The sequence below is a fragment of the Malaclemys terrapin genome, chromosome 4 (assembly GCF_027887155.1).
Source record: "Malaclemys terrapin pileata isolate rMalTer1 chromosome 4, rMalTer1.hap1, whole genome shotgun sequence".
Classification (NCBI taxonomy): domain Eukaryota; kingdom Metazoa; phylum Chordata; order Testudines; family Emydidae; genus Malaclemys; species Malaclemys terrapin.
Window position 1 is genome coordinate 20166281 of NC_071508.1, and position 141755 is coordinate 20308035.

General features: G+C 50.8%; 3 protein-coding genes and 1 long non-coding RNA gene across 8 annotated transcripts; 3 read left to right on the forward strand and 1 right to left on the reverse strand.

The window, feature by feature from the left end:
- The first annotated feature begins 2396 nt into the window (after window positions 1–2396).
- On the forward strand, window positions 2397–6379 carry LOC128836986 (uncharacterized). The gene is made up of 2 exons (XR_008444869.1): window positions 2397–2586; window positions 5495–6379. It is a non-coding gene; the product is annotated as an uncharacterized LOC128836986 (long non-coding RNA).
- Window positions 6380–11529: 5150 nt separating this feature from the next.
- LOC128835379 (uncharacterized) lies at window positions 11530–29931 on the reverse strand. Of its 4 annotated transcripts, none has more exons than XM_054024820.1 (8): window positions 29590–29931; window positions 25705–26217; window positions 22864–23331; window positions 21991–22109; window positions 21286–21380; window positions 18902–19023; window positions 14933–15030; window positions 11530–11911 (listed from the first exon to the last, which is right to left on the reverse strand). In XM_054024820.1, exons 1-7 carry the CDS (start codon window positions 29592–29594, stop codon window positions 14934–14936), a joined length of 1419 nt encoding a protein of 472 aa, XP_053880795.1. In that variant the 5' UTR covers window positions 29595–29931; the 3' UTR covers window positions 11530–11911; window position 14933. The 4 variants fall into 4 exon arrangements, with proteins under 4 accessions (XP_053880795.1, XP_053880794.1, XP_053880792.1 ...); XM_054024819.1 differs by having other exon boundaries at window positions 22864–23328; window positions 29506–29931; XM_054024817.1 differs by having other exon boundaries at window positions 29506–29931.
- A 139-nt stretch (window positions 29932–30070) lies between these two features.
- On the forward strand, window positions 30071–65879 carry BAK1 (BCL2 antagonist/killer 1). Of its 2 annotated transcripts, none has more exons than XM_054028605.1 (6): window positions 30071–30209; window positions 43359–43481; window positions 56936–57071; window positions 57226–57369; window positions 60511–60691; window positions 62506–65879. In XM_054028605.1, exons 2-6 carry the CDS (start codon window positions 43397–43399, stop codon window positions 62608–62610), a joined length of 651 nt encoding a protein of 216 aa, XP_053884580.1. In that variant the 5' UTR covers window positions 30071–30209; window positions 43359–43396; the 3' UTR covers window positions 62611–65879. The 2 variants fall into 2 exon arrangements, with proteins under 2 accessions (XP_053884580.1, XP_053884581.1); XM_054028606.1 differs by having other exon boundaries at window positions 56939–57071.
- Window positions 65880–125102: 59223 nt separating this feature from the next.
- Window positions 125103–140921, forward strand: LOC128837045 (maestro heat-like repeat-containing protein family member 7). Its single transcript, XM_054027866.1, has 10 exons — window positions 125103–125436; window positions 125544–125681; window positions 127100–127214; window positions 129186–129326; window positions 131537–131713; window positions 137434–137589; window positions 138472–138573; window positions 138842–138944; window positions 139390–139449; window positions 140452–140921. The coding sequence occupies exons 1-10, from the start codon at window positions 125378–125380 to the stop codon at window positions 140634–140636; spliced, it is 1236 nt and encodes a 411-aa protein (XP_053883841.1). The 5' UTR covers window positions 125103–125377; the 3' UTR covers window positions 140637–140921.
- The last annotated feature ends 834 nt before the right edge of the window (window positions 140922–141755 follow it).

Here is a 141755-nt window from a genome sequence, read left to right on the forward strand (position 1 = left end):
CGCCAATCTTCCTCCATGAAAGGAGCTGGTGCATTTGCATCTGGCCCTTCTGAGATCACCTTGAGGGGAATCCTATGCTGTTTATTGCTCAGGCTCTGGTTAGACAAACATCAAGATAAATCAGAGCCCAGCCCTACGCACAGTTAAATAAGCAGGGAAGGGGTCAGTTTTCAAAGCACCACAAGACTGAAGCACAAATGCTGCTCAGACATCTGCCCCAGGTAGATGCTTCCCCCACACATATGTGCATCAGCCATTTAGCAAGGGCACACATACACCAAAACCCTGCAATGGTCTGAGCCCCGCAAAGGGAGCAGGCTGAGGGACCAAAGCACTCACAGCTGTGCACATTAGCTCAGTGGGTCTCACCTGTTCGTCTCTCTAGGGTAGGGAGTCCATGCTGTGCAACCAGGCTGGCCTTGAGTCAGAGCACTTACTTGTTGCTTTTTCTTGATAGAGGGAAGCACAGGCTGCTGGCTAGTGAGACAAAGCCCCCCCACCTGGCTCCCACAGGAAGTAGCCCCCACCTTTTCAGGCAGAATGGCAGATGGACTACTTTTAAAGGCCTCATCACATCTAATTAAGGGGGGGAGGCTTAGTCAATGTACTCAGGGGCTCTTTTTCCCACCTGGAGCCTGTTCATAATTAGAGAGGGTCCAGAGAAGAGCAACATGAATGATTAAAGGTCTTGAGAACATGACCTATGAAGGAAGGCTGAAAGAATTGTGTTTGTTTAGTCTGAAAAAGAGAAGACTGAGAGGGGACATGATAGCAGTTTTCAGGTATCTAAAAGGGTGTCATAAGGAGGAGGGAAAAAACTTGTTCACCTTAGCCTCTAAGGATAGAACAAGAAGCAATGGACTTAAACTGCAGTAAGGGAGGTTTAGGTTGGACATTAGGAAAGAGTTCCTAACTGTCAGGGTGGTTAAACACTGGAATAAATTGCCTAGGGAGGTTGTGGAATCTCCATCTCTGGAGATATTTAAGAGTAGTCAAGTATCAGAGGGGTAGCTGTGTTAGTCTGAATCTGTAAAAAGCAACAGAGGGTCCTGTGGCACCTTTGAGACTAACAGAAGTATTGGGAGCATAAGCTTTCGTGGGTAAGAACCTCACTTCTTCAGATGCAAGTAATGGAAATCTCTAGAGGCAGGTATAAATCAGTATGGGGATAACGAGGTTAGTTCAATCAGGGAGGGTGGGTGAGGTGCTCTGCTAGCAGTTGAGGTGAACCAACCCATGCAACAAACCTCGATGCCAACTCTGCCCACATATCTACACCAGCAACACCATCACAGGACCTAACCAGATCAGCTACAACATCACCGGCTCATTCACCTGCACATCCACCAATATTATATATGCCATCATGTGCCAGCAATGCCCCTCTGCTATGTACATTGGCCAAACTGGACAGTCACTACGCCAGAGGATAAATGGACACAAGTCAGATATCAGGAATGGCAATATACAAAAACCTGTAGGAGAACACTTCAACCTCCCTGGCCACACAATAGCAGATGTAAAGGTAGCCATCTTACAGCAAAAAAACTTCAGGACCAGACTCCAAAGAGAAACTGCTGAGCTCTAGTTCATTTGCAAATTTGACACCATCGGATCAGGATTAAACAAAGACTGTGAATGGTTAGCCAACTACAGAAGCAGTTTCTCCTCCCTTGGTGTTCACACCTCAGCTGCTAGCAGAGTACCTCACCCTCCCTGATTGAACTAACCTTGTTATCTCCACACTGAGATATACTTGCCTCTGGAGATTTCCATTACTTGCATCTGAAGAAGTGAGGTTCTTACCCATGAAAGCTTATGCTCCCAATACTTCTGTTAGTCTCAAAGGTGCCACAGGATCCTCTGTTGCTTTTTATGGCTTTTTAATGCATCTCCTGCTGCTCTTTGCAGCACATGATATTAAAACACTGTGTGATTTAATGATTAACCAATCAGGATGCTTTTACTGTGTTATTAATCAACTGTAGTTGATAAAATAGTAACTTGGTCAGTCAATTTGCTGGGAGAATAATAGAGTAAATGAAACAGTGAATTCACACTACTGTGGCTCTTTGGGGTAATGTTGATCCCTAATTTGGCTCCTGAACCACTGAGGTCTGAATATTACTGTTTTAAACCATAGGAGACAGTCCCAAGCTAACAGAAGAGCCAGTAGCTTCCCATGTGTAAGGGGACTGTTGCCCCTTACTAACATTCAGTGGGGGTGTTTTGGTTGGCTGCTCCCAGCACTAAAAGGGGAGGGGTCGATGGGAAATCAGGACCCTGAGACTGACAGTCCCCAGGAACAATGGCAAGAGGCCAATGCTCCAGGTCAGCCTGATTGACAGGGCGGGCAGCTAATCAGCATGACAGGAGGCCAGGGTGGGTCTCATCCTCCGGGTGAGCTGGAATTGCCTGGGTCAGACTGAGTGGGGCCTAGCTAAGGAGAAAGCAGGGGCCCAAGCTGAGCTAGGGAGCAGAGCCGGGCCAGATCCAGAGGGGCCAGAGGCGCAGCCACAGAGCCAGAGACGCAGCCCAGGGAGAGCAGATCCTGTGCTGGGAGCAGAGCTGCAGCCACAGAGCCAGGTGTGGTGAGCAAGTGGGGCCAGCCGAGGGGGGACCTGGGCAAAGGGCCCAGCACAGAAAGACACCCCTAGCCAAGGGCCCTCGCAGGCCAGACCGGGAGGGGGACCGTAACCCGACGGGCAGCTGATGCTGGGAAGAAGGGTCCCACCACTCAAAGTGTTGGGGTTGTGTGGCCACCACCATTGCAAGTGTCCAACCCGCAGCATCCCTGCAGCACAGCCAGGGTCTGAGAAGGAAATCTGGGACCTACAAGGAACAGACTGGGAACTGCCCTTATGTCCAGAGACACTGTTTGTGATGTTCCCTGCCACAGAGCGGGGTGATGTGTTTTCCTTTAACCTCTCCCATTTTTCCTTATTCTTTTCTTTAGATTGTTAATTAAACAACTTGTATTTGCTTTAAATTGTATGGAATAATCAGTGGGTCAGGGAGGTGCCCAGTGCAGAGAGGGTACCCCGGAGTGGGGACACCCTAGCCCTTGTCCTAGGTGACCACAGCAGGGTTGGAGGTTGAGCCCCCCAGGAATCCTGGGCCCAGCCTTGTTGGGGTTACGAGGACTCTGCCAGACAGGAGAGTGGAAGGGGAGCCCTCAAGGGCAGGGAGGCATCTGGGTAAAGGGAGTGGGAGCGAGGACTCAGATCCTTTCGCTAGCCCACTTCACCGGGGTAGTGCAGAAGCCAGGAAAGTTCCCCACAGTAGCGGGACCATTCCCCCGCTTACACATGCATGGTTCAGAGGCTATTAAAAAAGGAAATACAGAGACTTTTTTATTTACAGGACCATGGATGGCTTTTAAAAACTGGATTGTGGATAATAGCAGATTAATGTTACATATTATACAGCACCTTTCAGCCCACCAGATCCAAAAGCATTTTGTAAATGACACTAGATAAGGATCCCTTCACTTACCATTAAGGTACAGCAGTTTGGGCAGACTTCTCAGAAGGGCTCGGAACTCAGCATGCTGGGGGCGGAATGTTGTTTAGAAAACCTGGCTCTAATTGTGGATTGCTGAGCTCCTGAAAATCTGGCCTCAGCTGGGCAAGGGGCACCAGCTGTTTGAAAGGTATCCAGCAGCACTTGCAACTCTTTAGGACAGGAAGTGAAGCACGGTTATTGGCGTGAGGCTGTGTGGTGGCAGAATGCAATTGCCCCAATTGGAATATCAAACTGGGACATGAATCACACCGACTTGTAAAGCACCATGTTCTCTCTAATGGCCCCACACAGTCAGGACTACCATTAACATCTCATCTGAAGGCCTCTGGTAGCACCGCAAACCCTAGCCCTGTGCTGGGACATTAGTTCGTTATTAATTCAGAGAGACAACATGGTTGTGTTTCAGATTACTGGGAGATGCTCCAATCCAAGCCACAGTGCTTGCTGCTGAGGTATCATTAGACCACAGCTAGAATGATGAATGCAGTGTAAAAATATGGATTGAGAGGTGAATAACTGAGGTTCATTGATCCTGTCCGACCGCTTGGCCGTGCATCTGGCAATGATTAAATTCCCAAGGTCCTCCCCCATCCTGCACTGCGCTCATTATAAAACCTGGGATGGATTTTCAGGGGGCTGGTCCTTTGGTTGTTCCACAGTTCTGGTCAGGAATATAGAAAAGATGTTGCTAGGGCTTTAAACACACACCGTTGCAGCACATTAGATTTTCCTTGGCCATCTCCCATGCAAATATCGAGCAGACCCAATCTTGCTTAGTTTATGTACGCTATACCTACTAGGTATGGCACTCTGTCCCCCTCTAGTGGTGGCTAAGCTTCATGGAGGTTGATGTACCTGCCATGGCTAAAGGAACAGCTACACTTACTGTGGCATTAGCGTACAGACACTGCATGCCCAGCTAGCATGGGTATAAACAGCAGTGTAGACGGTAAGTCCTGGCTTAGGTGAGTAAAGTGTCCTACCCCCAGAGTATATATCCTAGAAGAGCTGTCTACATGCCCAAGAAGTGCTCACCACTGCCTTCCACCTGCCAGAGCCTTTCCTTGCTGTAGTGAAAGGCTCTGGAAGTGGGGAGCTGCCAGAGCCTTTCACTGCAGCACGTAGCTGCACTGCACAGTGACAAGTGTGGACACGGCCAGCCTTCACTGTGGCATGTAGCTATATGTGTCGTACCTGTACTGTGCATGCTGCCATGAGTGCAGACATCGTCTAAGAGCTGGCTCTTTCAGTTCAGGCAGTAGCGGCTCATGCATTGAGATCCAGAGTTCCCAGGTTCAATCCCTGTTTCTGATGACCCACCTGGGGGCATAGGAGTTATGTTTGGAAGATCCCACACTAGGAGAATCCAAGGCCTTCATCTGGGAAGAGAAAGGAAGACTCTCCTTTTGTTTAGGGGTGGAGCAGGAAGACAGCCAGGACTCATGCCAAATGATAGGAAGTGAGACGCTAATAGGCTGGAACTGAGATGGCTCAGACTCAGCCCTCCAAGGATTAAACTTCATGTCTGTTTCCCATCCTCCTCTTATTGCCCAAGTGGCCTGCATATGCAGCTTTCTGAAGTTGCTAGGTGCAAATGTCCGGCCCTTAGGATATGTTCAGCCAATGGAAACATTCTGGTGCTGTCATGCTTTTGCCTCATGTTCTTGTGGATGTTATCAATCAATATCTAGGTGGCGGAGGTGTGGATTGAAATTTGGAATAAAACAGAGTGTGTTGGTGTAATGTGCCCCACCAGAACAGGGTTGGAATTCAGCACCTTCAGCATGAAAGCATGTACTTCTGCTTTTTTGCGCTAAAGAAGTAGTGCCGTTAGCCTGCTGCAATAGTAGGCTATTATCCCATGTGGACAAGCCTCTAGAAGGGCCATGGTGCATATTTCACAAGCTCACTCATGTAGACGAACTAAGCTCTTCCGCTCTTACAAAACAATGTCTGTTTTCTTTTGCAGTTTGCCTCCAGCATTTGCATTACTTTTCATTCCAAGCACGACATGAAGGATTTGCCTGAAAACAGGATCTTTGTTTCTCAACAGTGCATCTGCTCATTATTTTCCCCATCTTGGAGTCCTAAGAATCCTTTGTTGGTTAAATTACATCCAGTTCCACAGCAACCAATTGTCATGCTACTGACCAAGCTTGTGACATCATCAGGTGCACATCTGAACTGAGTCTGAAGATTCTATTTCTGCACAAATGCCTTGGAAAGAGGAAATCTGGGACGTACACATAGAGAAGCAGGAATGTTACTGGAAAATATTGGGCCAGATCCTCAGCTGTTGTAAATTTGTTCTTGTATGAGACTGTGACACAGAGATCCATTGGTGGTTCACTACTCTGTGTCAGCAATTCTTGTGGGGCTTGATATACTCACCACACCTAACACACTGTTGTCATAGTATATCCCCAAAAGGTCCAGTAATATAGCACTGGAAAACTAATAACTCACTGATCATTAATATTCTTGCGTGGTGTATGGAGGGGGTGTGCACAGAGTTATAAATACTTGCTAGAATTATGTTCTTAAAATGTGCTTGGCAAGCAATGCATAAGCCCAGTCTGTCCTGGACAAAGAAATGTGTATTTGCCTGTCTGTACCAGCCTGGTCATCGATGAAGTGACAATGAAGGTACATCTATAAACAAGCTAAACAAAGCCATCAAACTAGTGGGGGAGACAGCCTCTTAGGTATGTAAACAGAGGGATCTGGACCTCAACTGATAAGCAGTTGAATCAACTCATTCTATACAATGTTACTGTATTACGCAAATGTATTCTGTAAGGGCTTTTATGTGACATACTGGGAATTAAATATCACTGTGAAATGTCTGCATTAACACTATGAGTTATGGCTACTCACTGATATTATGCTTTAAAGTCTGTGACCAAACACCGAGAGCAATAGGTTTTCTCCCAGACAGGAGTAAAGGCAGCTATTTTCCTGTCTCCAATGTCAACTAAGCTGCGAGGAATCAAAACAGTGGAAGCCCAATTTGCATACAGGGGGATGGAGACTTCACCCCTATGAGCCTTCCTATCTCTTGAAGCAGGGCCAATAAGCTTTCGGATGACAGCAGGGCATCTACACCCCAGCAGGAGAGAGAAGCTTGGTCTGGGCTTTTTCAAAGAATACATTACAAAGGTTGACTGGAGTATAAAAAGACAGGGAAGAGAACCCCATGGAGGTCCATCACGTGGGGGATTCAAGGGGCCAGAGCTCTTAAAATCACAGAATGTTGGGTTCTTCAACCAATGGGGCTGAACCCTCTGGGAATTGAATATAGATGAGAAACCTGCATAGGCAAAGATTGTAACTTGCTGATGTTACGTTTTAGTCTTAGATACCTATTTTTACTTTTCTTTGTAACCATTTGTATCCTTACACTTGGTATCACTTAACTTTTTGTTTAAGAAACTTGTTTTACTTTTACACTATAAACCAATCCAGTGCTGTGATTGAAATAAGAATGTGTCAAACCCCAGTTCAATTAATAAACTGCAGTGTATTGTCTCTTTAAAAGAGCAATGGACTTAACTTCTGTGAGCGTTCTGTGAGACAGCTGAATTCTGCAGGGAGACAGTTTGGGGGAAATTTGGGAGAGGCAGGTGTTGGGGTCAGTTTGCAAAAAATAATTGGGTGGTGCAAGCCAGCGTGTGACTTGTACGCTGGCTCTGGGTATCAGACTGTGAGCCACAGCACAATAACATGTAAGGCGCCCTGAGTTACAGGGGTGACAACTCCTCACTGGTCTGGATTGAACCCTGACACATTCCAAGGACACACAGGTATTTTGATGATTTCAATGGGAGTTAGGCACCTATGTACTTTTGAGGACCTGGCCAAAGAGACTGAGTGTTTCATGACATTAGGTCATGCAAGAAGTCTATGGTAGCAAAGGGTCTCCCATGTTCCAGGGTGGCACCTACCACTGGAGCATGGATCTTCTCAATAAGATGCTTTACGTGCTCCACAGTTTGATAATCTAGTTATGTCAACACATGGAAAAAATGAGGTTTACAGAGGGTTGTATATCACACAGCGTTTGTTCATGTCCCAGATTTGCTCTCAAGTGTCATGTGAATGTTTGTAAACAAAAAGTTCTTAAAATACATTTTACAGAATGTAGGAATGCTATGTGATCTTACAGCTTCTTGTGAAGTAGATGGGCCAGATTCTGATCTCACTCATGGTGAAATAATTGGGAGTAACTAGTAAATTTACTTCCAATTAACATCACTAAGGACATACAGCTCAAGAGTGCCAAACCTTGACAGTCACACTAGTTGACACACATTTACTTGCAAAGCAAAGATTGTCACCACTTTGTTAATGACAAGCGCCTTCAGACTGTCAGGTGGGCAGAGTGCAGATGGGATTGTTAATTGGAGAATTGCATTCCATGACCATTCTTTTCAAAGTCTAAATTCCACTGGAAGAGAGCATAGCATAGTGGCTAGCTCACTTGATTTGGAATCAATTCCCAGTTCTGTCTCAGGCCTGCTGGGTGACCTTGTGCAAGTGACTTTCCCCTGAGTGCCTCAGTTTCTCTATCTGTGAAATGGGATTAATGATACTTTGTAAAGCACTGGGAGATCTAGCGATAAGAGCAATAAGCGTATTGTAAAGTTCATAGGTAAAATCCTACTGTCTTTACTCAGGAAAGATTCCCATCAGGAATGGATCAGATCCAAGGTCCATCTAGTCCAGCATCCCATCTGAGAGTGACCAACAGCATCTGCTTCATAGGAAGGTGCATGAACTCCTGTAGTGAATCATTACGGAGGAATCTGTTCACAGGAAAATCTTTCTTGTTGGTTTATATCCCAATGCAGGAGGATTTGGAATAATCCCTAGCTCTTACCTAGCACTTTTTGTCAGTAGCTCTCAAAGCACTTTTCAAGGAGCTCGGTGTCAATATTCCCATTTCACAGATGAGGAAACTGAAGCACAGAACAGGGAAGTGACTTGCCTACAATCTTCCAGCAAGTGAGCCACAGAAATAGAACAAAGGTCTCCTAAATCCTAGTCTGGTGCTGAAGCCACTAAGCAACACTGCCTTTCTGTTATGAATCCATATATCCTTTATAAATTTTAACCCATCTAAGATAGCGAGGACTGTTCTCATTGGCCATATAAATGTCCAATCCTTTTTTGAGCTCTTAGCCTCAATGACATCTTGTGACAATGAACTCAAGTTGTTCACTGCAATGTGCTTTACCATGCATCTGCCATCAGCTTGTCCATTCACCTGGCTTTATTTAGAACTTCTGACATTCCTTGCCGGCTCCTCTGGCTTTGATCTACATAACTGTGTGTCCCCTCCAAACTCTGCCATCTCACTGCTCGCCCCTTATCCAGGCTGTTAACAGATATACCAAACTTCATCAGCCCTAGAGTGGAACTCAGGGGGACCTGACTATAAGGTTTTGTCCTGACAAGTGTTATTCCAATGCTGTCTTTAGCCATTTTCTAATCAATGACGGTGCTTTGCTTTTCACCTGTGGTGCTTTGATTTCTTCAATAGCCTCTTGTGAGAGACTTTGCTAAAGGCTTGCTGAAGGCAAGGAGAGTTATGCCCAAGTAAGGACCACAGTGGTGGGCCTTATGTCAGGCTAAAAGGCAGTTTGAGAGAGCACTGGGCTAGAACTCAGGAAACCTGGGGTCTATTTCTGGCTCTGCCATGGGCCTGCTGAGTGACCTGGGGCAAGCTAAGTATTACTATTAAAACTCCACTTATTCTGATCTTGGTTAGGCAAATGTAAATTCAAACTAACCTCACTTCCTGGATTGGAGCTACTCTAGATTCACTGCTGCATAAGTAAAGATCAGGACAGGGCCTTTAGGTAAGCACCACTCGGCTTCACTTCCCAGCCCTGAGCTGCTCCTAACGGCGTGCTCTATTGCATAAGCCTGAGTTAGAAGTCACAGTCATACAAGGTACACATCTGAGTTTCCTCCAGAGGGATTCCACGAAGCCATCCCATTTCCCTTTGCCGTCAGTCCTAGCCGATCACCTTAGTCTCCCATTTAATTACCACTGCATTTACCGCTTGACAGCAAGGGAGCTATTGCTGCAGCAATAAATCCCAGCCCCATCCTTCTCTGCACAGAGATCTATTGGGACCAGCGAGGTGCCTCTCCAAGACAGAAGGGTCAGTGCAGATCTTGGAGGATGTTACACTTCTGCCTCCAACCAAATGGCTGGCCAAAATGGTTTCACAACGTGGGAGGTGGATTCCTTGGAGATAAAGTTAGGTCAGGCCTTAAACCCAGCTGTATCCTGGAGAAAGCACACAGTGTCGCTCCCTAAAGGTTACCTTAGGGTTAAGGGCCTGTGGTCACTGCAGCATTCTGCACCTGGATTCTCTAGCACTCTGGTGCAGCACGCTGGAAGTCCAGGTCAATTACAAACTGGGGGTGTTCACTGACCCAAAATACAAGCAGGGTAGAAGTGACTTATGTTTCTGTCAAATTCAATTTCTTGTCTCTATCCTTCAATCGCTAGTTTTCCATGCGCTGCGGATTGTTGCATTGATGGCGCGTAACTGCTCTGGAAGCATTGGCTGGAGGTTCTGACAGGTGGGCAGACGTTACCTGGGGCTTTTGGCACCCCGGAAGGCAGGCTGGGAACATGGGATGTTCCATGCTGGCTGGATAGTTCTGCGGAAATGATCGGCAGTGAAATAATGAACCAGGTTGCCATTTAAACTTCTGTCCCTGGTTTCGGAGTAAAGAGTATCCCTGGAGGTGAACAGGGATAGTTCACACCTCTCAAAGCTATTGTTTCAGGCTGTCGCCAGGTTCAGGAATGACATGCACGTTCAGAAGGTTCCTTGTGGCCCTAACAACTAGGTAAGATATTTTGAAACCACTGAAAGTTTAGATGGTGGAGCATGATTCTGCGGTGAGGGAGGGTGTCCATGGGAAATTCGGCAACATCATAGAATATATGGGACAGGGGTTAATAGAAATGGAGAGCCATCTGGGTGCCTTGGCTGTGCTGGAGCACAACAGTCCTGCATCCATAGCTATGTGGCAAAAGCTGGTGCATGATTGCCTCGTACCCTAGCCTCCATGGAGCCCCTGGAAATAAACCAGCATGGCACTAGGGCTGGGAAACGTTCAAAAATAGCCGCAGCTCTGCACAGGAACACCCCTGGGAACTGATGTGTACACTGCTGGCTTTGTCTTCTGGCAGGTTGGCTGGGCGTGTGCTTCCTGTCATAGAATTCCCAGATTAGCACGGGCCTTGGGCTGCCAACAGCTGCTGCAGCTCAGCTCATGCAGCCTGTCCGGAAGAGCCAGGGATTGGTCCAATTAGGAGTCTGAGGCCAAGGCAGAGTTTGGAGAACACTTGCCCGAGGTCACTGGTTGAAGCGCTCAGCGCTGCTAAAACATGGGGTGGAAGTGCAGGATGAAGTGAGATCAGCTGCCACCTCCCAGGCTTGGGGTTTGTTGACACCATTAGTCGCAGTGGCCTGTGCGTAAGGGTGTCTGACTGGCAATGGTGGCACACTGCTGATGGTGTGACTCCGCACCAGCACAGAGCAGGGGTCCTCATAACAAGAGGGATGGGTTTCTATCATCCTCTGATACCTAGGCTACCCATCAGCAAATGGAGGAGGTGGGATACCTCTCTCTCCAGTGAGTGACGGAGCCAGGGAAGAGGAGATCTCATTTCTCACTCTGCAATTGGGGGAGACCCCCACAAAGCAAACAGAGGGGTTCTCTGTCTTTCCCTCTCTCAAAGTGAATGGAAGATGCTCTGCATCCCTAGTCAATCCTGCTTTGGTGTGGAAGTGGACCTGATAACCTAACAATAGATCTTTCTCCTCTCTAAACTTGGCCATGAGTGGGGAAAGCAGGAGAGATTTGTCCATCTTTATGCTCCCTGCAATTTTCTAAATGATTTTTTGAACATGGAGTATACAAAGAACCAGCAAAAAAAAAAAAAAAAACCCCCCCCACACACACAGGAAATTAATTCAACACAGAACTTCATTTAATAAGTGGGGAGGAGTCTGTGAGTTTAGGGGGAACTGAGAACAATCAATCAACGTAAAACACTTACTCTAAAAATACAGTGGATGCCAACCTAGTACAGATGGGGTCATCCCTCAGGTGGCAGGGAGAGGAGAAGGCAAGAGGATAAACATTCAAAGGGGGGAAGACATAGACACTGAAAGAGGAAACAGGAACAAGCTGGCAGCTAACAGACCTTGTCCCAGACACCAGCCTAGTGGGGACCAAAGAACAGGTTTCAATCTTCTTTCTTCATCTGCTAGATGAAGGGGACTTGCAGACTCATCGTGATCAAAACATAAGCTTGGTCTTGGGGCCACTGTCACATCTCTTCTAGGTGCAGGCTCTGGCCAGGGCAGAGAGAAAGTGTGTTACCGAATCACTCTGGCGAATGCAGAGCTGTCTGACCAATAGCTAAGCCTGCTGCCCAATCCCACCAGCTCTTGGCACACAAGGGAACTGAGAAGTGACTCCTTCTCCGAGGGCCAGTCTCATGTGTATGGAAGAGGGATGGTCAGTCACTACTGGAGTAGGTTCTCTGGTATGCAGGAGGTCAGCCGAGATGGTCATACTAGTCCCTTCTGGCCTGGAAGTCTATGAATCTGTAGTCTCTCCCCTTCCCCTTCTGCTCACTCGCCAATGGCCTCCATACTCCCATCCCACAATCGTGCCATTACAGGTGCAAGAGCTTTCTCCTCTGCATGTCCAGCCGTGTGGACCAGCTCCCCTGAACCTCACTTCCTCCAGCTTGCTCCAGCCCCCAGCTGAAGAGTCACTCCCCTTCCCCGTGGCTCTTCACTTCCCTCTCCATTTGTTGCCATTTCGCTTCAGAAGCTGTAACGAGCAGGGGCATTAGTGGCAGGGTAGACTGGGCTCAGGCATTCCCAGCACTGGACCCTGAGGCCGTGGCCAGAAAAGGTGCGGAGCCTGGACTTCACTGGCTTGTCCCATTGCTAGCACCAGTGCTGAACAATGGGTTGGACAGTTACTAGCATTGACAAGGCCCAAGGGTTCCTCTCCCTCTGGTTGGTCTGGTGCTCACGCTCGTCCCCTCCTGCGCTTGCCCCCGGCTCTGCCTTTGACGGTGAGAACAGGCGCAGAAGGGCTCTGGGTTCTAGTCCCACTGACTCTGTTTGTTGCCATAGTCGCTACTTGACCTCATTTTCAGAGATGCCAACACTGGCGGGTCCCCGCTGGCTTCTGGGCCCCTGGAAATCCAGCCCTTAACCTCAGTGCCTCGGTTTACCATCTGCAAATGGGGATCACACCTATCCACCTCACTGGCTTAATTACTGCGTGCAGAGCCCTCCGAGAGCCTCAGAGGACAGGCACTGCAGCTGCGCACAGTGTCAGGATCCCACCTGCACTCCTGGAACACAGTTTGGAGGGGGAGAGGAAGAGCATTGATTGGCTGAGGCAGGGGAGGGGCAGATGGAGCTATAATCGTCCTTAGCAGTAAGTCCCCAGGTACTATCACAAGCTCTTATGCAAACTGCCACTGCCTGCGCATCACACAGCGAGCCAGCCGCGCCAAGGCTCGTGTGCGGGGAAAAAAAACTAAATGCCACGTTCTGGATGAGACAAGGCAAAGCAGCCGCCTCCGCACTAGGTTTTTAAAATGATAATTGGGCACTTCCCCTCCCCCCCAGTGCAGCTACCAGAGAAAAGACAAACAATTGCACTTTGATCGAGCGAGAAACAAAATCCTCCAAAGAATTCCACACCCACCCACCCGCACAGGGCCGGGCAGTGGGCACAGGAGCCCAGCTGCTTCACGGAGTGCTGTGCTATGCTTTGCTGCATTCCAGATGGGCATTTCCCACGTGGGGTAGGGAGGAAGAAGCTTTGTCCCTGCTCCCAGCCGTCCTCGCTTTGTAAGGGAGCTTGCTGATCCCTACCTGCTCCGGTCTCGCACCAGCGCTGAACTCGGGCTATGGGAGTGATATTGAACCAGAAGCACAGTGCCGTTTTTAGACTGAGGTTTGAAAATTCACTGCACTTCCTCCTCCTGGGGACTGGTGCTTTCTTTCACCAATCATTTTATAGCACATTCAACTTCCTCCCAGGATCTCTAGGCGTTTTATAAACACTGCACTAACTCCAGCAACACGCCCGAGAAGAACAACGGTTATATATTCCATTGGAGAGATGGGGAAACTGAGGCACAGGTGGTCGAGGCCAAGATTTTAATAAACGGAGGACTAAACTCAAGCTCCTGACTCCAACATTTAGTCACCTAAATAAGTGGCCTGATTTTCAAAGCGCTGAGCTCCTATGGACTTCAGTGGGAGCTTCTGGGCGTTCAGCACTATTGAAAATCAGCTCATTTACTTGGGTGCCTAAGTATACGCTTAGAGCCTAACTTGAGGTCTCCTTTTTTGAAAGCCTTGGCCATCGCAACTCAGTCTTGGTCACACAGTCAACAGCAGCAGAGGCAGGAATAGAACCCAGGAGTCCTGCCTCTTCGTCTGCTGATGTAACCAGAAGAGCATATGCCATCTGGGCATATCCCACCTAATCAATCCCCCACCATTCCACTGGTAGCAGTTCGCTCTCTCCTCTCCTCTGCCTGTCACATGCAACAACGTAGTCTGCTGAGGACTGAAATGCTTTAGTTTAACCCAAATTTGGGGGCTTTCCTGGGGTAACCGGTGCAATACAATGGCCTGAAGAGGTCAGACTAGATGATCTAATGGTCTCTTCCGCCCCTAAACTCTATGGGTGCGTCTATCCTTCACACTCCTTATGGCAGCGTGTAGAGCATACACCTCAGCAGCTCCCCAACATGGCTCTCAACAGCACGGCTTAGGTGAGTAAAGACATGCCTGAACTTTACAGTATGTACCCTACGCGGCCCTCTAGAAGCCAAGCAGCGCCTCCCCCATCTACACTGCTTTATTTAGCAGCATAGCGTCCCACGGCCTCTCTGCTGCCGGAGTCTCCCCCGACTGCAGGAAAAGGCTCCCGCAGTGGGGAAAGGCTCTGGCAGGGGGGAGGCGGAGGGGAAAGGAGCCTTTTCCCACTGTCTCGCCTCTGCCAGAGCCTTTCACTGATGCATAGTGACACCCCACAGTGCGGACGCAGCCTGCTTTTCACTGTGGCGTGAAGCCACACATAACTTACACCACGCTGCCAGCAATGTGCAGTGTAGACCCAGCCTATGAGATCTAGGCGTGGGGCTGGCATTTTGAACGCTCAAAACGCCACATACAGAAGAGCCGTTTACCACCAGAGTGTAACTTGGATTGACAAACAGCAGCCCCGTGAGAAAAGGGAATGTGTAGGGCACCAGCGCACAATCTCACAGCGCTCCTGGAGGCTGTAACTCAGTGACCCAGTCCAGAATGCCCTTCTGTTTCTGACTGACCTCAGTCTGCTTCAGGAGCTCCCAGTCCATTTGTCCTCAGGTCTACCTGGGCTCTCCCAAAGTGGCCAACAGCTTCCCCAGCTCCGTCATCAGGAAACCTGGATTGGAGAAATAAGTGCATCAGGAGAGACAATCACTGGAATTTACCCCACGCGTGCTAAAGAAAATAGGAATAATGCTTTGCACTTATCTAGCATCGTCCAAACACTTAGTGGATGAAGTCTCACAAATCCTCTGCAAACTAAATATTATCCCCCGTTTGCAGACGAGGTTAAAAGAAAGTGACTCAGTAGCAGAGTTGGGATTAGAACCCAGGATTCCTGACTCTATCCCCTTTCCCAGTCATTAGAACATGCTGCCTCCAGCAATAAACATGACAGCTATTGAACGTGCTGAATAGAAGAGGCACAGAGCCAAATTCTGATCTTGAGCAGTGAGAGCCAGAATCTCTCCACTGCAATCCAGCGAGTTACTCTGGATGTGCACCGCTGTAACTCAGAACAGAATTGGGCCCATTGTCTGTGTATGGGTATGTTTCTCCTCCATTGAAAAGTGGGTAATTTCCAATATCCATTCTACACCTTCAGACTTTATAATCTTGCTGCCAGCTAGCAGACCCCGAAACAAGCTCCCTAGTCAGTGTCTGGGCATGCTCCAGCTCTCTGATAATGGTCATAGATAAAACAACACTTAACAGACAATACACCTATTAAACAGTAAGGTCAGATTGTCCCACAGCCTGAGAGCAATTGAAGGCACTAACTACCTCCTCTGCATCAGCAAGGGCCTTCAGGAGCTAATGGGTCATTAGCCCAGTAAAGAGATTCCCAAATTACTGATGGGCCAATACACAAAGTAAAACTATTTCCCCATGCTTATTCCCTTCCCCCCCCCCCCCCCCCCCATCTTACAGTTCCTTATATCTTCTTGTCAAGTGCTGGAAATGGGCCATTTTCATTACCACTAGTTATTTTTCTCTCCTGCTGACAACAGCTCACCTTAATTGATCGCTCTCCTCATGTTCCCTGTGTATATATATATCTTCCTTCTGTATTTTCCACTACATGCATCCGAAGAAGTGAGCTGTAGCCCACGAAAGCTTATGCTCTAATAAATTTGTTAGTCTCTAAGATGCCACAAGTACTCCTGTTCTTTTTGTGGATACAGACTAACACGGCTACTACTCTGAAACCAAATTACTGAGGGGCCTAGAATTCTGTTTGTGTGTCTGCAGGAGTCTAGGCAGCAGTTTTACATGGTTCCCATACTTCCGCCTTCTCAGCCCACAAAGACGGAGCAGTTCTTGCTTTAGCTTGATTTAAAGAAAGCTCCATTAGATGTTGGATACATCCCCCAAAGGAAGGGGTGGGAGACCCATATTTGGGACATTTCAAAACAGAGAGCCAAAAGCCCCGGGGAATGGACTATAGCAAATAATTTTGCATTGGGAGGTGAGAGGAAAGGAGATGGATAAATGATCCAGCAGGCTTTCTCCATCCCCAGTTGCGTGGCTGTACAAAGAACTTCTACAGGACTTGGACACTTGGAACATACATGGCGTTAGCTGCCACACAATAGATGCACGTGGCAGCAGACACCCCCGCTTTGTTCCCTTGTTTGTACAACAGAATATCACAAAGCATATTTATAAATTCTTTTGTTCTAACCAGGTAACAGTGATGTTCTCCAAATGCCTGAAAAGCACAGCCTGGCTGCGGATGGATTCTTTGGACATGGGCAAAGAGATCATTTGACTAATGTAGCACACTGTACTGCAGCTATTATAGGAGGGAGGCCTGGATCTGTTGTGTTTTTAATTGATTTGGCAAATTTAGTGCAAGCGAAAAGTGCTGGGCCTGGAGACTGATTTCCTCTCTTCATCCAGAGCCTAGAAACAGCACAGCAATTATAATAGGCCACTCTCTTACCACTTCAGAAGTTATTTCTCCTCCCTTGGTATCCTGCTGTTAATTGATTTATCTCATTAGACTGACTTAACACTTAGTAAAGCAACCCACATCCTTTCATGTATTTATACCTGCTCCTGTATCTTTTACGTCATACATCTGATGAAGTGGGTTCTAGCCCACGAAAGCTTATGCTCAAATAAATTTGTTAGTCTCTAAGGTGCCACAAGGACTCTTCGTTTTTTTTGTTGATACAGATTAACATGGCTACCACTGAAACTTCAGCTTTGAGATTCCCATCATGGACAAAAGGTGATTTCGCTCTCCCTGGCTCACTTATTCCTTGGCCTCTCTGCTTAGAATGCCAGGATGTGCATTTAAACCAGGTCATGGGTTTACACATTTTGGATGTCTGAGACCGACCAGTTCATTTCAGAACCAGAGATCTGGGAATGAAGTACATCTGGACTCCTCTTAAAGCACTTGTCATCAGTGACTTTAAAAAATGGCACCTTCTTACTAACTGTATCAACTCCCTGTGCATCATCAAGTCAGAGCATGTGACTGACACAAACCGTCCTTTCCTCCTGCAGTTGCAGTTATAGGAAAGTGAGCTAGAGTCTGTTCTGCCTCACCCATTGTCTGAAATGAATCCTTATCAAGAAGCACCCTGCACAGGACAGAAATACCTATGGTCTGACCAAGGCTGATGCTCAAGGTGAATTATGTATGTGCAGCCCGGTAAAGCACTGGCTTTTTTGCAATAACATCTTAATTATTTTTATTTATTATTTGTACTGTGGTAGCACCTAGAGCCCCAGTCACGAACCAGGACCCCACTGCGCCAGGTGCTGTACTGACACAGAACAAAGGCATGTCCAGCCCCAAAATACAAGCACATGGTTAATGTGCTGCCCACTGTATGAGATCAGTGTTTTTATTATAGCACAGAATGATACAGGAAGCTGCGGAGAAATTTTCACATATTTACCTCTAGGTTGCTCTAGTTCAGGGGTGGCCAACCTGAGTCTGAGAAGGAGCCAGAATTTACCAATGTACATTGCCAAAGAGCCACAGTAATACATCAGCAGCCCCCCATCCGCTCCCCCACCCTGCTCCCAGAGCCTCCCACGCACCGGCAGCCCCGCTGATCAGCGCCTCCCCCTCCCTCCCGATCAGCTGTTTTGTGGTGTGCAGGAGGCTCTGGGGGAGAGGGGGAGGAGTGAGGGCACGGCAGGCTCAGGGGAGGGGCTGGGAAGGGGTGGAGTGGAGTGGGGGCAGGGCCTGTGGCAGAGCCAGGGGTTGAGCACTGAGCACCCCCACCCCCCGGCACATTGGAAAGTTGGCGCCTGTAGCTCCAGCCCCGGAGTTGGGGCCTATACAAGGAGCCGCATATTAACCTCTGAAGAGCCACATGTGGTTCCGGAACCACAGGTTGGCCACCCCGCCATAGAGACAAGTGTGTGTGGGTGAGTGTGTGTGTAAACTGCTGCCCTCTATTGGATGGAACGGGAACTGCTCAAGAGTGTGTCAGGATCCCTGCTGCTCTCAGTTTGTGATTTCCCTTTAGCCCTGTTGTTGCCAACAAATTCCAAGCAGCCAGCTAGCCACGCCAGCATCACAATGTTTTATATTATACTCTCTTGTACTCAGTGTTTTTGAACACCAGGATAGCTTATTCACTAATGTACATGGGGAAATATTTATTCAGTCTATTTTGGGAAATAGATTATTTGGCTCATGTGAGTTGGAGATCAATTTCCCCCTCTCAAACGGACCCTGTACAAACTTACACCGCTCATCTCTACTAAAGACATTTCTAGCCCATCTCTGGGGTTTTTTTTAAAGTCAGACGGTGCCACCCAGTGGTCAGAGAAAGTATAACCATGGTTGGGCTTCCAGTTCAGTACATTCTCTCAACTGCACTGGTAACTGCATCGCTTGTCCTGAAAAAAATCTTAAATACAGTTCGACTTTGTGAAACTAGACAGAATTTGGACCGTATCTGATTGGGGTTGTGTTTATGCTTGCTGTCTTTGTTGAAGAGCTTTGTGGATCTCACCTAAAGATCAGGGCAGTACTGGAAGATTTTGAAGAGATGAGATGAGGCTCAGGTGTTGCAAATTCATAAACAGTTAGATTCAGAGTGGATCCCTCTTCCATTTCCAGCTGCACTGGGTTTTCCTGGAGGTGGAAATGCAGGAAAATGGAGGTTGAGGACAGATGAGAATAGAGAAAAGGGACTTATATCAAGATACTCTCTACACTGCAGTTTGGATCAAGTCGGGAAACTATTTTCAGGAGCTGACCTTGAAACACATTGTCCTTCTATACCGAGATTTCTATCAAAGGATCTCAACAGATTTTATCTTGTAGAATATGTTATTATCCCTGTTACATATGGGGAAACTGAGGCACAGACGGGAGGAAAACGACTTGCCCAGGATCACACACAGTGGCAGTACCAGAGCTCAGAACAGAAGCCAAATCTTCTGACTCCCAGTCCCCTGTTCTCACCACTGGAAATTCCTACCTCCCCCAGTTTGTCAAACAGCTTCGGATCCCGTAAGGTGGTTCTGCTGGCTGACGTGGGCAGGGGAAACCTATCAAAAATCCTTAGATCTATGACAGTTTCCCTGCACCATTTTAAAAACCTTGCCCCTGTCCATGTTGTGTGGCACTGGCCAACAGATCATTTCTTGTAGATGGTGTCTTAATACAACCCACATTGCAGCAGAGATGGGGCCTGACTACTTCATTGTCTTGTACCCAAATAAATATAATGGAGGTATCCTATCTCCTAGAACTGGAAGGGACCTTGAAAGGTCATCAAGTCCAGCCCCCTGCCTTCACTAGCAGGACCAAGTACTGATTTTGCCTCAGATCCCCAGGTGGCCCCCTCAAGGATTGAACTCACAACCCTGGGTTTAGCAGGCCAATGCTCAAACCACTGAGCTATCCCTCCCCCCAATGCTATGACATTTCCGCACCCAAGCAGAGAAACACTCAAACACAACTGCTTTATTGAATTGCTAACTCCTCAGCTACCCTGAGTTCACTTCCTGAAGCTCTACCAGTTCCTGTGTCAGCTTTAAAGTGACAATGTCTCTTGGCTGAACAAACATATTGTACTGCAGACAGTATTGAGGAAGGCAGCAGAAAAGAAAGGATGGCCCAGTGTCTAGAGGACTGGCCTAGGACTGAGGAGACCTGGGTTTAAGTCCACTACCTCTATGACCTTGGCCAAGTCACTTAGTCTCTCTGTGCCTCAGTTTCCCCACCTATAAAAAGGGAGTAGTAGCATTGTTCTGCCTTACAGGTGCCCAGATACTATGATAGAGGGGCCATATAAGTGCTGAAGACAGATAGCACCTAGAAATCTAGCCAGACAGAGAAGTGCATATTTGAGTGTCTTGGAAAGGGTGGGGCCTGGAGGGTCAAATGTAGCACTCCTTGCAGTAGAGAAATGGGGCTCAGTTGCACCCATTTATAGTCTATCTGGGTGAGTCCGAACCACTCGCCTCCATCTCAGAACCCCTTTTGGCGTCACTCAAACTGCCTTGCAATGACATTTAACGGAGGTAATGCCAGATGGTGGGAACTGTACAGCGCCCAGTGCTATGAATTTGGCCACCCTTTGAATTGAAGGCCTCAGAGAAGGATCAGATTGAGTTGTGTCTCCTCTTGCACTGTTTGGAATGTTAATTAGGAAAATGCAGGTGTCATTTCAATGGAATTGTCAATGAAGGCAAAATAACTTTGCAGACATACCTCCTCTCATCCAAAGGACTTGATATGCTAATTAAACCTCACAGTACACCTCTGTCAGGTGGTATATATCCTTTTCTTACAGATGCCTCGAGAAGTTAAATGACTATGGTCACTAGCATATCTGGGAATAGAACCTCAAAAACCCTGAATACCAGTTCCCTGCTCTAACCACTACACTGCACTACTTCAGTTTTAGCATTAATTTTTTCATCCTTCACAGCTCTAAGTGCCTCCAAGGCACCGCCCTCTTGCAATCGGGGAGGCCAGCTGTGTTGTCAGGACCACGCATCTTGCAGTTACATAACCCAGCAGAGGCTTTAGGTCATCTCTAGCAGGAACTTCAGGGGCACAATCTAGAAATATTGCTAGGTCCTGACAGCAGAATCTCAGTTAGGGGCAAGGATGAAAGAGGCAGAGAGGACCCAGCAGGATTTTCTGATCCCGGTTGGGTATACAGCATTAGCAGTTGCAAAAATATAAGTAAAAATCACTGATTTGAATTTGGAAGCAGAGCAAACGATATCTGGGATCAGCAGGCGAGAATAAAGGAGAACTCCAGGCTGTCCTTTTAACAGTCCCTTTTCCAAACGGGTGAGCGCTTCTCCCTGCTTGTAAAGTAAAAGTGAAAGTACCTCACCGCTAGTTTAGCCCACTGCTCTGTAGTATATAACCAACCTTAGGAACAGGAAGCTTCCGTCGCTGCTTGTACATGTTGACGAGTTTGTTCCATGGAGACAGCTCTGCCTTCGGAGATCCTCCATTTAGATCCTCTGTTTACAAAACCCCACAAATAAAGCAGTGAATCCTCTGAGTGGTCTCATCATACATCCTTACGCTGTCCCATATGGAAGGGTAATACATGTCCCAGATACAGTATTTGATCAAGGGCCAACTCCTTTGCTGGTATATCTCCAGTGGAGTGAATGGTGTTAGGCCAGTGGAGAGCTCAGCCCCTGTATTTAAACAGATGAGATCATATAAAATTAACTAAAATGAGTTATAAAGGGTGGCCACATACTGTGGTGATAAGGATCATAAATGCACTCGGATCAAAGTGTCATTTCTCAGCTGGACTCTTCATGGCTATAGAAAGGGCTTCTACTCTGTTTCTGACCCATCCACAGTGGCTTCTCCTCCCCAGTGCTGAGACCTGCTTCCATGTCCATTGGACTGAGCCCAGAGACTTTCCCAATACAGCACAGAGTGCCTACAGTAACTGAGTTCTCAAGATTCAGGGATCAGCATGGATGTGAAGGAATAGACAGAGGTATCTGGAAACCTCGTCTACCTACCAGAATACCTGACAATTCTCAAGAGATGTAATTCCCAAATGGATCATGAGGGATTCCCTTTCCCTGCAGCCCCTCTATCATTCCTCACCTTTCAGGAGGCACTCTCTCTCCTCCTTGGCATGGAAGTCCTTGGGGGTCATTGCCAGGGGTCCTGCAGTCAGTGTGATTCCTTCGTTGTCAGCAGGCAGAACCTGGGAGATTCCAGCCCTGAACCCAGAACACAGTTACGCATGGTTGGGTGCTCATGAACAGGATGGCACTCAAGTGACCACATGCTCACTCACTCCAACCACGAGAACAAGGCCTTCGCCCAGTTCAAAGCAAAGAGGTGGATCACATTTAAAACACAAGCACAACCGTCACTGACTGTCCCACTTGTTGAAGGACTTGACCTAAAGAGGCCAAGGACTGGAAGGGGCCACAACGCTGATCGCTCATGTACACCTAAGTGCAAAGCAACTCCATGAACGTCAGTGGTGTTAGTCCAGATTTACAATGGAGTTACTCCACATTTACACTGGAGTTACTCCACATTTACACTGGCATAGCTCGAAGCAGAACTGGGCCTTTCACTTACAATGTCAGGAGTGGAGCCCGGTTACTGTACATCCCAGGATATTTCTATAGCCCAGCTAGTCTGTGCTGGTGCTGACAGCCTATTGCAATGGGTGAAGAGCAAATAAGATGCTGCTTGCTTAGTGATCTTCTGTAAAGCCCGAACTAGTGGCCCCGTATAAATGGACCATTGCCCAGGATCTGACAGGCTTCCAGTTGTCAATATGGGCCCACAACAAATTCATATTTACTCTGAGGCAACCCACAACCCTCTCCACTATCTAAAGGCTGAATGCTTGTCTCATTTAATGGTCCCCCAGATCTGTGAGGGAGGGGGACTAGGAGTTTGGCCACTTATCTCAGTGAGGCCAGGATCCGGCCTTGTGTTGCTAACAACCAAACTCACTTTCCCCATGTTCCTGTGTCACCAGAAGCTTCTCCCACCCTTTCTGCCTCCCTGCCAGAGATTCCGCTGCATAGATCCTGGGCTGTTTTATCTTTGCCCACAGCAGTGTTGACAAAGCCACCAGAGTCTCCCAGCTCCATGCCACTGGGGTCCAGCATAGGAGGGGATCTCCTGCCATGGCTGGAAGGGGCTCCCCCAAGACTGATATTCTTCAGTTCTCCAAGGATCTCCTCCATGCGGTTGCCTGTTGCATCTCCATGGGTCTCATCGGTCGGGTGGTCGCCCGTTAGCTCTTTGGCCGCTGGCTCGCTGGTCTCAGACTCAGCACCAGCAGGCAACAGGGAGCTGTTTTCTTCTAGGTCCCTGACGTCCCCGCTCTCTTGTGCATCTGCTCTGGCTTCTGGGCCCTCCTGCACGCTCTGCCTGAGCCCAAAGAGGTTTCTAACAAGCTGGAGCACCGAGGGCCTGCTGGAAACAAGGGGAACAGTCAGAGGATTCATCTCTCTCAACCTTTGCAGGAGGGGATCTGGTGAGCTCACCCCGACAGCTGGGCTGAGGTTTCTCAACAGTTTAGAACCAGGGATTCAAATTGAAATATAGCCGCCTCCAGAATTCAGAACTGCCTAGGAGTTCCAGAGTTCTGCGGGGGAGGCGGAAGACCAATCGAGCTGAGATGCTGTGCAAGAAGGGAGCAATCAGAGAAATGGTGGGCGCTCATGAAACATTCAGTCATAGCAAGATGACTTATTTATATGGAATCCCCGCTCCCCACTCCTGTCATCTGGCATTGATTTGAAGGCTCTCCACTTTGAACTCTTACAACAAGATGGAAGGAAAAGATAGGTCAGTAGAAATGTGGGCAAATTGCTCCAAAAAGGGATACTGGTTAAATAAGGAAGCTAAAAATATTTACTTTTGCTGTAGGTATTGTTAGAGCAAATGGTCTAAAAGGAAGCAACTCCACTGGTCACTGGGAGATAATTCATTCCTTGCAACAATAAGAAAACAAAGAAAGCAGTTCATTTCTGATGGTTTTACAGTTTCACTGATGAGTTCGGCCAGGTCAACATTAGAAACATTTGCTGGTTCACATTGGCTCACAGCAGTGTTGACAAAACCACCGGAGTCTCCCATCTCCAAGCCACTGGGGTCCAGCAGAGGAGGGGAAATGGTGGGTAGGGTTTGTGATTTTTTGGTGTCTTTTCTATACTGGCAAAAGCCCTAATCCTTTGCTAGTATGAACTGCATCTACACTAGGAGCGTTCGTCAGTGTAGATACACCAGTAAACCTTTTTCTAGTGGAGACCTGGTCTTAGTTCTCAGTTGTTGTGCAGGCTGCTTTTTGCAGGGTGACATTTTTCCACTTTGGCTCTAAGGTCCCCTCTGCATCGTGACAATCAGGGACCCTTATTCTCCACAGTCCCGCACCCCACCATTTACACCAGTCCACAGTGGGTATAAAACACTGCCATTCTGATCTGGGAGCATCTGCCACCCTCTTTGCACTGGCGTACGTGCCTCTGCAAAGCCAGGGCAATGGAGAATCAGGCCAGGGTGTGTGGGATCCCTGTTACAATACAGAACTGCTCTGAGGCGGTTAAAAGACAGCTCAGTCTTGCCATGAAGATAAGACCAAGCAGCATTAGCACCAAGTTCCTGAATCATGCAACGGCCTTGGACGCTGCTGAGCTCCAGCACAGTTCAGTCCCATCGCACTGCACGACCAAACCAGGCTTCACCATGTCAGCAGAGCATTGCATTGTACGTGGATCCCCCTTCACAGTCGATACAGAAGAGATGGGATCTCAAAGACCTGATGATCTCAATTACCTTCAGCTGTCAACACCATTTCCCAGTGGTCTTAGTACCTCTCCCCCCTTCATACTTAACACTTTCAAATCCATTTCCTGGTGTCCTGGATACCTCTCTCTTTTCCCCCCTCTCTCTGGCACACACTCCAGCCACACCCATTTGCAGATGTATCATGTTACTAGCGAGAGGAGACGCTTGTTGTTTGAATCGTAGCTTCCCCCCGGGGTGGAATTACTGGGAAGCTCATAGGCCTAGAGTAGAATCTCTCACAACTCTTTTGTGGACCAAGGAGCAGGTTCTGATGGCCCATGAAGACCTGGCTGATCAGTTGATATGAGTTCTCCTCCTTGTTTCCAGGCACTTAAGGACAGCCACACAAGAGAAACGTAGGATTGTAACTGACCAATGAGTATGTCTTCTATAAGGCTGTGTCTAGACTGGTATTTATCTTAACATCTCTCCCCCTTGCTACGGTGATAGTAACAGTGGAGATGCTAGCATAGCTGCTCAGAGCAGATCTGGACAGCAGAGTGGTCAAACACCAGCAGCCAGTGCCCACTAGCAGGGCAGCACCAGTGTTAATGCAGCGATGGGCCGTTTTAAGAGGAAAAAAATTCAGGCCTAAAACTCAGATCTGCCATTAGCTAGACTGAGCCACAGACAACAAACTTGTTCATGCAGAAATAAGATTGCTTGGAGCTGCCTTGTGCCCTTCCAGCATGTCAAGGTCAGCTGCACTCAAACCTTTGAAACCAGGAAATAGGAAGTGAACTCACTGAAAAGTTCAATCAACAACATATTAATGCAATGCTATTACACGGCACTAGTGCTCAGGAAGCAGATGTGGCAAAGTTGCCCCCACCTGACCTTGAATATTCTTATGACTAATCACAAACAGAAGTGGTTGGATTCAGTCCACTCACGCCACTGGAGTTACACTTTGCCCATAGTGCTTCAGAGTCATTCACTCCTGTGTGATTTGCCGCCCCATCCCTACTCTCTGCCTCCCATCAGCCATCAATGCCGTACCTCCCCAAGGGCCATCTCTCAGCAGATGCTCCTCCTGCATCTCCTGCCTCAGAGCATTGCCCGCACGGCTCCCCTGTTGCTCCACTTCCCATGCTCTGCTTCTCCTCCACATCCACGCTGGCGTCAATGCAGCTACCGCTCTCAGAGAGGTCTGACAAGGCCCAGTCACCGGAGTCTCCCATCTCCATGCCACTGGGGTCCAGCATAGGAGGGGATCTCCTGCCACGGCTGGAAGGGGTGCCCCCAAGACTGATATCCTTCAGCTCTCCAAGGATCTCCCCCATGCGGTCGCCTGTTGCATCTCCACGGGGCTCATCGGTCGGGTGGTCGCCCGTTAGCTCTTTGCCTGCTGGCTGGCTGGTCTCAGACTCAGCCCCAGCAGGCACCAGGGAGCTGTTTTCTTCTAGGTCCCCAACGTTACCCTGCTCTTGTGCGTCTGCTCTGGCTTCTGGGCCCTCCTGCGCGCTCTGCCCGAGCCCAAAGAGATTCCTGAAGAGCTGGAGCACTGAGGGCCTGCTGGAAACAGGGGGAATGGTCAGAGGATGCATTTCTCTCAGCCCCGGGATGAGGGGATCTGGTGGGATCACAAAGGCAGCTGGGCTGAGATTTCTCAACAGTTTAGAACCAAGGATTCAAATTCAAACATCCTCCCCCCTCCCCGGCAACAGTTCCCAGGAGTTCTAGAGTTCCATGAGGGAGGGGAGGGATGCAGCTAATCTATCGGTAACGACTATTATATCACTTAGATTGTAAGGGCAGGGACCGTCTTTTTGTTCAGTGTCTGTACAGCACCTAGCACAATGGGGTCCTGGGCCACAACTGGGGTTCCTTGGTGCGACTGTAATAAACAATAATAATGTACAGGAATCAGTTATTATTATTTGTCACTGTTCATACTGCTGCTCCTCCACATCCGAGCACTGTCCATGTAAAATTAATAGCGAAATCCCTAGTAGATTCCATGGACTTTCTTGGACTGCTCCCTTTTGGGGTGAAATTGCTGCTTGGGCTAGAGTTGGTGTTTTTGATTTTTGTTGTTGTTGCTAGATTTTATTAAGTTATTCTCCCCCCCAGCCCTTATGGCTACAATTTTCAAAAGGGCTCAGCTCTCATTTAGGAACCAAAAACATCTAGCAATTTAGTGTAAGAAAAGGGAGTTTCTGGGTGAAGATCTAGCCGCTATTGCGGGTGGAAATCTGACCTGAGCTCTTGGCAAAATCTCCCCCGAAAACTATTACTCTAGTTTTGCCCCCCATTTATTTCCTTTATCTGTAGACGATTCTAGGAATGTTGCTCTGTGTGTCAATCTGAAGCATCAAACGTCTGTTGGGTCAGTGAAAAGCGCAGGAAGCAGCTACAAGCATGGCTGAGAACTTTTTCCTTAGAATATCGCCACGTTCAATCATCCCTGGTTTCCATGGTCCGTTACCACCTGGTTTTTAAGTTCACAGCCATTTTGACGTTATGAATTACACCCGTGCAGCATACAGCTACAGTAATGCATGTATCTATAACATGCCAAGACATCTAGAGACCATTGTACAAAGGTAACAACCGGTCACCCTTACTCTACAGCTAATTTGCACGCAACAATTCTATGGTTGTGTGAGGGAGACTGCACAGAGGGTGGATTATTTGGCCCTAATGCCATACCCGTGCACCCAGCTGCCACCTGCCCAAATCTCCCAGCACAAGTCAACATAATCACCCACAACACCCCACAACCAGCAGACACCCTCCCAAATGCTCATAGCCCCTCCCTGCAGCACACATCCCTCATTCGCCACCTGCACAAATCCACACAACTCTCCCAGCACAACCCAACTCACACACCGATCAACACACCCACAGAGCCAGCACACACGATAACCCCAAACATTATTCTGGAGCCTAGAATGTCTAAGTCAGTGTGAAGGGAGGGAAGTGCATGGCCAAGAGCTTTTTTTGTACAGAACGTCACCAGGTTCAATCATCGCTGGCATTTGCAGTCTGTTGCCACCCAATCTTTAAGTTCTCAGCCATTTTCAGCTTTGCCTTGCTTTTTTTCAAATACACACACATGACTTTATGGACTACACCCATGCCACTGTCACCGTTTCAGGCTAACTGCCCCTGTATTTCCCTTCTGTGGCCCCTCTTGTTGGGCATTGACTTAAAGATTTCTGGCTCCCAGCCATTACCTCTCTTGGGCAGAGACCTGTGTGTCTCACTCCCTCCGGACCCCGGGTTTTAAGGCTGCACAGGTCCCTGTCTTCTACACTGTAATATCCCCAGCGAGCCAGTCTGCCGAAAGAGGCCAGTACCTGTGCATTCCTTTTCCTCCATGGGCTGTGACTAGTGTATTGCCTGCAGTTACAGACTACCACAAAGCTCCTTCTGAGCAAACACATTTGTTGTTAAGGTGGACACATTACAGAGAAAGCATCTAAAAACAAGAGAAGAAGCTACACGCGTGCTAAAAGCCTACCAGAGATCAGCCCCAAATCCAACCGAGGGCCCTGGTGGTGGGTGTCAGTCCTTCAAACCCCACAAATGGGTTTTCCCTGTGGTTAGAAGTTCGTATGTCTTTAGATCAGGAACCAGAATGAAGCCCTAGGTTAGTTTAAGCTCAAGCTATTTATCCAAAAGTCCTTTCTTTACCTGGTGGTCCCTGGAGAACCCAGTTTGAACCAGAATATATGAGCCTTCCTAGGAGGCAGTTTTCACTCCTGTTTTCACTTGGTGGGGCAGCTGTGGCCCACCATAATACATAAACAGCTCATACACTTAATACAATATGGTCTCCCAAAGTTATTGCAGGAAGTTGCCCTATCTGTCACAGCCACTGTACAGGCTTTTAGCTACTAGCTATTTTAGCACCTAAAACAGTGGCTCTCATCCTTTCCAGCTTGCTGTATCCCTTTCGAGAGTCTGATTTGTCTTACGTACTCTCAAGTTTTACCTCATTTTAAAACTACTTGTTTACAAAATCAGACATAAAAATACAAAAGGGTCACAGCACACTAGTACTGAAAAATCGCTGCCTTTGTCATTTTTACCATATAATTATAAAACAAATCATTTGGAATATAAATATTCTACTTACATTTCAGCGTATAGTATATAGAGCAGTATAAACAAATCATTGTCTGTATGACATTTTAGTTTGCCCTGAATAAACCACCCCTCTGAGTGACATAAATTACACTGACATAAGCGCTCATGTGCACAGTGCTATGTCGGCAGGAGAGCTTCTCCAGCCACCATAATTTGCCATTCGTGGAAGTGGTTTCTTCATGCTGATGGGAGAGCTCTCCCATCGGCATAGCGCATCTTCATCCCACGTGCCGCATGTGTAGACATGACCTAAGCAATAACTAGACCATTCCTGACAGATATTTGTCTAACCCAGGGGTTCTCAATCTTCATTTCACCGCAACCCCCTTCTGACAACAAAGTTATGACATGACCCTGGGGGTGGTGGGCTGCAGACTCAGCCCTGCCACTCTAGGTGGGGGTGGAGCTTGGGTTTCAGCTTCAGCAATGGGTCCCAGCAAGTCTAATACAGGCCCTGTCAACCCTATTAAAATGGCGTCGCGACCCAATTTTGGGTCCTGACTCAGAGAACCGCTGCTCTAACCTGCTCTTAAAAACCTCCAATGACAGAGAATCCACAACCTCCCTAGGAAATTTGTTCCAGTACTTAACCAGCCTGACAGATAGGAAGTTTTTTCCTAATGTCCAACCTAAACCTCCCTTGCTGCAATTTAAGCCCATTGCTTCTTGTCCTATCCTCAGAGGTTAATGAGAAAATTTTTTTACCCTCCTCCTTGGAACAATCTTTTAGATACTTGAAAACGGTTACCATGTCCCCTCTCCGTCTTCTCCTCTCCAAACCAAACGAACCCCATTTTTTCACTCTTTCCTCGTAGGTCACGTTTTCTAGACCTTTAATCGTTTTTGTCGCTCTCCTCCGGACTTTCTCCAATTTGTCCACATCCTTCCTGAAATGTGGCGCTCAGAAATGGACACGAGACTCCAGCGGAGGCCTTATCAGCGCAGAGTAAAGCAGAAGAATTACTTCTCGTGTCTTGATGCATGATACTGTTGTGCTTGCTTTTCCCTGAAGAAAGCTATATTTCCCAGAAAAGTTCCTGCTGGGAGGGTAGTGGCTGATTCAGCCCCCTTCGCATCACATGTCACATAGCTCAAATCCGCATGGCCCCAGCACCCAGCTACGGTGGAAGGAGCTTTGAAAAGACTCAGTGAGAAGCTTTGGGCTAGAAGGAGCCTCTAGAGGGAGCTGAAGCTGTCTTTCTATTTGCATCTATGGTCAATTCGTTATCTCCACTCCTTCCTTTCGCATGCAATCGGCGTCCCCCCCCCACCCCCTTCCTAGGGTAAGGAAGCCGATGCAGAAGCAGGCGAGGAAGCCGGGGATGATGAACTAGGGCGCAGGGGCAGCTCCAGCCGCACCCCGCCCCCGAGCGCTGTAAAGCCCCGGTGCAGACGGGAGGAGGAAGAGGGTGAGTACGAATCTTGCGGACGCTTCCTCCCCTCTCCCAGCCCAGCGCCCCGGGATGCAGCATCTCAGCCGCGAGCTGGACAAAGGGGAAGGGAGGGGTCCAGCCAGCTGGCGGGTGGCCCGATGTGCCCGGAGGGGACAGAGCCGGTGGGGCTAGGGGAGCTGCCCCGGGGCGCCCGCTGCTCGGAGAGCCCCGACCCGGGCAGGGGGTTGCTGCGCTGGGAAGGTGCCGGGCCTGGCACGGGCGCTGGGGTTGGGACACCGGAGCTCCCGGGATGGGGCTGGGCGCGCTCTGCCCGCAGCGTGCGGGGCCCGGGAGCGGAGCGTTGGCCTGTTTTAGTGGCGGGACGACACAGGGATAAAGCAACAATCTGTAGGGATCCAGCCACTGGTGCCCAGGAACTTGCGTGGCAAGGGTGCAGGGCTCCACCGTGGGGGTGCCACTCGGGCGATGCAGACCTGTGACAACTCTGGGGGCATCACTGTCATGCTGGTATTGTTTGGGGTTGGGGAGGAGGAGTGATTAGCGCAGGGGTCTGGAAAGCGTACAACGAAGGGATACCGTGTCACCGTGGGCGAGTCACCACCTATCTCCCAGCCTCCATTTCCCCATCTATAAAATGGGAATAATGCCCTGGCATTCTGAGGGTTAACTAGGAAGTGCTTGGGAATGTATAGTCCTCTGTAACTGGTCAGGACAATCAAGGGCCCTGGTCATGGAATCGTAGAAGTGTAGGACTGTAAGGGACCTCGAGAAATCCTCTAGTCCAGTCCCCTGCACTCAAGCCAGGATTACATAATAACTAGACCATTCCTGACAGGTGTTTGTCTAGCTTGTTCTTAAAACCCTCCAAGGATGGGGATTCCACAACCTCCCTAGGCAATTTATTCCAGTGTTTAACCCCCCTGACAGTTAGGAAGTTTTTCCTAATGTCCAACCTAAACCGCCCTTGCTGCAATTTAGGCCCATTGCTTCTTGTCCTATCCTCAGAGGTTAACAAAATACCAACGGCATGTGCTTGAATTAGGCATATGAGCAGATGAGTTAATACCATTCAAGTGCTTAATGTTAAATGTGTGAATAAGTATTTGCAAGCTCAGGGCCAAAGATTTCACTGTAAGTTGACTGCTGGAAGAGGGGGCGTGGAATCCCTTTGTTAAAATATATTCTCCGGTGTTTTATAGTCATGCCAAAGCATGACAACCTACAGCAGTGAATTGGGACAGCCCTGCAGTGTTTTCTTATAAAACAAGTAAATAAAGGTGGATTAAAGGCTTAAATACACCCAAACGATTTTTGAATTTGGATTGGGATGCGTTTCTGAGTTAATGCTGCAGAAATCTGCAGTCTCCTGACTCTCTGTGTCTCTGTAGCTTTGGGCACTGTCTTCCCATGCTGAGTTACCAGACATAACCAGTCACGTGTATAGTTTTGAAATTAATGAATCATTTCAGCACCTTCCCATGTAGCAGTGCAGGGGGGCCCCCTACTACATGGGCCAGCAGCGCTCTCTGTTTGGCCTGTGCAGGCAGACAGGAAGGGAGCAGAGGGGGCGGATGTGTGGCTTTCTGTCAGAGCAGGTCCTAAAGGGGAATGGGTCAGCAGCTGTGGAGCCTGGTGACCCTAGTTTGCCAGCCCTGTGGCTGTGAGTTGTGCTTCCCGGGATAATATTAGCAGTATGAGTATTCATTTGTAATGCAGCATTGCCCCAAGGCCCAGGGTGTTAGATGCTGTACACACACACACACACACACACACACTGCAGGCAAGTGTTTAGTTACCTTCCTGCCCACTGTGCATCCAGTGGTGGAATCTGCCCCAAGTTCCTTTGTGTGGGCTAAGGGCCTTGCCAAGAACATGTTTCCTTCGGGAGATATGTGCGCACTTCCTGAAACCGCGTCAGACTGTACAACACACCAATGGCAGTTTTATTGCTCCCACAGAAGAGGGTGAGCCGGCTTCTGTTCAGAGCTGCAGCTGCTAATCAGAGGGTCTCTCTGTCTCTCCTTCCCCTTCTGTGCTTCTGCGGATCCCCCCCATACCCCGTGATAGGTAATGGTTTCTAGCCGCCATGCTGGCCTTTCTCCTTAGTGCAGGGCCAGTGGCTGAATTTCCACCTCACCTTTTATTGAGGTGGGTGGGGAAGCCTCAACCGGGATTTGGTCTAGGGGAAAGGTGCTGAATGGGTTTGGTGGATGGGGAGGCAAGCGAGGGACATGCGATCCAGGAAGAACAGGAAACTCACCCGAAACCTTTAAGCAAAGTGGAGGAGCGGGAGGGGAAATGCACTCAAGGCAAAGGTCTGTTTTACTCGCCAATAAAGATAAGCTGCTTTGCCATCTCTGAGGTGCTGTTACGCCCACACATCACTGCGGCTTTAACCCTTCGTGAAAGTAAGGGCTGGGTGAGCTGGGAGGTGATTAATACCTCGGTAGCAAGTGAAGACTAAACACAGCTCCTAGCAAACCAAAATCCTGGAGATGCTGAATAGGCGGTGAGTTATATGTGCCCGTGGTGCCCGTGCTCCACCAATATTCAGGAACATGGGCCCGGCTCTACCAATGTTAGGCTTATAGTTAATCAGAGCCATCCTGTCCATAGGACGGACCAGGGCAACCGCCCCGGGCCCTGCGCTTTGGGGGGCCCCCTGCTTCAGGGGGACATGGGGTCCAGGACAGCCTGGGAGGTTAACAGGGGGCCTGGTGCCGGCAGCAGCGAGCGACCCAGCCCCAGCCCGCCCCCCTCTGCCCTGCCCCCATTCCACCCCTTCCCCCAAGTCCCTGCCCTGCCTCTTTCCGGCTTCCACTCCTGTCCCCCGAGTGACGCTGGGAGCCGGTGGGACGGAGCAGGCTGGAGCCGAGTCGCTTGCTGCTGCTGGTGCCAGGACCCCCACTAACCTTCCAGGCTGCCCTGTACCTCGCATCCCCCTGAAGTGTGGGGCCCCCCAAAGCGCGGGGCCCGGGGGGGGGTTGCCCCAGTCAGTCCTATGGATGGGACAGCTCTGCTTGGACCCGGTCTGGGCCCCACCAAAAATTATACAAACCTGGCGCCCATGGATGCTGGGGGAATTGTACTGTCAGGTGCCCCTCCTCCAACTCGTTCCTGGCCATACTCTTTGGGCCACAAGGTGTCTGAAGCCCTTGTTCCCAGGAGCCTAGGGACCTCTTGAAAACGTGGGTGGCAGGTCCTCCTCTACTCTTTCTCAGGGCCATAGGGATTGGTCCCCATTAGATTGGTCCAACTCCAGATTAGCTTGGAAGTGGTTAAACTTGGGAGGAGAGGAGGCTCTTCTGGTGCTTGGGACCCTGGCCAGCCTAAGATTTCTTTCAGATCTTAGTCCATCCCTCTTTGTTGCTGTTGGGGAAGATGCGTATTAGCAGCAGTTGGCTGTGGATTGTTGTTTCGAATGGGTGAGAGGCAGTTGGTAGTTCCCGATGAGTTCGAGGAATGTGACTTACACACCCCTGCATGACTTTATTGTGGTAGAGAAGAGATCTGTGTAAGAAATGTGATGTGATGGGAAAAGGCCAAAAAAAAAGAAAATAAACGGAAATTTTCCCTTCTTAGAAATGACAAGCAGAAGAGGAACCTGCCTGACAAAAGGGGCTCACTTCCTTATAAGTTTTGCAAAGGGTAAACATGAAAAATAAGAGTAAACAACTGCGTCATGAATGCAGAAATAGCATCAGTGCGGACAAGCTGAGACTAGGAATCTTTCAGATGCAGAAACCTGCTCTGCGCTAGAAGAATTCCCCCTTGCCAATGGTAGGTGTTGGGAATGAGTGCAGCTGGACTGGTATTAAACACAACTGAGCTGCAAGGGTGGACAAGCATGATGAGTGTTCAGGACTGGGCTAGAATCTATGGTTAAGACCTGCACCAAGCAAGCTGCAGGTGTTACCAGTGGTGGGTCACTCTTCGAATATGGCTAGATCCACCAACCAGCTCTGTGTTCTCCCCTACCCTTGCACCTGAACCAGAGTGACTCCAGCTCTGCTTTTCTATGATTCTATATGTAAAGTTAAACCAATCTGGAATGAGTGCAGCGGGTTGGGTGTCCATTGGGTTCGATTCATTGACTTCAATTGGCCTACACAGATTTGTACCAGCTGATGATCTGGTCCTTTGTTCTTTCCAAGTCCTGTTATTTTTATTACCACAGCGTCCCTAGGAAGCTGAGTCATGGATTAGAACCCCATTCTGCTAAGTGCGGTACAAACCCAGAACAAAAAGATGGTTGAGGAATTTCCCCTCCGTTTGTGTTCTTGTTTAAATATTAAACTTGGTTTTAAGACGCTCTGGTCATCACACAGGTGCCAAAGTGCTTTATAAACTCCAGGTAAAATTCCGCTCTCCGATCAAGCTATAGTATGATCATGTACTGAGTATTAATGGTGTGCTTTGTTCATAGAGGGAGAGCTGATCTCTGCTATATGGAGCAGGGAATTTAGAGCATATCTACATAGAATCATAGAATATCAGGGTTGGAAGGGACCTCAGGAGGTCATCTAGTCCAACCCCCTGCTCAAAGCAGGACCAATCCCCAGAAAGATTTTTGCCCCAGATCTCCAAATGGCCCCCTCAAGGATTGAACTCACAACCCTGGGTTTAGCAGGCCAATGCTCAAACCACTGAGCTATCCCTCCCCCCTTTTTTTTTTTTTTTTTTTTTTTTTTTTTCGTCCCTTGGGCTGCTCCCACAAGGCTCTGCTCTGCTAGCTGCTCCTCCAGCCGCTCCGCTCGCCCCTGCTAAGCTAAGTTAGCTTAGCAATATAGCTTCAGGCTCCCCCACTAGTTAACACAGCCTCAGTGATCTCAGCTCTTAAATAGCTTTAGCTCTTTTGTGATTTTAGCTCTTTTGTGATTTCAGCTCGTAGTTGGGGAGCCCCAGTGCTGGTGCACTAATGTCCCAGAGTAAATTCAGTTCAGCAGTCTGTAACTAGACTCCTAAGGGAATCAAAGTTAGCTCTGACATTCAACAGTGGAGAGAGGAGGAGGTGCAATTGGTGTTTCAGGCCCACAAAAGGGACCCACACCACCAGGTACCAATACCTGCCCCCAACCTCTCTGAGAACATGGGAAGTTATACTTGTGTAAGGTATGGTGTGAATTTACACCCCTATAGTTATATTGGCAAAACTCCCCATGGGGACAGTCTAATTCTGGAATAAGAGTGGCTTTTTCTGATTGAACTTATGTCGCTTTGGAAGCAGCTTAAACTATACTGGAAAAAGACATTTAATTACTCTGGAATTAGAGAGTCCACCTGGGGAGTTAGCAGTATAACTATAAAAACAACAAGGAGTCTGGTGGCACCTTAAAGACTAACAGATTTATTTGGGCATAAGCTTTTGTGAGTAAAAACCTCACTTCTTCGGATGCATAGAGTGAAAGTTACAGATGCAGGCATTATATACTGACACATGGAGAGCAGGGAGTTACTTCACAAGTGGAGAACCAGTGTTGACAGGGCCAATTCAATCAGGGTGGATGTAGTCCACTCCCAATAGTAGATGAGGAGGTGTCGATTCCAGGAGAGGAAAAGCTGCTTCTGTAATGAGCCAGCCACTCCCAGTCCCTATTCAAACCCAGATTAATGGTGTTGAATTTGCAAATGAATTTTAGTTCTGCTGTTTCTCTTTGAAGTCTGAAGTTTTTTTGTTCAATGATAATGACTTTTAAATCTGTAATAGAATGACCAGGGAGATTGAAGTGTTCACTTACTGGCTTATGTATGTTACCATTCCTGATGTCCGATTTGTGTCCATTTTTTCTTTTGCGGAGGGACTGTCCAGTTTGGCCAATGTACATGGCAGAGGGGCATTGCTGGCACATGATGGCATATATGACATTAGTGGATGTGCAGGTGAATGAGCCCTTGATGGTGTGGCTGATGTGGTTGGGTCCTCTGATGCTGTTGCCAGAGTAGATATGGGGACAGAGTAGTCAACGAGGTTTGCTACAGGGATAGGTTCCTGGGTTGGTGTTTCTGTGGAGTGGTGTGTAGTTACTATTGAGTATTTGCTTCAGGTTGGGGGGTTGTCTGTAAGCGAGGACTGGCCTGCCTCCCAAGGTCTGTGAGAGATAGGGATCATTTTCCAGGATAGGTTGTAGATCGTGGATAATGCGCTGGAGAGGTTTTAGCTGGGGGCTGTATGTGATGGCCAGTGGTGTTCTGTTATTGTCCTTGTTGGGCCTGTCCTGTAGTAGGTGATTTCTGGGTATCCGACTTGCTCTGTCAATCTGTTTCCTCACTTCCCCAGGTGGGTATTGTAGTTTTATAAATGCTTGATAAAGATCTTGTAGGTGTTTGTCTCTGTCTGAGGGGTTGGAGCAAATTCGGTTGTATCTTAGGGCTTGTTTTTACTCACGAAAGCTTATGCCCAAATAAATCTGTTAGTCTTTAAGGTGCCACCAGACTCCTTGTTGTTTTTGTAGATACAGACTAACACGGCTACCCCATGATACTTGACAGTATAACTATAGTGGTGTAATTATACTGGCCTAGTTTTACTGCTCAGTTTCTCATGTAGACAAGCCCTTACAATGTACGTCTCCCCATAGAATCATTGGACTGGAAGGGACCTCGAGAGGTCTTCTAGTCCAGTCCTCTGTACTCAAGGCAGGATTAAGTATTATCTAGACCATCCCTGACAATCTGCTCTTAAAAACCTCCAAGGATGGAGATTCCACAACCTCCCTAGGCAATTTATTCCAGTGCTTAACTACCCTGACAGTTAGGAAGTTTTTCCCATTCTGCAATTGGATCTAAACTGCTGGTACAGATCTCAAAACAATGCACAAAGGAGGTCAGTTTCATTATCACTTTTTACAGATGGGGAATCTCCGGCATGGAGAGGGGACATGACTTGCCCAAGGTGAATCTGTGGCTGAGTGTGGGATAGAACACAAGTCTCCTAGTTCTGTGCTTTGTCCAATGTACCTGGCCTCCTCCCTGCCTCTCTTGTGCATTAGATGTTTCATGTATCCTGTGATCTACGGAATCTTTAAACCAGTGAGACTCCGACTGAGGCAGCATGTGGTTCTTCAATGCGTCTCCTGCGGCTCTTTGCAGCACGTGATATTAAAACACTGAGTGATTTCATAATTAACCAATCAGGATGCTTTTATTATGTTATTAACCAGTTGCAGTTGATGAAATAATAATACTTGGTCAGTCATTTTGCAGTGAGAATTATATATAAACTATTTCCCCTGTCATACTGTTTAAATATGGATATATAGTACTATATATAGTACTATGTATCCATAATGAAACAATGACTTCACAGGACTGTGGCTCTTTTGGGTAACGTTGATTGCTAATTTGGCTCCTGAACCACTGATGTCCGAGTATCACTGCTTTAAACTGAGGCCCTTCAGAGGGTGCATGTTTCGGAGCAGCATCCAAGCAGCAACTAATGATGCACAAATCAATGGGAGGAATAGAAGAGGGTGTCCGTCGATACCAGCATGGTAGCATTGCCCTGACACTCAGCGCTTGCTCAGCAGCAGTCTGCCAAGGGGCAGGCACAAGCTGCAGCCTGGCTTGGGGTTTCCACTCACCAAGTCCGTCAGGGTGTGTCCCCCATTAGCACTAAGGGCAGGTCTACACTACAGAATTACTTCGGTATAACTACGTCGCTCGGGGATGTGAAACATCCACACCCCTTGAGTGATGCCGTTATCCCCACCTAAGCGGCAGCGTAGACAGTGCAGTGTCAGTGGCAGATCTTCTCCGCCCACACAGCTAGCGCCTCTCGCAGAGGTGGATTAACTACTCCAACGGCAGAGCTCTCTACCCTCGGCGTAGCACAGCTTCATTCAAGTGCTACAGCGACGCAGCTGCATGAATGCTGCGTTTTAAGTGTAGACCTGCCGTTTGGAGAGATGAAACAAGTTACCCTTTCAGGGAGCAGTGTTAGCTGAGACCCACGCAGGAAGTTCTTCTTCCTGCCCTTTTCCAGGAGGGGAAGGAGCAAGGCCTAGACTAGTGGCTCTCAACCTTTCCAGACTACTGTATCCCTTTCAGGAGTCTGATTTGTCTTGCATATCCCCAAGTTTCACCTCAATTAAAAACTACTCGCTTACAAAATCAGGCCTAAACATATAAAAGTGTCACAGCCACTAGTACTGAAACATTGCTGACTTTCTCATGTTTACCATATAATTATAAAATAAATGAATTGGAATATCAATATTGTACTTACATTTCAGTGTATAGCATATAGAGCAGGATAAACAACTCATTGCCTGTATGAAATTTTCCTTTGTACTGACTTCGCTAGGGCTTTTTATGTAGTCTGTTGTAAAACTAGGCAAATACCTGAGTGAGTTGATGTAGCCCCGGAAGACCTCTGAGTACCCCAAGGGTACCCTGGTTGGCAACTGCTGGTCTAGACTAGAGCCAGGGAGTTGGGACTGCTGGCTTCTGTTCCTCATTCTGCCAGACCCACTCTGTGACCTTGGGGAAATCACTTCCTGTCTCTGTGCCTAAGCTTCCCCATCTATAAAAGGGGGATAATGATGCTCACATGCCCTTCTGAAACACTTTGAGCACGGTATAAAAGCACCTTATAAACCTTTGTAGAACTGGCTGGGGCGTGAGGGAGGTAACTGAAGGTTTTCCTCACTCAGAAGATGGGGACTCTAGATTCGAAGGCAGCCTGCTTCATTTCCACCCAAGCCCAGAGCAGAAACCAGCAGGGGGAGGTTAGTCACTCAGGATTGCAGCCAGGAGGCAGAGGGTTAGGGATACTAGCCCTCGTGGGGGGGGCAGTGAGGCCAGCCCTCCTTCCATGCTGTACTCTGAACCCCAGCTCTAATCCTCCCATCCCCTACACAGCCTTTCCCTTTTCCCTTGCCCTCTTGAAGAAGTGCTGAAAGAGGAAGCCATGGGTCCAACTGAACCACCCTCACTGGGCACATTTGAAGTTGGGGGGAAAAAAGGGGATGGCATATAGGAAAGACCATCAGTCACCCGATAAAGTGGGCTGTAGCCCACGAAAGCTTATGCTCAAATAAATGTGTTAGTCTCTAAGGTGCCACAAGTGCTCCTGTTCTTTTTGCGGATACAGACTAACACGGCTGCTACTCTGAAACCAGTCACCCTACAGCAGTGGTTCCCAAACTGGGGTTCATGAAGTGTTACAGGGGGTTCTTGGGAAAAAATTCCCTAATGGCGGACAGAGCTGTCCATAGGGAACCCGGGCAGTACGGGGCCAGCAGCCTGGAGCCTCTGGATTTCCAAGAGCTAAGCAGATCTATCACACGGAGGGGATTTAAACTTCAAAACTCCTTATAAGAAATGGAAAGGGAGGTGGATATTTTTTGCTGTTTTTAAAATAAATAGGCAGCTAGTATTGTTTTTAAAATTATTATGAAGAACAAGCTTAAGCTTTGTTGTAACGTGCGTTGTTAGCCTGGACTGCTCAAGACCTGAATGCTTGTGTAGCAGGAACTCTTTGAGTTGGCTTCTTAAATACCTTTATGCTGTTTCACATCTGATACTCCTTGATGAAACATAGGAGCCTTGTCTTATAACAGGCTTATTCAAAGTGATACAAGCTACGAAAGTGAGATCTTGGAAGAGTGTTGCTGTTTTCATAATGTAATAAAAATACTGTCATGATGATAAATAATAATTGATAATAAATAGTGTGTAATAAGCATGTCATAAAGACACATTTTATATTTCCAAGATCACTGCTTTTTATCATTTATACTCAGGTAAAGGAGAAAATCCCTGGAAATATTCATTTTTAGGAGGGGATTCATGAGACTTGACATTTTAGTGAAAGGGGTTCACAAGTTGTTAAAGTTTGGGAACCACTGCCCTACAGGCACAGTCCAAACCTTCTGTTTGTTCCCAAGGCACCTAGCAAGGAGTACCTGTCAGCTGGCATTGTCTTCTGAGCATTGAGATGCAAATGAGCATTCAGCAATTTCCTAAGCCCTGTTGATAAGTAAGCTTTGCATCCCCTTAGGTCCCACCTCCCCCCACCATTGGCACCTTGTTGAGGTGAATGATGGATTGTATTTCACACCTCTGTTGTTGGACTTCTGCCTCTGGAGACAATATTCTGTAAGGCTTGGAAAACAGGGTCATAGCCCTGGACTGGCTATGCACAGCATCTAATTGTGGCAGTGCATCGTTATCCAACCTGTTTAAGGGCACCCACCAAAACTAAGTAACTTAATTTTACATGGCTAACCAATACCAGACAGAAATAACCAATATAATATTCATTATTAATTGAGGTACAGTACAACTTACACTAGGCCACACTGCCTTCCCAAATGTTGATGTTCAGCTATTATATGCCTCAAATATCAGGGGGTAGCTGTGTTAGTTTGTATCCACAAAAACAACGAGGAGTCCGGTGGCACCTTAAAGATGCCTCGGTAGCTCCATTGAAGACACTGCAACCTTGATTTACAGCCACTGAGAATCTGACCCAGGAGTGTGTACTAGTGCTGTAGTTCACAGACTTTATTGTTCACATGACACCTTCCTGAAGAACTGATGTTTGAAGTCCCACCTGCACATTAATCCTTTTTGTGTCCTCTTGGTTTAGGTCTTAATAGGGTTAATTAAGATATTTAGAGACACTTAGTCAAATAAGTTTTGTATGTGGCTGGTGAAGATCTGCCTGGGGGAATTAGAAGAGAAGGCAGTTTGGCTAGGGGAGTCCCTTTGGGAGGGTTAGAGGACGTGAGGTTTAGAGCACGTTGGGAGTATTTCACCGAAACGCTGTGATGTTTTCTAACAAAAATGTGTCAAAAACCCAAGACTTGTCACAGCAACGTAGAAGTTTCTAGGTCCAGGAAGGAATTTCTGATAAAATTAGGGAGCGGGGGTGGGAGGAGGATGGAGGGGGGAATCACAAACTTGAACTAGGATTGCCCATGGCCCAGTGAGTGCCCTAACCACTATGCTGTTGGCTGTTTTAGGGCGGGTGAGTCACTTTTATTTATTTACTGTAGTTATTATTTTGCAAACAAGTTCAGTTTGGAGGAAAGTTTTGAAATCCTGGAAAGATGGAAAAAACACTTCCTGCCCAGGTCTAATGAGGTGTGTGTGTAACTCTGTTATTCTCCAACAGTGTGTAAGTGTAAATGGGCAAGGAAGGCTTAGGCCATGGCTACACTACGAGGCTTTTAGCGACATGGCTGTGCCACTAAAAGGTACGCGGTGTAGCTGCTGTTTTCGCTTTTTGTCGGTAAAACTTTTGTCGTTCCAGGTGGGATGGTTTTTTAAATACCCCTGAATGACAAAAGTTTTGCCATCGAAGTGCCAGTGTAGACAAAGCCTCAGAGGGGAGCTAGGGAGGTGGGTGAATGTTGGGAAGGCTCCCAGTTCCCTGCCCAGGGAGCTTTGCCAGTCCCACTAAACACCCTGGCCTCGTAGAAGAATCTTTCTGACAGGCCTTCTGCAGTGGACTCACAACTCTTTCCTCTTGGTTAAGGAATCCCACAACCTGCCTCCTTGGGGTGGGCTGTGAATCAGGCAGGCTTCCCCAGCCCACTAGTCTCTAGTGGTTCTAGTTCCCAGCTCAGGGAGCCTCTCTCCTGACCTGATGCTCCCCTGTAATTCTCTTCTTCAGTCTGTCTGCCTCTCTCCTCCTGGGGGTCATCTGACACCTGGGTTTTATCATATTAAGGAGGTAGACACCTGATCAACACCTTTTTCCTCCCCCCCCCCCCCGCTTTCTCAGTTAGTCTGCCGCTCCCCTGAATATCTTGCCTAAAAGGGGCCATGTCATGGAACAGGCCTCTGTCCCAGTACCGCTTCCAGGGACTGACAACCCTGATACAATGTACCACTTCCAACAAGCTCATGTGCCACCAGTGGTACATGAACCACAGTTTGGAAACCCCTGCACTGAGCAGGCGACTAGGAACTAGCTGTGTTTTCTTCCCAGCCCTGAAATCGACTCGTCACACAAGTTCAGGCAAGCCCTCTCCGTGACTCAGTTTCCCCCACTGCAAAAGCTGAGTGAATACCTGCCTGGCAGGCAGGTTCATAAAGTGTTGATAAAGAACTGTATACATGCTAAGCATTGTGGTTAGAGATTTGCACTAGATATAAAATTTGGGCCTGGGTTTAGGATGACTGGGCAGTCAGGGATTTGGGTTCTAATGAATTTTTAATCATAGTTATTTTTTTAAGGGCATCTATGAGATGACGAACAGGAGGAAATAGTAGCTCCGGAATAAAGAGAAATGGGGAACTAATAAGACCCAGGATAGGCATACTGTTTGGGTGCACTTGAGAGGCGAAAACAGCTCAAACCTCTCCTGGGGATACAATGGCCATCGCTACACTAGGACACTGAACCAGTTCAGTGCATCCCAGCTGGTTGTGCAGAACCATTTTAAGAGCTTGCTCTGCATCTGTGCTCGCACCGCTCTAAATCGTCACGGTTGCAGTGCCTTCTGGGAAACTGTCTCTCCAGTTTCTGCGGCACAGCTCCCCAAAAGCAATGCATTGCAGCAGATTTTGAAAGGTCACCAGTGCGCTAGACGTAGGACTGTTGGAACCAGTTGTGGTACGACACTAGTGACCTCCATCCGCGCTGGGACTAAATGGTACAGACTGGAATGGTAACTAGCCTTGCTGAAGGCAAGTTCGGTCCAGACGGTATCGGGTGAACATGCAGCCTGTGGAGGAGCACCTTTGTGTGTGGTCGTGAGGTGCTTCACCAGAGTGCTAGGGGGATCTCATTGTCCTGAGCATGATAAAGACTCGTGGCATGGGAGTGATCCTGTAGATGGAGGAGGAGCCTGAGGATGTGTTGGAGGGAACTAATGCTATCCAGCCAGAGAGATCGAGGAACCTTGGTGTGGGTGGGGATTTGAGAGTGGGATAGGGAGGGGAGGAGCCAGGAGGCTGTCAGATGTGCAGAGATAAAGGAAGGCGGGAGGCAAAGTGCTAAGAGGAGAAACTCTAAAGAAGAATTATCTTGGGGCCTAAGACTGTCCCTGGAGGTGTGTAAGGATCCAAGGCCACAGAACAGACCTTGAGTCTCCAGTTGTCTCCTCTGGCATCACCAGACTGGTCACAGCTTGCAGCTCCCCAGAGCCCTTCCCTGAGCAATCTGGTTCAGCGCCTTGTTCACCCTGCCTTCCCTTGTTTCTCCCTCTGCAGGGTAAAGCTGATCCCCTCTCCCCAAGCTCCCCTCCACCATGGCCTCTGGGAACAGCAGCGACCCACCAGACCATCATCGGCACAGGGCCAGAGAGGGACGTAGATCGCTGAGGCTCAATTCAGGTAACAAGGTCTCTATTACGAACTGGGGTTTAATGTGTCTCTTTTAAATTCCTTTCTGTTTTGATTACAATTCTTGTATCCTGTCAGGTTCCTTTAAAAAGGGGAGGGGGAGAAGTACATGGGCCGGTCAAGGTTTAATCTCTGGGGACTTGGTTTCAAGTCTGTGGCAACACCAGCCAAGTCTTTGCTCAGGAGATGCTCGGCACTGAGTTAGTATCTAGTGGTGCAGATCAGGACTGAGGTGCACTGGTGGAGCGTGTGTGTCTCTGTCTGCCTGTTGCCTGCCCAGTTTGGAATACCAGAGAGCTGCAGGACAGAAGTGAGATGCACCGGCCAAGCAGTGTATGTGTGTATGGGGGAGGGAGTCCAGGACTGGAATAGCAAAGGGAGCTGCAGCAGGTCAGGACTGAAGTGTGTTGGTGGAGTTTGGGGGGGCGGGGAGGGGGCAGGGCTGCAATAGCGGTGGGATGCAGAGGATTGAGGTGCAATGGCAGAGTGATGGGTGGGAAGCTTGCACAGCACTTGCCTAGCTTCATTGCCATTATCTCCTCCCATCCATATAGGCAAATGTACTCCATGTTAAAGAGACCCGAGCCAGGCCAGGCAATGCTTAATGGCAGCGCAGTTGAGTTGAGGCTGAGAACGTCAGCTGTTGGGTAATGATGACTTTCCAAAATGTGGCTTGGCAATATCCGCATTGGCAAATTTATGGGGCAAAACATTGAAAATGTTCTGAGAACAGAGACCAAAACAAATCGAAAGGATCTGCTCCTCATTTCTGTCCCAAATGGACAGAATTCCTCTGCGCTGCCACCTTTTAAGCATGGGTGACGCTTTAACCTGTTTTACAGGTAGACTTGTACATGAGCATGAGTCACTGCAGCTCTGTCAATAACGCCACTTCAGTAACTACACCTAACTGTCTATGCAGTTCACATCCAGCTCAGAGCTGTTTCACTGTCATGATTATATTATTATTTGCATTGCGGTAGCATCTGGAGGCCCAGCTAGGTTCAGAACCCCTTTGTTCTGTGTGCTGGACAAATGCATAACAAGACAGTCCCTGCCTTATCGAAGCTTGTAAGGTATTAAAATAAAATAAAATAAAATCAGGGCAGTCCTTATGCAGAGCACGCATTGGAGCTAGTGGGATTTTGCTTGAATAACAATTGTAGAATCAGGCTGTAAACTATAACCACATGTGTTATATACACACACCCACACGCAATCTGAGTGGGATTCAGTGTTGGCTTCGCTCTGCTCCCAGTGAAGTCAAGAGGAAGCTCTGTCTCTATGTACATCCAGATATAACTTAGTGTTTGAAGTTAACCTAAGTTCCCGTCTCAGGCAAAAACTGCATTGACGTCAATGGAAATGGAGCAATGTGTCTCCCTCAGAGACATGCTGTGGGGTTGCTGGGTGAATGAAAGCTTTAGCGACTGGTTTGATTTCATTTTCTGGGTTCTGATTTTCCCTCATGGTTCTTTGTCCATTTTTCTTTTGCTGTTGGTAGGGAGCTAAGAGATTTATCTGCTGCTCAGGAAAAAACAAGTTCTCCCCCCAGAGGATCATTCTGAATTATTCCTGCACTACCAAATGTCTCTTAGGGGATGAACAGGGCTCCACCATCTTTGCCTATCCTGGGTTGCTCCTGGCATGTCCCCTATGTTGTTAAAGCATCACTGGTTCCTTAAAAAAGGCAAAAGAACTGAATTTGCTACACAAGAGGAACAAGCTAGGAAATATGGAAAGGATCCTGTGTAAATGGGAGCAAGATATTGTACCCGGAAGAAGGATGGTCCAGTGGTTAGAGCATTAACCTAGGAGTCCAGAGACCTAGGATTGATTGCCTGCCCTGCCTAGACTTTGGAAAAGTATCTTAGTCCCTCTGTGTCACAATAGGGTAATAGCTAACACAATAGCACTTGCCTACCTCAGGGGGTTGTTGCTAGGATAAATATAGTAAAAACTGTGAGGTGCCCAGATATTATGGTAATAGTGGCTTAGACAGATGAACTAGCACTCTGAGAATTAGCACTAGGTTCTGTTGTGTCCTTGGGAGGATTATATGTGCACTCTTTCCTCTCTTTTCTTTCAATTCCCCTAAGGAAATGATTGAAGAAAACATTGTTTGTATAGTATTATTTAGCACCTATATGGAAAACTCCTATCTGGAGTTCTCAAAGCACTTTACCAAGGAAGGTAAGTATCATTATCAGCTATGCAATTTGCTGGACCCCATCTAAACAAAGTGGGAATTGTTTGTTCTCAAACTGTCTAAAGTTCCTAATTTATGTCTGTCTATTTTAATACTAGCTCAGTAATATACATGTAATAATGATTGCAGGATCGGGTCCTTCATTTATATACTTTTTAAGTCTTGGCAATAGGACCTTGCACTGAATATGAAATGATCTGTATAAATAGTTGTTATCGTGGCATTGTTGTCAGACTTGCAATGACTCAGTGACTTCCCCATTTACAAGGCCACCTGCAGAAAGGTTAAAAAGAGATGATGACCTTGTGTTCAAATCAGGGTTAATATTCTCCTGAATTCTATAGGCTTGGGACCAAAACCCAAACAGGATTTTCTATCTGTTTCCTCCAGCCCTGCAAATCAGATTGCTGACACACAAAATAGGGATGTTCTGTAGGATTTTCCCACCAAGTTATATTTATACTCCATAGATATAACCAGTGGGAAGTCAAATGAAATAAGGAATATACCCTAAATGAATCAATTCAATTGATGCACCATCAGGCAGCAGTGTGGAAGATCAAAGCTCCGATCTTGACTCAAAGGGCTTCTGCAGTCCCATGGCTAAGGTATCACCTTAGATTTTGGGGATGGGAGCACCACAGCAGCCCATAGTATGCAAGTGGTGCAGCAATCTGTATCAATAGTTAAGGTCTGGGGAGGCACTGGTGTCTAGGGGCTAAAACAGGAAACCAGGACGCTGCCAAATCCGTGTGGGGCCCTGAGCAAGTCACAGCTCTGTGCAAGGGGTGGCTTTTCCCCTTGACCAGAGGCTGTTTGTCAAATCCGCATTTAAATGTACCCAGGGAGCCTTTGACATTAGCACCTCGTTAGATCAATAGGGGCTAGAGATGGCTTTTCTGTAGATACAGCTATAACTTAGCTAGAGGGAGCCTGAGTGACTAGGTCATGAACATTACTATTAATCATGTTTATTATGCTAGTGCCTAAGGGACAGCCAAGAATGGGGGTGGGGGAAGGGCATTGTGCTAGGAGCTCTAGAAACAGAGTAGCAGACGGTTCTGAGCGGTTTACAGTCTAAGCAGACACAACAGACAGGTGGGCGAACGGGCAGAACACACAAGCAGAGCGAACCATGTGATGGCAGCAAATTGCATGTTAATTCCATTGGAGGAGGGGATACTTAGGAGGAGATCAGCTAAATGGAAGGAAAAGGAAGGGAAAGGGGTGAAGAGGATCGGGCAGGGGAAAAGAGGGTAAGAGGGGCAGGTGTGGTGTGAAGCTAAGGGGGAGGGAGCAGGTTGGAGCGAGCAGCACAGGGCAGAGAAAGTCAAGTCTAAACTATAGACTGTTCCCCGATTCACAGGACTGGCCCCACCATGGAAGGAGGTGGGAATTTTTTTAATGAAAGCTGTTGGCTCCTATAGAAAGCAATGGAAAATCCAGGAAGAGGCCAGGCTGGCTAGGTCTGTTCCTATCTGGTCATTTTTGTGACTGTGAGACAGGCTGATCCATAACAGCTTGCACTGCTTGTGACTGCCGGGTGGGACACAGGGTTTGGGAATGAACCAGTCACCTTGCAAAGGCGGAAATGCCAGCCAATGGTCAGTATAATCTAACCGTTTTGCCTCAGAGGTCGGAATGATTGATCAGAAATCCAATCCGCCATAGATCCACCTGGAAGCATTGTGTTGTGGGTACAGCACAGGGCTGAGAGTTAGGACTTCTGGGTTCTGGCCATGGCTTTGCTACCAAATTGCTGTATGGACTTGGGCAAATCACCTGACCTCTTTGTGTGTCAGTTTTTTCATCTGTAAAATGAAGGTAATATGCAAACCATTGGGAGAGGTGAGGCATAACTCATTAATGTCTATAACACCCTTTGGGATCCTTGGATGGAAGGGGCTATTCTTATCTAGTCTGGCATCCTACCTCCAGGAATAGCCAAGACCTGATGCTTCAGATGTGGTGGTTGAAGCCTACCCATACCTGGGTCTAGAAAGACCATTTACAAGTGGTTGGAAAATACCCCCAATACCCATCCTTCACGTGACCATGCTGTGGAAACCAGTTTCAGGGTGATGATCCTGCTTATGCATAAGGCTAAGATTTAGTCATGGTATTTTTAATAAAAGTCATGGACAAGCCGTGGGCTATAAACAAAAATTCACGGCCTGTGACCTGTCCATGACTTTTACTATAAATATCCCTGACTAAATCTTAGCTGCTCAGCGGGATCCCGGGGACCAACAGCTGGCCCCTGCTCTGGTGGCGGGTGCTGACTACCCCTGGCCTCCCGTTGCTCCAAGGCCCCCAGAGACCACTGCTCAGGCAGCCTCCAGGACCACTCAGGGTGGCTGGCCCCGGGACGGCCCTGGGGTCAGCCACACTGGCTGCTGCAGCAGTCATGGATGTCCCGGAAAGTCATGGAATCCGTGACTTCTGTGACAGTCTCGCAGCCTTATTTATGAGCCATCTGATGGTCCCTTCTTTTTCTTAGCCTGCGAAGGATAGCAAAATAGGTCTGGAGTGGATGGAGGTCTGTTGCTGGGCAAAGGAGAGAGATCTGGCCAAGGTGTCAGCACTGTGGAGCTAGCTATCCCTTCCCTCCCTCCCCCAGCTCTCTGAGGCACAAGCAAGCAAGTTATTTCTGTCCTGTCAATAGGGGAAGCAGCATGTCCCGGCAAGATTTACGGGGCCCATCTACTACTGTGCGGTAATACAACCAATTTCCCCCTCCCCCAGGCCGTGCACCCTACGCTACGTCCAAGCGCTCTGCAGCAATATTAATGCATGTTGTTTCCTGTGTCGGTTTGTTCTGCGGTGAACTCACTGGCAGAGGCAAATGAGTAAACACTTAGCACCTACCTCAGCGCAAGGGGAAGTGACCTGCCTGAGTCAGAGGCCGCGTGGGGACTGAAAAATATCCACCCAAAACCGAAATCAAATGTTGAGCGGAGCAAGTTGAGCCTTCAGGCTGCCGCCCCAGCGCTTTGCTTACTCCTTGCTGTGAAGTTCTGTGCCAGCCTGACAGCTCTGGAGAAGGTTGACCTCCAGTCATCCCTTATGCAAGATTGTCCCGCATTGCCATGCCAGCATGACTTTGGCCTGGAGGAATCTCCTCTAGGGTGAGAAGATGGATCAGTCCCCATGGCTCATTCAATCCCTGGCCTCTGCTGAGATTGCCCCTGATCAGGACTCAGCTAGTCCCCCTGGTGGGTGGTGGGTTTTATGATGGGGACGCTTGTCCACTGGGAACTGAACTGAGACCCACCAAATTCATTTCACACAGACCATCGCACATCTGTCATTTGGCAGCTATTTTAAATTACTGTTGATGTGGGCTAGAGTCAATCTTTCACCTCCACATTACATTTCCAGCCCCTTGAGCTATCTAGTTCCCTTGGTGTTGTGCAGATTTCTAAAAAGCGGAGTTTGCAAACCACAGCAATGGTTTTAAGATATCAAGACGCAGCAAATATTGTCCAAACTTCTGCTGCCCCACCAAGGGAGAGCCAGCATACAGGGGAAACTTCCCCTTGTGGCAAAGACAATTTGGCAATCGCTCACTAACATAGCTAGGCCAGAAGAGACTGTTCCATCCAGTACATTGGAAGGGAAACGCCTTCCACTGTATAGCTGCCAGACTCTTACTCGGTACGCCCTGAGATGTATTTGGCATGATGTCGAATGAAACTGCTGGCCCACTTCTGATTTCGCTTAAACCAGGGTTATTAATAATAAAGCATAGCACTTTTCATCAGTAGCTCTCAGAGCATGTTACAAAGGAAGTCAGCATCATTGTCCCCAATTTAAAGATGGGGAAACTGAGGCATGGAGCGCTGGGGTGACTTTCCCAGGCTACTGGCAGACTTGAGAATCAAACCAAGCTTTCCTGAGTCCTAGTCCTGACTGTATTGCATCCATGTATCCATTGTCAGGGGGAGGTAAGCTGCAGCAGGTACAATTTGGTCTGTAGCCGCTCTCTGATAACAGCCTTTGTATAAACAAATGCACCTTTTAGTGCATTAGGGCTGTTCTTGACTGATGTCTCCCATTTGAAAAGACACCCTCGGGTTAGGTCATTCATTATCACTATTTAAATGCTGATGGCGTTCTTGGGGCCATACCAGATGAGGTCATTGCCCTGAGGCGTTTACAATCTAAGGCTTTGTCTACACTAGCACTTTTGTCCGTCAGGGGTGTGAAAAAACCACACACACCCCCGGCCGACATAAGTTTCACCGACAAAAGCGCCGGTGTGGACAGCGTTGTGTGGACAAGAGGCTCACCCGCCACTCGTTGGGGGGGGGTTTAATTATGCCATTGGGAGAGCCCTCTCCTGCCGGCACAGAGCAGCTACATGGGAGACCTTACAGTGGCGCAGCTGCAGCAGTACAGCTGTGCCACTGTCTGGTCTGTCGTGTAGACATAGCCTAAAAGACAATGGGGTCGATTCTTCCTCGCAGAGCATCTGTTTTGCACCACTCTGCAGGCAGACTGTAGCCTTGAAGCTACCCAGAGGATCACCCCAGTGCAAGGTGGGGGGTGTAGAACTAGCGTAGGGGCTTTTATGATTCTCCCTCTCCCCACTGCTGGCCTAGCAGAGAAAAGGGGGCTTGGCTACAGGGAAAGGGATGTGGCCAAGATGCCCCCACACCACATTGATCCCTGGCTGCAGTTTGATCCATAGGTAGCCAGCTAAAGTAAAGCAGACTGCACTATTCCCCGTCTAGTGCAGAGCCAAAGGGGAGCTGAGTTTTAAGCCACCTTTGCACAATCCCCGTCAAAGCAGCACGCTGTGCAGAGCAACTGCATGCCAAGAATCTGACTCAGAATGTACTGGGAGCTGGTCATGACTTGGCATATCTTTTTTTTTTGTTTTTTGTTTTTTTTTTTAAAGGGTGGAGGAGATTTCTCAATTATAGACCTGATGGTGTTACATTGATGTTGGGTAGCATTTGAAAAATATATATTTCAAAAAGATTATTATTTATACTGTTGGATCATCTAGGACCCCAGTCCTGGACCAGGACCCCCTTGTGCTAGGAGCTGTACAAACACAGAACAAAAAGACGGGCCCTGTCCCAGAATACTTCTGTCCCTGTGTTACTAGTAATAACATCTGGGGTTATTAAAACAGAAAGTGTTTTTCTTTTTTTTTAGCCTATCTCCTCTTTGTTTGTCATGCTGTTTATTTACTCTTCTGTGTTTCATTGAAACTGTGAGTCAGTCAGTTTCGTTTTCTGGTTCCCCTTTGGCCAGCACTACACCCTTGCCTTCCGTGTTGCCACAGTCCGGGAATTGTTTACATCCAAATAAATCTGTTCTCGCTGAATCAAAAACAACCCCAGAAAGTATCGGCGAGGAGGGGTTGGGGGGTGTTTGTCATCCCTTCCCCTCCCCCCATCCCTTTATTTACACAACCTACATTTTATGTAACCTCACAGTCTCTCTGACTCACTGTCTGCTTCCATCTATCCATTGGTCAATTACCCAGTTATCTATTTCCAAACCATAATTGTGTTATTGGAGTGATCTTGGGCGTCATTTCTCAGACTTGCTAAGGACCCACAAATCCGCCTGAAGTCAATGGGAACTGCAAGTGCTTGGCACCTCTGAAACTCATATGAATGGCCCATGCCCAGACCTGAGTTTAAATGTATATGGGCCCCGTACTCCACTGCTTTGCACCTTGTGTCGGCATTTAGACTCTGATCCTACAAATGCTTATGCACGTACTTTATATTTAAGCAGGTGAATAGTCTTAATTAAGCCAATACCTTTGTCTTCACTAGGCAAAAAGGTGTGCTGTTTAACATGTTTAACCATAGTGTAGACAAGGCAATTTGTAACTTAACACAAATTAGCTGGTTGGGGTCAACCATAGGGACCCTGATCTATGTAATACTGGGCATTATAAGGTGTCTGTTACCATTGGTTCTTAAGAGCTGCCGTGCTTAGCTGGGGACTCCCTACATGAGGACATTCTGATTCTGGAATAGCTGTTATGGTAAATTTCCAAATGGAGACAAGCCCTAACATGGGCCTTGTGTCCGCTAGATTTTTCCTTCCAGCGTGGGAGCCACCAGTGTCGAGAGTGCCTGTCTGCACCACGATAGCAACAGTGGGGAAACTCTACGCCAACCTTTGTTGTGTGGATCCAGCCACCTTTACCCTGCTGGCTCACTTCCTGAGCGTGTGTGGGAGCCTGCTTTGTTTTTATCTCGCACAGTCAGCCAGGTGACATTACTGCTCTGCATGGTATGCGTTGAGCCCAGAATACCTGGCGTTCCAAGCCGAGAGCTGTTTACAATCCTGACTCTGGGGAAGAAGCGGCTGTGTCCAGAAAAAATCGCAGGCTTATCCAAAACACCCTCTGCCCCCTATCTCCAGCTGAGCCTCAGACCCATCCTGCCGTGCTTGTGACTTATCTCTCCTGTCTTTGTTATCAAAGCAGAGGGTTTGGACACCGGCTGGTGCAGAGCAGGGGTGGGGATGTCTGGAAGGACGAGCAGCAGCCTTTCTGCAGGGCAGCTCGGCTTCAGATGCATCCCCTGGGTTTCACCGAGGTTTCTGTTTTGCAGCAGCACAGTTCTCTCGGGCTTTGGGAGTCAAGGGACTGGCCTGAAGTCACTCTATAATTCACCTCCGTGCAGAGGGATCCGAACAAGGCCTGTGCCTGGCTCGAGTGCTCCAGAGAGACATTTCAGCCATGAAAAGGAAACATTATTTGCCCCTGGTTTGATGCTAGGAATGCTGCTGAAGCCACATGGTGTGAGTGTGTGTGTGGAATTTAGTGGTTAAAGCATCTGAAGCAATGCTGTGTGAGAGCACGGCTTTCTTCCGGTTATCGTCACCAGGTCACGCAAAGGACACAGAAACCCAGATGGCATTTGTGGCTGCCAGACAAACTGATGTAAGTGAGCTCAGACAGCAAGTGATCAAATAAGAAGGGACGGCACGAAAATGGCTTAGGCAAGCCTTCCTTGTCCACACTCACCCAGTGGATCTATACAACTGCACAAGAATCTTTGCAGGGAAAGCGGTGGCAGCCCCATCGCTTGGGCTATTTATATAAGGTTACCATACGTCCGGTTTTTCCCGGACATGTCCGGCTTTTTGGTAATCAAACCCCCGTCCGGGGGGAATTGCCAAAAAGCTGAACATGTCCAGGAAAAATACCGGCCGGGCACTTCCCCTCCCAGGCTCCAGCTGCTCTGCTCCTCCCCTGACTCTTTGGCTCTGTTTAAGAGCCAAGCTGCCCAAGCGCTCCGGCTTCGGGCAGCCCCCTTGCCTCCGGACCCCAAGCCGCCGGCCGGGCACTTCCCCTCCCGGGCTCCAGCTGCTCTGCTCCGGCGGCGCAGGGTCCGGAGGCAAGGGGGCTGCCCGAAGCCAGTAGTGCTCGGGCAGCTTGGCTCTTAAACAGAGCTGAAGTCTGAGTCCGGGGAGGAGCAAAGCAGCTGGAGCCGGGGAGGAGAAGTGCCCGGCCGGGGGCGCAGGGTCTGGAGGCATGGGGGCTGTCCGAAGCCCGAGCGCTACCGGCTTCACAGTTTGCAGGGCAGTCTCCAGACCCTGCGCACCCGGCTGGGCGCTTTCCCTCCCGGGCTCCAGCTGCGCTGGGGACGCGCCGGCCGGGGGCACAGGGTCTGGAGGCTGCCCGGCAAACCGTGAAGCCGGTAGCGCTCGGGCAGCCCTTTTCGCGTGGCTGGGAGGGAGGAGGGGGAGTTAGGGTGGGGACTTTGGGGAAGGGGCGGGGAATGGGCGGAGTTGGGGAGGGGGAGGGGCGGAGCTGGGGCAGGGCCGGGGGTGGGAAAGGGGCGGGGCCAGAGCCCGTGGAGTGTCCTCTTTTTTTTTTATTTTTTAAATATGGTAACCCTAATTTATAACTAGACCAGACGTATTGTTAGGAAATACCCTGTAGGGAACAATCCTGCAGTGGCTGCAGAGAGATGCCGGGCTGGGTTGATGGGTTGGCTCCCACTTGCCAGACATTTATAGCAGTCTATGATTCCAGTAACAATTCACATTGAGACATTCACACTTACAAACAACAAGGCATATACATGGGCAGTATGGCCAACCTCAAGTGTTCAAAAATTATTATTGGCATTGGAGTCTCAGTCCTGGACCAGGACCCGATTGTGATAGGCCCTTGCCCTCCAAAAAAAAATCTCAGAATGAGATTTTTAAAACTAATCAATATTGAATTCTTTTCATTTGCCTCCCGGTGATTGAACTTGGCACATCTCACCTAATCGATTCCCTGCCATTGCATTGGGCTCCTGTATCGATGCACCTCAGTCTTTCCTGTTCTCTGCTGGTGGCACATAATGGTTTAGACTTCAGAGGACTGAAATGTTTTAATTTAACTCATTATTGGGGCTCTTTACAGCAGTACCTGGGTGAAATGCAATGGCCTGTGATATGCAGGAGGTCAGGCTAGGCGATCTAATGGTCCTTTCTGACCGTAAGCCATATGAAGAGAAGGATTAATGCCCTTGTAGGAGGCACTGGTAAGACCTCGTCTGGAATCCTGTATACAGTTCGGGTACAAGAAAGATGAATTCAAACCGGAACAGGTGCAAAGAAGAGCTACTAGGATGATCAGGGGAATGGAAGGCCTAGCTTATGAGAGGAGACTGGAAGAACTTGGCTTGCTTAATGTAACAATAAGGCCGATGGTGCTAGGATTACTCTCTATAAATACCAGGGAGGGTGCAGTTATTTAAGCGGAAGGACGTTTTTGGGACAAGAACAAATGGACATTAAACGGGCCATGAGCAAACTGAGGCTGGGAATTAGAAGAAGGTTTCTAACCATCAGAGGGGTGAGGTTCTTGGACAGGCTTCCACTAGGAGTTAGTGGGGAGGGGAAAGGAGGAAGGGCCAAGCAATTTAATTTGCTTTAAGAGAAAGCTGGACAAATTTATGAGCGTGATTTTATGATGGGGTTGTTTGTGATGGTGGGGGGAGAACTCAGCAGCCCTCGGACTCACTTCTGGTTTACTTCTTATGCTCCTAAAAGCTCATGCTTCAGGGTTTCAGCCAGACACCAGCAGGGGTCAGGAAGGGATTTTGCTCCCCACACTCCAGTGTATTCTGGGAGGGTCCATCCCCACCCCTTTGAGGCACAGCTGGAGATGGGACATTGGACTGGAAGAGCCACAGTTCTGAGGTGGCACTGAGCATCCTCTGTCTCAGGTGCTTGGCTGGCTGGTTCTTGCTCATGTGCTCAGGGTCTAACTGATTGCCATATGTGGTGTCAGAAAGGAATTTCTCCCCAGGTCAGCTTGGCAGTGAACTTGGGTTGTTTTTTTTTTTTCACCCAGGGCACAGGTCACCTGCCAGGATTATCTGGGGATCTCTCAATCTTTCCCTGCCATCGTCGAGGCCATGGGCATTGATATACCTCTGACCCTCCTGTTCTCTGCTTGTGGCTTATAATAGCCTGGTCTCCTGGGAGCTGTAATACTTTGGTCTCATTTCGGTTGTTTGGTCAGTGTGCGGGTGCAGGGTGTGTTGGTGGCCTATGCTACAAAGGAGATCAGACCGCATGATTTAGCGTTCCCATTTGGCCATAAACTCTCTGACTAACTCTCTGAAATGGTTAGGAATCTGCATTTTCAAGCTTTTCTCCACAAACACAAAGACCAGAAACGATTTTTTTTTACATAATCACCTGACTCCAGCAGCTGGGTCTTTAAGAATGACATCAAGTATTGTGAAACCTGTGATAAAATCATGAGAATTGGCATTGCTTCCTGGGGATAAAAGTTCTCCTGTACATCTCATTTTTAGAAAGCCACTCATAAAAAAGTTTGCTTTGGTTTGTGTGGGTGCATGTTTGTTTAAAAGCAATAAAACATGAAGCTAACACTTTTGAAGTTGACCACTGATTTTTTTGGCAGCCTCTAGGGCTTTTTTCAGTGCCTGATTTCAGACACCTTGGGGCTTGGATTTTCAGAGGTGCTGAGTGCCTGCAGCTGCAGTTGAAATCAGTGCGAGCGAGCTGTGGGTTCTCAGCACTTCTGAAAAATCCAAGTCTCAAGTCAAGCTTCCAAAAAACAGAGGCTCTCCATGGTGTGACTGCATCACATCTGTTTGAATTCCTCTCCTTCTGGAGTGTGCTCTCTGCATGTAACTTGGGGTGGGAGCCCCATGGTCTGTGGTTGTATCTTTGATATGGGAATCCTCATGTTTTTAAAGGGTCTCCCAGTTAGCCCTTGACTTGTTTCGTCTTGAACTTCTCTAATTTTCGTACCCTATTTGCCACTGATATGCTCCCTCCAAGGTCCAAGTTCAGCCCTCATTTGATCCTGTAGCGAGGCTTGTTGCTACGGCCTTATCTAACCAAAAAATTGCACTGGTTTAGTTAAACTGATTTAGTTCTATCGGTACAAAGTCCTGTGTGGAAATGCTTATTTCAGTTTGAGTGGCTTTATTATGGGAGGCAGCATGGGGCAGTGGAGAGAGCACTGGCCAGGGACTCAGGAGTCTTGGGTTCTGTTCCCAGCTGTATCAGTGGCCTGCTGGGTGAACCTGGGCAAGTGACATCCCTATTCTGTACCTTTAGTTTTTCCATCTGTAAAATGGAGATGATGTTACTGACCTCTGTATGAGAGATAGAGATGAAAAGCATATCTGAGTATTGTAATTTCAGTTTATTTTAAGCCCTTTTCTAATTGACTTCAGCTAAACTGAAAGAACACTAGGGCAGGCCAGAATAAGGGCACCCAGACCGCCTTTGGCACTGGTTTAATTTAATCAGACTGGTGCAGCTCTGCATAGAGGGCAAGCCCGCCAGGTGTTTCACATGGCATCTGACAATGCTTCAAGCCTCAGAGGGCTCCTCTGCTGGTTTCTACAGCCCCCAAAGCACAGCAGACCCGTGCGGACCAATCTGCAGCGCCAGTCCCTGGTGCGAAGGGCTAGCTATCTAAGGAGCACAGTGGTCATTTGGTCCATCAGAATGATGGAGAATGCAGCAGCGCAGGGGTTAGTGCCGTGGGGACACACTGTCTCAAAGAACAGGAGTACTTGTGGCACCTTAGAGACTAACAAATTTATTGGAGCATAAGCTTTCATTGGCTACAGCCCACTTCTTCGGGATATGAGAGGGGCCGCACAGTTTCCCCAGTGTTATAAGAGCATGAGGATAAGGAGGGGTTTCCTTACTCCTGCGCACCCCAGAGGAGCTGCCTGCCTGACCCGGCCAATCATTGTCTCTCCCTCAGAAGATCAGGTGGCCCAGGAGACCGAGGAGGTGTTCCGGAGCTATGCCTTCTACCGCTACCAGCAGGAGAGGGAAGAGAGTGGAGGGGAGGTGCCGATGGACCCCGAGATTGCAGAGATCCAGCAGGAGCCGGGCAGGTAAAGCTCTTCCCATTACAGACTGAATCGTACGTCACCCAACACAATCCATGTTCAGGGTGGGATTCACACCCTATTTGTGGCCTGACCCTGGATCCTCCTGACCCTGCGTGGAAGTTGGGCCCATCTCTAATGCTTTCCATCCTCTTGGCAGCACCAGTAACCAGGTGGGCAGGCGCCTGGCTATCATCGGAGATGACATCAACATGCGGTATGATGCAGAGTTTCAGAACATGCTGAAGACCCTGCAGCCCACGAAGGACAATGCCTATGAGTACTTCACTAAGATAGCCTCCAGGTAAGGCAGCCAGCTCCCAGCACTCCCAAGGAACGCTGGTGATGTTGCAGAGAGGGTCCGACTGGCACGCATGGTGAAAATCAGAGAAGCGAAAATTGGCATTGTTTTACCCAAGCTCTGCCCACAATACCAGGACAGCTGGCACCCAAATTCCCCCCCCAACCCCAGCCCATAGTCCCAGAGAAGCTGGTATCAGCCGTGAACTACTTCACAATGGAAGGCTGGCATTTCATGAAGCAGTGTCTGAAATATGCCCGCATTTTCTACCTGTCTGCTTTTGCGTCTGTCATCATACATCCATGTCGGATTTGGCAGCGTGTAAATGGGTCTTCGGTCCAGTTTGCAAATGTACTGGCAGTCCTTGCACGTGCTAATGAGCATGCAGAAGGATGGATGGCCTGCTGGCCTCCTGTGCTGAAAATCTGCCCCATCAGTCTCAAGCCTAATCATGACAACTAAACGGTGGTTGAGCTGGCAGAGCTGTGGGGCCTGGCTCTCCTCTCTGTGACATCAGGAGGGATTTTACCGATGTCTGGAGTTACACTGGTGTAAAACCAGCACGAGAGGGGAATATAGTCACTGTTTTGTTCCTGGGCAGCAGTGTGTCAGCCTCCATTGCAAAGGTTTTTCTTCACAGTCAGAAAGGCTTGACGGTTAAAAGCGCAGGGCCTGATTTCCAGTTGGTGCTAAGCAAACACAGCTTCAGGCAGCGGGCCCTGCAGGGCCTCAGTGCCTCTGACAATCAGACGCCTTGAACCAGCTCAGTCTAGCCTTTGATCTTAGGTACCACGCAGACCTCATTACTCCACAGTCCTCTAAGGAAGGCGTTGTCTGCCAGTCCTCCTGCCCTGCTGTTGCGGGGCCGGGTGAGGGGTGAAAAGTGAAAGCAAAAAGTCTGAGGAGTTGGGACTCTGATCGTCTAGCTTGCTCGTTCGCAGTGGGAGGAGAGTCTCTCTCAGAGGTCAGTGGGTGGAGAGGGAACCTGTTCTGGTAGTGCAGAGAACGTACAGGGCTAGATCTTCCCATGTGATCCTCCCAGCTCCTCGGGCTATGCAAAAGGGACTGGATTCTGGCTGTAACTGACCATCCCTGTGTGAACTCTGAGCTGGCATAAAGCTGGTGGCGCTGACTCCTGGCCTGGGCATGTTCCACCCCCGTGGAGGGCAAAGGGCAGGGCTCCACTTCGTTACCCCAGTCCTCAGTCTCCCAGGCTGCTGTAACTCACACCGGGACTGGCATAGACCCTAGGATGACCAGACAGCAAGTGTGAAAAATCGGGACGGGGGTGGGGGGTAATAGGAGCCTATATAAGAAAAAGACCCCAAAAATTGGACTTTCCCTATAAAATCGGGACATCTGGTCACCCTAATAGACCCTCTCATCAGTTTCCTGGTGCCCCTTGTGCTGAGAATAGTTTGGACACAGGGGAGAAGCCTGCTCTCCGTGTCTAAAACCAAGCAACGGACCAGCAGTGCCCGGAAACCTTCCGATTTCAAGAGCAGCCTTACGGACTTGGCGCGTTGACTAATGCATGCTGTGTTGAAATGGCTGTAGAGATGCAGGGGGATCAGGGCAGCTTCCTAGAGTGCTGGATTTTGTACAGTCCAGTGGCCCCACCTGCCCTTTAGATGTCCCTCTCATATCAGAGAGGAGATAGAGGAAATCACTTCAGCCCTCTGCTGCTATTGCTTGCCTGGCCACAGGTGAGGTGGCTTATCCCGGGGTGAAGGGGAAGACAGCAGGCATGTCTGGTGAATCCAAAGGCCCCTGAGGAGACTGTGGTTCCCTTCCCACTTGCCCCCCGGCTATCTCCCCTATTTTGTGATAGCCCCTAGAGGCCTCATTCTGTCTGGGTACTCTCATGCCCTGCATCACCATGGTATCTGAGCACCTCGCAACCATCAATGGATTCTATCCCTGCAGGCCCCCTGTGATGGGGAGGAATTCCGGCTTAGCTCTGTTTCACAGCTGGGGATCAGAAGCACAGAGAAGATGAAGTGATTTGCCTCAGGCGTCTAATTCCCTATCCACTTCCTCCCTCGTTAGGCCAGGCCTTGTACAAATGCTAGCCCTGTGTCACGGCAATGCTGGGAAGGGGAGGCAGCTTCTCGACGCTGACAGGCTCCACACCAACACCCCTCTCCTCGCCTTCCCCCCGGGCACATGCTGTACATTGCGTAACTGTCTCTCCTGTCCTTTCTTCCTGCTCCCTTTCTTCGGGAAGCCACGCTTTGCCAGCCTGAGGCGGTTAACGCACAGCAAACAGGTAAATTAACCTCTGTCACTCACTCTCCATCCTGCCTTTTCAGTGTTGTTCCTTCCTCCGTCTCCACTAACTCGTCTCTTTCCATGATACTCTGGAAGGCCCCCATCTGCATTATGAAAATCCTCCTCTTTATGCTGTGGGGCAGGACGGATACCTGCATTAGAACAGTTTCTCTGCAGTGGTGCGAACAGAAATAGCCATGACAGGCACCCAGGTTAAAACCCGGGGCCTGATTCTCGTCACACACATACTCTGGTGTAAATCAGGAGTAACTCAGTATAGTGACACTGGTGCGAAACCCCATGTAAACGGCTGTTGTTTGTATGCACCTGGAAGCTCAGATCAGGACTGGGCCCTCGTTGGGTTGATGCTGCACAGCTATATGTTGGAAATCCATCCTTGCCCTAAAGAGCTGGCAGGCTAAAGTGAGATCAGAATCCAGCCCTGTGGGAGGTATTTAATTTTCATGCATCCAGGTGAAGAAAAAATCGTGTCCTAATATGCCTGGGCCACAATCCTGTTTAGACCTGCATATCTCTGTTGCATAGATAAAGCCCCAGGGCGAGTGTGTTCCTTCCAGGATAGCTCACAGAGTGCAAACTGTTAGTGGTTGTGGTTGAGCGTGTGGGAGAGCAGAACTGCGCAATTAGTTGTGCTTGTTTTTCACCACTAAGCTGTTACTAAATTTGTCAGGGTAGGATGTAGCTTGAGGGCTGAGAGTGCTCCAGGGGTGCACAGGACACAACTGTGAACCCCTGGACATTCCACCAGCTGCAGAGTAATGTGAGTGGACGGAGCAGCCCAACAGGGGGCAGCAGAGCACCAGAACCAGCGTGTTGTGTTTTTTTTAACCAGGAGGTTTGGTTCTGTTACAGCTTGTTTGACAGTGGCATTAACTGGGGCAGGGTGATTGCGCTGCTGGGGTTCGGTTACCGGATGGCGATTCATGTGTACCAGCACGGGGTGACGGGCTTCCTCCGGAGCATCGCTCGCTACGTGGCAGAATTCGTGCTCCGCAACCGCATCGCCCAGTGGATCGCCGACCAAGGAGGATGGGTAAGTGAGCCGGGCTTTTTTTCTCGGCAGGGCAGCTGGGCCGGGCTAGGGGCAGCACGATTCCTCGCTTAGCTGGGCTTGTGAGCAGTGTTGCTGGTCAAATTGGGTCAGAGGCGCTTGCAGCTGAGCTTTGACCAGTTGGGGGTGCTGTGACGCAGAGGGGGACGCATCAGAATGCAGCCAGCTGCGGGGATGCTTCAGGAGTTAAGCCAAAATGTTCAAACTTGGAACCTAAAATTAGGTACTTAATCCACACTTAAACACCAGTATCTATTTATCTAAGGTACATCTCCATGATATTTGGGCACCTCACAAACTTTTCCATATTTATTTTCGCAACACCTCTGTGTAGCAGGCCAGTGGTATTATCGCCACTTTACAGGTGGGAAACTGAGGCACAGAGAGGCTAAATGACTTGCCTAAGGTCACACAGGGAGCCTGTAGCAGAGCAGGGAATGAACCCGGGTTTCCCCAGCCCTAGTCTAGTACCCTAAGCACCCTCCCTGTGTGTACGAGCAATCCAGTTCTCAGGAGGGCTAGGCGCCCACAGCTCCTGTTGTCTCTGGTGGCAGTTGAGTGTGCTCAGCAAATCAGGTCCTGGTTGTTTAAAGCTGGACATCTGAAAAATGAGCACTCCAAATTTGAGGGCAGCGTAGAAAGTGTAGGTCTGAGTGAGGTCCTTCTCCTGCCGTGTTAGTGAGTGTCCGATAATAGAAGAGATGAGAGCCATATCCCCTTAGGAAACGGATAGATAATAAGATGGAAAATATCATAACGCCACTATATAAATCCATGGTTCACCCACACCAGCATGCGGTTCTGGTCACCCAATCTCAAAAAAGATATATTAGAATTGGAAAAGGTACAGAGAAGGGCAACTAAAATGATTAAGGGTATGGAACAGCCTCCATATGAGGAGAGATTAAAAAAACTGGGACTTTTCAGCTTGTAAAAGAGACAGCTGGGGGGCGGGGGATATGATAGAGGTCTGTAAAAATCATGGATGGTGTGGAGAAAGTGAATAGGGAAGTGTTATTTACCCCTTCTGGTAACACAAGAAACAGAGAATCTAATTCTTGTGTTACAAGAAGGGGAAATGAAATTAGTAGGCAGCCATTTTAACACAAACAAAAGGAAGTACTTCTTCACACCATGCACAGTCAATCTGTGGAACTCCTTGCCAGGGGGATGTTGTGAAGGCCAAAACTGTAATGGGGCTAAAAAAAAACGTAGATAAGTTCATAGAGGATAGGTCCATCAATGGCTATTAGCCAAGATGGTCAGGGATGCAACCCCATGCTCTGGATGTCCCTAGCTCTGACTGCCAGAAGCTGGGAGTGGATGACAGGGGATGAATCACTACCTGTTCTGTTCAGTCCTTCTGAAGCATCTGGCACTGGCCACTGTCGCAAGACAGAATACTGGGCTAGAGGGACCATTGGTCTGACCCAGTCTGTCCGTTCTTAAGTTTTTATATCGAAACTGCTGTACTGAAAGTAAAGGGCTGATTGGACCCCTTAACTGCAGCAGGCATGTCTATTGTGTGTACCCTCGAGCTGGCTGATGGATGAAAACGCTTATTCACTGATGATGATCTGAAGTTTCTGTGGGTTTACCATGGTGTAAAGGGGATCAGAATCTGGCTCATTCAGTTGCAGGGCAGAGCACAAGCATATTTTAATGAATCCAATGCTGCCAAATTTGTGCAAAAAGCAACCCAGGTGATGTCTGAGTGCCAGGCATGCCAGCAACACTAGTGCAATTGGATCATCCTGTTGCTGCGTCTTTCACCTGCCAATTCTCTCTCCTGCTAGGTGGCAGCACTGGAGCTGGATAACGTTTACGTGTTGTACATGATGGGGGTGTTGGTCGTGGTCCTGCTGGGTCATTTGGTGGTACGACGCTTCTTCAGCCCATGACTGGAGTGGAGGCCGAGGCCGGCGATCCGGCCAAACTCTCTCTCTCAATACTTCACGCCGTCATAAAGACATCTCCTGAGAGAGAGGGGCTCAGGGAACAAACAAGGGAGAGCAGTTTGGAAATGATGACTCCTCTTCGGAGACAGCACCATCCACGGAGAGACTGCCATCCGTGGGGAGACTGCCAAGAACTACACAGAGAGGTGTTAATGGGGGGATTTTGGGGGTGGGTGGGGAGGGATTGAATTATCTCATCCAAAGGTTGAATGCAGCAGTCAGGAACATCAGCACGATGACATTCCCAGCATGCAGCGATGGGCGAGGGTTACAGGCTCCTGCAGTGTACAGAAACTGGAGAAGCCCCATTAGAGGAACAAACGTTGTTAAAGTAATGCACGTGTCTCCCGCATCCACTGAGTGGCATTCTCAAGAGCCATCCCAGGGAAAGGCACGGAACATCCTCTAATGGATCTCAGCCCAGATCTCGCCTGCCTTCACAGAACAGGATTACAGCCGGAGCCGATACAGTCTCTGCTTATAAGTCATTGGAGTGGGTCAGCCAGTGCTGGAGAATCCAGGCAGGTTTTGCTCTTACTTTCTCTTGCTCCCAGCCTACCAAGCCCAGATTCTTAGCTTTCCCGGTTACTTTAAAAGAGCATCTGTGTCCACCTCTAAACAAATACACTGTTTGGCATGTGACAATCATGACTAGAAAACCAGTTGCCCCTAGACAAAATGACAGACTGATCCTGTCAGGATCTGAATTTGGAGATCTGCTTTCCCTCCCAGGGACATCGCAGACACCTAACCAGAGCAGCATCCTAGGACTGTGCTAGTGGTCCTGGTTGCCAACCCTTCCTAGGGGAACGCAGAAGCCTGAACTTCAGGGTGGCAGCAGGTGTATAAAGGAACGGCTGGTTTTCAAACACTAAAATACGGTCAGGTTAAAAATCCTGGGGTAAATCAGGAGTGAATGTTCTGGGTTGCGATGCACCATCCCAAGTCTGCAGTGTTTGGCTTACAGGCACAGCAGATGATGGTCTTCATCCACAAACCTTTCTATGGAGAATCCGTCTGGCGGGGCCCCTCTCACTTGACTCCTGTATTTCTGTCCGTGATTGAGATTGTAAACCTCTCCCTGTTGGCAGTTATTCAGAGTGGCGGCAAAGCAGAGCCCCCGCTTTGAAATCCCCTGAACTTTTGTGCAGTGAGCGTGGGGTTTCTAAATCTGGGTCTGAGGCTTGGGTCCATCTGTGCTTCCCACTTCAGGTTACTGTGTAAAGCTTGCAAACTGTGACTGGATTTAGGCTGTGTCCACCTGGGCCTCAGATTGGGTTTAGACCCAGTTCCTGCTAACCCTGTTTCTAGCACTGTTCAGCCAGCCAGTGGGGAGGGAGCCAAACTCTCTTCTGGTCGAAGGAGAGTGGGAGAGCCAGTTATCAGCTAATCTATGGCTTCAGTGCCCTGAAGCTGAGGACCTGGCTCCTGTCTAAAGGCTCCTTTAGCTGGGGACAAGGCTACTTATTTTATCCTGGAGACCGGATAGAAGCAGCAGCAGCAGCATTAAGACTAAAAGTATCTCAAGCGTTATCAGGGATTTTTCCGTTCTTGCCTGTGTCATGAACCTTTGCTGGTTGCGGTGCACAGCTTGCTGGAGTAGGAGGGGAGGAGGCAGCTGGGATGGCTGGTAAAGGGATGCTGTGATTACTCTTCTAGGCAGTTGTAGGGGATCTCGTAGGGATTGCCAGAGTGCATCAGACCCGTGCCTTGTCCAGTCTGGTAACCTGGCTCAGACAGTGGCCAGGTGTTTCAGAGGAAAGTGAAAGAAGCCCGCCATAGGAAAATATGGGGTAATCTGCCCGCATGAAGGCCTCATCCTAATCCCTAATAGTTAAGAGATTGGCTTTAACCCCGAAGCATGACGTTTAATATCCCTTCTGAAATTTGTGTTAGCATTAACTGTGATAACCCTGGCTATTCCTGTTATCCATCTAAATTCCCACGCCCTCTTTGAACCCTGCTAAATGCTAATCCTCAGCAACATCTGCATTGGTTCCTCTATCTAATTATACTCTATATGGAAACAGTATTTCCTTTTATCGGTTAGAATGACCCAGCTTTTGTTTAATTGAATGTCTCCTTACTCGAGAAAGGAGAACATTAGCTCCCCTTCTCTAGACCATTCATTATTTTATATTCTTGTCCTCTTTTATTCTTCTCCTTTCTAAGATTAAAATGGTAGCAAACTTCCCCTCGTATGAGTGTTCTTCCAGGCCCTTGATCATTCTCTTCACCCGTCTCTGAACCTCCTCTTGTTATGCAATATCCTTTTGGAAATGGGATGCCCGATACTACACACAGTATCCGCAAACCACAGATTTTTAAAGACCTTAGAATATTTTCTATAGCATGCTGCATCCGATTCCTTATACATCCTGCCATCTTGTTTGCTGTTTTTCACCAACTGCACATTGAGTGAAGGTCTCACTGAGCTGACACATCCAGGCCCGTCTCCTGAGTTCATACAGTTAATTTGGAATCCTGTACACTGTATGAGTAGCTCTTTCCCCCCCTCCCCTCCCTTCAGTGTGCATTACTTTGCCTTGATCAACACTAAGCATCACTTCCCATCATGTTGCCAATTCATCTGGCTTGATTAGGTCCCTCTGGAGTTCCTCTGTGTTCTCTCTGGTCTCACCAAACCTAACTAACTGGCTATTATCTGCAAATTTTGCCACTGCAGTGCTCACCCTCTTGTCTAGATGACACTGAACTCCAGACCTAGTACAGCACCTTGAGGCACCTGCTGTTAATCTTGTTGACCCATGCCAGTGATTCTTCATGACTAATTAGTTTCTTTAATAGCCTCTTGTGCAGGACCTTGTCAGAGGCCTTTGGAAAGTCTAAATAAATTATGACAACGGGCTCTATTGATACGTTCCAACACTCTAGTAGATTAGTGAGACATGATTTTCCTTTGCAAGAACCATGCTGATTAGACCTTATCATTTTGATCCAGAACAGTTTACCAAGGGCCATGCTGGATTCTCCATCAGTGACCATTTTTAATCATGATTAGATGTTTTTTCTAGAATATCTACTCTATAAATTATTTTGGAGAAGTTCTGTGGCCTGGGCTATCCAGGAGGTCAGACTAGATGACCACAGTGATCCCTTCTGCCCTTGCAATCTATGAATCCGCCAGATGTATGAATTATCTGGTTTTTGTTTCAATCTACAGATTCAAGGCTAGTAGATTTTTTTTTTTTTAATAAGATGCTTTATGTAGGGTTACCATATTTCAACAAGCAAAAAAGAGGACAGGAGGAGCCCCGCCCTAGCCCCGCCCCTGCCCCTCCCACTTCCCACCCCCCCAGAACCCCCAACCCTCCCCCCGTTCCTTGTCCCCTGACTGCCCCCTCCTGGGACCCCTGCCCCTAACTGCCCCCCGGGACTCCACTCCCTATCTAAGCCTCCTTGCCTCTTGTCCCCTGACTGCCCCAACCCTTATCCACACCCCCACCCCCAGACAGACCCCTGGGACTCCCACGCCCCATCCAACCACTCCCCACCCCCTGACAGCCCCCCCCAGAACTCCCAACCCATCTAAACCCCTCTGCTCCCTGTCCCCTGACTGCTCCGATCCCTCTCCACACTCCTGCCCCCTGACAGCCCCCCCAGAACTCCCAACCCATCTAAACCCCTCTGCTCCCTGTCCCCTGACTGCTCCGATCCCTCTCCCCACTCCTGCCCCCTGACAGCTCCCCCCCAGAACTCCCAGCCCCCTACCCCCCGCTCCTTGTCCCCTGACTGCCCCCTCCTGGGACCCCTGCTCCTAACTGCCCTCCAGAACCCCACCCCCTACCTAAGACTCCCTGTTCCTTGTCCCCTAACTGCCCCCTCCTAAGACCCCCCCCAACTGCCCCCCAGGACCCTACCCCCTACCTGTACCCTGACTGCCCAAAACTTTCTCCACTCCCCTCCAAAAGCCCCCACCCGTTTCTTGACTGCCCCATCCAGAACCTCCCTGTCCCTTCTCCTGCCCCCTGGCCCCCTTACCCTGCTGCTCAGAACAGGGTGTTGGGCTCTGTGCCAGCCGGACACATGGCTGAGCTCCCCAGCACAACACAAAACCCGGTCCCTGGCCCTGCACAGGGCTGCCGGAGCGGGCTGCAGGAGGAGGAGCTGCCGGCCGGCTCAGAATGCAGGGAGGGGGGGGGGGTGGGAGGAGGAAGCTGCTCCGGAGTCCAGCCCGGGACTTTCCTGCAGCCCTCCCAGCCGCTCGCTCTGCTCTGCCAGGGGAGGGGGAAATCCCGGACATTGTGAGTGCTTTACAAATTCCCCCCGGACGCTATTTTTAGCACACAAAAGGAGGACATGTCCGGGTAAATCCGGACGAATGGTAACCCTACTTTATGGTAAGTGATCAAGTCCCAGTGGAGTCAGTGATACAGGACCCAAGAAGGGAATCTTTAAAACTTGAACCTTTGCTTTGTTTACCGCTTTTATTCTCTGCCACCTCCAAAAATATTCAACGGGGCACCGTCAAACTCAACCCACTGCGAGGACTGTATCGGGGCATTTGCTTGTTACCCCCGTAACCTTACTAGACAATCATCCCTGTTGCTAGCACTAATTTCTAAGTGGACAAAAGGCAGGTTTGAACTGGGAGATGAGACAAATAGGGCAAGGAGCTGCTAAATGAATTACTGATCTGCAGTACTGTATTCAGTCTCTGGCTGGCACTGTTGCACAAGTAGATAGCTACCAGAGGCATTGAGGAGAGGAGTGGAGAAGGGATATCTTAAGTTTAAGTTTATTTGGAACCTACCTTGAAAAAGGGAGAAAATCCAGTGGGGAAAGCTGCTGTGTGATTTTTAACAGTATCTTACATTGGTCCAGTTGGCCCCACGTTTCATCTGCTAAACCCAGCACCCATTAGGAGCTGCCTTAGGGTCTGTGTTCTGAGCTGCTTTGAAATAAGAATGTCGTTTTCATCTGTTTTTAATTGGGCTGCTGGTCAGGGATGCTTTGGGGGACAGGACTGGGAATGGGCAAGGAAAGCCTTTTCTCCTTGGCCCTGGAGGTTTGACACCAGCGCAGAAGAGAGAGAGGACCAAAAAAACTGCGAAGAACAATTGGGTGAGCTCAGTCCGGAGAACTGTGGACAGGTGTCTAACCTTAATCTCCACTGCCATTGGCCCTTATTAGCTGTCTCAGCAGGGGAAGCTTGCAGTGGGGCTGTCTGCAGGGGTGTTATTTCAGAAAAACGTTGGGGGGAAGAGGCAGGCAGTGGAGCAAAGTTGTCAGCATATAGAACATTATATGTGATTATATTATAGCCTGCAAAGCTGGGAGGATTGGTAGGGGGGCATACAGACCTATGAAAAATCTGGGGGAAGGGAGGCAACTGCCCCCCTTGCCCCATAGCAAATGACACCCCTGGCTGCCTGTGCTGTGCACAGAGCATTTCAGTCTCTGGGTTAAGCAATGCCACCAATTCTTCCCCCCGCCTCCTTTTTTTTCTTGGAAGGAGCCCTCCTTGCTTTAAGGAAATGAACGCCCTACGAAGGGGGAACTAGGTTACAGTCCTTGCAATAATCCCAAACCACCAAACTGCGGTGAAAGCAGCCAGCGTGTAAAGATGCCTGTGACGGGTGGTGATGAAGTTGACTGTCTGGAATCCTTAGCAGAGTGTATGCTGGATGCTAACAGCCTGCCTTGTAACTCCTCCTTGCTCCTGTTAAGAAAATGTGGGTGTTTGCTGCACTGAACAGCAGGGGTTTCCCTGCAAAATCCTACTGTAATACTCCTAGCCACATGGTACTAACTTGTGGGGAGCTGTGGCCAAACCACTACAAAAGCGACACCTACTATGGCATGCTCGTCCCCACAGTGGGGACAGACAGGATTCCTGACCCAAGTGAGGTGCTCAGGAAGACACAGGTGGGTGCTGGAAGAGGAATGTTTGGCAGTGATCTAGTTCTTACACAGGAGTGGGAGGGGAGGGATTAATACAGATTGCTGGGTGTTGTTCAGGTGCTGAACTGGCAGCCAGCTATAGAGGGGAAAAGCCATTTGACCAGGAGATCGACTGAAACGAGGGATGTGGTTGAGGAACAATCCCTGCTTCCCAGCTTCAGTTCTAGCCCCAACCGTTGGTACCAGGGACCATGAGGTTTTACTGACTGTTGGGGGTTAGGCAGGGGTTGATTCTCTCAGGGGGCTGTGCTCAGTAATCTGCCCTCCCCACATGCCTCTAATGGACTCCTTAGTGCGGCATGCCCACAGGGTTCCCATCTGTCACCCCTCCCTGCTGAATGTCCAGCCATCACAGTGCCCAGCATAAGCAGCAAGTCTCAGTCTCTTGAGGCTCTGCCTGCTGGGGTCTCCCGAGGAAGGGTCTTAAGGGAGCGGAGTGGCACTAGGCATCTGGCCCAAGAATTCTTGATTGGAGTGGAAACAAAAATAGAAAAGCAGGGAGAGGTGAAACCAAAATCAGAGCATTCGATGTGATGTGTGAAGAGGGTCAGGAGTTCAAGGGCATTGGCTCGAGCTACAGGATCACGTCTGACTCACCCATTCCTTGCAGCCACATCCCCAATTCCGGATGGCCGAGAATGGGGACAAGTGCGGTGACGGACGGATTTCAGGAGGAAGCTTGTAACGTCCTGCCCATCTGGCTTGCAGAGCAGGGAAGGGCTCAACACTGTCCTAGAGGGGGACTTGTCCCTTGACAGTCAAGACTGGTGGCGGCCCTCTGTGAAACTTTGTGCATGTGGGATGGGGGGAGGGGTTACATGTATACTTGAAAGCCATACTGTAGCTATTATCCGACTTTGTTTTGCTTTATTAATGGTTTCTGGGAAGCCTGTTGTTCCACAGATCGCTTCCTCTGAGCCCTCCAGTGATTCCTGACTGCCCCAATATGACTGGGGGCAGCAGGGGACCTCCAGTGAGGGGATATGGGGACACAGTACATGGGGAGCAGTAAGACACACATCATGCCGCCTCAAATGACGAGGGGCTTGCAGTATCTTGTCTCAGTATGGTGGTGGTTGTACCCCTGAAGAAGACATGGGTAGTCCCCTTTTGATCCTCCCCATGTATGTAAACCATCTTTAATAATAGCTCAGGGGCAAGAGGTGTCTAGAATGCACTGGGTTGTTTTCCTGGAAAACCATTTCCCTGCAAATAGTCTTTTAAAAAAAATTTTTTTTTTCCCCAAAATAAAAGTTATGTGCATTTGCAGGTCTCCCTCCATACTGGTGTGTGCGCGCCCGTCTCATACATACATATGTATACTGAGGCTTTTCTTGGAGGAGTTCTATTCCACTTCTGCAGCTCTTGCCAACTCAGAGTGGGAGGAGGAATGCCCTTGTGGTTAGGGTGTTAGCCTGCGACTCAGGTTCAGTTCCCTACTCTCCCACAGATTCTCCTTTAATCTCTCTGCTTGTTGTTCCAGCTGTAGACGGGAGAAAACAATTCTCCCTCCCTTCCAGGGGGTGCGCTGAGGAGGAATTCATCATGGTTGCAAGCCTGGCCTAGCCAAGCCTACGAGGGCCTAAGGATGCCTGGTTGAGCAAGGCAGTTGCCACTTGTGGACTGGACATGGGCCACCTGCAGCTAGGGTTCTAGAATGCCGTGTGTACCAGAGCCAGACCCTTTCTATTCCCTACACTTGCTGCATGGGTTAGGATGGCTGCCCATGCCCTCATGTCATCTCCTCAGCTCCACAGCAAGTCCGTGAGCTCACTGAGGGAGAGACCCTTGCACAAAGTACCAGCTTTCTAAAAAAACCCCCAAAAGCTGCATAGTTGGTGCTACGGAGCTGTAGCAGTTACAATGTCACGAGCCACCCCCAACGGGGTAGTGCTGTCAAATTAAGGGGCTGCCTTGGGCAAGCCAGGAGGAGCATTCCTGTTTCCATTAACAAGAGCGGCGCTAGGGCACAAGGGAGATGCATACCCAGTGAGGAAGAGTCCCAGCTCAGAGGATGCTTGGTCGTACCCTGTCCCCAAAACACAAGAGCTGCTGCAGTTCTTCACCTTTAAGCAGAACAACGACGTGCCCTTGACAACAGAGATTGCCCTCTATGTGCCCCCCTCTTCTGCTGCCTGGAAGCAGGAGTCTGGTGCCCTCCCTTGTCTTCTCCCTTGGACACTTCGCTTCACTGGCGAGCCTCACTAACCACGCTTGCCCACTAACCACATGGCGGTAGAGAGCACAAGAGGCTTTGCAGAGGTCAGGGAAGAACCAGGATGGCTGGGGTGTGACCACAGGCAGTAACGTGGCGCAAGCGTCCACACTTGGAGAAGCTGAGTCCAGCCAACATGGAGGGAATTGCAGGGCACTCTGTGCTCCTGTTGCTCGCCATGGTGCAGAGGTGAGAAGCTTCCAGCCAAAACTTTTCTCCCATGGCAATTTGACCAAGGATATCATTCTTTCTATACAACGGTCCGAGTGGGGACGTGAGTGGTTGGGTGTTTGCGTAGCTCAGCAGCGAATGGGAACACGGGGCCTGATCCAACACCCATTTGCAGTCAGTGGCAAACCTCCCATTGTCAATGGGCATTGGAGCTGATCAGTGGAGATTAAATTCCTCTCCCACCACAAGGGAACCGCCAGTCAGAAGAGTAACCACTCAGGGCACTGGAGTGTTAAGTCTAGCCTCTCTCCCCACAGCCTCGAGTCAGCTAGCTGACATCTAGAGTATAACCAGTTCACAAGGCTGACAGAAAAGCAGATGAAAGGTGGAGAAGCCAACAGGCGGGTCTACTGGGGGAATAATTATTAAGTGAAGATCCTTGCAAAATCCTATTTCTCTGGTGCATCTCTTCACTCGTTTTCTGAGAATCAGGCCGAGGAGGATCCGTCAATTCATAGTTCAGGTTTAGGGTGAGTGTTATTTAACAGGCTGACTTTCCAAGCAGAACCTTAGCTGCCCAAGTTAGCTGAGACTCTGAACTAGTCTGTGAATAATCACAGGAAACAGATGCAAAGCCTACACAGGACAAAACATGGCCTGAGATTTTCAAAGGGGATTTAGACACATTCATTAAATAAAACTGAGTTTAAGTCCCCTAGACTGCCTTGAAACTCTCCACCACAGCTTTTGCTGGGAAAAGCAGATTTCATCATTAACCTTCCACCCAGCTTAAAGCAGTAGCTATTCCAGTCAGTGTCTTCACCATTCTGCCTGTTGTCCGGAAAAAGTGTTTATTGAAATCCATAGTGCTTCAGGCCAGAAGGGAGCACCAGAACATCTTGTCTGATCTCCTGTACATCACAGGCCACCATCATCACCCAGTACCCACACACCAACCCCAACCACAGACATTAGACCGAAGTACTACAGCTCCCAGGAGACTAGATTGTTCTGTGCCTCAGGCAGAGAATAGGAAGGGCTGAGGTGCACCAGCGCTCAAGGCCCTGCAATGGCAAGAAAATGATGGAGAGAGCGCCAGCGAATCCTGGCAAGTGACCCACACGCTGCAGGCAAAATTCCCCCCAAGCTGGCCTGGGGAGGTGGCAAATTCTGTCCCAACCCACATAGAGTGAATATTTAGAGGTCCTGGCACAAACCAGGGCCAGCTCTAGGCACCAGCAAAATAAGCTGGTGGTTGGCGCGGCACATTTTTAGGGGCGGCATGGCCGGCGCCAGAATGCCGTCCCTGCCGCCCCTAAAAGTGTGCCCCGGCCGCTCGCGCGCCACGGCGCACGAAACAGCTGATTTGCGCGCCGCTGCTTGCCCTCCCTCCCAGGCTCTCAAACCTGGGAGGGAGGGGGAGAGGCCGCGGCGCGCGAAACAGCTGATTCGCGTGCCGCTGCTCACCCTCCCTCCTAGGTTTGAGAGCCTGGGAGGGAGGGGGAGACTCCGAGTGGCCGCGGCGCGCACGCTGCTTCTCCCCCTCCCTCCCTCCCTCCCTCCTAAGCTTGAGAGCCTGGGGGGAGGAGGCAGGGCTGGGGATTTGGAGAAGCGGCGGAGTTGAGGCGGGGCCAGGGGTGAGGTAAGAAAAAAACGGGGGGAGGGGGCAAAATTGTTTTTGCTTGGGGCGGCAAAAATCTTAGAGCCGGCCCTGGCACAAACCACCACATTTTCTAAGAGTGGCCAATGATTCCATGTTCCTCCAGTTTTGGATGCCCAAACTCGACTAGGTTCTCAGAGCTGCTGAACACACACCAGTAAGAGACCTGAATCAGCCCTTGAATTCCCCTATCACTCCAGGAGCATGTTCTCCCTCTCTACATCCTTTAACATCAGGGCTAACTGGAGCTGCTGGTGCCCTCAGCAAGACTAGACTACAGAGCCCTATAGGTGCCAGAGTATGCCCAGGTAGGTGCCCTTCTCCCTTGGTCACTTGCCTTGAATGGCCTTTCAGCTGGACTCTGTCCCACCTGAACCCCAGAAATGCAGTTTGAAGGAGCCACAGCGTAATTCCATCATCTCACTGTAAGGGCAGCTTCTCAGGCTCTCCCTGCCTTTCCAGAACATCAGACGGGCACTCTTGTTCCCAGACTTGTTATATAGGGCCTGATGTTGGACGGTGCTGAGCACCCACAGCTACCTTTGGCTTCCACTGGAGCTGCAGGTGCTCAGCCCCATCGGAAATCTGGATTCCAGTAATTACTGAAGCCTAGAATGAGACAGATGGAGAAGTCCTCTGGGCCTAGTCTCCTGTCTGCCTGAAATCTGGTGCACCAACCTCCATGGTTCCCAGTGCCCTATGATCACACTCTGCAGGGCTGGGCCAAGGACAGCTGCATAAGTATGTGCTGTATCATCCCCCCTCGGCTCTACCTGCTGTCAGGATGGGGATCTTATCTCTGAGAGGACCACACCTTGCTGTCTGAAGACAATCAAGAAGGGAAATTGCAGGTGAAAACCAATGACAAAGGAACACAAGGGGGGATAATTCCAAGTGGCCAGTGTTATCGGCGGCAGGCCATGCAGGGACATTTCCGACACATGCAAGACCCGGAGCTGCCACTGGCTTCCTGGTGAAGAGCTAGTCTGGTTGGCAAGAATATCTACCAGTAGCTGATAGGTGTGAAATGATGGTGGAGAGAGAGGGGTTGCATGGTGGAGCTGAGTGAATGGAGGTGGGATGGAATAGGCCACAGGGGACTGTAATTATGGTACTTAGCACTTATAAGGTACTTTAACTATTTACTATACACAGTCTTCCCCATTATTTTTCCTGAATATCAAATCCAGCTCTCTCGGCTCCTCCTGTTTAGTTCTGCCCCCTTCCCTACCTCTCCTTTTAGTATGAAACTACTACAGAACAGCATTCAAATACAGGGTCTTTGCCTTCCTGTTTAACACAAACGCAGGAGTACTGTACTGTACTTACCGTACTTGCCCTCACTGAGACCTGGTCCTACCTGGTCTCTCTCCCGCATCCCATCCTGCTCCTTTAACCTGAGATGAGTCTTGCAAGTTATCTGATTTTCATTCTGCACATGCCCAGCCTGGATGCCAGCTTGCCCCAGTCAGTCCCACTGATGCTGTTTGGGTCCAGCAGCATCTGTAGCTGCTCAAAGAGCTCGCGGGGGATTTTGGAAGGGAAAAAACACACAGCTGTCTCAGCGTCACTCAGCCAGGTGGGATCACTGAAGCTGAAGGCCTGGTGCTAGCTCAGTGCACTGACTCTTCTGCACCCCAGCCCTTTTTCTAGATGTTCCATCACCGGCACTGCTTTAGCTCTAGCTTTTCATAGCAGCCACCACGTCCCTTGAGGTGGAACGGGGGGTTCTGAGATGGAGGATGCTGCTTTCCAGCCCCATCTATATGGATCTGTTTCTGCACCAGTGATTTCCATGTGGCTATGGAGTGCAAGTCTCCTGATCTGAGTTCATGGGTCCTTAGAACTTTGGCTGGTATGTGCCTCCAAATATGCCCGTCCCAGCCTATATCACCCAGTGCGGGATATAGGCTAGGAGGGGAAACTCATCAGTACCACGGTCCGTGTCTCCCCCAGTCGGAGTTGCTGTAAGGAATGGGGCAGAAGTGCTTTCAGTACAAGGAGACTGCTCCCAGCCCAGCAGCCGCTAGAAGTACTTTACAAATCACCTCTCTTCAGCAGACCCAATACTCGCCTGTTACAGTGAGGGGCGGAAGAGATTCTGGTCACCGGAGAGCCGCTCCCTGGGGCCTGGAATCTCAAGATTTCCACATACTTCATCTCCAGGCCCTGAAGCAAGGAAGAAAGTGAGAGGGCAGAGTAAGAGTCATTTAGCTGAACTGTGCACACATGCTGCTGGATCGATAACCCTGGGGAACAGCCTTCCCAGGGCTGGCTAACATCCTGGCTGTGCGATTACTGGTGCAATGGAGAGACCCTGTGTCTGGCTCATGCACACCAGTGCAATATGCTACAGCCAATGGCCTTACAGCTTCAGAGCAGCGACCGAGTCAGCGAAAGCAGCCTACGGGAGGACTTTGTACCAGGCTGGTAATATTGCGCTGCTGAGTCAGGGTGGGGAATGAGAGTGCCGGAAGTTCAGACGAGTGTCTCCTGATGCAGGGCCAGGAGTGATCGCGAATGCAGCCTGCCCTTGTGCCAGAAACGACTTCCTCCTGGCTCTCATCCTGCACTTACCTCCGGGGCCAGATCCTCAAATGGTGTAAATCGGCATAGCTCCACCGCCTTCAAAAGAGAGACGCTGATTTACACCAGCTAAGGATCTGGGCCTCTACAACTAACACTGTTCCCTGGTGCCAACTGTAGGACATTCCTGCCACACCTGCCATGAGCTCTGCTATCACCCCTTCACCAAGTTCTGCATGGCTAGTGGGATTGTTTCTCTACTCCAGGGGCAGGATTTTGTATGCCCCCTCTCCCCCCGCACACACACACACGTGCTTAGTGGGGAGAGCACACAATTAATACAGTCACCAAATGTGAAGCTGGCCTTATATTGCACTACGTCAGGGTATGGTGGTCATGACTGAAGCGTATAACTCGCAGCTTTGGGCACTGGGGTCGGATGCCACTGCCTAGCCTGAATATAAAACAAAGCCCACCATCCTCTCGCCCGGTTAGCTGTGAATCAGAGCTGCTCAACAGATCCCCATCCCCTGCTAGGCCCCACCCCCAGGACATTGCAAGGGTCTCTCTCTGTCTCTGGGTTTTCTATAGCACCCATAGGGTTACCATACGTCCGGATTTTCCCGGACATGTCCGGCTTTTTGGGACTCAAATCCCCGTCCGGGGGGAAATCCCAAAAAGCCGAACATGTCCAGGATAATAGGGAGGTGCTGGGCCAGGGGCCGGGCCGGGGGTGCTCGGCCGGGGGCTGGCCCGGGGCCGGTGGTGCTGGGCCCGGGGTGCTTGGCCGGGGGCTGGCCCGGGGTGCCGGGCCGGGCCTGGCCTGGTGGTGCGGGGCCGGGGGTGCTGGGCGGGGGGCCGGGACGGGGCCGGCGGTGCTGGGCCGGGGGTGCTCGGCCGGGGGCTGGCCCGGGGTGTGGGGCCGGGCCGGGCCCGGTGGTGCTGGCCCGGGGTGCGGGGCCGGGGGTGCTGGGCTGGGGGCCGGGCCAGGCCCGGCGGTATGGGGCCAGGGGTGCTGGCCCAGGGGCCGGGGCCGGGCCGGGCCGGGGGCCGGCAGTGCTGGGCTGGGGCCAGGCCGGGGGCCGGAGGGAGCCGCTCGGTTGGGGGGGGTGGGGCAGACTGGGCCGCGCCTCCGCCCCCCACCCCCAGCTTACCTGCTGCCTGCTTCAGGGGAGGGGGAGGAGTTGGGGCGGGGACTTTGGGGAAGGGGTGGAGTTGGGGCGTGGGCGGGGCTGGAGGCAGGGCCGGGGCCCTGTGGAGTGTCCTCTTTTTGGACACTCAAAATATGGTAACCCTAGCACCCATCACTGTAGCATCAAAGCCTGTTCACTCCAACCCCCATTGAGACATATTACAGGGGCCTGGTTTTAGGGATCCTACCCCTGTAATAAAAGTAGACGATAAAGACTGCTGAAAGAACAGAGTGCGAGGCGGTGCGGCAGGTAGGAAAGCCAATCCCCTCTGCCGGTGGAGCACAGAATGAATCCCTGGGACTCAGGGGGCTCCAGACTCCATTTAACAACTGCTCATACAAGAAGTGGGGCTCAGGCTCCTCCCAGTGCTAACAGCGGTAGATTAAACCACAGAAACCTAGCGGTTACAATATCCCCCAGCCCCTGCTCCCATCTTCTATGAATACCTTTATCGCAGAGCTGCCAGGCTGGCACTTCAGAGCCATTACAGTGAAACCCAAGTGAGGTTACAATGTATTCCTGATCAGGCAATCTCATTCTGAATGACTGACTTAGCTGACAGGTTTAATATACACATGCTACCCTGCCACCACTCGCTTTCTTTGTTCAGGGGAAGGTTAAATTTTACAAAAGATAAATGGCCCTAATAAAAAAGTCAGCTGTCTCTATAATCTATCCTGCCTCCTGCTTCTAACACTAGCTTGGGCTTCTTCTCTTGCTCCTAATTAAGTTACCAACAGAAATAAAAGGCCACATCATTTTAAAGATTCTTTCTTGATAATTTAAACAGACACTGGCTTGGGCCAGAATTCAAGATCCAAGAATCATGAATGCTGGGCAAGTCTGAACCCAGATCTGGGCATCGTGACTGGTTCCTTAGTCTATCATGGGCCAAACTAAACCTCTAGATCTGAGCTGCCCTGAGTTTGGAGGCTGTTCAGATCCAGATCTGAACTACTGCTGCTCAGAGCCATTTCCAGTGAGAGATGGGATCTTTGGGTGAGATGTGCCGTGTGAAAGAAAAAACTGAAGCTTAACGCTCATTAGCACAGAGAAATGATCTCAGGCTGGTGCATGCTGGACAGTGAAAACTGTTTCCCGCTCGGCATGGAGCAGCAGGGAGAAAGTACACAGTGCTTCAGGTATAACACAGATTGGCACATACAGATATTGCTGCCTAGGTGCTACAGTGGTGGGCACATTATAAATGCCTAGAATAGATTAGATAGGTAGATTAGCTAGATAGCGTATGTAGACAGAGCAGGTAGGTAAATAGTATTAACTAGGGAAGTAAATAGATAATTAGGTATAACAATAGGCAGGGAAGTAGATTAAGTAGGTAGATAGATTAAGTGGATAGGTAGGCAGGGATTAGTTGGGGTTGTGTAAATAGGCATGTAGATAGAGTAGCTAGGTAGCTAGATTAAATTAGGTTAAACAGATTAAGTAGGTAGCTAGGTTCAGTAGACAGTTTGGGTAGGCGGGTGCTGGACTACGTATGTACACACGCAGGTAGACAGAGGAGATGGGTAAACAGAAGAAGTAGGTAGTTAGGTTAAGTAGCTAGATTAGGTAGGTAGCTGGGTTAAGCAGGAAGAGTAGATATTTAGACCGAAGTTCAGAACTCACACTATGTGTGCATTGTAACGATGACTTCATTGGTCAATGCTGTCCATTCTTCATTCTGATTGGCTCAAATGGAAAGAAAATAAATAGAAATCAAAACAGCAGTTCAGAAAAAATGATGCTCTCAATAAAATCCCAACTAAATAGTTAACGTTCATGATAATAAAGAAAAGAAACCCAAACCTGTTTCTTTTTTTCCTTGCTTAGCAAATATTAAATACTTTGCCCTTCTGTAATGCCTTTCATCCTACAGCCATTCATTAGTTAGCCCTGGCAATCCCCTGGGAAGTGGGTACTTATTGCACCCATTTTGAAGCAGGTGAAACTGAGGCACAGAGAAGAGACGTGATTTGCCCAAAGTCACAGAGGGAGTCCATGAGAGAGATGGGAATAAAACCGGTCCTCTGACTCACAGTCCCTTGCTATAACCACTAGATAATGCTCCTAGACCCCTGGGGCAGGGTCTGCGTTTATACAGTAGAACCTCAGAGTTACGAACACCAGAGTTACGAACTGACCACTCAACCACACACCTCATTTGGAATCGGAAGTACACAATCAGGCAGCAGCAAAGACCAAAAGAAGAAAAAGGAAATACAGTACTGTGTTAAATGTAAATTACTAAAAAAGTAAAGTGGAAGTTTAAAAATAGATTTGACAAGGTAAGGAAACTGTTTCTGTGCTTCTTTCATTTAAATTACGATGGTTAAAAGCAGCATTTTTCTTCTGCACAGTAAAGTTTCAAAGCTGTGTTAAGTCAATGTTCAGTTGTAAACGTCTGAAAGAACAACCAGAACGTTTTGTTCAGCGTTATGAACATTTCAGAGTTGCAAACAACCTCCATTCCCGAGGGGTTTGTAACTCTGAGGTTCTATTGTGCAGTGCCTGGCACAATAGTGTTCCGGTCCGTTTACTAGGGGCCCTGAGCACTACACCAATACAAATAATAAATAATAATAGAGCCAGAAAGTGAACCCAGGAGTCTGGTTTTCCAGTGCCCCCTGTTTTAACCACTAGACCCCACCCTGCAGAGAGACTTTGAATTCCACGGGCTGTTCTGAATGAGAAATGGCCAAGAACAGTTACGCTGACAGAAATCACGGAGTCAGGCAAACTGCTGCAGACCGGAGGCTACCTGCTTCCTCCGGAAACAAAATCCGTGCCAAATGTGGAGGTGAGGAATGGACTGGCAGCTGCTGTCATCCACATTCTCCCAGCCTGCAATGGGTAAAGTGGTTACAGTCAAGCTCTAAATGACACTGGTTCAGCATGATGCCTAGCATCACAACATGACTTCCACTAGTAAAGGCCCTGTTTTGTCCCTAGGTTCCTTGAATCAAAGCACTGACTCTTGACAGTGAGGTGCGTGACACTGAGCACGCCTGATTGTGCACGGGTATCCACACAGCACTCACTATGCTCTTGAGGCCAGATCCTCAGCTGGTGTAAACCTATGCAACTCCATTGACTTCAGTAGGGCTACACTGATTTACACCAGCTGAGGACCTGGCTCTCAAAGTTCTTTCTTAGCCAGCACCAGGCTACATGTAAATCATGCTCAGAATTTTCTTACAATTGTCCCTTCTCTGGTTGTTCCAAAGACTCAGTGAGGTGTGTGGAAAGATCCTCTCTGGGCATGACATTTGGAAATGCGCTCTTCTCAGCCCTCAGCCATTCGTATCTAGGCACTGTCACAGGTCAAAGTCTGTGGGCTTTTCTGGTTAGTTACCGGGAAGTGAAACAAGAGCTGGCAGGAGCCAAGGATGCTGCACTGGTTTTTATTGTCATCATAATTTTATTTAATAGCAATAAAATAAATACAACTTCTCAAGTCACGGATGAGTTTTCTTTGCTTGATACTTGTAGTTTTGTCACCTGCCTGGAAAACCCCCAGCATTTTGGCTGAGATTCAGTGTAATGTCAGTGTAATATCTAGTACCTGCTCCCTCTCTCATGCACAGCAATGGATTCACCAACCTCATACTTTTTTCCTATCTCTGATACTTATGATCCCCTGGGAACTGGGAGCACTGAGATAAATGGACTTTGATCTCTCAGCAGAAATGGGAATATTGCATTCCTCAATGATTCACAGTAAAGATCCCTAATGTACCCTGTAGCAACAGTGCAGTAGTGATAGAGCTGGGAGAATAATTCTTAACAGATTATTTATTAGACCAATTTTGCTTTTCCTCCTCATGAATCATCCGTAAGCAGATCACGTTTTTCTCAGATTTATTCATCATTCTCTGAACAGTGCCCCTGACCAATTCTTGCTGTGTTGCTGATTTGCAGGTGGCTTCTTGGGAGCATTTAAAATTTAGAACATTTTGAATGGATGCATAGGTCGCATGGTGTCGTCTTCTTTTTTGATTGGATGCGCACAACTCTTTGTATCCGAGAGTCAAGGTGAATACCTGTGTAACGTGACCCGATGCCCCCGGATGGGAATTGAACCTTGGAGTTCTGGGTCTAAAAGCATGAGCCTGAACTGCCTGAGCTAAAAGATCCAACGTTGTTAGCACAAACCCAGCAATGGGCTCATAAACCTCTAGGAAAGGAGACAGCACTGCATTGTGGCAGGGCGCGTTACACTTGTATTTTGCAAATTCACAATTCCCCCTCTGGAAAAATTGCCTAATAATTGCTTGAAATTTGCTCTGATTCTGGGGTTGGCCTGATCGCCGGTGAAGACAAAGCAGTCTCCGGGGCTGTCCTTATGGATCCTAGGGGCTATCTCAGCTGGAGTGTGGATGCTCCTTTTCTCCAGAGATGTCTCCAAAGCGCCCCCTACATGGGGAGCTGCTGGATGAGTCGCATAGGGCTATTATGCCAGCTATATGCCCACACAGGGAAATTCTCCATGGCCAGTTATAGAGGTTTTATAGCTTCTGTGCCAGTGAAGCCAGGACTCGCGTGAACTGGGCCATTCATTTTTTAAATGAAATATGTAATTTCTCTGGCATCCTAATCTGTAAAGTGGGCTAGGAATTTGACAGACCAGGCCTAGGTATGATCTGGGTTATACAGAAATCCATCAAGCAGCAGATTACTCTGAACAGTGATCTTTTTGCACCCTGTCCATGGGAAGGAAATACTGACAGCTAAAAATTGTTGGCAGGTTACCTTCCAGTGTAGTCATGAAGGAAACATGAGTCAGTGCTCTGCATTACTACTACTCCAGTGGAACATCAGCAGCCAACTGTCTGATCGCACTAGAAACTGTTCTGTCATGCACACTAGCAGCATTGCTGAATGATGGGCTTTTCAATTTGCAAGGTCTTCAGAGGGGTGGGCTCCAAAATTGAGATGCACGTGGCTATTGTTCAATTAGTGCATGTGTTGCATCTCTTATTTTACAGTGATAATTACCTTATGGAAACACAACCCTTCAATGGAGCTACGCTGATTTACAGCAGCTAAGGGAATGACTACACTGCGATAAAAGACCTGCAGTGCGGCCGCCACTGGCCCAGTTCTGCTAACTCAGATTCACGGGGCTTGGCTGCGGGGCTATCAAATTGTAATGTAGACATTTGGTCTCAGGCTGGAGCCCAGGCTCTGAGTCCCTGAGAGTGGGGAGGGTTTCAAAACCCAGACTCCAGCACGAGCCTGAACATCTACACAGCTATTTTTAGCCTCGCAGCCTGAGCCTCATAAACCTGAGTCATGTGACCTGGTCTTTGAGACTCAGTGCGACGGGTTTTTTATTGCAGTGTAGACGTACTCTAAGAATCTGGGTTTCTCCCCACCCTTCACAAAACAGTAATTTTCTTCTGCTCCTTCTGAGCACAATAAAATTAAAGGATCTGACTGGGTCTGTGTTATAATGGAAATATTACACTCTCCCAAGAGACATCAACCTTGCTTCAGACCACGTAATTCAGGTAATGACCCATGGCAAAAGTGAATTAGTGTTTAATTCTCCATCTCTTGCAGACAGCCTCCTAATGGAAATTGATTTCTAGGTCTCTCTCTCCCTCCCTCTGCCATTTAGCATGCATTTGTAATGTCTTTACTTTAGATTCAAGAGGCTTTTGCCAATTTTGGCTAAGAGGGAAGTGGAGGGGAGATCACAGAGAGTCTCTGGTTAATAAATGTTCTGATATTCACCACACGGATGATAAAAATTGCAGACGCCCATTCACACACCCAGAGCATGTTCTCTCTCTCACTCACACACTGTTGTACATAGTGAAGATATACTTGGACTGGGCCAGCTCCTGAGCTAGTGCAAATCAGCATAGCTCTATTGCTATCCATAGAGTTACTCCAATTTACATCAGATGAGGATCGGGCCATCTGTCTCTCTCATTAATGCACTAGCACACAAATACACAATCCCACATGCAGGACACATTCTCACCTACATATAAGTTCTTCACATAACACTCATATACACATACACACTCTTACATGCACAGACACTCATATATACACCGTTCACGTACGTTCAAATACTCAACACATACACAACACATTCACACCACATACTCAAACAGAACACACACATTCTCTCTCTCTTTCTCTCTCTCTCTCTCTCTCTCTCATACACACACACACACAGACTCACAGAGGGATTCCCTCATTGCATCAAGCAGAGATGTAGAGTCTCACATACTGCGTGTATGTGTGAATTTGACAGGTTGGATCTGCCCTCTGCAGACAGTTACACAAACACCACTAAAGGGATTAGAGTTTTGCCTTCTGTCATTTTCTCCCGCAACCTCCACCAAATTATCCTGCTTGACCATAATTAACATTCCTAACCACCAGGACGACACTGTCAGAACTGCCACAGCCCAGTCCTGTAGCCTTAAAATCTCCCCTGATCTCCGTTTTCCACCTTGCAGGGTGCAGCCCATGGAATAGCACTGGTCTCCGTGGGGGGGCGGGGGGGGGGAGCTCCTTTTCCAGGCGAGATCCAAGCCCAGGAAAAGGAGGAGGATAACACACACCTCTCTCATATGCAGAGCTCTCTTTTGTCCTTAGTATAAAATTAAGGTTATTCAAATGGAAATTACCTGGTTCTTCTTGTGCAAGGCTGAAAGGCACCAAATAGGAATAGCGAAGTGTGTTTTGTCCCCTCTACTGGTTGGTCCTCATAGAGGATAAGAGTCTACTACTGCTGTCAGTTACTGAAGTTACTTCGGAAGCATCGGGGTAACAGTCTGTGCTTTGGAGCTGGAGGTGTTGGCTACAGAGATGGGGCGGGGGATATTCATAGTGCGGAGACGGAGCATTGCAAACAGCACCTGTCCCACTTTATGCTGTAAATGCACCAGGAAAGAGCGAGTCTAGAGAACTTGGAGGCATTGCTACATGGGCTAGATACAGTGGGTAACATTTTCAAAAGCACCAAAGGGACTTAGATGCCTAAATCCCACTGACTTTCAATGAGCCCCTAAATCACTTTTGAATGTATGCATCGCACAGCCAGCGAAGGACGCCTGTCACTCCTGGGAAGAGGCTCCCAGACCATGGAATATTCTATCTTGTTTAAATCAAAGGGGGCACTGTCAGGTATTTTAGCCCCAAAATGTAGGTTTAGCAAAACCCAATACCAACGAGAGATTTTTTCTAACTGACGTGAAATACGTAGCTCAATGTGGCTGATAGAAGCCAGCTTTGTAAAACTCCAGCTCAGCCATACATCTATGACAAGTGACGTTTTACTGAGCAAGTCAATTGCTCTTTATCCTTCCACCATCATTGCACTGCACCGGAATGAGTCACCTGACTCCCTCCTAGCCGGCAGCGGAAAGGGTGGGTGACTCGACGCTGTACCCGCCCTGGGGAGTTCTTATGACTGTTTTAAGCGGCTGATTTGAACCGCTTCTCTGCAGCAATGGACACTAAACACACCACAGCGTTCTGCTAGGGCATGGGAACCCGGAAGTGAAACTGACTAGCTACGAAAGAGAAACTGACTGGTCTAGTTGTCCCTGTCTAGTCTGGGTCAGATGGCATCAGGCAACAATTCCCATCAGACTCCCCTGCAGCTTCGCTACCAGGACCGGTCTCCCCTTGCTATATCCATGTACCTAAAAGGGGAGGCTGCAGCTGCACATGGCCAGACCCCCGAACACTCGCTCTTCAGGCCCCCATGGGATCTGCGGTTTCTTGACGTTTCTGCTCTACAAGGTCACACCACTCCAGACTCCAGCCTCAGCCACGCAAAGATTTGCTACCTCCTAAGGTGGAGATTGCAGTGGTTCCAGCCCCCAGGGAACTGGAGCTCCGGTCTCTTTACAGTGGTTTGGAGTTAGGGGAATAGACACTGGATGAACTTTATTGCTCATGAAAATGCAAAGCCAAACAACCGTGGCTGGAGCAGAGCAAAGCCTTGGCTAACGCTCCTCCTCCACTCAGCGCCGACCCACAGCCCCACTCTTGTTCTAGCTCTGGGCGTTTCTGACCTGCCGCCTCCTGTCCAGCAACTCTCCTGAAAAGAAGCCAGCTGGCAGGGCGCACAGTGGCCAGAGACCCCCTGGGACAATGCAGAGATATCACAGCTCGTTTCCCCTGTGCCCATCCCAGGCCTGAATCCTGCCTAGAGAGAAGCTGGCCCAGCTGATCCTTCACACTACTGAGCTCCCTGCAAACCTGCAGCCACCACACCCAACCCCCTGGGCCCACAGTCCTGAGCAGGAGACCGGACAGCTGCAGAGAGAGGGCACTGCTATCTCCTGCAGAGCCCCCGCCCTTCTCCCTGAATCTCCTGCAGCCATTCACCCCGATCACGCCTGTTTATCTCCCTCTGCCCTATCTCATGTGCGTGCCTGGGCCCCATCCTCATAACCCCCAGCCCCCCGCCAAGACACTGGCTGCTTTGGCCTTCCTGGGGGCTGGGGCAGCCCAGGGCAGGTTGTGGCAGCGGGGGATGCACCGGCCAACCCAGATTCAAAGAGGTCTGAGCCAGCAGTGGGGTGGGAGGGGCAGGGATGAGTGGGATTGCAGCTGCTTGCAAGATGAAATAGTCAGAAGCCCCTAGCCCTGCAGGGCGGTTGAGAGCATCGGGGTTCACTTCCCCCGCTGGAGCCAACGCTAGGCCAGGAGGGGCAGTGACCTCCCATTCATCCCCCATCTCTGCAGGTGGGATCCCAGGCCCTGGGGCCCCTGCCATTGGCTGGAACAGTTACCTTTTCCAAGGAGCTTTTACTGAGTTTTCCGCATTTTCCTTCCAGCCTGTCCAGCTCGGTCTCCTCATCCCCCTCCCCAGCCCATGTCACCTCCCCCTCCCCCATCTGCACCCCCATCCCCAGTGGTTTTGTAGTGTGAAGAGCATCACAGCACGTCCCCTCCTCTCTGCCCCAGGAGGAAGATGGGGGTAGGGGTGGGAGGAACTCCCGTTCTGCCATGCGCAGGGCTCACACCACGCCGGGCTGAGAACCTGGGACCACAGCTCGAGCCAGTCGCTGAGGGGCTACAGTTCAGCCTGCCTAGGGGGAATCACACCCCCTGGGGAAGAGTAGCCAGTCAGGGGTGCTACAGACGCAGCTCGGGCTGGCTCTATTCTCACCTCCCCGCTCCCATCCTGTGAGTAATGGGGTGTGCCCCCCAACACAGGGAGCCTGGCTGCAGCTCCCCCAGGCCTGGGAGGGCAGAACCCGAGAGGCTCACAGTGGATCTGGAGGGGGCAGACCAGATGGGACGTCACATTCATTTCCAGAGCCAATAACACACACTTTTTCAGCCTACATTAGCGCTGGCCCTGCCAGGCTGCAGGCACCCCCCTGTTTTCAGCCTCACTCACCCCATCCTGAGAGGGCACTGCCCAGAGCCGCAGCAGGACTGCCTGACTTCCTAAGGCTGCGGTGACAACGGACGTCAGCCCGTTAGGACTTTGTATCTAACCTGGCCAAGGGCAGGAGGCCACATAAACCCCACTGACAGGGAACCAGACCAAAGAGGCCCATCAGATCAGGGACGACCCCTTCCCACCGGTTCAGAGAGCCGACCCAGCGCCCACTGTTCTGGTCCGGCTCGGATCCCAAATCACAAGACACTGATTCTTCTTCAGATGCAGCAAATGGGTTGCTCACAAGACTGAAGGAGTCTTGGGTCCGGCTTGGATCAGGATGCTGAAGACTATTTTAGGTAGCACTAAAAAGGCTATTGGATCATCTAAGGTATTTATATGCCCCCCCTCCATCATTGTATGCCTCACGAAATGTATTTACCCTCACCCCCATGGTACGGACAGGGAACAAAGCCATCGAGAGGCCACGTGACTTGCCCAAGGTCACACACAGAGTCTGTGGCAGAGCAGGGAATTGAATGCAGTTCTTCTAAGTGCCAGGTAAGCACCTTAACCTCTGGGCCACCCATCCCTATTTAGATGCAGGCCCCATTGAACAGGGGCTTTTACTCCTGCCTCTGGAAGACCCTCCGTGCCAGCCATGTGGCCTTCAAGACACACTCCCACCCCAGGAAGGGCCATGAGAGCCCCACCCCAAGGTGCACTCTGTCAAGGGTTAATACTAGGATAATACTAGGAACGTGCTGGATCCAGGCTGGCTGTAGGAGGCGGGAGAGGGTGTAATATGAACCCCTGGCTCCAGGTACCGAAGGACTTGAAACCCGAGGGTTAGAGACACTCCTGGGGTTAGCCTGAAGTCAGTTACACCCATGAGGGTACAAAAAGCCATTCGTTGTTCTCTTCCCTTAAGGGCTGGGGAGTTTCCCCATCTATCTCCCCCCACAGCCCGCAAACCATTCCCCAGGGTTTAGAATACGGACCGGCAATGGAGCGTGTGCGACCAGGGCCAGCCCGACAATTCCCGAGCACCCTGCTCCATCCCCTGCACCTGGGGGATAAACCGAGCTGCCGTGAACTTCTCCAAGCGCAGATGCGACGTCCCACCTGCCCCAGCTCCCAGAGACCCACCTGACGCAACCCCCCCCCCCCCCGATTCAGATTCCCATCTAAGGCAGCTGCCACCTCCCCAGCAGCTCCCTGAGCAGCTAATTCTACTTGTAATTTGAGTAAATGATCAGCTAATTACCGCGGGAAAGCTTCCTTCCCACAGGATTCTGCACCTTCCCCACACCGGAGAGCCAAACGGGGATCAAAGCAGCAGGACACTAAGCCCACTAGGGACCCCAAATGGAGGAGGCAGGGGGGGCGGCAGATCAGCAGCAGATTAGCTGCGGCTGCACTGAATTCCCTTCCGTGTAGGGAGCAGGGCTGCAGAGATAGCCCTCAGCCAGTCTAGCAGTGAGGGTCACAATGCAGCTCTGGGCCCTAGAGCCATGGGCCCAGGTCTGGTCAGCCCATCTTCAAGGGGGCAGAGCGGAGGGAGATGGGGTTCAGAGACAGGCCACAAGAGCCGCTCATCTGAGGGACTGGGGCTGGTGAGCGTAGAGAGGGGATGTGAGGCCAATGTCCATAACAACAAATGGGGCACAGAAGGCTGGTCAGCCCCTGCTATTCAGCCCCTCTCCTAGTGGAAGGACCAGGGGACAGTCAATAAGATGAAAAAGCAGCATGTTTCAAAGAGATGGAAATACATATTTTTCATACACACACACACATGGCCTGTGGACGGACACAGCCTGTGGAACTCACTGCCACAAGATTTCACTGAGCCCCAAAGCATAGCGGGATTCACAACAGTCAGGCATTCCTACGGACGGCGAGACCCACCGGAGTTCTAGTGACAATTAAAGAGGCGGCAGATGTTGCCCCATGTCATGGCCCAGGGGCCAGCTAGGGGCTTTGGGATGCTCCCCAACTGGAGGATTTGCAACATGGGCAGCCTGCCTGCAGGTTTCAGCTCTCGCTTGTGGCCACTGCAGGGCCGCATCCCTTGGTCACTAGGGCCTCCCACCATGGTCATCTCCTTGGGCTCTCGTCAGCACCCACCCTGCACTTCCACAGCCCTCCCCAGGTAGAGGTGCTTTCCATTGGTAACGCACCAGAGCCGGCTCTGAAGCAGGGATCCCAGCCTGCTGCCCCTTGGCCAGGGTTACGAGAATCCGCGCAGAAAGAGGCTTTTGCCCACACATGCCAGTGCTAGGATCCTCTAAGGGTTATCACCCACTCAGAAGCCAGTTTCCACCACTGCTCCCAGTTTAAAAATCCTGGGATCATCACTGGTGTCCATGTTCATACTGGTCTGGTGTCTTCAAAAAATTATTTATTCAACTGTTTCCATTTTTTCCCCCTATAACAAACCAAACAAATGCTAGATGCCAACATCTACAATGAGTACAAAGACCAAGATCCTGGCCTGGCATCTCCCACACAATCCCAAGTCATCTTTTCTGCCCTGGGGGCACCCGGTGGCAGGGTCCTTTTAACATAGCAGTTGGCCAATTCTCATTCCGCCACCTGCACCAGAATGGCAGTAAGTGGAGCTGGAATTGGATTCAACTCCTCCCCTGCTGCCTTGAAAAGCCCAGAACATCTTTGGTTTGCCAGCCAGCCTCCTAGGAGATCTCAGACAGCACAGACAGCCAAGCCCAGACCCTAATCCTCTCCCCCCGCCCCTCACAGCCGATCTCTGCTGGTAATAGAGACTTGGTGGGGTAACTCATGTGACTGGAGCACTGTCATGGATGGGTATAAACTGTTCAGGAAGGACAGACTGGGGAGAAAAGGCGGAGGCGTTGCACTGTATGTAAGAGAGCAGTAGGATTGCTCAGAGCTCCAGTACGAAAATGGAGAAAACCCAAAGACTCTCAACAGGCTTAAGTTTAGAGGCGAGAGCAACAAGGGTGATGTCGTGGTGGGCGTCTGCTATAGACCACCAGACCAAGCTTTCTTCGGACAACTAATGGAAGTTTCCAGATCACAAGTTTCCCTGGTTCTCATGGGGACTTCAATCACCCTGGCATCTGCTGGGAGGACAATACAGCGGTGCACAGACAATCCAGGAAGTTTTTATAGGGTGTTGGGGACAACTTCCTGGTGCAAGTACTGGAGGAACCTACTAGGGGCAGAGCTCCTCTTGACCTGCTGCTCACAAACAGGGAAGAATTAGTAGGGGAAGCAAAAGTGGATGGGAACCTGGGAGGCAGTGACCATGAGATGGTTGAGTTCAGGATCCTGACAAAAGGAAAAAAGGAGAGCAGCAGAATACGGACGCTGGACTTCAGAAAAGCAGACTTTGACTCCCTCAGGGAGCTGATGGGCAGGATCCCCTGGGAGGCTAATATGAGCGGGCAAGGAGTCCAGGAGATCTGGCTGTATTTTAAAGAAACCTTATTGAGGGCACAGGAACAAACCGTCCCGATGTGCAGAAAGAATAGCAAATATGGCAGGCGACCAGCTTGGCTTAACAGAGAAATCTTTGGTGAGCTTAAACACAAAAAGGAAACTTACAAGAAGTGGAAACTCGGACAGATGACTAGTGAGGAGTATAAAAATATTGCTCGAGCATGCAGCGGTGTAATCAGGAAGGCCAAAGCACAATTGGAGTTTCAGCTAGCAAGGGACGTGAAGGGGAACAAGAAGGGTTTCTACAGATACGTTAGCAACAAGAAGGTGGTCAGGAAAAGTGTGGGACCCTTACTGAATGGGGGAGGCAACCTAGTGACAGAGGATGTGGAAAAAGCTGAAGTACTCAATGCTTTTTTTGCCTCAGTCTTCACAGACAAGATCAGCTCCCAGACTGCTGCATTGGGCAGCACGGTATGGGGAGGAGGTGAGCAGCCCTCAGTGGTGAAAAAACAGGTTAAGGATTATTTAGAAAAGCTGGACGTGCACAAGTCCATGAGTCCAGATCTAATGCATCCGAGGGTGCTGAGGAAGTTGGCTGATGTGATTGCAGAGCCATTGGCCATTATCTTTAAAAAACTGTGGCGATCGGGGGAGATCCTGGAAGATTGGAAAAAGGCAAATATAGAGCCCATCTTTAAAAAAAGGGAAGGAGGATGATCCGGGGAACTACAGTCTCACCTCAGTTCCTGGAAAAATCATGGAGCAGGTCCTCAAGGAATCCATTTTGAAGCACTTAGAGGAGAGGAAAGTGATCAGGAACAGTCAGTATGGATTCACCAAGGGCAAGTCATGCCTGACTAACCTAATTGCCTTCTATGAGGAGATAACTGGCTCTGTGGATATGGGGAAAGCGGTGGATGTGATATAGCTTGACTTTAGCAAAGCTTTTGATACAGTCTCCCACAGTATTCTTACCGGCACGTTAAAGAAGTATGGGCTGGATGAATGGACTATAAGGTGGATAGAAAGCTGGCTAGATCGTCGGGCTCAATGGATAGTGATCAATGGCTCCATGTCTAGTTGGTAGCCAGTATCAAGTGGAGTGCCCCAGGGGTCAGTCCTACAGCCAGTTTTGTTCAATATCTTCATTAATGATCTGGATGATGGGATGGACTGCACCCTCAGCAAGTTCCCAGATGACACTAAACTGGAGGGGAGGGGAGAGGTAGATACGCTGGAGGGTAGGTATAGGGTCCAGAGTGACCTAGATGGATTGGGCCAAAAGAAATCTGATGAGGTTCAACAAAGACAAGTGCAGAGTCCTGCACTTAGGACGGAAGAATCCCATGCACTGCTACAGACTAGGGATCGAGGGGTTAGGCAGCAGTTCTGCAGAAAAGGACCTAGGGGTTACAATGGACGAGAAGCTGGATATGAATCAGTAGTGTGCCCTTGTTGCCAAGAAGGCTAACAGCATATTGGGCTGCATTCGTAGGAGCAATGCCAGCAGATCAAGGGAAGTGATTATTCCCCTCTATTCGGCATTGATGAGGTCACATCTAGAGTATTGCATCCAGTTTTCAGCCCCCCACTACAGAAAGGATGTGGACATATTGGAGAGAGTCCAACGGAGGGCAACGAAAATGATCAGGGAGCTGGGGTACATGACTTATGAGGAGAGGCTGAGGAAACTGGGCTTATTTAGTCTGCAGAAGAGAAGAGTGAGGGGGGATTTGATAGCAGCCTTCAACTACCTAAACAGGGGTTCCAAAGAGGATGAAGCTCGGCTGTTCTCAGTGATGGCAGATGACAGAACAAGGAGTAATGGTCTCAAGTTGCAGTGAGGGAGGTCTAGGTTGGATATTAGGAAAAACGATTTCACTAGGAGGGTGGTGAAGCACTGGAATGGGTTACCTAGGGAGGTGGTGGAATCTCCATCCTTAGTGGTTTTTAAGTTCCGTCTTGACAAAGCCCTGTCTGGGATGATTTAGTTGGGGTTGTTCCTGCTCTGAGCAGGGGGTTGGATTTGATGACCTCCTGAGGTCCCTTCCAACCCTAATCTTCTATGATTCTATGAACACTCTCCCCTCCCAAAGATGGGAACAGTAGCTAGGAATCCTGGCTCCTGGGCTCTAACCCTTGGACTGCTGTGCTCTGCTAAGGATAATCCTTTTCTGACTGCTGTGGGGACTGGGAGGCTTAATTCATTAGTGTCGTAAAGATGCTGGCGCGAAAGAAGCAGTCACAGTGCAAAGCATGTATGTATTATTGTGGTATTTATTATTAGCACCAGGTGTGCAGTTTCCATTCAGCGGGGCAGTGTGCCGTCTGTCTGCCAAAGCTCCTGGTTGTAGGCCGTTCAAATAACATCTGGTCTCCCGAGTTACCAAAACCTCTCCCTGATTTTTATCTTCAGGTTCTGGGATATTTTGACATCGGCTTCACCTCCGTGTTCACAGTTGAAATAGTCCTGAAGGTGAGTCACACCCCATCTTTCTGGAGCCAGTGCATAATGGGGTGATGCCAGCGGTGAGGGGAGCCGCTGATCGGGGCAGAGCAGAGGCAGGCGTCAGCAGTGGCTGCAGTGAATGGGGAATCTTTGATTGAGGCTGCTGCTGCACACAGACAGCACTGGGGGTTCGCTGGCCAGCCTGTGCCACTTACTGTCACCACTAGGGCGGCCTCCTCCGTACAGCGAGTCAGAACATTTGCCTCAAACGTTTTTCGTTAGTTTCTCCAAAACTGAAATTTGTCATGAAATTGTGTTGATTCTGACAAAAATTCCTGCCAAAAAAAAAAACACGTTTGGAAATGTTCAAAATGTTGTTTAGAATTTGATGTCCTTTCTTTTTTCATGTTTACATTATTTCATACCACGGCAGGAGTAACACTGCACTAGGTTTCCATCAATACGAACTACCAACTGCCATTAATGTACACCCATAATATGCCCTATTACTGTGACATGTCATAATATAATAGAAATTAGGGCTGTCAATTAATCGCAGTTAACTCATGCGATTAAATAAAAAATCACGATTAGTCGCAGTTTTAATCGCACTGTTAATCGATAGAATGCCACTTGAAATTTGTTAAATATTTGTGGATGTTTTTCTACATTTTCAAATATATTGATTTCAATGACAACACAGAATACAAAGTGTACAGTGCTCACTTTATATTATTTTTGATTACAGATATTTGCACTGTAAAAATGATAAATAAAAGAAATAGTATTTTTCAGTTCACCTCATACAAGTACTGGAGTGCAATCTCTTTACTGTGAAAATGCAACTTACAAATGTAGATTTTTTTGGTTCCATAATTGCATTCAAAAACAAAACAATGCAAAACTTTAGAGCAGGGGTGGCCAGCCTGTGGCTCCGGAGCCACATGCAGCTCTTCAGAAGTTAACATGCGGCTCCTTGTATAGGCACCGACTCTGGGGCTGGAGCTACAGGCGCCAACTTTCCAATGTGCCGGGGGGGATGTGCTCACTGCTCAACCCCTGGCTCTGCCACAGGCCCTGCCCCCACTCCACTCCTTCCCTGAGCCTGCCGTGTCCTCATTCCTCCCCCACCCCAGAGCCTCCTGCACACCACAAAACAGCTGACTGGGAGGTGTGGGGAGGGAGGGGGAGGTGCTGATCGGCGGGGCTGCTGGTGGGCAGGGGATGGCGGGGAGCTGATGGGGGGCTGCTGACATATTACTGTGGCTCTTTGGCAATGTACATTGGTAAATTCTGGCTCCTTCTCAGGCTCAGGTTGGCCACCCTTGCTTTAGAGTAGTGGCTCTCAAACCTTTTTTACTGGTGACCCCTTTCGCATAGGAAGCTCCTGAGTGCGACCCCCATTATAAATTAAGAACACTTTTTTATATATTTAACACCATTCTAAATGCTGGAGGCAAAGCGGGGTTTGGGAGAGGTTGACAGCTCTCAACCCCCCATGTAATAACCTTGTGACCCCCTGAGAGGTCCCAAACCCCAGTTTGAGAACCCCTGCTTTAGAGCCTACAAGTCCACTCAATCCTACTTCTTGTTCAGCCAATCACTCAGGCAAAAAAGGTTTCAAAGTAGCAGCCGTGTTAGTCTGTATCTGCAAAAAGAACAGGAGTACTTGTGGCACCTTAGAGACTAACAAATTTATTTCAGCATAAGCTTCTTCGGATGCATAGAATGGAACACACAGACAGAAGATATTTATACATACAGAGAAGGTGAAAAGGTGGAAGAACGCATACCAACTGTAAGAGGCCAATCGATTGAGATGAGCTATCAGCAGCAGAAGAAAAAAACCCTTTGAAGTGATAATTGAGATGACCCATAGAAGGTGTGAGGAGAACTTAACATGGGGAAAAAAATTCAATTAGTGTAATGACCCAAACGTTCCCAGTCTCTAAAGTTTGTTTACATTGACAGGAGATACTGCTGCCTGCTTCTTATTTACAATGTCACCAGAAAGTGAGAACCGGCGTTCACATGGCACTTTTGTAGCTGGCATTACAAAGTATTTACATGCCAGCTATGCTAAATATTCGTATGCCCCTTCATGCTTCGGCCACCATTCCAGAGGACAGGCTTCCATGCTGATGACGCTTGTTAAAAAAATAATGCATTAATAAAATTTGTGACTGAACTCCTTGGGGGAGAACTGTATGTCTCTGGCTCTGTTTTACCCGCATTCTGCCATATATCATGTTATAGCAGTCTCAGATGATGACCCAGCACATGTTGTTCATTTTAAGAACACTTTTGCTGCAGATTTCACAAAACGCAAAGAAGGTACCATATGAGATTTCGAAAGATAGCTACAGCACTCAACTCGAGGTTTAAGAATCTGAAGTGCCTTCCAAAATCTGAGAGGGACAAGGTGTGGAACATGCTTTCGGAAGTCTTAAAAGTGCAATATTCTGATGCAAAAACTACAGAACCCGAACCACCAAAAAAGAAAATCAACCTTCTGCTAGTGGCATCTGACTCAGATTATGAAAATGAACATGCGGCGGTCCACTCTGCTTTGGATTGTTATCAGTCAGAACCCATCGTCAGCATGGACGCATGTCCTCTGGAATGGTGGATGAAGCATGAAGGGACATACGAATCTTTAGCGCATCTGGCATGTAAATAACTAGTGATGCCGGCTACAACAGTGCCATGAGAACACCTGTTCTCACTTTCAGGTGAGATTGTAAATAAGAAGCGGGCAGCATTAGCTCCTGCAAATGTAAACAAACTTGTTTGTCTGAGTGATTGGCTGAACAAGAAATAGGACTGAGTGGACTTGTAGGCTCTAAAGTTTTACATTGTTTTATTTTTGAATGCAGTTATTTTTTGTACATAATTCTACATTTTTAAGTTCAACTTTCATGATAAAGAGATTGCACTACAGTACTTGTATTGGGTGAATTGAAAAATACTATTTCATTTGTTTTTTACAGTGCAAGTATTTGTAATCAAAAATAAATATAAAGTGAGCAGTGTGCACTTTGTATTCTGTGTTGTAATTGAAATCAATATATTTGAAAATGTAGAAAACACCCAAAAATATTTAAAGAAATGGTATTCTATTATTGTTTAACAGCAAGATTAATCAATATTAATTTTTTTAATCGCTTGACAGCCCTAGCAGAAATATTATTTTAATATAGTTTATTTTAAAACTCTTTAAGGGCAGCTGCCACTTAGCATGGATTGAAACAGCTTCGCTTTTCTTTTAGATCAAAATGTCTCCTGTTTGTGTTGTAATGAAATAGTTTGACACTGGAGTTACAAGGCAAATCACAGACGTTTTGACCTAGAAGAGAAGATGTTTCAATCAGTGCTAAGTAGCAGCTGCCCTTAACTGTTTTTAAAATGCACAGATTAATCCATTCCAAGGCTAGAAGGCACCACTACGATCACCTGGTTTGACCTACTATGTGACACAGACCATAGAACGTAGAGAATGCCTTTAGAAAAACATCCCCTCTTGATTTAAAAATTGTCAGTGCTGGAGTCTCCACCACGTCCCTGGGTAAATTGCTCCTATGATTAATTACCCTCACTGTAAACAATTTACACCTTCTTTCCAGTCTGAATTTGTCTAGTTTCAACTTCCAGCCATGGGACTATATTATGCCTTTCTCTGCTAGACTGAAGCACCCGTTATTAAATATTTAAAATAAAATCAATAGAATCATTAAATGATTGTCATTTTACGACACCAGTAGTAGTAGTGTATGCCACAGACATGTCATTAAATAATAGAAAAATAAAAATATTAAACAAACAAACAAAAAGAAATAAAATAAAATAAAATAAAACAAAATTTCAAAGTGTTCCAGAACCAACATTTTTCAAAACTTCCATTTCATGGGATATTTTGAAAATATTTTTTTTGTTCCAATCAGGACCAAAACCAAATGACGATGTGTCGAAATTTCCCCCGAAACAGAAATGCCGAGTTTTGACCAGCTCTGCTCCTGAGTCCCACCCTAGACGGACCAGTCAGAGAAGGCCCTGCGGGCCGTGCTCTACTGTGGCCGGTTGGGCGCCCAGGGAAGCATTTGTTTAGTGGCTGTCAGCCCAGTTCCTAGGCCACAGGTGTCTGCGTGAGAAAAGCACCATCACAATTGGCAGCTGGGCCAAGAATGGGCTGTGGAGAATGAACTCCCTGGAGAGACTCCTGTGGGGTGGGGCTGAGGCTCGCTGGCTCCCACGGTGGGAAGCGCCTGGAAGTGCTGCCTTTGGGGAGCTCTGTCAAACTGGATTGCAATCCCCTCCTAGAACACATGACAGCCTGGCCCCGCCAGAGCATGCTCCCGGCCTGTCCTTCTGGCCCTGCCGCTCCGCACCCCCTGGCCTGCCCCCTGCAGCACACCGCCAGCCTGTCCCCCAGCACGCCCCCTCCCGCTCTGCACCCCCCAGCCTGCCCCCTGCAGCACACCACCAGCAGGCCCTCCCAGCGCGCCCCCTCCCGCTCTGCACCCCCCAGCCTGCCCCCCAAGCATGCCCCCCAGACTGCCCCCTCCTGTCCCTGTCGCTCCGCACCCCCCGGCCTGTCCCTGCAGCACACTGCCAGCCTGCCCCCCAGCGCGCCCCCTCCCGTTCTGCACCCCCCAGCCTGCCCCCTGCAGCACACCACCAGCAGGCCCTCCCAGCGCGCCCCCTCCCGCTATGCACCCCCCAGCCTGCCCCCCAAGCATGCCCCCCAGACTGCCCCCTCCTGTCCCTGTCGCTCCGCACCCCCCGGCCTGTCCCTGCAGCACACTGCCAGCCTGCCCCCCAGCGCGCCCCCTCCCGCTCTGCACCCCCCAGCCTGCCCCCTGCAGCACACCACCAGCAGGCCCTCCCAGCGCGCCCCCTCCCGCTCTGCACCCCCCAGCCTGCCCCCCAAGCATGCCCCCCAGACTGCCCCCTCCTGTCCCTGTCGCTCCGCACCCCCCGGCCTGTCCCTGCAGCACACTGCCAGCCTGCCCCCCAGCGCGCCCCCTCCCGCTCCGCACCCCCCAGCCTGCCCCCTGCAGCACACCACCAGCAGGCCCTCCCAGCGCGCCCCCTCCCGCTCTGCACCCCCCAGCCTGCCCCCCAAGCATGCCCCCCAGACTGCCCCCTCCTGTCCCTGTCGCTCCGCACCCCCCGGCCTGTCCCTGCAGCACACTGCCAGCCTGCCCCCCAGCGTGCCCCCTCCCGCTCCGCACCCCCCAGCCTGCCCCCTGGAGCACACCGCCAGCCGGCCCCCCCCAGCACGCCCCTTCCCGCTCCGCACCTCCCAGCCTGCCCCCCCAAGCATTCCCTCCAGACTGCCCCCTCCGCCCCTGCTGCTCTGCACCCCCCGGCCTGCCCTCCAAGCATGTCCCCCAACCTGCCCCCTCCAGCATGCCCCCTCCTCGCCTGCCTGTCCCCCCAGTCTGCCCCCTCCTGTCCCTGGCAGGTACAGCTCCCCTGCCCATGTTGGAGGGGCACAGGTGTTGGCTCTCCCCCGATGCATCGCTGCAGGCCGGTTTGGCTCCTGACGGCGTGTGAGGAGCTGATTTGTCTGGCCAGACCCCAAGCTGGCTGAGTCACCCCGTCTCCCCCCGCCCTCCCCAGGTCCAGCGCCATCTCCGTGGTGAAAATCCTGAGGGTGCTGAGAGTCCTGCGGCCGCTGCGGGCCATTAACAGAGCGAAGGGGCTGAAGGTGAGAGCAAGGTGGGGACAAGGGCCCTCCATAGGGGGTGGACACGGCCTCCCTCAGATCTGCCACAGGAATCCAGGACCTGCCAGATCATGGGCCATCTGAGCAGGATGCCAGGACTGCACGTCCCAGGGCTCAGGCCACCTGATTTCACTCTTACCCAGGTGTTTTGTTAGGTGTCTGTGGGCAGCTGGGAGGTAACCCATTGGTTTTGTATTAGGTCCCCTGGCTGCATCTGGAACAGCCGCTTCCCTTGCACACCAGTGTGGTGCCGGGTCCCCCATCCGTGTCTGGGACGGCCGTGTCCCCTGCACACCGGTGTGGTGCTGTGTCCCCCGTCTGTGTCTGGGATGGCCCCTTCCCCTACACAGGGGCATGGTCGGTACCCACAGCAGGTCGTGGTGCTGCAGGCCTGGCCCATCTCTGCATTGGCCTCTCTCTCTCTCTAGCACGTAGTCCAGTGCGTGTTCGTGGCCATCAAGACCATCGGCAACATTGTGATTGTCACCACCCTGCTGCAGTTCATGTTGGCCTGCATCGGGGTGCAGCTCTTCAAGGTGAGAGCCCCTCCCGGCCAGAACCCAGTGCTGGTCTCACCCAACCCACCCTGTCCTGGGGAGAGCTGGGGTGGAGCTGAGCTCAGGGAAGCGCCAGGAAGTGGCTCCTCTTCGTTTCTTTTAAGAGAGGGGATTCTCCCATGTCAGAAATTCAGAGGGAGGCCGAGGACCATCCCCGGCCATCCCCTTGGGGGTACCAGCACGCTGCAGGCAGAACAGGGCAGTGTATGCATAATCTGTGCCCACGCAAGGCAGCCCCATGGCCCAGTGGGAGTCAGCCAATTTGGGGGTCTCTTGCCAGCTTTGGTGCTGACCAGCCAGGTAGCCTTGGGCCAGTCCCTTCCCCACCTGTGACTCGGTTTCCCCCGCCCGCTCCAGCTCCCCACCGTGTTGCAGGATCACAGGTGTTTCCTCCTGACCACCAGTGGCACTGCAGGCCGGTCTGCGCTTGCGCTGTTGTGCGAATGGATGAGGTTGACGTGACTCTTTGGCTAGAAGTGCTACGGGTTGCTGCAGCAGTGGTCTGGCCTTCGGGCCTTGCAGGGCTCCTAGGGGTTGTCAGTGCTGCTGAGTGCGCAGGGAGAGTTGAGGGCTGGCACATCTGGCTGGGCTCTAAGCACCTCTAAGGAAAGGCCCAGCTGGGGTAGGGCCCAGACGCTCTACGCAAAAGAATTAATGGACACAAATCTGACATCAGGAATCAAAATACTCAAAAACCAGTGGGAGAACACTTTAACCTGTCTGGTCATTCAGTGACAGACCTGCGGGTGGCTATATTACAACAGAAAAACTTCAAAAACAGACTCCAAAGAGAGACTGCAGAGCTAGAATTGATATGCAAACTAGACACAATCAACTCCGGTTTGAATAAGGACTGGGAATGGCTGAGCCATTACAAACGTTGACTCTATCTCCCCTTGTAAGTACTCTCACACTTCTTATCAAACTGTCTGTACTCGGCTAGCTTGATTATAACTTCAAAAGTTTTTTTTTTTTTTTCTCTTAATTAATTGGCCTCTCAGAGTTGGTAAGACAACTCCCACCTGTTTATGCTCTCTGTATGTGTGTATATATATCTCCTCATTATATGTTCCATTCTATATGCATCCGAAGAAGTGGGCTGTAGTCCACGAAAGCTTATGCTCTAATAAATTTGTTAGTCTCTAAGGTGCCACAAGTACTCCTGTTCTTCTTTTCACCCCCAGACGGTGCGAGCTGCTCCAGATCGGGGGAAGGGGCCAGCTGTGAATTTGGAGCCAGATCCTGGTTTGGATCTGAATCCACCGGCGCTGCGGAGCGTTCAGATGTGGGGAGCTAGCTCCCGCCCGTGCCAGATCACAAAGTGCCACTTCAGCCAGCCGCCTGCCAGGCTCTGGCAGCGCCCTGTGTGGAGCTGCAGCTGGGCCCTCCAGAGCCGAGCTGCTGCTGCTCCTCTCTGCTGGCCAGCCGGCCGCAACTCCTCAGCACCTGCCCGCTCAGCCCCACCTCAGTGCTCCTGCCTCCCCAATCTCCTCCCTGGCGCTGCACCTCACCCCCTGCACCTGGCATGTCAATACCCAGAGGGCCGGGAGCCAAGCGTCCCGGGAGCCATCTGTAAGGTGCTGATTCCCTCCTGTGCTGGGCTTCAGCTAATCCACAAGCCAGGAACTGGCCTTGTGTCTCCCAGAGCAGGTATATCAGTCTCACAGCAGCAGCTCAGTCCGCTCAACATCACTCCAGGGCCAGGAACTCGCTCCTGCCTGACATAGGCAACAGGCTGAGCCTGCTCCAGCCCTGTTCCTAGTCCTACTCCAGCCCTGGTCTCGTCCAGCCTTGCTCCACCCATGCTCTGCCCCGCCCCCTGAGTCCAGCTCCAACCACTAGGCCTGACCACCTCCATCACCTTTGCTGACACCATCACTTCCATAGGAAATGGCACTGAGGTTGCCGGGGGAACAGGAATTCTCAGGGTGCCAGGAGCCATTGTTCTATTTACCAGGACAGTCCGATGCCAGGACAGTGCCCCTGAGCACTGGAGAGGACTAGGGCTGCATTAGGACACCGGAAGTGCAGCTGCTGGAGAGTCAGCAGAACCGCCCGGAGACAGCCACGCTTGCCTCCCAGCCCGGGAAGCCCAGAGACCCAGAGCGTAGACGTCTCTCAGAGCATCTCTGCCAGCAGGAGACATTGGGTGAGGAATAGAGCCGTCCCGCCTTCGGGCAGGAGCCATTCAGGAGACCCAGCGTGGGGGGAATCGGGCTGTGTGTGTACAATGTCTAGCACTGCAGGGCCGTGATCCGGGACTGAGCCCTCTGGGCACTGCCGAAATACAAAGGAGAACAGCAGGGCTGGAGGATTTTCAGGCTCCGTGTGAGGAGGGCTGGTTGGGTTGAGCCAGCAGTGAGTCCCCAGTAACACAGAGCTGCGCTAGTGATGGAAGATCTATTTTGTCTTCCCTACTTAGCACAGTTCAAAACTTAGCACTGACCAGCTGCAAGGATCCTGGCGGGCCCTGGTATGGTTGTAGCAGCAGACTCAATGTTTGGGAAAAGCGAGATATGTGCAATAGGCAATGTAGTTCCATCTGGGCACCAGCCAGCTCCTGTGCCCCAGAGAGCTCTCACAGCTCACACTGAACCAGGGACAAAGGGGGCAGGAGGTTGGAAGAGAAGGTGCCAGCCTGGGACCCAGGAGACCCATAGTCAATTCCCAGCTCTGCCACAGATGCTCTGTGTGGCCTCGGGCAAATCCCTTATTCCCTCTGTGCTTCAGTTCCCTGTCTGTTCAGTGGAGGTAGCAGCCAGGCCCTGCCCTGCAGGGGGAGGTTAGAATAAATGCAATCGAGGTTGGACAGTGCTCTGATGCCACGAGGATGAGGGCCAGGATGGTGCCTAAGACAGACCAAAAGCAAGGGGGAGCTACAGAACTGGTGGTGAGAGGGGTTTGGCCTTTGACACTCTGCTCTGGTTGACTGGGCTGTCAGACCCCAGCCAGCCACTGGCATTGCCAGACCTCCCTGATCTATGGTGCTGCTGCTCTCCCTGCTTCTAGGAGTCACTGCCTCCCCCTGGGCCGAGACTCCTGCAGCAATCATCTCCTGGGGCTGCCATGGCACTGAGCGGCTAGCAAGGCCTGAGGCTCAGTTGGGCGGGGGGGTGGGTGCTATGAAAGCAGTTTCTGTGTTGTTGCCACGGTGGGAGGGGAAGCAGAGATGGGGCCATTTTACATCCTACGGCCAAGGCGCCCAGCAGCTTGGGCAAGGACAAAGAGCCGCCCGCGTGGGCTGGGAGCTGGGGGAGGGGAGCGTTCGGGAACCCCTGTTCTGCGCTGTCACAAGGAGGAGGAACCGGGATGGAACTGATTCTCCCACTCGGGGATCCGGAGACCCCGCCCCCCGGCTCCAGCTGTATGGACGCGGGGAGGGGCTCTGGCCTGGGGTCTGCAGTAGCTGGGACTAGATGAGCCCAGCGGTCCCTTCCGGCCTAAAGTCTGTGACTGTGGGGAGCGGAAGGTCCCTCCCATGACCCCGGTGGGGAAGGAGAGGCTCTAAAGCCCCGGCCAGGCCAGAACTAGTCTGGGCTGGGGCAGCCCATGGCTGGGCAGTCACACATTGACTGGCTTGTGACTCGCCTGCCCATTGTGACACGCCCCCTGTTGGCTGGCACAGCCTCATCCTCTCACTGCCAGGCTTGGCTCTGGCAGAGCGAGAGCTGGCACGTGCCGCTGGGAAAGCTGAGCCAGCCATTTCAGCTCCGCCACCGGCAGCAGAAAGTGGGTGGCCCATATACACGCCAGCTTCTGCCCACTCCTGACTCCAGGTAGGAGAATCTTCTATTGCCCGCCTCTGCTTTTCCATTGCATCGCCAGCCACACCGAGGTTGGATGAGAAGGTACCAGCCTCCCTGCCGCTCTCCTGCCTTCTGCTCCTGCCCCTTCACGGGTGTGTCTGAGCAACTCCTGCTGCTCACGAGCCCGCCCCACCTCCCCCACCCCGCTGGCCTCGCCCACCTGCGAACTGCCACGGCCCCAATATTCCTTGGGGAAGGGATCAGGGTCATTTCATTGGGCAGGAAGAATCCTGAGTGGTTGGATCCAGCCTGTCTGCTGTGCAGCTTGTGAACCGGGAGAAGGAGAGGTGGGAGTGACCCAGAGGAGGCCGTTTGGCCTGTGGGATGGGCTGCTGGCCTGGGAGTTCAGACACCTGGGTTCTAATCCTGGGTGACTTTGAGCACATCTCTTCCCTTGTTTCCCTGCTGGCTGCCTTGGCTAGTTAGAGTCTGAGCCCTCCAGCCCAGCGATTGTCTGCAGCACCTGGTGCAACAGGGCCCTGAACTCAGCTGGCATCTGTAGGTGCTGGTGGGACAGAAATAACTGGGCTGGCCCTGATGCTGAACGGGGCCATCGCCTCTCGTCACTCACAAGCAATGCCTTGTCCTGGCTTCTTGTAGGATGGCTGAGGAGGGCAGCCCAGAGCCCAGGCTCGCCTGGGAGGAGACAAAACCTCCCCCAGGGAAGAGTCGGCAGAGGAGGGTATGGCAGCAGCAGCAGTGTGCGCGCCATCCCGGTGAGTGGGCGCCTTCTGGGTGGGCGGAGGGGGCTGCAAAAATGGCTGGGGCCATGGCCCTGCATTGGGGTGGGGCTTGGCCCCTGTGGGGGTTGGGGGGCAAGACTAGGGTGTCATTGTGGGGAGAAGACTCCATAGACCTTGTACTGCTCTGGGTTGCCACGAGATGGAGAGACAGGAAAACCCAGGCAGGGGGGAATGGCCCCTCCTGCTGGCAGCAGCTGCAGCCACTAAAGCAGATTGGGGTATAGCGGCAGAAGCATCAGGTGGAGACTGACTGAATCGCCCACCCCGATCTGTCACGCTGCAGGGTCGGAGGATGTTTTCCACCAGTCGAAGGGGATGCTTGGTGCACGGTGGGTTGTTAAAGCCTAGGATTGCAGGGCGCCGGCCAGAGCGTAAGATGCTCCCTGATGTTGCAGCCCCATCTGCTGGCTCCTTTGTCGCATGTCGCAGCACAGGGCATTTGGGGGGAGTGTTGACGATGGGAGCCCAGTGCCTGCCCAGGTTACACCCAGTGGCTCCGGCTGACTGTTGGTGGCAGGAGAGGCAGTGAGAACAAGCAGAACGGGCAGGCCCTGGGTCCCCATATCCCATGCAGACTGGGCAGCAGTTCCCTCTCCTGCTACAAGGACCAGACCGATTCACTCCCAGTCCCTCTGCCCCCTCCAGCAATGGGCCGGAGAGTGGGGACACCCCTCATGGCCTGACATCGTCCCTCCTTCCAGGTGTGGCGCTCCCCAAATCCCCAGACTGAGCCTGCATGCTGGGCGGGGAAGTGGCGTGGCCGCTGGGAACCAGGGCTCCGACTGGGTCTTTGCTGGGCTGGGCAGCAAAGAGGTGGGGAAGCCAGGGATCGCTGTGCCAGACCCTGCCGTGCATCGGGGCTGCTCCCCTGCTGGGGCGGGAGTGGGGGCAAGGGTTTTCTCTAAGATCTCTGTCACCCAGACTGCAGCTTGGCAGACCCAGGTATTACCACTGCTCTGTCTTTGATCAGATTCACGATGGCCATGTAGCACCGCCTGCTTTAAGGGGCCAAACTGGAAGGAGAGAGAGGCCCTGGAATGCATAGACTCCTTTCTGAAGGGCAATGACCAGGTACCAAGAGCCCTCCTCTGACCTGTCAGCTAGTGCCCTGTCCACATGCACATCTGCCCTTCTCCAGATGATGCATGGATTCTAAGGCCAGACGGAACCATTGTGACCTCCTGTATAACACAGGCCAGGGACCTGCCCCCAAATAATTCCTGTTTAAACTACAGCATTTTAAAAAGTCCCATCTTGAGTTACAAAAGGTCACCCACCATGCCCCTTGCTCAGTTGTTCCAATGGTCTATTACTTTCTCTGTTAAAAACGTACATTTCCAGTCTGAATTTGTCTAGCTTCAATTTCCAGCCCCTTGTGGACTTGTGCCCACTGGATTTGGTCAGTCCCTAGTGTGATGGGTTGCCCCCCTTTGAGGTGCCACCTGCTGTACCGGGCTACCACCGAGCCCACCTGTTCTGCCAGCCTGGGCCCCCTTTACCTCGTCTTGCTGGGCTAGGCTCACAAGCCTCTTCCAGCCATACACTCAGGCAGGGCCACGCCCAGCTGCAGAAAGACACAGACACTGAGATCAGCTCTGGGAAGACTCAGGTGAAAGGGCTTGTCCCAGTACTCTGGTGCCCACCTCCTTTGGAGTACAGACCCAAAGGTTTTATGAAATTCGCCCCCTCCCTCCATGTGGAGAGAGGTATGCACAACTCTTTGCCCCTCCCCCCAGTTACTAATTGCACAAACTGGGTTATGGTATAAACAAGCAATAAGATTATTAACTACAAGAGGTAGCTTGTAAGTGGTTATAAGAGATAGCAAACGGTACAAAGCAGATTGCATTAGTAAATAAACACAACACGCAAACTAAGCTTTCCACACTGGATAGATAGGCTCTACATGAGCAAATTCTCACCCTGAGTGATAAACAGGTGGGCAGATTCTTAAGGCACAAGCTGCCTTGGCTTTGCAGCTTGGATTTCCCAGGTTTTCTTACACAGGCTAGGAATCTCTCTCCAGCCTGGCACCATCACTTCTCATAGTTCAATCTTTGTCCCTCAGGTGTTTCCAGGTGTCTTATTGCAGGGAGCGTGAGGTCCCCCCTGATGTCATTGTTCCCCTTTTATCTCCTCTTCCCACCCGCTGGAAAACTCTTTTGCTGTGACCTGGGTCCAACAGTTCCCATTGTGTAGCGTTCTCTCGGAGAGGTTTCTATTGTGGACAGTTCCTGGGGTAACCCTGCTGCTTATGTGCATTTCCTCAATAAGCCATTGTTTGGCGTTTTTACTGTTGTACCTGAAAGGCTGTTTTGAACCTCACAACGTGTTTCAGGAACACAGACGTAGCTGAACTTCATAATTTCACATACAACGATAGCACATACAATCCAATGAGACATTAATGTCTAGCAGATAAAGACTTTTAGAATGATACCTTACAATACGTACTTTGTACAAAACATATCCTAATGACATGACAGTGGCGAATATTGGGGTGTCAGGGTGTCCCACCCAGCTGTTCCTCCCACTCTGTCAAGCCCCCAGTAACACTGTCTGGCTGCCTACCCCCCATGTTGCAGTTCCTCTTTGGACACCTACCCCGTGAGATCTGCTCCCTCTCTAGTCCGGTTTCACACAGAGCTGCCCTGCCCTCCCCAGATAGTCACTCCTGTTACCAGATGAATGGCCTTCTGCCACTCGGCATATCAAAGCCTGAGCAGCACTGGGGGGAAGCTTTCTAACATCTCTCCCACTGGCAGCTCCTTTCCACGCTAACCTTCCTGTTTGTGTCTAATCTCTGCGGGGCGTAGGACGAGGCCCAGAAAATGAATTTTTTGAATTCCATCCTGAACCTCGTCATAGACATCGTGGCATGGAGCCCAGAAATAGATATGGACCGCAAAGCCCTGCTAGTGGAGAAGATAGCGGTGAGTAAAACACACACTGGGGCTGTGTTACCTGGCGGGTTTAGTGATTGGCCTGGAGATCTCTGCAGATTTGTCTAACTTGAGCTGCCAATCATTGGATCGTGTTAGACGTTTGTCTGTTAGACTGAAGAGCCCATTATCAAATATTTGCTCCCCGTGTAGGTACTTACAGACTGTCATCAAGTCACCCTGTAACCTTCCCTTCGTTCAGCTGAACTAATTGAGCTCCTTGAGTCTCTCACTGTCAGGCATGTTTCCCAATCCTCCAATCACTCTTGTGGCTCTTCTCTGACCCCTCTCCAATTTATCAACATTCTCCTTGAATTGTGGGCACCGGACCTGGACACAGGATCCCAGCAGCGGTCGCACCAGTGCCAAATACAGAGGGAAAATAACCTCTCTAACAACTGGAGTTTGCCCTGTTTCTACATCCCAGGATGGCATTAGCCCTTTTGGCCCCAGCATCGCACTGGGCGCTCATGGGCAGCTGATTACCCTGACTGCCAAGTCTTTTCCAGAGTCACCGCTTCCCAGGTTAGAGCCCCCCATGCTGTGAGTGTGGCCTGCATTCTTTGTTCCTAAACATAGAACTGTATGGAAATGTAGATTGTTCCCTTGCACCCAGCTTCCCAAGTCACCGGGTCGCTCTGTATACGCCAGTCTCCCTGCCCAGAGCCCCAACACTCTGCAGTCAGTGCCCACTAGGGAACTAGCAACAAATCTGCTCTGTAGATTTGGCAAGTCTTTGCTCTCCAGCACTGCAGAAAGCTTTCCAGAGCTCACCTCCCTTCCCTGAACGTGGGACAGCGTGGGCTGGGGGGTGGTCCAGTGGGCTGGGGCTCAGCACACCTGGGTTCTACTCCCAGTTCTGCAGTAAGACTTTGGGCAAGTCACTTCCCCCTCTGTGCCTCAGTTTCCCTTCCATGCCTTGTCTCTTCTAGTTAGCTCGTGAGTTCTCTGGGGCAGGGACTGGCTCTCACTGTGTGTGTGCAGCACCGGGCACAAGGGGGCCTGATCTCAGGTGGTGTCCCTGGGTGCTAATGCGGATGGAGCCTTTCAGTGCACTGGTGCGTGACACTGGGGCACTGACCACAGGCCGGGCACTGACCACAGGCCCTGCACTGCGCTCCCCGTCTGGAGCCCTGCACACCATCAAGTCCGCAGTAGGACGACCTGGCTGCCGAGCCCACATGTTGCAGGCCCTGCGCTTTGCTCCCCAGTCGGAGCCTTGAAGGAGCTTGGAGCCTGGCTGGCATTTCCCCATATTGTCTCCCCAGGATCTGCTTCAGCACGAGTCCGTCGACTCCCTGACCGACATGGTGCGTCAGCAAGCGATGCTCACCATCATGGAGATGAGGTACCCAGCCTGCCCGGCCCAGCCCCAGCCAGTGCTGTGTGCAGCCAGACATGCCAGCCTCTTGGCATGGCCAGTTCTCCAGGGCATTCCCCCCTCTGCTCCTCCCCCATCTTCTGATTCCGCCGGGCACGTGGCAGCAGGTGATGGTGCTGGTGCATGTGGGCTGGCACCAGTGGGTAGATGGTGGAGGATTCTTCGATGCCTGGCGACCTCTCCACGTGGCCTTATGAAGATGTGGGGGAGGGAGTGAGGGGGTTAGGACTGGTCCCCTCTGGGACCCCGCAGGAGATGGCTCTGGGGGGAGAGGGGCAGTTGGGTGCTGCTGGAGCGGAGCAACTGAAGTCACTGCCAGCTGTGCCAGCTGCGTCACACCGGCAGCTCAGCGACCCCCTGTGGCTGAGAAGTTGGACAGGCTGAGCCCTGGCCCGTGGCACTGTCTGTGCCATGGGGGGCTCTCTCTCAGCGCCGCTGGTGCCCTGCTCTGAGCTTCCCAGAAGCCTGCCCATCAGGCGTCCGGAGGTGGCAGATGCTGCGGGCTGGAGCTGGGCTCTCGCTGTTGGCTCAATAGGTTCCCCAGGAATGGGAGGGGGAGGCAGAGCAGGCGCTGGAGCGGCTCTCCCCACTGGGCACTGGCTTCCTGACAGCGGGGCAGGCGACAGCATTGGCTACGATCCCGTCTCTGCTGGGGCGGAGGGGGGTGATTTGCATCAGCAGTGGGCGTAGCTGTTCCTCACTGGCTGCCGCCTGCCACGAGGGGCGTGGCTCTGTCCTGCAGGGGGCAAGTAGTCACCTGGCACCTCATTGCATGTGCTGGGGCCATGCTCTGGCAGTGGGGGTGAAGGGGTTAATGCTGTCTGGGCTGTCTCCACCTTCCTCCCCCCCTGCACACAGCTGGGTGCCCTGTCCAGCAGGCTGAGAGCTCTGGGCAAGGGGCAGGGCTTGGATCCCTGCCTGGATTCTGCCCTGCTGCGGGCTGATGCAGCATCTCTCTGCTGGCCCGGACTGTGCAGCCGCAGTGCAGACAGCTGTGGTGGAAGAGTCTCTTTGCCCCCAGCGGGACAGGACTGGCAGGCTCCTTTGCACTGTGGCCACTTGGTTCAGAGGCACTTTGGTGCCAGCAGGCTCTAGTCTCCCGTCCGTGCCGTTTGCGGGATGTCATTTCTCGGCGAAGCGCAGCGCTCTCTGCCCCAGCTGGTGAGTCCTGGTGGGGTCACAGCAGACAGCTGCAGACTGCACTAAGTCCCTGCCTGTTGGTATGAGAGAAGGCAGCACCAGCTCCCTCCACCGCCCCCTGACCTGTTCTCATCTGCCACCCCCCAGTTGGAGCCCCCTCAGGTGTTTCCATGTCCTGGGAGCCTGACGCCAACATTAGCGCATCAGTCCCGCCTCAGCCCTCCAATCCGCACGTGTCTCTTCTCTTAGCAGAGTGAAGCCACCGCTGCAGGACCTGGAACGATCCAACCTGCTCGCAGCCTGCTTCTCCAGCGTCTTCTCCCTGCCTCCAGCAGAGACCATGCAGGGCAAGGAGGCTGCTCTCTACACCAAGGTAAGCCCCAAACCGGCCACGCAGAGCCACCCGAAACCAAGTGGGAATCCTGCCGGTCGCTCGTGTACCTGTCCCCCGGGTAACCTGGCACTGGCACATGAGTATAATAATCACAGCTCCTCGGCAGGACTTCAGCTCAGGACCTGCAGCACCAAAGCACAGGCCCCACCACTGCAGATAAAGGAGTAACTCCCTCATAGGGTAGCAGTAGTAGGCATTTCTCCTTCACATGCACCGACAATTAGTGGGGAACAGACACTCCCTTCACAAGCACATTCATCCCCAGTGCGTGGCTGGGGGCACAGGCCTGTGATTGGCTGCTTCAGACGCACACAGGCCAGAGGAACCGAAGCTTGGCTGGAAATCTCCCCTCCAAATGTGCAGTCCTTTCTGACTCTTCCAGTGGGTTAGACTCCATGCAGTGGCCTTTCTGGGGACAGCAAAGGCAGGTGGTGTCCTGTTGCCAGGAGTTTGCAGTAGGTCCCCTGTGGGTACAAGTGAGTGGGTGAGCTGGAATACCAGGTGCTGCCGTGGCCTGGGGGGTGTCACATGCCAGGGCCTTGGTTCATCTCCTGGCTGGGTAATGCCACTTGCTCTGGTGTCTCCTCTGCTCTGCACACAGACTCTGAGAGCCATGGATCAGATGCTGAAGGCCTTGGCGTGTGAGAATCAGGAGCCCAGACTTCTGGTGGTGGAGAAGATCTTGGAGGTCTGGAGCCGTGGGGGCAGGAAGGGGACTAGTCCTGTAGCTGGGGTGGGGCTCAGGGACCAAGACTCCATTTAATCACAAGCATGGGACACTCCCCCTCCTCTCCCCCTCCCCCCCCGGTGCCTTTGGCTCCTCAAAGTACGTTCTATACAAAGGTTCTTGGGCTGGAGGGCCAAGTGCCCCCATTATATCTGAAAAACGTCTGCACGGGGTGGGGGTGGAGGAGTGCAGGATCTGTCGTGTTCTCCACTGAGCCCCCATCTGACCCTGGCATTCATTTGTGTTCACCATGGGCCCCACCAACCTGGCCAGAGCCCAGAGCGAGATTCCCCCAACGTTCTAGTTCTGGGGCCACAGGAAGTAGATTCTGTGGGTGGTTTGTGCTCCAAAAAGAGGGAAATGTCCTTGACAGAGATTCGGTCTCCTCGATTCCAGAGCCTGGGAAGAGGGAACACAGAAGTGCAGGGCTGGAAGGGATCTCAAGAGGTCATCTACTCCACCCCCTGCACTGAGGCAGGGCCAAGCATTCCTAGACCGTCCCTGATGAGTGTTTGTCCAGCCTGTTTTTTAAAACCTCCGTGATGGGGAGTCCACCACTTCCCTAGGTCACCTGTTCCAGTGCTTAGCCACCCTTAGACTTTTTCCTAATATTTAACCTAAATCTCCCTTGCTGCAGATTAAGCCCATTACTTCTTGTCCTACCTTCAGGGGACATGGAGAACAATTTGTCACCATCCTCTGTATAAGAGCCCTTAACGTATTTGAAGACTGTTACCAGGTGCCCCCTCCGTCTTCTCAAGACGAAAATGCCCAGTTTGTTCAACCTTTCTTCACAGGTCAGGTTTTCTAAACCGCTGAGCACTTTTGTCGCTGTCCTCTGGACTGGCCCCAGTTTGTTCACATCTTTCTTAAAGCGTGGTGCCCAGAACTGGACACAGTGCTACAAGCTAATACACCTCAGAAGGACATTTCCCTTTTTCACAACAGCATCACACTGTTGATTCCTATTCAGTGTGAGACCCATGATAACCCCCAGATCCTTTTCTGCAGTACTGCCACCTAGCCGGTTATCCCTCACTTTGTTTTTATGCATTTGATTTTTCCTTCCTAAGTGCGTTACGTCACATTTGTTTTGACTGAATTTCATCTTGTTGACTTGAGACCAACTCTCCAATTTAGCAAGCTCAGTTTGAATTCTAATCTGTCCTCCAAAGTGCTTGCAACCCTTCCCAGTTTGGTGTCATCTGCAAACTTTACAAGCATACTCTCCTCTCCGTTAACCAAGTTCTTAATGAAAATATTGACTAGTACTGGATCCAGGCACACCCCTGGGGAACCCCACTTGAGACACCCTTCCACTTTGCCAGCGAGTCAGTGATAACTCCTCTTTGAGTATGGTCTTTCCATCAGTTGTGCACCCACTTTATAGTAATCTCATCTGGATCATACTGGCTTAGTTGGCTTCTGAGAATGTCTTGTGGAACTGTGTCAAAAGCCTTACTAAACTTCATATACATCATCATATACTGCCTCCTTCCATCCACTAGGCAAGTAACCCTGTCAAAGAAGGAAATTAGCTTTGTTTGGCATGGTTTGTTCTGGACAAATCCATGGTGCTCTTCCTTATCACCCTATTATCTCCTCTAGGTTCTTACAAACTGTTTAATAAGTTGTTCAGTATCTTTCTGGGTACCAAAGTTAGGCTGACAGGTCTATAATTCCTTGAGGCCTCCTCGTTCCCCTTTTTGAAGATAGGTTCTGTGTCTGCCCTTCTCCAGTCCTCTGGGACCTCAGCCCTCCTAACGGTTCAGAGATTGCTTTGCCTAGCTCCCTCTAGGGTGAATATCATGTGGCTCTGCCAGCTTGAATTCATCTAACTGACCTAAATTGTCTTTTACCTGTTCTCTCCCGAGTCTGGCCTGTTTTCCTTCCCCCTCGTTGTTAATATTGTGTTAAGCATCTAGTTGCCATTAACCTTTTTAGTGAAAACTGAAGCAAAAAAGGCATTAAACACCTTGGCTTTGTCTGTGTCATCCATTATTTGCTCTCCTTCCCTGCTGAGTAGTGGCCCCTCACTTTCCTTTGTCTTTCTCTTGCTCCGAATGCATTTATAGAGCTGCTTCTGATTGTCTTTTATGTCCCTTGCCAGTTAGAACTCATTTTTGCCTTAAGCTTTCTGATTTTCTCCCTATGTGCTTGTGCTATTTTTTGGTACTTCTCCTCAGCAATTTGTCCCAATTTGTTTCTCTCAGGCCCTGCTCCCCTGGACCGCATCCAAGGAGGTGCATGGGCGGCTGAGGGCAGTGGAAAGGATCACCTTCCTCATGAAATTAATGGCTTGTCAACCCAAATGCAAGGTGAGCAGCCTGTGACCCTGGCCGCCTCCTAACTGCACTGAGCAGCCTCGCGGTGCAGCGCTCCCTGGCAGGGAAAACCCGGGCCTAGAATAGTGACTCAGCAAGATCCTCGGTAGGAGTCCAATCTACCGAGCACTGATGTCGATGGGTCTGTCCTCTGACTCCAGTGGGCTTTGGGTCGAGCCCCATAATTCTGTCTCCAAGGACTCTCCCCGCTGTTCCCCTAGCACCAAAGTCTGCTCCACAGGGTCAGTGCATTTACACAGGATGGCCCTGAGAGCAGCCTCTGAACCCAGGTATCTGTTCACCCCCTTTGTCAGTTGCCTGTGGGATGCTTTGGCATCAGCTCCTGCCAGGCTGCCAGAAGAACGCCCCCTGCTCTGGGTGCTCAGGGCCATTTAGCTGCTCCAGCTGCTCCATCCCCCCTGTGTCAGGGCCTCCCCTCCAGCAGCTGGAGGGGGGCGTTTGGATGATGTGCCCCCAGAGGCTGGGGCAGCAGAACAGAAGGAGGGAGGTGGGAGGGGACACACTGAAAGGGATGGGAGGGGCCAAAGGAGCCAGAGCACTGGGGAGTGGGTGTGGGGAGGCTGTGCAGACCCCTGGAGAGGAGGGCAAGGGGTTTGGGGCGAGGTGGGGAAGAGCAGGGAGCCAGCGCAGGTGCTGCAGGAGGGGCAAGGGAAGGTCTGGCAGGAGGGGGAGATGAGAGGACAAGCCTGCAGGAGAGAGCCGGCGGGAGAGAGCTGGCAGGCTGGGGATGGCGCAGGAAGGGAGGGCTCTGGGGAACTCCAGGATGGAGTGAGAGAGGCGGGATGCAGAGCAGAGGAGTCCAAGGTGACCCCAAGCTCCTGGGCCTGAGGTCAATGGAGGGTGGGGGGTGGGAGAAGGGGCTGGGATTAGGCGCTTGCCCTTGAGATGGAGACTGGACGTTAGTTCATTCGTTACCCGGGTCCCCACTCGGGAGCAAGGTTTGCTGACTTTGCTGACCAGATTTCCCCGTCCCTGCTGAGCTTTCCTCAGCCCCTGGTGATGGGCCCCACGGCTCCTCCTGCTCTCCTTGTCCCCAGTCTCTCTGCACTGGGCTCTGCCTCCCCCAGTTCTAACCCATTGCTAGGGCAATGCCAGGGGGACACGCTGCGCTAGGCCTGCAGGGGCGAGTGACTCCCTTTGCGCCCTCTCTCCATCAGGAAGCGGAGGAGTTCAGAATCCTGGGCCAGCTGGTGGCGTGTGTCACTCTGTGCCATCCGGAGCAGGAGATCTGCCGATCGTCTATGGAGGCATTTTACCACCTCTACTCCTTCATGCTGCAGCTAAAATGTAAGAGCCGTGGAGACCCTTGTCCTTCCTAAATACACTAACATGGGGTTTCCAAACACGGAAAACATATTTCTTGAACACTTCTGCCTTTTCTGCAACCTTTTAAAGAGTCTCCATCTAGTAATGAGCCTACACCACTGCTAAGATTTCTTTTGTTCCTAAATCACTTTTTTTAAAAAACCTCCTTATTATCCTTAGTCCTGCAAGCCATGGAGTTTCCCCTGATGTCTTTAGCTTCCCCTATCTATATGCTACTCTTCATAACTCACATAAGAATGGACATACTGACTCAGACCAATGGTTCATCTAGCCCAGTATTGTGTCTTCTGATAGTGGCCAGTACCTCATGCTTCAGAGGGAATGAACTGAACAGGGAAATTTTGAGTGATCCATCCCCTGACATCTAGTCCCAGCTTCTGGTAGTCAGAGGTTTAGGGACATGCAGAGTATGGGTTTGCATGCCCTGATTATCTTGAACCCAATTATACTTTTAGCCTTCACAACATCCCACGGCAACAATTTCCACAGGTTGCCTGTGCATTGTGTGCAGAGATACCTTCTTCTGTTCGTTTTTAACTTGCTGCCTATTCATTTCATAAAGTGACCCGTAGTTCTCGTGTTATGTGCAGGGGTAAATAACACTTTCTTATTCACTTTCGTCACACCAGTCATGATTTTATAGACCTCTATCATATCCCCCGTTAGTCATCTCTTATCTAAACTAAATGGTCCCAGGTCTATACTACAGACCTATATTGTTATAACGACATTGCTCAGGGGTGTGAAAAATCCACACCCCTGTCGCAGGAGCACCTCTCCCACTGACCTAGCTAGCGCCTCTCCGGGAGGTGGATTAAGAGCTTGTTGGCATAGGAACATCTTCACTTAAATGCTACAGCGCCAGTGCAGCTACGGCGTGTGCTGTACCCGACCAAAAGAGTGAGAACTCTGTTATTCTCCGACAGGCGATACAGTGTTTGAAGTGTAGACTTGCCCCCAGTCTTTTTCATCCTTCCTCATATGGAAGCTGTTCCATCCCCCTAATCATTTTTGTCGCCCTTCTCTGCACCTTTTACAGTTCTGGTATATCTGTTTTGAGATGGGGCGACCAGAACTGCACGCAGTATTCAAGGTGTGGGCGCACCATGGATTTATATAGAGACATTATGATATTTTTCTGTTTTATTATCTATCCTTTTCCTAATGGTTCCCAACATTCTGTTTGCTTTTTTAACTGCCACTGCACATTGAGTGGATGTTTTCAGAGAACTATTTACGATGACTCCAAAATCTCTTTCTGCATCCGAAGAAGTGGGCTGTAGTCCACGAAAGCTTATGCTCTAATAAATTTGTTAGTCTCTAAGGTGCCACAAGTACTCCTGTTCTTCTTTTTGCGGATACAGACTAACACGGCTGCTACTCTGAAACCTTTCTTGAGTGGTAATTTAAACCCCATAATTTTGTATATATAGTTGGGATTATGATTTCCAATGTGCATTACTTTGCATTTATCAACATTGAATTTCATCTGCCATTTTGTTGTCCAGTCCCCCAGTTTTGTGACATCCCTTTGTAGCTCTTCGCAGTCTGCTTTGGATTTAACAATCTTGAGTCATTTTGTATCATCTGCAAATTTTGCCACCTCACTGGTTACCCCTTTTTCTGGATCATTTATGACTATGTTGAACTACACTGGTCTCAACACAGATCCTTGGGGGGGACCCTGCTATTTACCTCTCTCCACTGCGAAAACTGACCATTTATTCCTGTCCTTTGCTTCCTATCTTTTAACCACTGACCCATGAGAGAACCTTCCCTCTTATCCCATGACATCTTCCTTTGGTTAAGAGCCTTTGGTGAGGGACCCTGTCAAAGGAGTCCAAGGACACTATATCTACTGGATCACCCTTCTCCACATTCTTGTTGACCCCTTCAAAGAATTCTAGTAGATTGGTGAAGCATGATTTCCTTTTACAAAAGCCATGTTGACTCTGCCCCAACAAATTGTGTTCACCGACGTGTCTGATAATTCTGTTCTTTCCTATAGTTTCAACAATTTGCCTGGTACTGAAGTCAGGCTTACCAGGGATCACATCTGGAGACTTTTTTAAAATTCACTGTCACATTAGCTATCTCATACAGAGGCCGATTTAAATGCTAGGTTACATACCACAGGGCACATAAGTCTGTCTGGATGTCTCGTGAGAGCTGCAACCTTTGCACCAGGCAGGCAATTTACCATGTGGTTTTCCCAGCCATCACAAACCAAACTGCTTATATGTCTATTGATTGAATCCCCCATTATTATTACCAGGCTTTTCTTTGTAACTGGGGTTCCTACCTCAATTTGAGAGGACATCATGACTTCCTCTGGAAGGTGGGTCCCAACTATGGGATCGTCTCCCTCTGCTCTAGCTCGATGTTCTCCTTCCCCGAAACTTTCACCCTCCTCAGCAGCACAGAGGCTGTCAGACTGGGGGTGGGACCACTCTACTGTGTCCCTAAAAGTCTCCTCTATGTACCTCGCTGTCTTCCTTGGCTCCACCAGTTCAGCCCCTCTGGCCTCCTGGTCTCCGAGGGCCAGTAGCTCCTTGGGCCAAATGCCCACATATGCTACCTGCCCATAGGGCTGGTAATCATACATGCTGCATTCAGTGCAATCAACTGGCGAGCCCCATGCTGCTGCTGCCCTTCTGCCTGGTTTATTTTTACTCTTCCAGGGGGGTTAGTTTGTTTAGTTTTGTTTTTGGGGAGGGGGTTATTGGCCTGAGTTTACAGTATGGTTGTTAGATGTACTTGTCTCTCACACACCCTCTCTAAACTTTCTTGCAAAACTCCCGTTTGCTAACCGAACATCTGATTTATATTGCCTGCTGTCTGTTTCCCCTCCCTGGCTCAGCCTCAATGATGGTGGCTGTCAAGGCTGCTTCCCCACTCTGAACTTTAGGGTACAAATGTGGGGGCCTGCATGAAAACTTCTAAGCTTAACTACCAGCTTAGGTCTGGTCTGCTGCCACCATCCCAAAGCTAATTCCCTTCCCTGGATAGCCTTGAGAGACCTTCACCAATTCCCTGGTGAATACAGATCCAAACCCCTTGGATCTTAAAACAAGGAGAAATTAACCATTCCCCTCCTTCCTCCCACCAACTCCTGGTGGATCAAGATCCAAACCCCTTGGATCTTAAAACAAGGAAAAATCAATCAGGTTCTTAAAAAGAAATTAATTACCTTTTTAATTAAAGAAAAAAGGTAAAAATCATCTCCGTAAAATCCGTACGGAAAATAACTTTACAGGGTAATCAAACTTAAAGAGCTCAGAGGACCTCCCTCTAGCCTCAGGTTCAAAGCATAGCAACAAAGATAAACACTCTAGTAAAAGGTACATTTACAAGTTGAGAAAACAAAGTAAAACTAAGACGCCTTGCCTAGCTTTTTACTTACAAGTTTGAAATATGAGAGACTTGTTTAGAAAGATGGGGAGAACCTGGATTGATGTCTGGTCCCTCTCAGTCCCAAGAGCGAACGAACTCCCAAACAAAGAGCACAAACAAAAGCCTTCCCCCCGCCAAGATTTGAAAGTATCTTGTCCCCTTATTGGTCCTTTGGGTCAGATGCCAGCCAGGTTACCTGAGCTTCTTAACCCTTTACAGGGAAAAGGATTTTGGGGGCTCTGGCCAGGAGGGATTTTATAGTACTGTACACAGGTCAGCTGTTACACCCTTCCCTTTATAGCTATGCCACTGGGGAACAGTGAAGAGCATCGGCAGCTCCTCAAGGACAGGCAAACCTTGTACGGCTCCTGGGACACCTTGTTCACCAACACTAGCGATATCACATGGGTAAGTACAGTCAGTGCTTCACGGGATTGTTGTGCGCAGAGTTATCAGGAGTCAGAAATTAACACCCTAGGAGTCGGGGGAAGGGACAGACCCAGGCGTGTGACTGAGCCCATTCATCTGGGCCAGAGCCCTGCCTATGGCCCACTCTACCTCATAGAATCATAGACCTCAGGAGATCATCTAATCCAACGCCCTGCTCAAAGCAGGACCAACCCCAACTAAATCATCACAGCCAGGTCTTTGTCAAGCCAGGCCTTAAAAACCTCTAAGGATGGAGATTCCACCACCTCCCCAGATAACCCATTCCAGTGCTTCACCCCCCTCCTAGTGAAATCGTTTTTCCTAATATCCAACCTAGACCTTCCCCACTGCAACTTGAGACCATTACTCCTTGTTCTCTCATCTGCCACCACTGAGAACAGCCTAGCTCCATCCTCTTTGGAACCCCCCACCCCCTGCAGGTAGTTGAAGGCTGCTGTCAAATCCCCCCTCACTCTTCTCTTCTGCAGACTAAATAAGCCCAGTTCCCTCAGTCTCTCCTCATAAGTCATGTGCCCCAGGCCCCTAATCATTTTCATTGCCCTCTGCTGGACTCTCTCCGATTTGTCCACATCCTTTCTCTTGTGGGGGGCCCAAAACTGGATGCAATACTCCGGATGTGAACTCACCAGTGCCGAATAGAGGGGAATAATCACTTCCCTCAATCTGCTGGCAATGCTTCTACTAATGCAGCCCAATATGCCTCCCTACATGCCACATCCCAAGATGCACTGGGGCTCATCCAAACCTGATCCCAGCTCCTTGTCAGGCGTGGTGGGAGCTTCCCCAGAGATTAATGCAACAAAAGGCATCATTGCATCTGTGCACCAGTGCCAGCCCCTGCTGAGAACTAGAGAGTGTATCCGTGCTGTGCAGTATTGTGCCCCCGTGGACTGCCCGGCTGGTCTCTGCCATGCACGGCAGTTCCTGATTGCTGACTGGATACTGTGCTGCCCAGGTGCAGTAACCCAGCCCTGTCCCGGCAGAGTGGGGTTTGCCTGCACTCCTGGCTGGGCCAGTGACTGACTGGAACCGCGCTGGGCAGCAAAAGTGGTTTCACTGGCGGGTTTGTTTCAGATGTTTGGGAAGTACCTCAACGGATCCGAGCGCATGGACTTCCTCTGCACTGCTATTGATAGCATGAGAGACACCAGCGTCCATGACTCGGTGGTGGCCAGGCACATGCTGCATGAGATCCTGATGGTCCCCGGCCCAAGGCTGGAGAGGGTAAGAGCCGCAGTGAGAACACCCTGCTGGGGGAGCCCATCCGTGGGAGACTCTAGGTGTTATTGGGGGGCAGGTCTCTGGCTTGTGCAATGTGGGGAGGAGGGGGGGTCAGTCTAGGTCAGGGGTCTCAAACACACGGCGCATGGGCCACATGCGGCCCGCGAGGTAATTTTCTGCAGCCCGCGAGCCCCTCGCAGCCCCCGCTCCTGCCCTCCCCCAGCGTTTACCTAGAGCGGCTCCGGCCCGACGTGCACCGGGGCAGGGCAGACTCCCTGCCTGCCTGCCCTGCCCCCGCGCCGTGCCGGGAAGCGGCCGGAACATGGAGAAGAGGGGGCACACTGCTGTGTGTGTTGATGTTGCTTCAGGCACCGCCCCCAGCAGCTCCCATTGCCCGCGTTTCCCCATTCCCGGCCAATGGGAGATGCTGGGGGCGGTGCCTGAAGCAACAGCAATACATACATCCCGGAGCAGCGTGGGGGCGGGGCAGGGCAGGCCAGAGCCCGCCCCCCGAACTCCTCCTGCAGCCGAACGCCCTGCCCTGAACCCCTTGCCGCATCCTGCACCCTGACCCCCTGCCACAGCCCTCCTGCACCCCAACCCACTGCCCTGAGCCCCCGCCGCACCCCGACCCCCTGCCCTGAGCCCCTGTCGCACCCCACACCCCTCCTGCACCCCAACCCCCTTCCCTGAGCCGCCTGACGCACCTTGCACCCCTCCTGCACCCCAATCCACTGCCCTGACCCCCTGCCACACCCCTCACCCCTCCTGCACCCCACACCCCAACCCACTGCCCTGAGCCCCTGCCACACCCCACAGCCCTCCTGTACCCCCTGGGGGCAGGGAGGGGGCAGCGTTGGGGTGGGGATTTCGGGGAAGGGGTTGGAATGGGGGCAGGGAAGGGGTGGGAAGAGGCGGGGCAGGGGTGGGGCCTCATGGAAGGGGTGGAGTGGGGGTGGGGCCGAGGGCGGCGGGGGGGAGGTGTCAGTAATGCGGCCCTCGGACCAATGTACTAGTCCTCATGTGGCCCTTGTGGTCATTTGAGTTTGAGACCCCTGGTCTAGGTGATCACCATGGCCGCTTGTGGCCTTGCAGTCTATGAATCGATAGGCTGGGAACTGGTCCTGTGCTCTAGGTCTGGGGCTGGCAAAGAGGATCTGGGAGGGCAGATGGCTTTCAGGTGCAGCAGGTCCCTGGCACCCCAGATCAATAGCAGTGCGAGGAAGCCGAGGCCCCCATCTCCTCATTTCCCTTCCAGGTGTCGGAGGCTGTGATGAGCATTTACAAGAACCTGGACTCCATCAGCGAGCCGCTGTCCCGGAAGGAGCTGTTCAGGACCCTTCTCGTGCTGGGCAACCAGTACAGCGAGGAGGTGGTCAGAACCCTGCTGGGCTGCTCGCTGTCATGTGACAGGTACGGGGCTGGGGCTGCCGTCGCTTGCGCTCCGGGTCCCCCGGACTGGTTCCGCTGCCAGGGACAGGGGAGTGCAGAACCTTCCAGAGATCTCCTTCTCCCTGCAGAGCTGCTGCTTCTCCTGGAGGGTTTTGCAGGCTGGCTTGCCCTGGAGACAGACCAGCCTGCAAAACCCTGTATGGCATCCCTCAGCCTCCCCTGGGGCTGACACTCAGACCCGGTCCCCAGGCAGCCTGCACCAGCAGCAGCGGGAGGGCAACAAAGAGCTGGCTGGTGCAAGGAGACCCAGCAGGGTGCCGGTGCCGGGGGGGGCGTGGTGCAGGAGGCTGACCGGGCTCTGACCAAGTGCCGTTGGCTCTCTCCCTTTGCAGCGTTGCTGCGGAGATGTGGCGGATGCTGGCATCCCACTGCCAGACCACAGGAAAGGTCCTAAAGGAGCTGCTCAACACGCTGCAGGAGCAGCCGCTGCACCACCAGCATGTCTCTCAGAGAGAGGTCCCCTTGGCTGTAAGTATCAGCCCCTGCAGCAAGGGAAGGAGCGCCGTGTGTCCCCGTCACTGCCTGAGGGTGCCTCTCAGTCTCCCACTGGGTATAGTCATTGGGCCGAAGAGAGAGAGCGTGACTCTAGCCAGTGCTATAGTCGAGCCGGAACACGCCGAAACGCTCTCCTGGTGCTATTCAGCAGCACTCCTAGAACCACAGGGTGAGAAGGGAGCGCAGGGTCAGCTCGTCCAGCGCCCTGCCACGAGGCAGGACTTGTTGTGTCTAACCCACCCCAGACAGATGGCTCCAGCCTCCTTCTGAAAACCTCCAGCGAAGGAGTTTCCACAAGCTCCCTAGGCGTCTGTCCCATCGTCCTACTCTTCTTACCGTTAGGAAGCTTTTCCTGAGGTTTAATCTACATCTGCTGTGCTGTAGTTTGACCCCATCGCCTCTTGTCCTGCCCTCTGTGGAAAGAGAGAACAACTTTTCTCCATCTTTTTTTTATGGCAGCCTTCCAAGTCTGAAGACCGTTATCAAGTCCCCCCTTAATCTCCTCTTTTCCAAACTAAACATAGCCAGTTCCTTCAGCCTTTGCTCGTATGGCTTGTGTTCCATCCCTCTGATCATCTTTGTTACTCGCCTCTGGATCCATTACAGTTTCTCCACATCCTTTCTAGACATTGGTGACCAAAACTGGACACTGTCCTCCAGCTGAGGCCTAACCAGTGCTGAGTAGAGCAGTACTATCGCCTCCCATAACTTGCATGCTATACCTCTGTTAATGCAACCTAAAATTGCATTTGCTTTTTTTTGCAACAGCATCGCATTGCTGACTCATGCTGAGGTTGTGATCGACCACAGCTCCCAGATCCTTCTCAGAAGTGCCACGGCCAAGCTGGTTATCCCCTATTCTGTATCTGTGCATTTGATTTTTCTTCTCTAAATGTAGCACCTCACATTTGTCTTTGGTGAATTTCATTTTGTTGTCTATAGCCCGGTCCTCCAATTTACCATGATCCCTCGTAATTTTAGCTCTTTCCTCTAAAGTATTGGTGACTCCTCCTAGCTTTGTGTCATCTGCAAACTTGACCAGTTTGCTCTCTCTATCTACATCCAGGTCATTAATAAAGATGTGAAACCACACCAGACAACAATATTGTAATCGAGCCAGAACGCACATAGTAGGCAAGCTAAATGACATGATTCACATCTCCGGCACAACTGTCTGTTACAGCCAGCAGTCCTCTGATGCAGTGAAAAGAGCATTAGGAAATTCTTCTCTTCCTAACTACTTCTTTGAGAAGGCTAAAGGTGCTGACGAAGACAGTAGCAGCCGTGCTTCGACTGCAGACACAAACACAAAAACAGAGCTCTTCCTGTAATGGAGTTCACTGAGGTGGCTATTGCAGTGAGAACGAACTGTGAAGATTACCCTTCAACAGCCAAAGACCAGCTGGCATGAATTCTGGTTAGTGGATGCTGAAGAAGAGGGATTATCCTTGGTTGTCCTGCCATGATGGTAAGCTTGGATGCCTTAACGGTAGCAAAGTTTCATCAGGGTCTCTCCATAGCAGTAGGGTGGTGGTAGTTTTCTGTTTCTCCTTATGGACCTAGCTGAGAGTCCAGATTAACATCTCTGCCAATGAAGATAAAGGAACACAAAGATTCAACTGCAGGTAGCTTTACAGCTTTCAACAGAAGCAGAAACCTCAACTTTTGAAGATGAAGTGGTTAACATGACAAAATCAGAACTTGACACAACTGTGCAGGTAAAGTGAATGGCATATTACATTGCTAACCATGGCAGACCCTACTCGGATCGTCCCGATTTAACTGAATTCCACATACTGCATGGTGTAGATATTGGTATCGGTCTGTGTTCACAATTCAGTGCTACAGACATGCTAGACCCTATCTCATCTGCAATGCACCGAAAGCCTTGCAAATGACGAATGTGTGCTCAGATGCCGGAGAGTGACGGAAAGATAGCCATGTCTGTTGATGAATCAACTACTCTGAGCAATGAATCAACAGTTAGAATCTATTTAAAATGTGACACTTTGAAGGATGATTATCCTCACTTCATGTTTCTTGATCTGATTGCACTTCCACGTCAGACGGCTTCAGGCACTGTAGATTGTGAGCTGAAATGCCTCAATAAATCGAATTCTGATTACAATTACTCTTGTAGTATTTGCGAGTGGTGGTGCTAGTGTTATGCTTCGGAAGAACTCTGGCGTAGCGAGCTGTATTGTGAAGAAGTACCCAAATGTTCTAGCGAGGTAGTGTGTGAATCACAGGTTGGATTTGGCAGCTGCTGAAACGTTAAGTGAAGTAAGAACTGTAAATCACTTGGAATTCTTTGACAAACTGTATACGCTTTACTGCCGGTCACCTGAAACCAAGAAAGAACAAGAAGAAGGTGTGAGTATCAGCAGAGGGAAAATTACTTTTTGTAGTGACCCATTATTCTTAGATAAAGTGAAAAGGAGGTAGGGCAGCTGTGCAACCGATTTGGAATAGTCAATGCCTAGCGTGACTTTCTTGACTATACTGGTCAGAAGTGCCAGCTCAGCTGAAACCTCTGTTCAGCTCCACGTGTGTGATTTCATGCAGCACGGCTGAGTGTGAGCGTGGATTTAGCCACATGACTATGATTGTGAATGGCAAATGTAGCAAGCGGCTTATTCCGCATATGTCATTGCTCATGTTTAGCAGGCTCCGTGGCCCTTCATTTTCCATGTGGCCTCCTCTCAGCTGTGCCAGAACTTGGCTCAGACATCCTTGTTCTCCCTCTGATTCACAGACACATAAATTACAAGATGGAGAAAGACACTTTGTGGAAATACTTGTAGAAATTAGATAAATGCATTACAGCAGGCCTTTGCTACTTCAGCCCCTGTTATGCCTTGATGTATTTTGTGTTACTTGTGTAACCTACTAGCTAGTTTCAATTTAAAATAAACTTTTATTATTTCCACCTGATAAAGTAATGTCTATAGTGCAGCAGCATGATTTATTTTGTATTTTCATTAGCCTATAGGCTAAAGTAAAAAGAAAACGTGCTACGCATTCATTGGGTTTCTCTCACTGTACTGTCTAGCTTTAGATCTTTTACATAGTGTGCTGTGTACACATTAATGGCATTTCAGCATAATGATTTCAACAGTTAAAATGAATTGAATAGCTAATATAGTTGTGTGTGTGTGCGCGTGTATACCAGGGGTCGGCAACGTTTGGCACGCGGCTCGCCAGGGTAAGCACCCTGGCGGGCCGGGCCAGTTTATTTACCTGCTGACGCGGCGCGGGCGAGGGATGTGCTGGCCGCGGTTTCTCGCCGCCCCCATTGGCCCGGGATGGCAAACCGCAGCGAGTGGGGGCCGCAATCGGCCGAACCTGCTGCGTCAGCAGGTAAATAAACTTGCCTGGCCTGCCAGGGTGCTTACCCTGGCGAGCCGTGTGCCAAATGTTGCCGACCCCTGTGTACACAATTAAAAAAAAGAAAATCCAATACCTTGTTATTTTGGACAGCCAGCCTGTCTCCAGCCAGGCCTGGTTTAGCCAAGTATTACTGTACCAGAAATTCAGTAGACAAATAAAATGTGAATTTGTATAATTCATGTTTATGAAAATCAATATTTTAGTGGCATTCCAGTACCTTCCGATTTTGGACTACACCACTGTCTCTAGCCGAGTGGTTAGGGCACCCAACTGGGAGACCCGGGGTCTAAACTCTGCTCCAATGACTATTTAAGTGTTCCCAAGTAGAGATAGATACCGAATTCCCTTTGGGGGTGGGGCTTAGGCCACACCCCTCTCAGCATTTCCTATTGGCTGGTTTAGGCAGCTCCCCACTCTTAGCTTCATAGATTTCAAGGCCAGAAGGGACCTCTGTGATCATCTAGTCAGATCCCCTGCATGACACAGGCCAGAGAACTGCCCCCAGATCATTCCTAGAGCAGGTCTTTGAAGAAAAACATCCCATCGTGATTCAAAAATGGTCAGTGATGGAGAATCTATCACCACCCTGGGTAAATTGTTCCAATGATTAATTACTCTCACTGTGATGTGTATGCCTTATTTCCAATCTGAATGTCTACCTTCAACTTCCAGCCACTGGATCATGTTAGACCTTTCTCTGCTAGACTGAAAAGCCAATTACTAAATATTTGTTCCCCAGGGAAATACCTATGGACAGTAATCAAGTCATCCCTCAACCTTCTCTTTGTTAAGCCGAATAGATCAAGCTTCTTGAGTCTCTCACTGTGTAGGGTGACCAGATTTTATAGGGACAGTCCTGATTTTAGGGACGTTTTCTTATATAGGCTCCTAATACCCCGCAACCCCCGTCCTGATTTTTCACACTTGCTGTCTGGTCACCCTGTCACTATAAGACATGGTTTCTAATCCTTTAATCATTCTCACGACTCTTCTCTGAACCCTCTGCAATTTATCAACAATCTTCTTGCATTGTGGGCACTGGAACAGGACCCAGGATCCCAGCAGTGGGTCACACCAGTGCCAGATACTCCCACTCGAGATTCTTCTGTTTATTTATCCCAGGATCACATGAGCTCTTTTGGCCACAGCGCCACACTGGGAGCTCCTGTTCAGCTGATTATCCACCAGGACTCCCAGGTCCTTTTCAGAGTCTCTGCTTCCCAGGAGAGAATTCCCCGTCCTGTTCCTAGATGTATTCATTTACAATGAGCCATAGTAAAACACATACTGTTTGATTGCCCCCCAGTTTACCAAGCGATTCAGATCGCTCTGTATCAGTGACTTGTCCTCTTCATTATTTACCACTCACCCAATTCTTGTGTCATCTGCAAATTTTATCAGTGATGATTTTATGTTTTCTTCCAGGTCATTGATAAAAATGTTAAATCGTGTAGGGCCAAGACCCGATCCCTGCGGGGACCACACTGGAAACACACCAGTGCAATGCTGATTCCCAGTTTACAATTACATTTTGAGACCTGTCAGCCAGTTTATAACCAATTCATGTGTGCCACGTTACTTTTGTATCCTTCTAGGATTCCGATCAAACTGGAGTGTGGCGCCAACTCAAGCGCCTTACAGAAGTCTACATACATTATGCCAATGCTATTTCCTTTCTCTACCAAACTTGTAATCTCATCAAAAAACAGATCGCAATTCTCTTGGCCGGAAATATTTTCCATACACCCATGTTGATTTGCATTAATTAAATTATCTTCTTTAATTCTTTATTAATTTAATCTTGTACCAGCCGCTCCATTATCTTGCCTGGGATCGATGTCAGGCTGACAGGCCTGAAATTACCCAGGCCATCCCGTTTACCCTCTTTAACAATTGGCCCAACTGACTCTCCCTCTGGAGCGTATATGGAGCCTGGGCACTTAACTCAGGGCTGTGAGTCCACTGGGCAGCAGGGCACATGAAGCTAGGCATGGCAACGCTGAGCCGAAGTCCCTTCTGTGGTTCTAGCCAAGATCACACAGGCTAGGAATTGAATCCAGCATCCCAGGCCTTAGCCCCCAGCCCACCCCTCCTCTCTAGGTGCCTCGGGGGAGCGTGGAAAGGGCGAAGGCCCTGCAGTGACATCTGTCTCCTGTTCTTGGCTGCAGGCCACCAGAGCCCTGTACGAGATCTTCAAGGAGCAGGCCTGCAGACAGCAGGTGAAGGAGCTCTTCCCTCAGCTCTCCATCGCCCTGCTATTCCAGATCACATATACGGTGGAGCTGTCCATGCATAACGAGAGGGTGAATAACCAGGGGGACACGCCTGCATCCTTCAGCCCTGTCAGGTACCACCAGCCCGACATCCCGCCTCGGTTCTGAACTGTCGCCCGCAGGCACACGGCAGAGCCTGGCCTGGGCTCGCTCAGTAACAAGAGGCTCGCTCTGCATGCAGGTATGCGGTGGATGCCATGCAAGCCTTGCTCCAATGTGCTGGCTACAGGGACCAGACCACGTTCATCCACAAGCAGGGTGGCTGGGGCATGCTCGTGAACGCCGACATGCACCACGAAGGCGTCTTGGTGCTTGCCCGGTGAGTGTCTTGTCCCTGGGGCTGCTGCCCAGAACTGACTGCAGTAGCATCTCCCGTCCCTGGGCCCAGGACACGGCCACATCGCCTTCCCCGCTGGGTGAGACGCGGCTCCCAATCGCCTGCGTGGAAGAGGCCACAGCCTCTGTGCCGTTGGCCGAGGGGTCAGTCGGCTACTTCTCCACCCTGCGCTGCCTGGCGTAAACCGCTTCCTGCGTGGCTCTGGCAGGCGTGGCTGGGCAAAGACAGCCTCCGTCATGTCTGTCTGCAGCGTTGGTGTAGCCCTGTCAGGCCCAGCACATGAGAGAGACAAGGCGGGGGAGGGAATGTCTTTGGCTGGCCCAGCATCTGTGTGTGAGAGAGAGACGCTAACACAGAAAGCTCTAACACTTGTCTTAGACCAATCTAAGATATTCCCTAACCCACCTTCTGTCTCTCATCACCCAATATCTGGGCACATGAGAAAGGCCACCGAGCCCACCGACGCCCTTCTTTATCTGCAGTTCTCTTGCAGCCTATCACGGAGTCCCCGGGCAATGCTCTGGAACTGCTCCCCACAAAGCCAGTCAGGACTTTGGGGAGCCTCCTCTCCCTCGGAGCAGACTGTCTTCAGGGCAAGAAGCTCACACGGCTTCACCTTCCTGGGTCTCTCCTTGGAGCATTCAGCATATGCCCCTCCGTGCGCTTCCCACAGCGAGTCCCCCCAGGTGGGGTCCTGAGGAAGCCAGAGGATCCTGCACGCACCCCCACTTCGCAGTCAGACGTGACTCTTAGCCAGCCAGTAAAACAGAGGTTTATTCGATGACAGGAACACAGTCTAAAACAGAGCTTGTAGGTACAGCAAACGGGACCCCTCAGCCGGGTCCATTCTGGGGCCCAGCGAGGCAGACAACTCCGTCCGCACTCACTTCCCGTCCCCAGCCAGCTCCCAACTGAAACCCCCCTTCAGCCCCTCCTTTCTGGCCTTTGTCTCTTTCCTGGGCCAGGAGGTCACCTGATCTTTGTTCACCTTTAGCTATCCCCTTGCAAGGGGGGAAGGGCCCTGGCCATTTGTTGCTAGGAGACAGATTGTCAGCCATTTATGCACACTGGAGACTTAAGAAATGCATAGGGGAAACTGAGGCAACCACACAGTATTCAGAGGAGACATTAAGAACGTCCCTCCCACTTGGTCACACAGCCCAGCGCTGCGTGCTCGGAGCTGGCCTCGTGGAAGGGCTCCCTGTAGAGTGATTAAGGGTCTGGGTCTCTAGCAGTTAGGCTGCTGGGCATTTTAAGCCAGCAGGAACTAGTCCATGCCAGCTGCACGTGACTAGTCACCCGGGATCCCCTGTCCTGTGGCACTGGTCTGGTTAGATTTGTAAATGGAGAACCAGTCCTTGCCCACCTCAATGATGTGGTGTTTGTGTTTCCCATGCCAGGGCCATGGTTTCGGTCAGTTTCCAGGAGCGTTGCTGGATTTTCCAGGAGCTGATGGCCATCCTCAACTGCAGGGATGATAGGCGGTACATCCCGGCCATGGCGTTCTTCATTCAGGTGAGCCTCACTGGCGGGTGAGGGTCGTGAGAACAGCCCTAGCCCAGCGGTGACTGTGGCATGGGACTGACCTATGGCCAGGGGCGGCAGGTTTGTAGAAATTTTGGTGGTGACCAGCAGAGCCCGCCCCTCCAAACTGCCTCCCACCTGTCTAAGTCTCTGGGAGGGAGTTTGGGCAGGGGGAGGAGGTCTGGGGTACAGGCACTGGGCTGGGGTAGGGGATTGGGGTGCAGGAGGGGTGAGAGGTTGGGCCCTGGGAGGGAGTTTGGGTGGGGGAAGGGGCCTGCGGTGCAGGCTCTGGGATGGAGTTTGGGTGCTGGGTGCAGGCTCCAGGCTGGGGCAGAAGGTGGGGGTGCAGGAAGGGGTGAGGGGTGCAGGCTCTGGGAGGAGTTTGGGGGCAGGAGGGGGTGTGGAGGGAGGGGGTACAGGCTCTGGGAGGGAGTTTGGGGGCCGGAGTGGGGTGTGGGAAAGGGGTGGGGGTGCAGGCTCTGGGAGGAGTTTGGGGGCAGGAGGGGGTGTGGAGGGAGGGGGTACAGGCTCTGGGAGGAGTTTGGGGGCCGGAGTGGGGTGTGGGAAAGGGGTGGGGGTGCAGGCTCTGGGAGGAGTTGGGAGGGTGCGGCGCTTACCTGGGGCTCCTAGGCAGGGCGGGCCTGGGGGCCTCCGTGTGCTGCTACCCCCAGGCACTGCCCGCGCAGCTTCCTACTGGCTGCAGGGGCGCTTGGGGTGGGTGTGACGCAGTAGGGAGCGGGGTGGATTGACCTGGGTATGTCGGTTAGTTTTACTGGACTGTCTGCATGGGGGATGGGAGAGCAGGGGATGACTTTAGGTGAGGGACAGTACCTGAGCCTGTTAACCTGAGCCAGGAAGGGGGGTGGGGCAAGTTGACACCTTTGCCCTGGAAACTGGACAAAGGGAGAGGGGGAGAGAAGGAGGAGGAGAGAGCCTGCAGGAGGGGTTTTGGTTTCAGTTTTGGGCTGGGTGGGAAGAGGCAGGGAACCCCAAGTCTGGGGTCTAAGATCCTTGCCCCCCAGAGGGACCTGGCTAAAGGGGTCCTGGTTGTACTTACAAGCCCTGCTTGGGACTGTGTTCCTGTCATCTAATAAACCTTCTGTTTTACTGGCTGGTGAGAGTCACGGTGAATCACAGGAAGTGGGGGGTGCGGGGCCCTGACTCCCCCACACTCCGTGACAGTGGGACACAGACCCACCCCACTCAGGGGCCGCAGGGAGGGGCCGGCAGCCATGTGGAGCAAGCAGGCAGGAAGCCGCTCAGCTCCGCTGCACTGCGGGTGGTGAGTGGGGGCCCCGGGCTCTTTTAAATGGCCCGGGAGACGTGGGGGCAGAAGGCGGGGCCGAGGCCCATGGTGCCCAGGCACCGAGGGCCCATAGAACTCGCCGCCCATGCCTATGGCCAGGAGAGGAGTAGGTGGCTCTGGGGGTGGGTGGGTGACCAGGGGCAGGGAAAGCTCCTAAAGCCCTATGGGTGGAGTCACTGACTCTGGACATTGTTACCGGCCCCAGCTGGTGTTGCGGGGCTGGAGCAAAGCCCAGGGTCGGGTGTCTCTTGTTCCCCAAGGCTCAGCTCCATAGAATGGTCCCTTGTGTGACCTCGGCCCTGAAGCCCCCTCTGACGTCCGTATGCCATGCGCAGGCCGGGCCCATCCACGGCCAATTCACCTGCCCCCCGTAGACCGGGCGGCCCTTTGGAACACAAGGCTGCAGCCCCCTCCCTCCCTGCTCCGCATGCAGCTGAGCCTTAGTGAGGGAGCAGGGTAGGCCTTGATCTTGGCTGGAGCCTCGAGGGCCCGTTGCGCTAGCAGCGTTTCAGTGGGGCACACACAGTGACCAATCGCGGTGCCCGGTGTACAGCGCATGCTGTGCCCGTGGCAGGTGGAGCTAAGGGCCCCTTGGCAGAGATGAGTCGTGAGGGTCCAGCCCCGTTCTCTAGCTTGTTTCGCTGTTGATGTGTTAGCTCCTCCAGTGCCCTGACCTTGGCAATAAGCAGGAAGACGCCATCCTGGACCACTTGAGTGGGCAGCTGAGAGACCCCAACACTGTGGTGCGCTGGCTGGCGCTCAAAGGCCTCCTGAACCTGTCCCTGTGCCCAGAGAAGGTGAGAGGGGAGGAGGGCTGGGGGATAAACCCAGAACCGCAGGGAGCTGCTGCAGGGCTGGGGTCATTGAAACCTTCCATGGGGACATGGCCCTGGCCTCGAGTCAGGAGCCCTGGCTTCTATTCCTGGCTCTGTCACTGACCTGCTTGGTGACCTTGGGCAAGTCTCCAAGCCTGGCTCCTGCGGGGTGTGTCTCTGGGTGTGTGCAGTACCTGGCACTGCCGGGCCTGATTGTGTCTGGGGTCTCTGTGATCCAAAGAACCCTAGCACTAGATTAGCAGCAGAGCTGTGGACTCTAGACCCCAGGGAATGCTGGTGACACCAGTGATCAGGGACGCCCAGACAGAGCCATTTCGCTTCAATTAGGAACCATTTTTTCCTACAAATCCCCTTTTAAAGCCTCATAGGTTTTAACTGTTGATGTCACAGCTCTGTCCCGCAGCACTTGCTCCTCTGAAGAGCTCTACAGGGGCCTTTTGCTGCTAAGATCTCATAACAAGTTTGATACACACAGTATAGTGAAGGCAGAGAAAACCCTTGGGGCTTAAATACACAGATCTGGCAGCCTGGTAAAGAGGAGACAATCTGAAGGCAACTCTCACTAATGATAATTTACTTACCTTGAGAATAGCGGGTCAGTCCGGTTTATTAAACCCGGACTACGATTCTATCAGACATGGAGAGGGCGTGACTGTAATTCTTTGTCATACACCATTCCCATCGTTCCATGCGCCTCAGCCTGGTTTTCACTTGCTTGTGGTTCATTTTTTCTTCCGGAACCGGTTAGCCTGTATTTGACACATTTTTTTCCCTGATGCCGGTTGAGATTTTCATAGATTCATAGATTCTAGGACTGGAAGAGACCTCGAGAGGTCATCGAGTCCAGTTCCCTGCCCTCATGGCAGGACCAAATATTGCCTAGACCATCCTTGATAGACAGTTATCTAACCTACTCTTAAATACCTCCAGAGATGGAGATTCCACAACCTCCCTAGGCAATTTATTCCAGTGTTTAACCACCCTAACAGTTAGGAATTTTTTCCTAATGTCCAACCTAAACCTCCCTTGCTGCAGTTTAAGCCCATTGCTTCTTGTTCTATCCTTAGAGACTAAGGTGAACAAGTTTTCTCCCTCCTCCTTATGACACCCTTTTAGATACCTGAAAACTGCTATCATGTCCCCTCTCAGTCTTCTCTTTTTCAAACTAAACAAACACAATTCTTTCAGCCTTCCTTCATAGGTCATGTTCTCAAGCTCTTCTCTGGACCCTCTCCAAAAATGTTTTGTGGGGCTGTCTTTGAAAGGTTCAAAAACCAAATACAGAAATGATTGAATCTGGCTTTTAGTAACAGACCAACCCTAGAACTCGTGTGCAAAATTGGCTCCCTCCTCTAGGCTGGGCTGTAAGGACAGGGACTCGGGAGAACCCAGGTTCGGTTCCTGGCTCTTCCAGACTCCCTGGGTGACCATGGGCGAGTCACGTAGCCTCTCTGTGCCTGAGTTCCATGTCTGTACAATGGGGATAGAAATCCTTCCTTTGTGTGCCTAGCCTGTAAGCTCTAGGGCAGGGGACGTCTCTTACTGTGCCTGGAAATCCCCCAGCACAAGCCCTGATTGCAGATAGGCCCTCGAGGTGCTATTTGAACCCCTATAACAATAATAGACTTGATTTATTTGGGGTCAATGTGTTGTGCAGAGAACTTTCCACAGATGATACCCGCTAATAAATACCATCCCCTGAGATCTGGGGTACAAGGAAGCAGCTGCTTATGTTGCAGGTAGCCGGCCCTGCTGCCCGTGATCCTAGCTGGCTGTGCAAAGGCTTTGAGGTTCTAACATGTCACCTGGAGGCAGGGGCGCTGGAAGACTTTTTATAGTGGAGGTGCTGCACCCCACCTTACCCCTGCCCACACCCCCTGCCACCCCTAGAGCTGGGCTCAGGAGCAGGGCCATGGCTCCAGGAGCCGGGGGCGGGGGAGGTGGATGGAGCAAGGGAACCGAGGCTGGGGCCACAGATGGGGGTTGGCGCAGGGCTGACAGCTGGGACCCTGTGAGCGGGGCCAGGAGCAGAGCCCCGTGTAAAACCTGGGAGTGCTGCAGCACCCCCTTAGTTCCCATGCCTCTGTCTGCAGGGGAGGTGGACGTTGTTTTGGAAATGGCTTGTGGGTCACTGGAGGGTGTTTTGTAAAGCAGCTCCTCATTTCACGCAGGTGGGGAAACTCCAGCGTCTGCTGCCAGAGGTCCTGGAGCAACTACAGGAGGTAGACAGGGACATCATCGCCGAGGCCATCACCGTTCTGAAAAACATCCTTGCCGGCATGGACAGGCAGAGCGCCAGCCGCGCGGCTGTGCAAGTGGCTGAGAAACTCCTGCCTTTCATTGATGATGTAAGGCCTGGTGGCCCATGGGAGACCGTTCAAACTGCGGACCTGTGAATGGGGACTGGCGGGTGGGCTAGCAGGGCCTGTGTATGGTCCTAGCCAGAAAAAGGATTGTTGTAAATGACGTGAGCCCATTCCCACCTTCCTCTGCTACCTCACTCTCCATCAGAGCGTATGGCAGAAAGGATGGGAACCCTTGTGTCCTGCAGGCCTGCTGACAAGGATCAGGGCTGCCTGGGGACAAGGCTCCCCTTGTGGAAGGACATGCATTCCTGAGTCTGCATGCAGTGAGGGGGCCTCTGCAGCACAGGGTGCTGCAATGCTCTTGCTGGCTTCCAGGGTGACAAGTGATGGTACCCTGGTGAAAATCCTGCCCCTCCTCTCCCTGGCCAGGAATCCCACAGCTGGCCTGGGAGCTCCATAAGGAAACGGCTCCGTTTGTAGGTTCTGCAGCTACCACCCTTTCCTCTCCCCTTTGTTCTCATGGCAGCGCAGCGTCAAAGGAGGGCCTAGTTCTCCCCAGGTCTTTCATAACCACAAACTAGCCCCCGCCGGCACGTTCACCAGACTGATGTCCAGTCCCCCACTGGATGATGAGATCCAGCAAGTGGGCAGGAGAAAGGGGCCCATCCATTACTGCCTTCTAGGGGTAACCCCCAGTGGGGGCTCCTGGAGCGTCCACCCACCTCCCCAGCTTTCACAACACTAAATACTACCCTCAGCCCTGCCGAACTCTGCTGGGACCCTGCCGCTCTTTATTTAGAAGTGGCACAGGCCCGGCTCAAGCTGTTCCCAGGGTCTCCTGGACCCCAGCTGCAGGATCTCGCCCTGGGGCGAGCCCTTTAAACCAAACCTCTCTCGGGCCCGGGGGGAACAGAACAGGTTCTTTATGGGGGGGGTGTTAAATCCAAATAGCGTTAATGAACACAACGCCCATCACCAGGGAAAGGCAAATAGGCCTCAACAACTGGAGGGAAGACCAGCGAGGTGCCAATTCAACATCTGCCTATGCCCACTGCAGTGCAGCTCTGATGCCCCCAGACCGCTCCCATAAGTTTTGTGCAGAGCCTGTCCGGCTGCTCTGAGCTGACACCGGGGGCAGGAGCAGCTGGCTAGTAAGATTAACATGGGATGGAGTCTAGCAAACAAGCCAGGCTACCTGTGTAATGGCATGTTACCCTGTATGATACTGTTCGACTACTAGGTGATGCTCTGTAAAATACCTTATTTAAATGAACCTCAGCTGTATCCAGCAGAGCATTAACGGTTCTTATGATGAACCCATCTGCAGTGCTCAACTTGTGCCAGGGCTTGCCAGGGCTTAGCCCTGGCATCTCTGGGCTTGCTGCATCAGTTATGATTGTAAAAAAATTGCTTGAGCCCCAGCACCTCTTTCATTACAAATTAAGCACTGTCCATCTGGTGTGTGTAAACAAGCTCTGTAGGCAGTACATATCTGGTACAGAACATGATATGGTGTCAGGAGTAAACTAAGAACAGAAACCAAAGGAAAACAGCAACACAGGTTGCAGACGGAAGGAACAGCAACGAAGTTTGCAGGACCTCATCAACATGTCCCACTCTGATTCCCCAGAGAACGTCACCTTTCATAACCCTTCACAATGGACAGACTGGAAACAATGTTTGGCACGATTTTGCATTGCAAACAAGCTGCACAAAGGAACTGGGGATATACAGGTATTGACTTTAATTTAGGCTATGGAGAAGCACGCAGAGCATATCTTTACCTCCTTTGACTTTACTGAAGACCATCACAAAGACAACTATGCAAGGGTTGTGGTTAGGATTGATGCACACTTTATAACCAAGGGAAATGTGGTTTATTAAAGAGCATGTTTTCAGCAAAGAATTCAAGAACCAGGGGAAAATGTTGAAAGTTTTAGAAGACCTCTGCATCCCCTGGCTGAAAACTGTGATTTGGGGAATGTAAAACATGAAAATTTCAGAAACAGGCTGGTTATTGGGTTAAAAGATAAAAACCTTTCATAGAGACAAGCCAGGTGAGGTCTAAATGATATTCCCTCACCTACCTCTAATATCCTGGGACTGTCACAGCTATAACAACACTGCTAAAAACCTTTCACAGTAGCTACCGCCGAAGAGAGATTTAACTCTACCCACAGCTATACAGCTAGCAAGAGTCAGAATTAGTCAAACAACAGGCAAAAGCAAATTGAAAAACCTGCAACTAGCTTAAAAGCTACAAACAGACACTTAAGTGTTAAAAGTCTTTCTCATAAAATCCCTGAGGTAAGGAGAGAGAATTCGCAGGCTAAGAGGGACAAATGCCAGTCTACATGCACAAGGTGTGGAAAAGTCATATCCCAAGGGAGGATACATGTCCAGCCAGAGGCGCATGCTGTAATAAATGCCTGAAATATGGACATTTTGCAGCTGTTCGTTGCACTGAAGCAGTCAGGGAGTTGACTCATATTGCAGACAATCAAGACCCATTGATTCTGGGATCTATCACTTGTGATGACATGGCGCCCGCCTGGAAAGTGACATTGAATATTCAAAGCAAGACTATTGACTTTAAAGTTGACTCGAGAGCTGATGTCACACAGCTCTGACCCTCCCTGAAGGGATTTTGAACTGCATGGGCACCGAAGCAATTTACAAAGACAAAAGCTTTGCGTTCCGTGTGTATGAGATCAAAGACCAACAACCTTCTCAGCTGCAGTGTAGCAGCCATGATGGGCCTAGTGAGAAAGATGGAAGAACTTGAGGATCTGATGCTATTGGGCTTTTGAAAGGTGATCTAGTCCAAATCAACTTAAGAGGCAATGCTGAACCAGTGAACAACCACCTCTACAAGAGAGAGAACTGGGAAAGACTAGCTGCAGATTTTTGTGAATTCAGAGGACATCATTGCCAGGTCATTGTGGACTACTTTTCCAGCTATATAGAAATAATGTACTTGAAAGACATAACATGTTGCAGTGTTATTGAGAAACTGAAGTGTACGTTTGCTCATTTCTGTATCCAGAACAACTAGTGATGGACAATGTCCCACAATTCACTGCAGCAGAATTTAAGTCAGTCTGAATGAAATATGATTTTGCTCATATCACTGGCAGCCCAAATTACTCACAAGCGAATGGAGAGGCTGAGAGAGCTGCGCAGACAGCCAAAAACATCTGACAGCAGGAAGATCCATTCCTTGCTCCTCTGAATTACAGATCAACACCAACAGCAGCTCCTGCATCTAGTCTAGCACAACTCCTCATGGAAAGACAACTCAGAACTACTGTTCCAAGAACCTACTACGAAGTGGCCAGACAGGAAGAGCGCAGCCAAATCAGATAAACAGGCTAAAAGAATCATAGAATCATAGAATATCAGGGTTGGAAGGGACCTCAGGAGGTCATCTAGTCCAACCCTCTGCTCAAAGCAGGACCAATTCCCAACTAAATCATCCCAGCCAGGGCTTTGTCAACCCGGGCCTTAAAAACCTCCAAGGAAGGAGATTCCACCACATCCCTAGGTAAAGCATTCCAGTGCTTCACCACCCTCCTAGTGAAATAGTGTTTCCTAATATCCAACCTAGACCTCCCCCACTGCAACTTGAGACCATTGCTCCTTGTTCTGTCAACTGCCACCACTGAGAACAGCCGAGCTCCATCCTCTTTGGAACCCCCCTTCAGGTAGTTGAAAGCAGCTATCAAATCCCCCCCCCCCCTCATTCTTCTCTTCTGGAGAATAAACAATCCCAGTTCCCTCAGCCTCTCCTCATAAGTCATGTGCTCCAGACCCCTAATCATTTTTGTTGCCCTCCGCTGGACTCTTTCCAATATTTCCACATCCTTCTTGTAGTGTGGGGCCCAAAACTGGACACAGTACTCCAGATGAGGCCTCACCAATGTCGCATAAAGGGGAACGATCACATCCCTTGATCTGCTGGCAATGCCCCTACTTATACAACCCAAAATGCCATTAGCCTTCTTGGCAACAAGAGCACACTGTTGACTCATATCCAGCTTCTCGTCCACTGTGACCCCTAGGTCCTTTTCTGCAGAACTGCTACCTAGCCATTCGGTCCCTAGTCTGTAGCAGTGCATAGGATTCTTCCATCCTAAGTGCAGGACTCTGCACTTGTCCTTGTTGAACCTCATCAGGTTTCTTTTGGCCCAATCCTCAAATCTGTCTAGGTCCCTCTGTATCTGATCCCTACCCTCCAGCGTATCTACCACGCCTCCCAGTTTAGTGTCATCTGCAAACTTGCTGAGAGTGCAGTCCACACCATCCTCCAGATCATTAATAAAGATATTAAACAAAACTGGCCCCAGGACCGACCCTTAGGGCACTCCGCTTGAAACCGGCTGCCAACTAGACATGGAACCATTGATCACTATCCCTTGAGCCCGACGATCTAGCCAGCTTTCTATCCACCTTACAGTCCGTTCATCCAGCCCATACTTCTTTAACTTGGCGGCAAGAATACTGTGGGAGACTGTATCAAAAGCTTTGCTAAAGTCAAGGAATAACACATCCACTGCTTTCCCCTCATCCACAGAGCCAGTTATCTCCTCATAGAAGGCAATTAGGTTAGTCAGGCACGACTTCCCCTTGGTGAATCCATGCTGACTGTTCCTGATCACTTTCCTCTCCTCTAAGTGTTTCATAATTGATTCCTTGAGGACCTGCTCCATGATTTTTCCAGGGACTGAGGTGAGGTGAACTTATGAACACTTTTACAACAGATGTCACGCAGAGAACTGCCTTGTCTAGAACCTGGTGCCCGGAGGTGACATGTAACTGCTGATTGGGGTCACCGTTTAAAGGTTCAGCCACTCCCAGAACAGCTCAAGTCACCCCGTCCCCAGGCTGCCCCCTCAGCCTCACCTCCCAGAAAGCAGTGGCCCCTCCCTACAGCATCCAGCTATTGCTCCTGGTTCTCCCTGCTTGGCACAGCTCGCCCAGCCTCCCTGGTCACTGGACTGGTTCAGCTCTGCCAGCAGCCATGCAGGGCGGGGGCCCAGCAGCACCATGTGACCAAGCGGGGCTGGCTCTGAGTTAACAAGAAACCCATGCACAGGAGTGGGGCAACCCTCAGCCCACTCCGAGCCCCTGGAGGCTGGGTGGCTTCCAGTCATGGCTTCCAAGGCCCCCTATCTGGGAACTCCTGCACATTTACCACTCCTTGGCCCTGGGTTAAATCCACCCCAGGTCCCTGTGCGTGGCTTGAACAAACACCAGTGTAGGAATTTGCCCCCCACGCTTGGCCCCCTTGGCCTGGCTAGAGGGCCGCTGTGGGTCAAGAGCAGTGTGAGCTGGGCCCGCAAAGCGGGAGGACAAACTACACCCCCTCCTTCGCTCTTTGAATCTTTCCTCATCACTCCCTCTCTGCCGCCCCTGTCCTGGCGCTGCTCTGCCCTGAGCATTCCCCCTTGGCTGACACAGGTGTGTGCTGATGTCAGTGTGCCCAGAGCTGGCTGTGAGAGCCCAGGGGCAGTCTCACCCCACCTTACTGCTCTCCCTGGCCAAGAAGTTACCAGGCCAGCCCCTCAACTGGTGGAAATCTGCATCTCGATTGCCTTCAATGGCGCTATGCCCATGAGACTCTGGCCCCAGCTGTGGCTGTATGGCTGGGGGGTGAGTTACCAATACCCCCTGCAGGGCAGACATCTCTGGCACAGTGAGCGCTCGCCCCGCTGGGTGAGAATGACTGTCACAGCGTCTCCTCCCCACGTCGTCTCTTGCAGGTGACCAGCAGGCTCCGGGTGCTCTCCATCACCCTCTTTAAACACCTGCTGGAGCTTGTAAGGGGGCTCGACAGGAGGCGGATGAAGGCGCATGTGCTCCAGAGCCTGGTCCCGCTGCTCCTCCTTGTGCATGATGAGCGTCCCAACGTGTCCCAGGTGAGGCCACGAGCTGGAGCCTGCAGCGGATACCGTTACAGAGTGACCAGTAATTTGTTTTGAGGGGGCAGCATGTGACACCCCCTCTTTAAAGGGTCTCGCTGACAGAGGGCAGGTGCTCAGTGCTGTGACAGTCAGGCGCTCAAAATCACTTGAACGTTGAGTGCAGTAGCGCCATGACCATGGCACCCCACCCAACTGCTGAGTCTTCCCTGCATCCTCTGAGCCCAACACTCCCCCCCTGCAGCCAGGCTGAGAGATTGGGTGGGGGGAGGGGTCGCCTCACCACTCCTACAGCCACTGGCCTCCGCACATTCCCTGGCTGTGCTGGTGGGAAGAGCACAACCCTGGCCATGGCCCCTACCAGGAGCAGAGCTACCCAGTCTCCAGATGGTGCGCAGGACCCAGTGTGCCCTTGGCCAAGCGGCCCGGACAGCCCGTACTAGACATGAGATGCCCAAGCCGCCCCCCCCACTCCCCGCCCCAGGTGTCTCTGCACATGCTAGCGCTCATGGCCACCATCACTTGGGAGCCAAATGCCACCAGCACTAATGAATTCTCCCTCCTACCCACCATGAGGAGGGGAACTGAGGCACAGCATGAGGCCTAGCGCCTCAAAAGTATTGATCACCCATAGGCATTAGGCACCTAAATCCCTTTGCAGCCCTGGGCCTAAGCAACTTGCCTGAGTTCCTGCAGGGAGAGCTGGGAATTGAGTCAGGTCTCCAGCTATTGCCTTAGCCACACCACCGCCCTTCCGCAAGCAACCTGGGGCCGGGAAGCGTTCAGCATGCACGGTCTCCCCGCCTCCGGGTAACGAGGCTAGTGGCTTCCAGCTCCCGTAACCGTGGCCGGCTCGCCCTGGCCCCACTTGTTTTGCAGGTGTGTTGGGACACCCTCAGCAGTGCGGCAGAATTCCTGAAGTGGCACCAGCTTGGTGGCTTCATCCAGCGCAAGGATATCTGGCAAAGCTGTGACTGCCTGGTGAGGGAGCCCTCAGGTCATTCACTGCGCAGCCCTCGTGGTAGGAGCGGGGGAATCGGTGGATAGGGCACCCCCCATTGCCCGGCTCTGTGCCCACACTGAGCCCCAGCCCTGGGACCACTCCTGGCCCTGGGTGTAGTCCCTCTGCGTGATCCCCCCGGCACAGGAAAGAGGGGTGAAAACAGGACGTGCGCTCCACACACCTGGAACCCGGCCTGCGGGACGGAAAGGCCTTTAATAACCTTGTGCTCCCTTGTTCTGGTCCTAGCTGACGCGCTACAAGGGGAGAGCCAACAACTTTCTGTGCCAGACCATGGCCTTTCTGGAGAACCCACAGACTCCACTTAGACAAGCGGCCATCAGGTTCATAGGTAACCACAGAGCAGGGGTCCCTTTAACAGGGGGGCTGGATCCGGTCCCAGGCTCTCCTCAGTCCCTGCCAGCAGCGAGAAGTAACCCTTGGGCTCCTGATTGTCCAATGCAGGATCAAGGGTGTCAGAAGTCCGCAGGAGCAAGCTCACCCCAAACTGCCCTGATCGGCTGATGGGCCCCCTCTAACCCCACTGCTCCCCATGCAGTCCCCATTCCCCCCCCCCATACCCCACCATGGGCTCTTGGTAGTGAACCCTCAAGGTGCTGTGCTCTCCTTTGGCAACCAGCCCTGTAACCATCCCTGGGGACTCACCCTTTCCCCTGGGGACTCGGGAGCACCGTCCTGGCCAGCGAGGGGCGGGGGAAGCGAGGGGTTGCTTGGAGGGTGACATTTGACACCCTCGCTGGGGCTGCGGGGATGTGACGAGCTGTTTGTATGTGTAGGGCTCGCTGCCCGGCAGCTGGACCAGAGGAGCCAGGACAAGCTGGATGCCATCTGCAACGGTGGGTGGTACCTGCTTTGAGCACTGAGCGCTAGGGGGATGAACGGCCCAGGGCCGTGGGCTGGGTTCAATCTCCGACGCCAGCAGGATCTCGGGCGAGAGCCACAAAGGGATGCAAAATGTAGATCCCCAAACCCCTGATCAGCTGCCTCCTCACCCTGTCGTGTCTGCTGGTTGGCATGTGCCAGGCACTTAGCCCTGACCTCAGAGCTGCGGCCTGGCAGATCCCCAAACTGGGCCTGAGCTGGCTGGCCTTCAGAGACGATTGCCCCCCCCCCAAACACAGCCGAGGTGGGGTGCTGCCTCCCCCCTTGCACTCACTAGCCCAGTGTTTAGAGCAGTCACCTCCACGTGGGGTGCCTGGGGTGAAGCCACTGCTCCAAATGAGGCAGAGGTGACGTCCGGTCACCTACCTCCTTGCTGCGTGCCCGGACCCCTGGGCAGCGCAGGGCAGAGCAGCATCTCCACATTGTTGGCGAATGGTGGAGGGGGGGAGTGATATAGCTCAGGCTTCTCACTCCCAGAGCAGGTTCACAGCTGGGCCTCCCAACCAGAGCTAGAGAATGGCTGAGCTCCCTCCTCGGCATTTCCTGGATGGCAGCAGGGCACCTAAAGTTAGGCATAGCCTAACAATGTCCAAGCCCCCTTTATGACTCTCCCCCTCTCTGGACCTAAGTGCCCATCTGTGCATTGGGGGGAAGGCGGAGGGTAAATACAGGCAGGGATGAGGTGCTCAGATACTGCAGGGATGGGGCAGTCCTAGAAATAGTGAGTAAATGGGGTTCATTGGGACTTCTTGCCTGTGTCTGGAGGCTCCCTCATTTGTGGAGGGCAGCAGGGATGTTTAGTGAAGGTTGCTGGTTGTTCCTGCTAGTCCCCTGCCTCCCGCCTCCCAGCCTGCTGCCTCCTTGTCACAGGCCGAGAGGTACAGCACTGGCTTGGTTTGCTGGGGCTCTCCAGAGCTCTGTGGCTCTGACCTCCATTTCCTTCCTTTCAATCTTAGACCTCAAAGGCTTGCAGCAGGACAGCAACTCCTCGGTCCAAAGCCTGGCTTCTCAGACCATCTTCATCCTGGAGGCGTTCAAGAACCACCCGCCAGCCCACAGCAGCCTATGGACATGCTTTCATAGGATAAGAACAATGTGCACTAAGGAGAGCCCGGTCATTGAAGCTGCCCAGCTGCCCTAGCTCTGGGAAAAGCCAGCCTCCCTTCCCTGGGAGCTTCGTGCCAGACCATGGCTTCTTCCCCATTGGCCGCCTGCTCTGCGCAGCCATGTGAGTAGTTAACTGCTCGATAGCTTTCATCACCATGTACTTTTTGATAGGTTTCCATGCACTGTGTAGCATTTACGTCCCGCCCTCCCTCCCCATTTCCAGTCGTGTATGTTTTTGGTGCCGTCTGCCATTTTGAAAATTTATTTTGTATTATTTTTCTGTGTTTGGCCGGGGGAAGGTTGTGTGCCTGTGTTTTGACATATTTAGAGAAAAAGTATGAATGAGTAGAAAGAGAGACTGTAAGGGATTCACGGCTCCCTCCCCGTCCGTCTGGGCGGGAGACCACGCCCTTTGCTATGATACTTCCGGGTACCTTGGTTCAGGGGAAAAGTAGCTCAGTGTTAATGGTTCTAGCCTGCAGTCAGGCCAAGTAATGGTAGAGAGTCTGTTTGCCCAGGGCCCTCAATCAGGGCAGGGCAGCAATCGAGAAGGGGCTGTGGCCTACAGGCAGGCAGGCAGAGCAACAGAAGGTCCATTTGCCTGGCCACTGATCAGGGTGGGGCAGCAAGCAAGTAGGGGGGCTCTGGCCTACAGTCCGGCAGAGCTGTGGCAGTCTAGGGGAGGTTACCTCTCTGGTGGGAGAGTCAGCACAACCGTCTGGCATCCGGATTCAGGTGGGAGCCAGACCAATGCAGGCCTCCTGACAACCATGTGGGGAGGCTACCACTTCTGACGTTGGGTTGCCGGGGGTAGGGGAACCCAGGCCCTCCCACTCACTTACGTCCCATCCCAGGGCCCTAATAGAAGCGGAGTGGCCTGCCACTGGGTCAGCGGGGAAAATCCAACTGCAACACACTGGCCGGCTTGTAGTCAATGACACAGCTGAATCTGATTTGGCTTCCCTGGGCTCCTTCCTACACGACCATTCTCTGTGTACATGGGTTCCAGGGTTGTTGTTTGCTTTGGACCACGAAAAAGTTCAAGGAGCTGAGATTACAGAAAAGTCCCATAAAATGTAAAAGGGCTTAAAGCCAATGGAGTTCTCTCTCTCCCTTTTTCTCTCTCCACATACACCACATCTATCTATCTACC

Excerpts from the sequence above, each read along its gene's own strand:
- LOC128835379 (XM_054024817.1), bottom strand. The coding sequence starts at position 29,594 with ATGGGGTTCGTTTGGTTTGGAGAGGAGAAGACGGAGAGGGGACATGGT. Across the intron at positions 26,218-29,505 it reads AGATTGTTCCAAGGAGGAGG|GCCCTCAGTGCTCCAGCTCT; the intron begins GTAAAAAAATTT and ends TGTTTCCAGCAG. Across the intron at positions 22,110-22,863 it reads GACACAGGAACATGGGGAAA|GGCTGGAATCTCCCAGGTTC; the intron begins GTGAGTTTGGTT and ends TTCTGGGTTCAG.
- BAK1 (XM_054028605.1), top strand. The coding sequence starts at position 43,397 with ATGGCCTCTGGGAACAGCAGCGACCCACCAGACCATCATCGGCACAGG. Across the intron at positions 57,370-60,510 it reads TTCACTAAGATAGCCTCCAG|CTTGTTTGACAGTGGCATTA; the intron begins GTAAGGCAGCCA and ends GTTCTGTTACAG. Across the intron at positions 60,692-62,505 it reads TCGCCGACCAAGGAGGATGG|GTGGCAGCACTGGAGCTGGA; the intron begins GTAAGTGAGCCG and ends CTCTCCTGCTAG.
- LOC128837045 (XM_054027866.1), top strand. The coding sequence starts at position 125,378 with ATGCATAACGAGAGGGTGAATAACCAGGGGGACACGCCTGCATCCTTC. Across the intron at positions 125,437-125,543 it reads GCATCCTTCAGCCCTGTCAG|GTATGCGGTGGATGCCATGC; the intron begins GTACCACCAGCC and ends CTCTGCATGCAG. Across the intron at positions 125,682-127,099 it reads GGCGTCTTGGTGCTTGCCCG|GGCCATGGTTTCGGTCAGTT; the intron begins GTGAGTGTCTTG and ends TTCCCATGCCAG.